The sequence below is a fragment of the Pipra filicauda genome, unplaced genomic scaffold (genome assembly GCF_003945595.2).
Source record: "Pipra filicauda isolate LSUMZ 115617 unplaced genomic scaffold, ASM394559v2 scaffold317_size908105_pilon, whole genome shotgun sequence".
NCBI lineage: Eukaryota > Metazoa > Chordata > Aves > Passeriformes > Pipridae > Pipra > Pipra filicauda.
In genome coordinates, this window is record NW_024104440.1 from 370,780 (window position 1) to 493,656 (window position 122,877).

At 41.2% G+C, this 122,877-nt stretch overlaps 4 protein-coding genes across 5 annotated transcripts; 2 read left to right on the forward strand and 2 right to left on the reverse strand.

Moving 5' to 3' along the window:
• Positions 1–1,078: 1,078 nt before the first annotated feature.
• Positions 1,079–37,634, reverse strand: CIITA (class II major histocompatibility complex transactivator). The gene is made up of 20 exons (XM_027711146.2): positions 36,568–37,634; positions 22,304–22,441; positions 21,217–21,345; positions 20,731–20,790; positions 19,317–19,400; positions 18,667–18,726; positions 15,668–15,817; positions 14,380–14,520; positions 14,194–14,250; positions 12,080–12,145; positions 9,912–11,619; positions 9,633–9,806; positions 8,698–8,769; positions 7,340–7,420; positions 6,211–6,303; positions 5,785–5,868; positions 5,359–5,442; positions 4,806–4,889; positions 4,050–4,142; positions 1,079–3,171 (listed from the first exon to the last, which is right to left on the reverse strand). Exons 2-19 carry the CDS (start codon positions 22,422–22,424, stop codon positions 4,070–4,072), a joined length of 3,321 nt encoding a protein of 1,106 aa, XP_027566947.2. The 5' UTR covers positions 22,425–22,441; positions 36,568–37,634; the 3' UTR covers positions 1,079–3,171; positions 4,050–4,069.
• Positions 37,635–41,917: 4,283 nt separating this feature from the next.
• Positions 41,918–53,509, forward strand: TVP23A (trans-golgi network vesicle protein 23 homolog A). The gene is made up of 7 exons (XM_027711178.2): positions 41,918–42,187; positions 42,270–42,349; positions 47,064–47,208; positions 48,133–48,222; positions 50,734–50,859; positions 52,502–52,631; positions 53,053–53,509. Exons 1-7 carry the CDS (start codon positions 41,933–41,935, stop codon positions 53,112–53,114), a joined length of 888 nt encoding a protein of 295 aa, XP_027566979.2. The 5' UTR covers positions 41,918–41,932; the 3' UTR covers positions 53,115–53,509.
• Positions 53,510–54,073: 564 nt separating this feature from the next.
• NUBP1 (nucleotide binding protein 1) lies at positions 54,074–59,730 on the reverse strand. Of its 2 annotated transcripts, XM_027711175.2 has the most exons (11): positions 59,648–59,730; positions 59,461–59,562; positions 59,186–59,322; positions 58,949–59,017; positions 58,395–58,427; positions 57,474–57,564; positions 56,979–57,133; positions 55,809–55,919; positions 55,587–55,689; positions 54,805–54,888; positions 54,074–54,235 (listed from the first exon to the last, which is right to left on the reverse strand). In XM_027711175.2, the coding sequence occupies exons 1-11, from the start codon at positions 59,679–59,681 to the stop codon at positions 54,183–54,185; spliced, it is 972 nt and encodes a 323-aa protein (XP_027566976.1). In that variant the 5' UTR covers positions 59,682–59,730; the 3' UTR covers positions 54,074–54,182. The 2 variants fall into 2 exon arrangements, with proteins under 2 accessions (XP_027566976.1, XP_039239517.1); XM_039383583.1 differs by lacking the exon at positions 54,074–54,235 and having other exon boundaries at positions 54,242–54,888.
• A 797-nt stretch (positions 59,731–60,527) lies between these two features.
• On the forward strand, positions 60,528–76,523 carry TEKT5 (tektin 5). Its single transcript, XM_027711189.2, is given in 7 exon segments — positions 60,528–60,559; positions 62,337–62,498; positions 64,306–64,534; positions 72,963–73,011; positions 73,014–73,116; positions 74,787–74,789; positions 76,355–76,523. Coding segments are annotated over 7 exon segments (747 nt in total).
• The last annotated feature ends 46,354 nt before the right edge of the window (positions 76,524–122,877 follow it).

Consider the following 122,877-nt stretch of genomic DNA (forward strand, 5'->3'; position numbering starts at 1 on the left):
CAATTCAGGAATGAAGACACTTAGGGCACAATATTCTAACACATAAAGATACATTTAGGGAACTAAACCCCCATTTAAGTAACTATAGAAAGAATAACCAAGTCTAAAAGCTTGTCAAGCTTGTGTTCAAGTGCCCATTTGGTACTAAAAAAAGAAGTGCTGAATTTTGCTACTGAAGGGGGCATTCCTGCTGCCTGTATAATCAGAAATTCATACTTTTCAGAGATGGCTTCACTAGTTTTTCAGGGCCACATGTGTGTCATTTTAAGAACATGGTTCAGTTTGTTGTTATTATTATTTTGTAATAATTCCCTGCAGTGGGTTTATGCCACAGAGTGCACAGGTAAGGCAATACAAATTCCACCCAGTAAGTCACTTTGGAGATTCTGAATCTTAGATCAAGATTTCCGATTTCTCAGATCAGCTCAGCTTCATACATTTAAAGGATGGGGAGAGTGTTACAGGGTCTGACTTCCATCATAACACAATCCCTGGCATTTTAACAAGGCTTCTTTGACAACAAAAAGAGATTGGCATAAAGAGAGCAGCATTTTTCTCATCCTAAAAGATTTTTAGAACACAGATTTGATCAGAACAGCTTCTTTCAGGGTAGCCAGCGAATTCAGTCTCTATACACAATACACTCATTTGACAAAAGCATTTCGGAGGAGCTTCGTGCCACAAGAATATCCAGACTTTGAACCGTGATTAATTTTAGAACTTTTAACTGAAAAGATTTAGAAAGGATGAAAACACCTTTTTGCTTTTGTTAGCAGGCAGCCTCAGTCAGCCCTTTTGCACCTTCTGAGCCTGAACTCACAGTCTGTCACTTGGCATTGCAAGACCCCGTTGCCTGTTAAGAAGGAATTATTTCTCCATTTCCAGACCACTGAACTGCTAAGTGCCAGCAGGACCAACCTGTCTGCCTCACACACAGTGCTTCCCACTGACCTGCAACATGAAGCCCTGAGCTTGTCGTTATGACAGAAGCCAGCAGTGGTTTCATAGCGTTTCCAAGAGAAAAATCAAAATAATTTTAAACAGGTACTACGAGGTACTGTAAAACATAATACTCAGTTTTATTAATACTTTAAAAAAAGATGTGTAAAGACAACCAAAACACGGTCTCACAATTCACAATCTGTACATTATAAAAATACATCTCTCTCTAACTCGTAGAAAGAGAACAGCAGTATATACAACATGACTTTATCAGTCCAGACAGGGTCCTGTAACATTCATCTGCCTGGCTAATATTTAGCACATTCTCAGATTCAGTCACAGTAAAGTGCAGCTGCAGAATATGTGCCTGAAGGGGCATTTGTCATCCCAAGCTTAGTTAAGGGAAGCCAAGACAAGGGTTCACCGTGGATGTGCACGGCTGGGGCGCCGTAGGCTGATGGGAACATCACACAAGATTTGGCTCAAACTACCTCCCATTCAAGCAGCTCAAAAAGGGGAGTATAAATGAGATCCTTTATCCATGACTCTGGCTGGAGAGAAGAACCACGCAGACGGTTAAGAAAAATACCACATTCTAATTACATTCATATTCTCCACAGAGTTTTCCCACCTTTCTATTCTTTCACGTACAATGTCTGATCCCCCGCTCTCAGAAACAACCAACAGACCTTCCTCCCTTCTTTCTTTAATTTGTCCACTTTGTATCCCTGCTGTCAGGATCCTTCAGGCACTGAAACATAAGCAGAGGAGTGTAACTTTCTGGAAAGAGTATAAAGATTGTGGGTTTGAGCTGTTTAAATTGGGGACTTTTAAAATTTGAGAGGTTAGTTGAGAGATTCTAGTTTGCACAGATACTTGAGTCAGTATTGTCAGTGCTTTTTAGCTGAAGAGATTTCAAAGGAGTGGCTGAGCTAACCCTGAGCTAACTGTGAAGGAGAGACTTCCCAATTTGTGGCATATCAAACATTCCTAGCCTTTTCTATCCCTTTTTGTTGTTCTGTTTCAGACTGTATCTGATAGGAAGCCAGAACTCTAGTGCTGACCTGACAATTGCCTCTGTACAATTTTTAAGTTCTCTCCATGTTCACAGAGCAGAAAGGAAGGAAAAAACCGAGACAATTGGCTTGCTGCTGTAGCAACAGGATGAGTATTTGGCCCACATATGACTGAGACCAGCAGCATAGACATGATAATGCTTTGAAATGTATTTTTGTCTGTTTTTGCCCAGTTATTCATAACTGTACCAGAGCACCACATAAACCACATACAGTAGTGAGATCACTGTCAAGTAGAAAATCGATGCCTGTAAACATTTATGCTGCCAGCTGCATTTAAGAAATTAAATCTGAATCCAGGTATATGAATTTACAGTTCTCATTTGAGACAAAGTAAAAACCTTCAAAGATTGTCACTTTGAGGATTTTTTTGTGCAATAAATTGAAGGTATTTGTATGTATTTGGATTTCTGTGATGTCAGAAAAATCCTGAGTAGTTTTTCAGTTTTAATTCCTTTCTTCTTATTACTTCTTTCTTTTCCCCCCAGTTTTTTTGAAGGATTCTGTAACAAACAAGTGATAGAAAATATCTTTCTATACCTTAAGACAGCACTGATGATTAGCATCAAGAAAGAACCACTTCTAGATTCTCGTGGATAATCTTCCAATATCACGTTTTCTAGGACTGATCATTCTTTTTTGTGCTCCTCAACCTAGTGCTTCAAATCAGCCCATACACACAGGTGGAATCTGTAACACTGGGCTTTGAAAGTCCAAAATCATCAGACCAAATTCGATCACAGTTACCACTAGCACCTTGAAACAATCAGATTTGATCTATCACTGCTTCAGGTGTTGCAGATTCAGCAGCTTTCAGTCTGCTTTTGGTGAATCGGTGGTGGAATTTTACACTGTCAACGTCCTGGTGGTTCCTGGTTTCCTTTAATGGTGATCACAGTATCCAGATGTTCTTTTCATCTCTGAAACTTGATGTTGCTTAACTCTTCATCACTTCAGTAGGAATACGATGGGGTCTTTGAACAGCATTTTAAATGACCTTTGGAAGTTCAAACTTTATAATTCACCTAATTTAAGCATCACTTAGAAACTTAAATGTGACCTTTTTTGCAACACGAAAATCTGCCACCGATTCCTAAAGCAGCAAGAAGATAGGAGAGCACAGAGGACACCTTCCCCCTCTTCTTTATGATACCTGTGAAATGATGAAAACAGAATATTAGATATACACCCACCAGCCTAATCACCATTAAGATGACCAAAATCAGATATTTGATGAGCTCTGTAAACAGACAACAGTGACTGGTAGGTGCTGCATGTCTCAAGGTTGGGAGACAGGACCCAGACTTCCTGCCATTACTTCTCAGCACTAGTGCAGAAAGCTGGGAACAGAAATCCTACACAAATCCCTAACTTCCCATGCCAGCTACAGTTCCTTCAGTCCAGGAGCATCAAGGCAGTCAGATCCTGATGATCATTGGCAAACTTATTAAATTATTAACAGTGCAATTATTTCAGGGATCTTTGAAACTGTGCAGGCAGAATCAATGAAGTGAGGTGACTGCCAGTGGCTAAACCACACCATGAGACTGAGAACAAGGAATGTGGGAACCAGTGGTTTGCTCTGAGTACAGTCTAGGTACAGCTTCATAGTGAGACAAGCAGCTCTTGAGGATTTGTATTAAACACAGGAAAAGTGAAAGGACTTCCTGAAAATCAACACAAACCAATCTCTGTAGAGCACAGAACTCATCTGTTAAACATGAGAAGTACACAGAGCTTTAGTTTTTTGCAACAGAAAAGAGAAGGTAAGGAAGGCAGCTGCCAGTCACTGAACTGGGAGGTCTGGGAGAAGTCCATTTTTCTTACCATAGCACTTGCAGTCTGCTAGTGCAGGTGCCAGGGAGATGGGGGATGCAAGGTGAGTGGGGTAAAAGAGATCCTGATGTGACCCTGATCTGTGCCACTCTAGGGCAGCGTCTCTGTCCTCGTCCATGGACCCTGTTCCTGTGCCTGCTGCCAGGGAGCCCAGAATCAACAGCTCCCACAGAAACAAATCTTGCTGTCTGTTACCTTTGTGGGATCCTCTGAATCTACACACTGATCCTAGAGTCCAGCTGCTGAAGGTATTCAAGGATTCCATAGGGAATGGCGGGATTCCACATCCTGCAAGGGCAAATTCAGAAAGGAAAGAGATTTTAAGAAGTGTAATTTGCTTCATGGTGTTTTTGGTGCATTTGTTATGTTTGTGGCTTTGTTGTTGTTGCTGTTGTTTGTTTTTTTTTTTCTTTTTTAAAGTTGCCTTTTCCTTTGACTATCATGCTATAAAAGTATTTAAGCTATGGAACAAAGGAAAATGCATCTTAATTTAGAAAAAAGCATCTCAGTCCTCCATAACCTTGCTGACTCTAATTACAGGACACACTACAGTCCTGTTTCTGTAACTGTTCTTTAATTTTCCATCAAACTCACTCTGAATGTGTATTGGCAACTTCAGCCTATTTAACCTGTAGTGATGGTTGCTCATTGTTTATCCTCCAAACACAAGTCCTGCAGCACAGAGTAGGTTGAGGTCTATGGGAGGGTAGAAGATTAACAAAGGGAGGCTTAATGTAAACTAAAGCAGGACAAAGTTGCCTGGGACCATTGGGAAGTAATGCAGCTGAAACCAGAGACAACTTTTTAACATCACTATGGCTGCTTTTGTCTTTTGGTGACATCTCTTTTTGTGACTCATAAATCCGACAAATACAGAACACAGCTTTAGCATGATTTCTACCCCAGTTTTACAGAATGAAGGTACAGCAAACAGCCTATCAAGAGACTTACACCAAGTTCTTTATGTGGGGACATTTTCGTAGGCTGTTGGTCAACTGCTGGGCTCCCACACGGGTTATTTTGTTGTACTGAACACTGAGGAATAAAAGCAACTTTGTTAATCCAGATCACATCATGTAGCAGTGTAATCCAACATTCAATTCAAAATCAAAAATACTGTATAGGTTACCCTGCAGATGGGGAAAGAAAATAAAAAGAAAAAAACCCCATAATAATGTACTCAAAAGGTCAAACAGGAACTTAACTATGTCAGTTCATCTGAGGGAATCCTTTTTCTATATGCCTGAGGTCTTTCTCCAACTCTTCATGATCCTATTCTCCCATCTTAACAGCAATATTTTTGCTTTTAGAGTGAACTGCTCCTTAATCTTCTCTAGTCACTGACTATTTGGACTCTGCATAAGCACATTTTCCCTGTGAAATTTCCCTGAAGTTTTCTTCCTCAGTTTCTGTCTCCTCTAAAGCCAAGCATGGGACATTTGAATTTTCAGTCTCCAAGGAAGTAGGCTTTCCTGGGCCATTTCAAAAGGTTTCATGTACTCACTCTAGCACTCTTAAAGATGTCATTGCAGGAAGAACTTTCGCCAGATTTTCTGCTCCAAAATCACTGATGTTGTTATTGTACAAGCTGCAGAAAACCAAACCAGTTCAGTCAAAATTGAATAATGGATAATGTAAACAGACTATACATTAGATCACAGGTTTTCAAATATTTTTAGTGCGTTTTCGCTTTCAATTTGTGCTTATTTGCAGTTAAAGTTTAAAACACAACTTTATATTCCCTAGATATCTTTCTGTATGTCTGCGCTGGGTCAGAATTTTGCTCCTCTTCTTTCCAAAGACTTTATGCAAGAATGAAGTCAAAAGCTTGGGTGCTGCACAGTGTTAATATTTGTTCCATGTTCAGTAATTTCTGACAGAGACAGCAAGGTATGTTGTACAAAACAACTGGACAGGATACACCACTTACCTTAGTGTTTTTAAGGAAGACAAGGAAGGAAGAGCTGTGGCGAGTTTCTCCGCACCCATGTCTGTTATTTTATTCTGTGATAAACTACAGTAAGTGAGATCACTGTGTTAGTTGAGCACGTTTATTCTAATTTATTACAATATGGGGAAAATTAATTTTCATTTTTTAAAATATAATTTGGACAGTCTGTTTAGACCAAATGAGGAGAAAAAGACAAAATATGGCCCTTGAAGGGCAGTGAGGAATTGCCATAAGATTATCCTATTTCTCTAATGAATGTACAGATTAATTATCCCCATAGACTCATTTGGTCTTCCATGCCAATGGAGTAGTTGTGCCCATAATTGTTAACACACAGTCCCTTAAGGCTCTGGGTTTAATTTATTTCTTTTCAAAATTTCCCAGAACTGTTACCCTTGCACTTACTTTAATGTTTCCAGGGATGTCAGGGTTGGAAAGACTTCAGATAGACTCTTGGCTCCTTCATCTCCTATGCCATTTTCACTCAGAGCATCAAGGCTGGGTGACAACAAAGAGAGAATTAGCTCCCCTTTCAATCTAAATTTCTGTGGTTTATTCACCTCAGAGACCACTCTATCTATCTTGAAAAGCTCCTTCTCTGCAGTAGCCTCAATCAGCATGAAGCATCACACAAATTACAGCTTCTCTAATAAGCAGCTTTCTGCTGCCCAAATTTACAGCCTAAGAATTTTTTTTTTTTTTTACTAGTTGAATAGCTTGACCCATTTCCTTTGATATGCAATATTATTAAAATGGTTATGAAATAGCTGTGTTCCAGCTAAGCTGAAATGAGATTTCTTGCGCACACGGAAATACAGAACTGACAAAATCCAGCAGAGGCTGTAAATCCCTGCCTAAACAGATCCTTCTCCAGAGTGGGAGTATTAGAAATTAAGTTTTTCTTCATATCTAGTCACAATTTTAGATACTGAATCCCCTTCTAATCTGACAGGTAATGCTGGGATATATTGGACTAATTTCAGTCTTAAAGCTTTATTGTTTTCCCAAAATATCATGAAAAGGCCAGATCCAGTACAGACAAATGGCCAGTGGGCCGAGCCAGTGAGGCCAAAGGCCCTCTCAAACCCCAGTAATCTTCCCACAGACACTGTGGCAAAGTACTGGCTATTGTTGGTACACTTGTTTTGCGTAGAGCTTAAAATTAAGAGACAGTTGGTTTTTCATGGACAAGGGCATGTTCTGGAGCTTCAAGGAAGAGATAAGTGACCCTCGGGCAGTGCTGTGGCAGGAAAGGGGGACCACCCAGTGGGTCTGGACTAAACTTTCCCACAAGCCGAGGAACACCCAGGGAAGTGACTGAGGGTACTGAATGAACCACCACCGAGTGTCCCAAGGGAGGCTGAAGAGCTTTTCATCTGCTGTTATAGTCTCAGGATGTTTCTGCTGTTCAGTTTGTTCATCAAAGCAGGGAGTCTTGTTGGCACAGAAAATGTTTCTCGGGTGCAAGAGCTCCCCCATCATCAAGGGCTGCTGAGGAGCAACGGTGGCAAAGTTGATCTTTAGCAGAACTCACTCTAAATGCTGAAGTGATGGAAATGCTGCAAGAATTTTCACGAGTTTTAGCAGTCCCTGAGGGCCACACACCGGACCCAGCCTGGAAGAAAATACAGATATGCAGCAGTTTTTTCAGATGCTCACAAACAGCAAAGTTTAAGAATCCTTAAGTTTTTTCCCTGCAGCCCCAATGCTGTTTACACTCCTCAGAAGCAATTATTCCCTACCACCTGCAGCAAGGAATTCTGCTGTGAAGCCTCCACATGAGGAGCACACACAAGGCTAAGGCCCTTAGAAACCACAGAATCAGTGGTACATGCATTTGCCACTTTTTTTGTTCCTCTTTGCAAAATTCATCTCACTTTTTTTAGATTCCTGTATTTCTGTTCTTTATCTTTCTCAGGTTTTTAATTTTAAGTATAATCTTGATAACTGAGATTAAAAAAAATATTTTTTGCCTCAACTGTTGGCAATTCAGACTAACTAAAAATCAACCTTTTATTGCATCTTAAAGCATAAATTGCATTTTGATATCCATGCTCACAACATTTGTCCCTCAGATCCCAGCCTCTGATTTGGAGTTTCCTTGGTATCAGAACAAGTTTAAAAGGATTAGAATTTTAAAAAATTTAAATAGAAGTAAATAAGAAGAGGAAAGGAGAAGAGAAAGCAGCATAAAATCAGAAGTGAGGCCAAGCATAGCAGTGCTGGGTTGGGTTAGATCTGAAGAGCAGGAAACAGATGAAGACCTGCTGAGAGTTCTCCATTGCACTGCTGCAATTTCTGCCCAAACCAATTCACAGCCTATGGCAGGATATTTTAAGCAATAGAACAGCCTTGGAGGCTGCTTGAAGTTTGTGGGGAAAAAAAGAAATATTACTGAACACTCATTTTCAAAGTAAGTGTTTCCAAGTCAACCTTCCTTCTTCTAGGAAAAGGTTGCTAAATAATTTATTTGGGAGGCATTGTCTGACATAATTCTCTCATGGCCCAAGCTCTATTAGGGTAGAAAATTACATCAGGAGACCTAGATAGAAAAGTTGAGCATTTCTGGGGGAAAATCCAGGTAGCTGGATCACGATCAAGACATTTTATGCCCTGTGGCACAAGATCTACACCTGTTGGTAAGGAGCTAACTTGTAGTAAAATCAAACAAAATTGATAGAACCTTGTTGATCTATATCACTGCAGGAGCCAGAAATGATGCTTTCTGAGTTTTGGCCATAGTTAATTAAATCTAGTTAAGAAAAGCAAAATAAGTTTTCTTAATGCTTTACATAAACTAACTATACATCAGTTCAAGGACTGCAGCCAATATCCATGACTTCTCTTTCTTCAGTGTAATCATATCAACCAGCAGAGAAGTACAACACTTACGCAAATTCGAGTTTTCTGAGGTTTTTGATGGCAGGAATTTCATAGCTGGTGGAATCAGATGCATCTTGCTCACTAAATAAATCACAGTAGAACCAGAGTATGATAAATATTTCAGCAAAAGAAACAGTGCTTTAAAATAACTTGTTAGTAAATTTTTACAGGAAATAAACCATTGCTGCATTAGCTGAGGAACCAGGAAACTTCAGAATAACTTCTGCTCCAACCTTTCTTCAACAGAGTAATTTCAATCTGATAATTGCCTTTCATAGTGCAGTTGTTTGCTCTTTTTCCAATAAAACTTAAAAATACGTTTTTCTGTATCAACTATTTTCTGTCAGACATGAAATTATTGTGTGTATATTTTAACCAAAATACTCTGCACATCTTAAAATGGAAGTCATCATTTAAAAAGCAAACCAAAACCTTTATTTCTGTGTGCTTTTAAATGCAACCAGTCCCCTAGCCCCAGTATGAGTAGGGATGAAACAGAGGGTTTATAGACCCGAGCTTTCATCTCCTGGGCTAAAAGACTGACTCAGACCACATGTGACTAGTGCAAAACAGGCTTTCATTTATGGCCCAGGGGCTACAGGGGGAAAGAATCAGCCCAAGTTATGCAACTGAAAGCAATTGAAAGATGGCCCACTTGGAGATTAAAAAGAAATCTGAAGAAAAAATGACAGCTGGCCTTTTTATTGGCAGTTTTGATGAATATTGCTGTCATTGCTCCTCCCTGCCTTGACAGCCACCTCACAGCAGGGTAGAAGAACACCCTGGTGTGATACAAGAGCTTGCACTGCCTGAGTTACTCCTCCTTTGGAGAAGCAGAGAACTCTGTTTTCCAGCAACCGTTGTTCAGAGAACTCTGTTGTCAGTGAAACCCCATTTTCTGAAGTTGCCAGCACAACAGGACTTCTGATCATAACCGAGCCTACCAATTCACCATCTTCTCTTGTATCTCCACAAGGTCGGAGAGGTCACTGATGTCCTTCATCGTCTTTGCCTTAAAGGGATCAAGAACAAATTTCTCTGCTGATGCTTTCAGCAGCTCGTAGTCTTTTGACTGTTCTAAAGATTTCCAGAGCCTGACAGTGTCATTGAGGGAGGCCCTGTGAGGTGACAAAACACGCAAAACCAACAGATGTGACAGCTGTTGTTGCATGAAGGTGTCATCTAGAGACAGTGCTACGAACTACGTACAGACAGTGACCAACCTGAAGGACGCCACGTTCTTGAGGCTCACCAAGTCTTTGAGCCCTTGCATGTCAATGCTGCTGTTTCTCAAATCCAAGGAAAACTCCTTTCTCGACCTTTTCAAAATAGAGTGCAGTACATGGACATCAGGTGGGGTAAGGACTATGTTCAGAAAAGACAAGTCTGGCTTGAGCCTTAAGGCCACGTGCTGCAGGAGGTAACTGCTTTGGGTTTCATAAACACAGCGTAGGAGCTCCAGCAGCCTCTCTGGACAGAGATCATTAATCTGCAGCCTTCTAATATATTTCAAGAGTTTATTCTGCTTCTTCACTGGTTGTATTTCATCCTGATTCGAAAGGGAGCAGAAGTAAGGGTCATCCTGGAGAAACAACAATCCAGACAAAAATCGAGGCACTAAATCTAGCCAGTGATAGGGTTTTTTCCTTTTGGATGGAAAAGACAGGTACTTTATTACACTTTTATCCTTGAGCTCTTCTGCTAATGAAAGGTGAAGTGCACACAAGAAGTTCTGAATGACAAAATCAGAGAATGTGCTCCCAAATTCCTCTTCTTCACTATCTGAATGTCTGGGGAATGCAAATGGAAGGAAAAATCCATATTTCAGAGCAAACTCTTTAACTTCTTTAGAAGGAAAAAGATCACTTTTCATGGCACTTTGGTGCTTTTCTCCAAGACACCAGGCTATATGGGCTAGGGTAATAAGATTCTCTTGATTTTGTGTGGCTGTAACGTCTGTTTGCACAGGTATTATCTTCTGCTGAAAAAATTTCAGGAAGACTGCAGAAAGAGTTGAAGGAAGGCTCTCCTCTCCCATTTCAAGTACTGTATCACAAAGAAAACAAACAAATCTACACATGCCAGGGCTGTAACAATGACTGAACAAGTACTCATGGTCTTTGACTAATTTCAGTGCACTGTCACAGTGGGGTAATCCTTCAAAGTATTTGGTTATGTACAGTTCTCTCTGCTCAGGGGAAAATCCTACTATTTCAATAGTCTTATCCACTTTGGACACATAGTAGTACACCTTGTCTTTTGGTCTTGCTGTAAATACTAAGGTACAACCATTGAGTATCTTTCTTTGGATGAGTCCTGAAAGCAGCTCCTTTATACTGTACAAATCTTTTTCCAGCTCGCTGGCTGAGCAACGAGGAGAATTCTCATGGTCATGCAATCCTTTAAAGCCATCAAAAACCAGAAGGACTTTAGCAGGATTTTGCAATATGTACTCGAATATCTCTTTGCTTCCCTCCTGAGGTTTTACAAAAAATTCAAGAAGCAGTTCCTTCAGGCTGTATCGCTTCTCAGGCAAGCTTATTTGCTCACAGTCAAACCAAAATACAAATTCAAACTCAGAAAACTCTCCATTGGACCAGTCCTGGCAGATCTTCTGAACAAGAATACTTTTGCCCATTCCTGCTTTTCCCAGCACCAAAATCACTTTAGTCTCTAAGCCTTTACGTTTTGGGATTTGAAATATTTGGCTTCTATCGATGGCTATCTTTTCCTTCTCGTGCAGACTGCAAGTCACCAGCTGGTTTTCCATTGTTTTTGCACTATTCCTCCCAGTCCTGGTTTCAGTTTGGCTTTGAACAAGTGTCCCATCAATAAACAGGTGATCCAGTGCTACCTCACGCTCCAGGGTCACAAACTTGCACGTGTCTCGGAAATAATCCTTAAGGGAAGTGCAGAAAGTTTCCACCAGCTCTAGAGAAATAAAAAAGCACACAGAAACTGAAGACACCAGTCCACAAATTGCAACATCATTTCATGATGCTTTAAGTACTATGGTAACATGGTGAAAATACATCCATTCCCATAAAGCCCTTAGGTCTGGATTTATCCTGTGCAGCCTCAGGTTAGAAGTGCAGGCACAACAGACACTTTTAAATCTATGAGCTGAATAATTTTGGAGTTATCTACAGAGATGATAAAACCAGCTAAGCATACTGACCTGCTGAGTAGGTACTACAGCTATCTAAAGCTATCTAGATATCTAAAGGTAGTCAAGTCTAAAATCATGAAAACAGGAATTGTGCCCTCAGAACAGCTCCACAAATTGTTGAATGACGATTCCTACAACAAGTGGCTTTTCTGTATGAAAAGAGGCACAGAGTCTCTTTCCAAGAAATACTGGAAGGTTTAAGTTCAAGAGTTCTAAACTCACCTCGTGTTTTGAAATCATCTTCAGAAGGAATTATGGAATCTTGAACTTCTTCAAACCTTTCTACATCTGGAGAAACAAAACCATACACTTGAAGAAGACACCGAGATTGTAATTGAGTCAGTCTTACTAATTTTAACAATAAGACTGATGCAAATTTTCAAGCTCAGTGCAACATATATCCAGAGGAAGAGATATTTTGTTTACTTCACAAGGAAAAGGGAAGAAGTCCTCACACAGGTAGGATTCAGCTGATGTGCAGTTGCAGACAGTGTGGCACCAAACAAGCTGACAGCTGTTTTGACAGTGGCATGAAGCAGATCTATCATTGCAAGGTGAAATCCAGTGTTCTTTTAAATGTCAGTGTTTTGAATAAATTCACATTCACACGTAGTGCTTATCTATGTCTTCAAAAGCAATTGCTTCCTTTTGTTATTCTACACCTTGTAACCAAGCACTAAAGATGAAAGTCACAGTGAAGTGACTGTTGGTAACAGAATTTACCCAGTACTTTTGCTGGCAAAGTCCTGTTGCTGTCCTAATTTCTTTCTTTTTGCCTGTTTGCTTTCAAACTTTTGCACATGGGTCAGACGAGCAGTGTCTGCTTTACACAAAGAAATTGGGAGTTTTTCCAGAGAGAGAATATTTTCTATAGGTAATGACAGACTGTCAGTTTTGACAAAACTCTTGGTAGGCAAAGCTTTGCAAATGCAAGACAGAATTTAAATTGACAGAGACTGTAACAAACCTAACCTCTTAGTCTTGGAACTACATGCAGCAGAGATCTGCAAAAAATCCCCCAAATCAAAACAGGCTAATCTTCCTAAGTTTGAACAAATGCATTTCATGCTATATCATCATCTTGCTGTAGAATGTGGTTTAAAAAAATACAAATCTTAGAGTTTCAGAAATCTGAAAATTAATTCCTACCCCGCATGCCAGCAACCTTTGGAATGGTTTGAGTTCAGAGTTGTTTCTAGCAGGGAAGCAGCACAGACTTCTAATAAGCAAGTCCTTACTTCAGTGAAAGAACACATTTAATACAAAGATAGCTCTCCTCCATGTAGAAGAAAAATCAACCTAAAATATTAAATAAAGAAGGGTTGTGCCTGTTTTCAGGCAGCTGTCTGGTTTTGGTTTACTATTTATTTTATTAAATTAGAAAACAGAATGGAAAACCAAAAAAAGCTGTAATGAGACATTTAGATGAGAAACTGGTCAAATCAGTCAGGAGTGAATAGTTTTTCAAAAAGGAAAAGACACTGGCTCGGAATGTTCTGTGCTAATTTTTCTGCTGCGTTTGGAATTCTGAGACTTGTAACATGCATATGTTGTGCTACTGTAAATCAGTTGGAATTATCAGCGTTGTGTATTCACATAGGCGGTATATATAATTTACAAAGACTGCCCCGAACCTAGGGATATTTGCCTGTTATTCCGCACTTTATGCTTTTGCGGCGGTGGAAGCCGCCAGAGGGCAACAGAGCCCCTGTACTGGGCTGCTGCAGCTGCAGGGACCAGCAGCTGAACGCTCACATCAAACTCCGGCTTCCAACCCTGCTCCGAGGGCTGGAAAAAGTGTCTCAGGAAAGTCTGATGCCACAGGCGGGACTGTTATATCCTGACCAAGGCTCTGACTTCTTTATAAGCCTTTCTGTACATTAGGCTTCTGTATTGTTCAGTTAAATAAGCCCTCACAGTTTGGGTTTTGGGGCTTCCATGTGAGCTGGGTGCAGTCTGGCTTCCAGCACTGAGCATTTAAGACGCTCAGGACCAGAACAACTTCCACTTTCTGATGGGGGCTCAAGCACACTGGGCTTTGCATTGTCTGAACCACACAAGACTTATTCCAGAAACTGGAGTCTCACAGCAAACACAGAGGCTGCTAAAATACAGCTGAACCTGTAGCTCTACAACCCCTTATCTGCACTTTATTTTGGATTAGATTAAGCAGACAATGATCAATACAGAAAAGGTAATGCCATCAATTTTTAGTTTCCTCAATAAGATCAGTATGAGTAGAGCCTGGAGAGGAGAATTGGCTTTGAGTAGAAGAAATATGGTCCCTCTATCCATTAAAAGTGCTGCACACGTATAAAAATCAATTTTCTACTTACCAAATGAACTAACTGGAAAATCTGGGGATATGAATGTTTCCATGGAAGAAGTAAACACTGGCAAGAAACAGATAATAGCTTTTAGCATATCATAGCTATCAGTAACTAAACTTAGTACTTCGTTGGCAGCATTGATTTTTCTGTACTTTATGCCTATTTATGTGGGCTAAAGGCTATTGCTCTTACCTGGATATATTATAAAATCAGATATGCCATTTTCAAGAACAAAGTTAAGTAACTGCTGAGGAGGATCTGCAAAGCCTGGATTGTCCTGGCTCCCTTTCACACTGACAGGTAGAATCTCTGCAGTCCAAGGTTCTGAAGATCCTGAAATGAATGGAGAATAATTACTATTCTGGTTTTAAAGCTTCTGGTTTCTAAAGGTTTCTAAGAGAGAAATAGCTTTCTAAAAGCTACTTATTGTTTATACAGCTTCTAGGCAAATATTTTCTGTGGAGAATTTGTAGGATCACAGGAGGTCCATAGAACCCATTAGAAAAAACACTCTTAAAAGTGAAATACAGGAGATTACCCAGCTTTTAGTGACCACTGTTTTTCAACAGTCTAAAAAGAAATCCTATTAATATAAGGAAAAGTGCTTAAGGCAAAGTCTATCAACATATAGACAGAGAACCAGAAGAGAGAAGATGTGAAAATAGTATCTGCATTAATTTTACCATCCTTTGCACTACATCCCACCTAAGTGAACATCATACAGGTTGTACAAGCAGCCAGCCAGCATCCCCCCTCCCAACCCACACTGGGTAGTTTTTCTGATGATTCAATGCTTGCAATTTAATCACCCATAGCTCTGAGTTTCTGTAGGTGTGACAGAATTTCCTCTGATGCTTTATGCTGCTTTAGCTAGCATCAGATGCTTCAAGACTTCCAACTTATACACTGCTTTTGGTTCCTTTCCAGCATAGGTTTAACAGTGAAAGGTGTTGAACTGTGTCCTGGTCATTAGCATTTCACAGTGTACCATGAGCACCCTCTGCTACACAGCATGACCAAGGCCAGGTGGTTACACAGCCCATCACTACTCAGCTTTTATGAGCTCAATTGCAACCTAGATTTTGCTCTACTACTGCAAATGTAATTATCCCTCAGTCCTTTACAAACTTCCCAGTGAAAAAGTAATTGGAACTAAATCAAAGTTTATTAATGGAAGTTCTGTGACTTCCTATTCTTAAGACAAGTAGGGAATTACTTAGATTAGCATAGAGTAAATAACTGTTCTCTTATAACCTGCACTTCACCAATTAAAAGAAGGATTCCTTCCATTTCATCAGGGGCAATGCCCTTTAATTGCCTTGAATGTTTTCATTCTTTTAGTGAGTGCCACACATTTAAGTGTTTGGTTGAGACAGCTGCCATGCTTGGTTTTCCTGCCATTGTTCAGATTCAGAGGAGAGTTTCCCCTTGTATAAATGAGCCTCTGTACAGGTGCACCTCTATAGCTCTGTGTACATACCAGGAATTAGGAAACTTCTTTCCAAGCCGTAGGCAGCAGGAACAGAAAAGGACAAGTGCTGGTTAGTCAGTGAGGTGCAGCCCACTGGCAGGCTGTTGAAAGGCAGAGCTAAGAAACTGCCATTCTCTGCAGCCACTGCAGGCACTTCCACTTCAAAATAAAAAAGCAAAATGAAAGGAGAACGTTATTTCATTGCTGGAGTTGAGGGGACCAGAGAAGAGATGTCAACAGATAACATGAATCACTAGTCAGTAAGAACAATTCACGATAGCTTCCTGGAATATACCCAGCTCTCAAAGCCTAAAATGTATTTTTGAAATTCTGTAGTGGATCACTTTTTCTTCTGAGTAGTTCACCCTTTAAATTTTCTTTTCTTCATCTTTCTTGGCCTGTCTTATTTCTAGATATCTCCAGATGTATCTACACATGGATAGCTGACAGATTAGACATAGCAAGGTCTGACATTAGCTGTGATAATTTCCCGAGCACACTTTGTTATCTCAATATTGCACAAGAGCAGAGAGGGCCAAGTGCAGTAAACTGAGGACCTTGACTCTCTACTGAGACACTACAGTGCTTGTAAGGACAGCTCTAAGAGTGTTTCCCAAAGAGCAGTCACAAACACCTGAATTTTAAAAGATGCATCTTGCCCACAGCACTCTTTTTTCTTCCAAGAATGGGACAAATGGGGAGAGAGACTTGTGCATTGTACAATTTCATCTGCTTATGGAAAGTTTCTTACAAATCAAGTAAGACACACTTGTTAATTTGAATTATTCTGCTAGTTTCCTTGGGTTTGCCACATCCTTATTCTCAGAGGGTTTTTTTGCTTTTTCCTTCCCTCTCCTGTCTAGCAGCAAAAAGCAAGTCTATATTTCATCACTTTCTGTGGTCTGATGTTTTCATCTAGAGCTACAGACCTGAGTGGGTTTTGTGCCACTATAAATTGCACTGTGTCTGCAATGCAAATCTTTTAGGGTGGGATGTGTTCACGTTGCTTATCAGGAATTGATATATTATTTTGTTAAAGAATCTTTCATTTCTACTGAGACATAAAGCAAGATTTTAAAAAGTGTTTTTCAGCTCATGCTTAAATCAGTGGGATAAATTCCCCTGTAATTTCCTCTCCAGAGACTGTTGCATTGCTCTGGTCAGATGAGAACAGGTACTGCTATAGCTATCAAAACAGCTGGGCAAAAAAACTTTACTTTCATCCAATTCCTTTGAAAGAATCTCATCCTTTGCTTGCCACTCTGAACTTTGGCACACATTATCCTCTTTACTGTAGGTAGTCCTACCCTTCTGAAGAGGTGATGCACTTACCTTCGCAGGATCACTCTGTGACACTCATTCATGACAGGGTAAATAAATTCCTGATTTTGTCAAGTAGCCCATCTTTTTGTCCATTAGATTTTTTGTACCTAGTACTTATACTGTCTTATGTATATACTCCTTCCTCAGCACCTTTATTGCATCAAGGAAGGTAGAGAGGCTGACAATATTCTGAAGATTTCCAGAAAAAGGATGGGTGCAGCTTTACAGAGCACCTGTTAGCTCTGTGATGATACTGGAATGCAAGGTCTATAGGGTGGAACATTTGGAACTGATGTGCCATTTCCTTATTGAGAACTCTTGTTACTGTGGCATAAACACAGGCTTTTAAAAGTGCCTAATCTCTAAGGGAACTTAAGCAGATAGAAGATAACCCACATTTAATGGGTACCAGCTGCCAGGATCTTCACTTGTACCTAAATAACTACAATCATCAGGTACCCATTCAGTAGAAACTCCAATTACCTCTCCAGAACTAGCAAATGTATTTTTTCTACAGCTAATTCTGTTCTATCCTCCCTCCCCACTCCCTCAGAACTCCACATGAACACTGGAAAATCAGCTTGGATCACAGACCCAGTGCACATGTCTGTTCTCTGTCACCTTCATCCAGTCTGTGCAAGTTCCTTGCCAACTGCTGGCCTGAATTGTGCTGAGGTGCAGCCCCATGATCCCAGAACTCTCTGGATGGATCTCTAGGTTACACTCTGGTTTGGCTGCCCTTCCTGACATGTACGTGGCCCCCGGGGTTTGGTGCAGTCAGAGTTCCCCTTAGGAGGCTCGTGAGGTGTGCTGGCATACAATGGCTCAAATGTCAATTGAAAACACAGTATAAAATATTCATCCCAGACTGGTTGCTCTCACATGGATGTTGGAAGACTATTTTGCTGTTTTAGCTGTGTCTGAGACACCCATTTAGGCTACAGTTGGGTAAGAAGATTAGCACCAGTTGACACATAGGGAGCAAGTTCCAGCCTGACTGCTGGCCCCAGGCATTGTCTTGTAGATGGTCTAAAAATGTGCAAAGCCTAGAAATTTCCCCTTCTCCCTTTCTTGTTTTTGTTAAAGGACTTTATAGCATGGACTGGGCCAAGAAATCATCTCTTCCCCGTTATTATTTTCACTAGGATGTTTCCCCAGAGTTTTGGAAGACGTCACACAGAACAAAGAGGATCAAGCCCAGAAAAGGCCAAACTGTGACCTGAGTCATATTACCCACCAGAAACAAAAAGTGTACGTGATAAAAATTACAAAATTTGGCACCAAGACAGCTCTCTGCTGTTTTGCTTTCTTCTCTCAGGTGGATTTAGAAAAGCTCAACTGTGCTTATGTTAAGAAAGTAATTTTCCTATCCTCTGGCAGGAACATGTGCTTTTGAAGCATAAGGATCCAACTGTTCCTAAGCTACTGTGTAGTTGGTCCTAAGTTGCACGAGTTAATAGTTGCTGATAAAAGGATGTGGATTTGTTATATCATAAATAAGTCAGAGGAGTACAAAAAGTGTGATTTTTGCAGAAACATGAAAATGCATGATGGTCAAAATCACTAAATCTATGAGAGCAAACTTCTCCTAGAAGGCAGAGCTCCAACACCTAGCAGAGGATGAGACTTTGGAACATGAGAAAATATATGCTCCATAACCTTCCCCTATTCAGTCAATGACTTACCAATTTTTCTGTATTTTGGTTCTGAAGTATCAGACCAGTTCTCTGCAGAGCCTAGGAAGGCTGAAAGAAAGAAAGGTGAGAATAAGTGACAAAAATTGAACCAGTTTGGTAATTTTAAGTTTACCCCACGGAAACTTATTTTAACCTTTTAAAGTAGAAGGGGGTGTTATGAGTTTCAACTCAGCTATTTCAGAACTGTGCAGCTCCAGTGCATAAACACAAATGTGAAAAGCCTCATATTATTATTTCAGTCTGACTGTGAAGTTTTAATTAGGCTGCAGATTTTTGTGCCATTCAAAGATTTTTGCTGTTGTCCTTGCTGTTAAAGAGGGAGTTGTTCAGCCAATACTTGCTAAGCTATAGATACAATGAAAAAGAAGTTAACGCTGTCACATGGATGATAAAAATGTGAAGAAATAGATCATGCTTAATGTCATGTTACAGGGCAACAAATTCTGTGAATTGTAAATCCTGTGCTTGGAAGAGCTGTTTTCAGTTCCTGCCCACGCACCACGAGCAGGGGCAGAGGAAACACATCTGGTTGAATGAGTGAAGAACTGCATGAGAAGTGCATTGGGGCTGTGCTAAACCCATGAAAGTTTAGAATTCAAACACTACAGCCTTCCAAATTCTTAATGTTCTTCACTTACTTCGTTTATGACACTTCTGCTTCTTCATGTCAGGAAATTTCTCAATGTTTTCAGCAGTCATTTCATCCAAATTGAGGTTCCCTGCTAAAAATATGAAGTATGGCCAAATGTCAACCTTTTTTCTCCTAGAAAAATTACAGAAAGAAGTAAAAGCTAGAGAAACACACCAACAGGCAGCAAAGATGGAATAGGCTCCAAATAAAAGATAAAAATCAAGTTATGCAATAAAACATGTATCCAGATCCATATAGTTTAGAAAGCCCACAGAACTCTGAATGCAGATTTTCTTGCCGTGTGTTAGCTTCTGAACTGGAAACTATTAATCTTCTGCCATAAATTCAGTGGCTAATAAAACATAAATACTACTCAATGCTCTAGTGATGAGCAAAGGATAAAACATCACAGCCATGTCACATGGGATCTCAGTACACGTAAAATGACTCAATTTATGTACAAAAGGGATTCGATCCTTTAAGAGACAGAGTAAAGGGTTCTGAAATGATTTCATACTTTGTGTTTAAAGAACTGTCAAGTTATCCATACCATTCTTTTACTGGCAAATACTTAAGTATTAATACTGTATCTTGGTTTTTTTTTCTAAAACCAATAGAAATATTGTTATTAGGTGCAAAACCCCTGAAATTCTAGACACACCAGGGAGCAGTATAAATCATTTGAAAAGTCATGTGAGCTTACTGTAGCCAGAATTATTCCAGGGAAGGACTGACCTTTGGTAAATTAGTTCAAATTATTTTGCTCAAGCACAAAAGAGGATGCACAGATATTGTGTGAATCTTTCTGATTCTATGGATTTCTCAGCAGCCACACATTAATATACAGATTCTGAAATAGTAAACAGCTGTATTTTTCCTACTACCTAAGCGATGATTTTGTCCCAGAAGCCAAGCAAGTATCTCTGGTCAAGCACTGAATGAAGGAATAATTTGTTATATGTATATTGTAGCATTGTTGCATTGATCTGGGTGAGAAGTAAAACCTGATGTGCTTCCTCAGGCAGCTCTGTGCATCTTGGACGGAAATAAGTGTGTGTGAGCTGCATTTATACACGTGTTAAGTCTTCTGGCAACTCATGTATATCACCCCTGTTGTGCTCAGAGTAAATGTGATGCTACTTGAGGGCATTTACAGCACTGGGCAGTTAAACTGTGAGTGTGTTACAGCCATAGTGATGTCATCAGCAACTTGATCAGAGATAAATCTGCCATCTTTGAGAAAAGCCTTCAAAAATACAGAAAATCCTTGTTTTTTTCAAGAAAATCCTGGGACATGGTCACAAGTGGAAAGAAGACACCATATATATAAAACTTTACTAGTGTTTGAACTGTGGGCATAAAGCACATGTTAGCCAGAACACTGTCATGGAGAAAATTAGTCTTTGTCATATAAATCTTACCAAAAATGTCTTCCACCTGCTTCTCCTGATGATCCTTGAGCACATATTCTACTAATTCAGCTGGCAACACAGGAAAGAAAAACAGAGGAACACAGCAATGGCATTGTAACTTTCTCAGCTCAACTCTTGTAAGCTTACCCTTATTAACAGAAATCTGCAGTTTAAGTAAAATTGAAGAGTTAAATTAAGTTTTTCTTGTAAATTGTTGTTCAGGAAATAAAGATCACAAGAAAGGAGAAGTTGAGACAGGAAGTATTAAGCAGAAGATGACATTAATAGAGAGATTTTCCCCCAACAGCCACAAGCTACTGTTCATCTGTTTCCCCACAATGCACAGGTTTAGGTACTTGGTTAGATCTACCACGCATGAGGGACAGACCACTTGAGTATGTGCCACTGCTTCAGAGTGAAAATAGAATTTGTAAGGAACAGCTATAGCAAATGATTGTAAAATAACGATTTAACACCCAAAAATTACTTTCATACCCATTTTAGCATAAGCATCCGTGGTGTTGGAACAGAGATACGACCCATCTCCATTTTCACCATTTTCCATCGTACTCATGAAATCCATATTATTTAACTGTTCATAGTTGCTGGCATCAACTTCAAGATCTAAAGAAGAATATGCATTGGCTTAATGAATACCATAACTAATGAGCAAAAAACCCAGATACCATGACATGCAGAACAGGCAGATATGTTGCTTCAGCATAAGGTTTTGGCTCTGCATTGTAAGTTGGCTAAGGAGGAACAGAACTGAACTCTCAGTAATTCATAGTCATCTGGAAATCAGCACTTTTCTTTTGATAAACTCTGAGACCTCATCTCTCCTAGTAAATAAAATAGTTCCTAAATCCATTCTATGGCATTAAAGCCCAGACTTATGGACACTATTAAACCTTCTGCTGCAGGATACAGTGGTGCCATCAAAATTCCCTGTTCAGAACAATGCTGTGTCCAGGTACTGCAAATTGCTTGTGAAGCTTCTGGTTGGCCAAGGTCAAATCCATGCCTGGGACTGTGCTAAAACCCTCCCAGCAGAGATTTCAGCTTCCATTAACTGGTGTAGTATCCTGATGATGTTTGATTTACCTACATCACTTCAGACACTGCTAAGGCTCAAAAGTACTCAAATAAGTGAAACATCTCTGATAGCACAAGAGTCAGTCCTTGATCCCTAATTCATCCTGCTTTCAGTCACTGAGCAAGTGAGGACATGGGGTGAAGAAACATTCCTGCAGCTGTTATTAACAGTCAAGTTGAAAGAGAACAGCTCAGCCTGGGAAATAATCAATCACAGAGGTGTTTCCAGTACTGTATGTTTTGTTAGACTGACTGAGCAGGATGCTGCAAATATGTACAGTTTAAAAACACAACAGTTTCTGGAAGCAGTCACTATTGTATATACAGATGCAGACCAAGTTACCACATCATAACACCAAGTGCCTGTAGAATTTAGCCCTGTCACCAAGATAAAGTGCCATTAGATGGCTTTATATCTGAGAGGAGATGGCAGTAACTTACAGCATGAGCACTAAACTAACCAAGCATTTTTTAGTGTTTTACTAACCTGTAGCGAAGTCACCTTCTCCATCTCCAGATGACTTAGGATCAAGGAGAGCACACAGTTGCAATGGGTCGATGTCACTGTGCAGTAAATCAAGGTAGCCAGTCTCAGGCACAAAATCCATGGTTTGTCTCTTGTTGGCTGAAATCAAATTCCAAACCGTTAGCTCTGACAAAATCACAGCTTCTGCCAATCCAAACCACAACTCCTGCACTGTGGCTTTCTGTGGGGAACTGGTATTGCTTAGACCTGCACTGAGTTATAACCCTGAGACCCTTAAACTTACAGACCCAGCCACATCTTGCAGTGAGAGTCACCCATCTTTCACTGCAGTCAGGGCACTGGGATGCTGCAGTCTGACCACCTGGATCAAAAGTGCCAAGTATTGAATAAATGGCAACTCCTGTATCTTATCAGGATATAAATGATGCAAGCACAGAGTCAGCAGGTGTTGGGGAAATTAGGAGACTGCAGAGAAGGTAGTGGAAGAAGAAGTCTTTACTGTCAGGACAATTTCATCTCAGGGGAAGCAGCTTCTGGCTGGGATGTTACACTCAGTTCGTAAGCCCTGGAGGTGGCACTAGGAGAGGAGACATCCCCACGGCACAAGAAAGAGAAAACACTTATTTTCTACAATTCTTTCCCAAACAATATGGTTGATTAGATACAGAATGGCATGGTCACCTTGGGAGTTAATTTCTGGACACATGGCACTGACATTTTGGAATCTATCACATTTATTTTTTAATCAATTCTCTTTCCCACCCAGAACTCATGCACAAGCCTACTCCTGAGCTGGGAGTTGTTATAGCCTTCCAAGTAGAGTGCCATACAATACCCAGACAAATCTGACTGACCTAAGGTGCTCCCTGCTACAGTCACCCCGTATGTGAGAGCTGCTTAGGCTGCTGCAGCTACATTTTCTTGATAAAGCTTATTTTTAACTCCACATTTTAAATCCCTTCTATTTGCTTCCAGTTACCGCAGCAGGTTTTAAAGAAGTTCAAACATTCCTTCTGGATATTCCACAGGTGTAGAATAACACTACATGTTGGTTATTCATCATCTTTATCAGACTATTTCAAATCCAAATATTGGCTCTTCAGTGTTTACACTGATGTGAATGCCAGCTGGGCTGGCAATCCAAGTGATTTACTCCACTGTAATACTGAGATGCCAGCATGAAACAACCAGCATGAAACAACCAGCAAAATTTCCAGACTATATCCTGTTAAAATAGGTGTCCACACGCCACAACCATGAAAAGTTTCGGCTTGGCGTCAAGCACCATGTTTTGCAATGAAGAATATCTAACAAATGGCCCTCAGATAATCTGCCTTAAGCTGAATTCCACTGCCATCCCTGGTTGCACTTGTCTCCTTTCCTGAGGTGTGCAAACACAGTGCTGTACCACGAAGCTCACCTGCAACATGGAGTAAAACAACTAACACTGCAGCTGTGATGGGAGAAGGCAGAGCAGACCTAGTCACCCACTACCACATGCTGCTTTTTTATAAACTAATCCTCATTCTTCTTACCCCTTTATAAGGTTTTTCCTCTGAACAGCTTGGGAATGAATACTTCTGAAAACACCAGAAAAATACTGCACAAAACATCAGAATTGAGAGCCAGAACTTCAAAAAGGGGTGAACTCAGTGAGGTTCAAAGAGCAGGAATAACCTGCACTAAAGTAGTTCTCCTTTTTCATGTTTTGTGGCCTCACTAGGCTACTAAGATTACAAAAATTTGATATTATTGCCTGGCATGCTATAAATGGAAAGCAGAAGTTGAGAAACCTGCATGAGAACCAAGAATGAGGTTATAAACACACCAGATTAATTTTTTCAGTTTGTTGCAACACTTTGCTTTGCCCTTTCCTTTTGTTGAATTAACATAAAATCAGAACAGGGCCTTTCAGAATGCCAAGTTACATTGGACTGTGTGAGTAAATCTGTTGAAGAATTACCTATGAGTCAAGATAATTTTGGGGTTAGAGAAGTAATTGGGCAGAAGGTGTAAGGGGAATGCAAGACAGACAAATGTATCACTCCAAGACCAGTGATTAGCAAACTGCTTGATTACAGCAGACAAAGAAAAAGGCACATCCTATGGAAAGAGACAAAGTAGGCCTACTTAATCCTCATGGAAATACTAGGTTTTAATTAATTTATAGTCATTAGAGCTTTTCTTATTTGAAACTTTTCTTTCACTGGCATTTCTCTGTGGATAAATACAGGAGTAATGTGAAATGTTTCATCTAAACCAGTCAAGAAGTCAGGAAGCAACCAAGGGGAAGTCTTGCCAGTGCCAAGTCTGACTAGAGAGCTGAAAATTAGAACATGTAAGATGCTACAACTCAGGTGCACAGGAGTGAGAGACACAGACCCTTCTACCTTAACAAGAATCAAGACTGACACTCTTTCAAGAAAGAAAAACTTGATTGCTTGCCTTTCTTTTTTTTTGCTTCACAAGTCTGAATGGCCCTCAGTTTCCTCTGGTATCTTTTCTTCCTTGTTTTGCTTTTGACACGAATCTTTACACAGCTCCTTATTGACCGCATTGGATTTGGGATGCTGGGATTTCTTTCTGTGGCTGAACCAATGTATTTTGAATAGCAGCTGTACTTTGCTGCATTAAAATCATGGTGCCACCACGGAAAGCACTCTGTCCAAGGGTGCAGGATTAAAGAAGCAAGTTTTTGAAAGTGGAAATTTCTACACTGAGAGAGCCACAGGCAAGGAGAATTCCACCTCAGGGACAGCAAGTGTTTTGCTGCATGTTGTAACCGAAGCATACAAAATGAAACCAGACCTTTACCAAGCTTGTTTACCACAGCAACTCCTTTCTCCAGAGCTTCCCCTTTTTTCTCACAGCATCCCAACAGTCCCCTGTCTGGGCCTGAGGATTAATGAGCTCAGTACTGCTCAGCACTTCCTCTGTTGTTTCAGATGTGATTTTAACTTAGTTTACTGATATTACATTCCCTTTGGGGTCCCATGGGATCCAGTGTTGCCAAAGTGGGTGTTTAGCACAGTTTCATGTCAGAGGACTGAAAAATGTAAAGAATAAAGATTCTGTGCTGGGGCTGTGAGGGCTGGAGCCTCTCAGAGGGAGAGGGCAGAGCCTGCAGGGCCCTGCAAGGCTGCAGTGCCCAGGGCCTCCTGCGAGGCTTCCACGCACAAAGGGCATGAGCTGGGCGGGGGCAAGGCAGGATGTACTTCCAAGTAGATTTCCATGCCAGTCAGAAAGTTCAACCCTTTGTGGTTTGGACACTGGTTAGAGCAAATATTTTTCTACAAATGTTTAAATAACACCTCCTTTTTCCAGCAGCCGACACGCTCCGGCTACAGGGAGCAGACCTGTGTCCCCTCTGTGTCACCTCTGCAGTGACCCAGGGACACCTGGCACAGCCAAGCTTCCTCTCAGGATGCTTCGGGTTTAGCTCTGTTTTCTGCATATTTGGCATGATTATATGGTTCACTTTTGAGATTCAAATTGCTTTTTTCAGTGCTCTTTCAGAGTCCAAGAGTTATCATATGATTTAAACACGCTGGAAAAGTAGTAAAAGAAATAGTGAACAACACTGTACCAGGATGAAGAATCCAGTAAATGAGGGAATCACTTAAATCACATATAAGTCTTAAGAGTCAGAAGGGGCATTTTAGATTTCTAAAGTTAAGGGAGGCTGTTGTGATTTATCATTTTGCCCCAATAATTTCATTTAACCATATTTTAAATTATCAACATGTTAAAGACTCCAGGCAATGGGGTCTGCTACTAACCAAATCAAATGATTTTAAGGGAGGAAAGAAGAATTATAAAGGCAAAAATGTAACATTTACTCCAATATTAAGGAGAAGGAGAAAAGATTTGAGGTTTGTTGGGGGGTTTCCTTCCCAAACCTCTGCTGACATGTGAACAGACAGGTAATAAAATAATCTCCCACGTGAGTATAGGGGTTAAGAAAATGAAAAGTTGTAAAGTAATTTTAGGAACAGAGGAAACCCCCTGCAATTTAATTTTTGTACCAGTTTAGGAAGCTGAGGATAATTCATAGAAAAGAGTAGTAGTGCCATGCAAATCACGCATTTTTCAACCAGAGGATGACATAACATTGAAGTCTTTCATAACATTCCAAGTCTAGATTACAATAAAATTAGAGAATGAGACTGCTGTGAAGACAGGAGGCTGAAAAATCAAACACAAAGTTGCTGCAGAAATGTTATTTTCCTGCAACACTTCAGACCCATTAAGTGCTACACATGAACCTGGGTGAAGCAAGCTGACAGAAAGCAGGTTATATCAGGCTTAAATAAGGAGTTCAGTGAAACACTGGTACTTTGATTTAGAAGTACTTTGATTGAAAAGCTCAGTATCGTTGGCCACAATTTTAAAGCTTTTTTTTTTCTCCAACAATTTTAGAAAGTTTTCTCTCTTCTGCACCCCCTAAAGGTTGTATCCTGGTGCACAATACACTCACCTGAAGGCAGGAGTGTTTCCTGGCTTTTGCCCCAGGCAATGTTTTGAGACAGTTTCCTGGGAGATGGTCAAGCCAGCATTAAGGAAGGGAGAGATCCCCTCCATATTACCATCACCTGTCTCCTTTTTCTCTCCCCAAATACATCCCTGGCAATTCCCCTGCTCCACAGGCACCACACAGATTTTCCTTTCAGAAATGGTCTGATTATTTGTAAGCTGCAAGTAATGGAGCTGAACTTAAATTTAGCTTTAAAGGTTTTACTTTCTATTTCTGATCTATGAAAAGCTTATACAGCTGAAAGGCAGCTTAAATTTTCCTTTTGTATTAACCAGCTGAACAAAAGATACTATTTTTGTTGAGAGTATTTATCTTTCCAATGGAATAGTGTTGCTTTCCACAAACTTTATAGTCTAAAATGAAAGAAGAACAGAGATGATGCTAAAAGAAAGCTGATCCATATCCTGCCATATTCACCTTTTTCTCCCTTAGAGATGAGTTTAAACAAGTTAGAAAACAAGTTAGAAAAAGTATAAATGACAAGAAAAGAGGAGTTTTTTGCCTTTTAATGAACTGAGCTGTACTGTGATCAACACAACAGAGAGATGTTATTCATCTGGTGCTGGAGACAGACAAGTTGAGGCAGACCAATGACACACTGACCTGCAGGTGTCAGAGTTGTGATTTAGAGCAGAATTTGCCTTATCCAGTATTGCCCAGCTCTTCCATCCCAGCAGTAAGATGAAGTAAAGCATCACTGCAGACACCTTGCCTACATTTTAGCTCAGTGATTCTCTTCAAGACAGAATTCCAGCCCATCAAAATGGGAAAGTAAAACTCAAGGTTGTTTTGCCAGATTTGTGGAAAAGATGGAAACAATCCAGTTTCTTTCAGTGATTTTCAGTTTCACTTTCTATAGGCAAAACATTTATACAAAAACAAATGTTCTTAACAAAGTGTGAAACAAACTACAGCAACCTTTAGAGCAAGTAAAAATAAATAAAATCACAAAAAACCCTATCCAAAATTTCACCTGCATTCAGACATCATCCTACTAATACTCCAAGCAACATAAGTCCGGATACTGACACACTACAGTTACCAATACCTACGAAAGGTAAGCTAAGATGAATTTACCACGGGAAAAGCATGCATTCAAGGGTTAAGGAAAAACTAACCTTAGGAAATTGCACAGTTCCTGCTCTTTCCCTCTGCATTCGGTACCAAAAAATGAAGAGAGCTGCCTGCCCTGCCCAGGGCAAATTGAAAGTGATGGCAGAAAGGAGGAAACAAGCAAACCAGAACACTCATAGGGGGAATTCCAAGGAGGAAAAGTAAGAGGAACCTCCCTTCTAGCAACCCCAGTACCACAAGCACTGTTACCTTCACTGGTCACCGCTAAGAAGATCTCGCTCTTGTCGCCAGTTAGGAACAGATTGAATGATCTGGTTGGAATTTGTAATTGGGTGAGAGATGACAGTGACAATTTCCAAAATTATTCTTCTCCTTTTTCATTCCAGTTCAAATCTGTCCCAAAGTCATGCTGGTTATCAGGAATAGCAAAGCAAACAGTATGTGGACACTTACCTTGCAGCTCCACTTGGGGTAACAGAAGTGAAAGTGTGTCTTTCACGTGTTCACAAACTCTACCAGTATAAAACTGGTTTGGTATCTCAAGCATGAGTCTCTTGCCATTGGTCTAAAATGACAAGTAGGATGTTCTGTGAAACAGGAGCCCATAAATCTTGCCTGGCTTGCACGTGGTGTTCACGGTTTGCTCATAGCAGCATCCGACAGAACGTTTATTCATCTAATCATCACTTACCTTGCCAGTGCCTACCTGGTGTAAGACAAACAGCCTTTTGAAAACCAAGTTCATTCATGAGCATTCCCATCACGATGCCTGTAGCTGCTTCTGTGTGGCTCTGCAAGTTTATCTGCTTGCTTTTGTCTTGCACAGACTGATACAAATTAGAAATTAGTTACAAAAGAGACTATGTTCTGAAGTGAGCAAATACTTTTTGTAGTATTATTCAGTTGGTTATAGCTTTAAAGAAAAGTTCCACCAAGGGAAAAGGAGGGAAGTAGGATCTGACAAACACAATTGCATCCAGGGTTTCCTGATTTAATAAGGCAAGATTTTAATCAGCTGCTTGAAAACAACTTGCTTCTGCACAAGGCAGCAGCTCCTACGAGCAAAGCAGCTGCTGACCTGTGTAAGCCTTTTGTCTTTGCAGAGGAGATCCACCAGATTCTGTGGGAAAGTGCTCACTGAGAAGGGACAAAACTGTTTCCTCCCTGGGAGCAGCTGATCTGTTCCCTGTATTCACAGACATGGAGCCCAACCTGTGGTGCAGAACACCAGCCTCTCCAACCATCTAGGCTGTGCTGGAATTCCTCTGTGTACATTAGAAGAAAAGCAACATCTCAGAATAACAGCACTCAGAGTAGGAAATAATGAAAGGCTGCGCAAATACAAGTTCTGTATTTTAGTGCTCTGTTCTGATTGGAGACAATAAAACAATCATAACAAAATTTAAGAGGGTTATTTTTTAGCCCTATTCTGGTGTGCAGCACAACCCCTCAAGTGACAATTTTCTTCACCAGCCCTGCAGGCAGATTTTTTTACCAGCTTCTGAGACGGAAGTCCCAGGAGGCAATCTCTGTACTTCAAGATCAAAAATCAGGGGAACAGGAGTTCAGCTGTTTACTCAGCTGTGATTCCAGTTCATGACTGCAGCAAAGACTGGTTGTCCGCTTCTTGTACAACACTCATAAGCTGCTTGGAAACAGCAGAAAGGAATGGCTTGAGCAAATAATGGTTCATCTAGTGGAATACTCTATGGAAGTGGTCTTACAGACCGAGGGAAAAGCAGACTGGAAAACAGGAGGGTGTGAGACAACTGAGAAGTGCCTAAGCTTTTCAGAGAACCATCAGCCTCTTTGCTTCAATGTCTGCTGAGAAACTGCCCTGCTGCAAAAAGAGGAGGCAGAACATATTCAGTAGTACTGGAAACACTTCTAAACAGATGTCAATAATGCACTTTACCAGAGAGAGAAATCTGGGACTTTTCTGTCCAGAAACTGTAAAACATCTGTAGATAAAGAGAAACCTGCTTATATCAATCTGTTCCTGACCCAAGTTTTACTTGCAAAGCTTCTTCAGAGTGAAGCAATGATTGAACTTAAGACTGACAAATGACCAAATTTCAACAAGAAATCCAGAAGAGAATTTGCTTCAAAGGAAGCTGAAGTCTCTAATAAAATTTGAGTAATTTCCTAGTGTACTAATATCTTTGAACCTGCAAAATCTAAAAAACAGTGACCATGGTTGAACATGTGATGGATGAAGACTAATGCTTCAGATCTTCAAGATCTTTGAACACAGATTTTAAGTGCTACATTACAAAAATGGGAAGAAGCAGACACCTCTTCAAGCACAACAGGGATTTTATCAGAAGAAGAAAGCAGACTGTATATACTCCCAGCATAAGTGGCACTAGGCCACTGTCTATAGTATTCTACAGTTAGAAAAAGAATTCTTGTTGTTAATTTGAATGCATGTAATAACTGAGCTAGAATCTTCCAGGTCAGTATTTTGCCCTCTTAGGAACTATCTTAATTTGTATCCTTAGCATTTCCTCTTGTATTTTTATCTATGTCTTTGAGTCTTGCTCTGTCAGCCTTCTGAGAATTCTTGTCCAAAGTTCTGAGATTCTGAATGACCACAAATATTTGAGGCCATAATCTGTCTTTGTACCCACCAGACTGGAAATTCTGAACCTTCTGAGTTCCTAACCTCACTTGAGAAAATTACCTTCTGAGGAAGCTGCAGGTATGACCAGCAGCAATTCATGCAGGTAAGACACCCCTGCAATCTAAAAGGTAGATCATTTATGTTCAAATCATCTTCTGTAATATCACAGCTTTCCTTTTCTACAGGAAGTCACGTTCATAATATGCATAAAAAGGTTTCCATTGAGAGCTGCAAACCCTGGTGGAATTACTGAGGAAATCCCATGTGAGTGTGCATTCATGATGGAAGGCACAACACTGGTAACCAAAGCCTTCTTTCAGAGATTTATCCAAAACAAATTCCTGCAGTTCTGCTTTGCAAAGTGTAACAAAGTCTGGGGATGGGCTGGTCCTTGGATATTCACTGAGGGCAGCGTTCTCTCCTGCTCATGGCCATTGCTGTAAAGTCTCTATAGATTTCCATATAGTGTTATGATCAAGGAGCTGTGCTTCCTTGAAAATTCCTTTCATGTTGGCTGAGCTGTTGGGTCTACATTTGAGCTCTGGTTTTCCTGTCAGCTACTGGCTTTGGCCTCTCTGGCCATAAATTTGTTTCCCTAGAATTTTTGTTTGGGATTCCTTCTATCCAGGCTGAATAGCTTTGAGGTACTGCTGGCTGAGCAAGTTTTCATAGACTGGAAAGTCTATTTAACAAATTTCCCTACTTTCTGATTATAATGTCTCAAGCCTGTATAAATACACAGGCATCAGCAGTTCATTACTTTGCTTTACTGGTCAGCTTCCCTTCCTGTTCTGTGAATTCTCTCTACCTCACACATGGCTTTCCTAGCTAAGAGGGATGTTTCATAACAGCTGTGTCTCTTCTAGGGATTGTCATGGTAGTGTTCTTCTCAAGATCCAAAAGAAAAGACCTGCCTTAGCAATGGAAAGTGCCAAGCAATACCAACATAAAAAGCAACAAATCGTAAAAATGTATGGCCTGACTTAGTTCTCTTTTTCACACACGCTGTTTGTGCTATGATACATTTTAAAGAGGAAAGTGAGTTGAAAAGGAGAAGTTGAGCTTTTGATTTCTCTGCATCAAGGGGAAGTATCACTTCTAAGTAAATATGATGCCACCCAAAAGTCTACAGCTGATTTTGGAATCCAAATAATATTAGTAAAATGTCAGCAATTAATTTCACTGTTTTTCCCATGGACAGTGAGGCAGCTGAAAGTGTACCAAGATAGGCCAGTTATGTCCTTCAGTTCATGGCATCTGGGTATGACATGAGCCTTAGATTTTATCTGGTGTCAAGACAGTAAGAAAATTTTTTTCTTTCTACCAATTCAAAACCAAAAGCAGAAAGAGAAATCACATTTGATTGAAAATTAGGACCGTAGCAGCAAAAGTACTTGACTCAAGTTTTCAAAGCTTAAGCCACTCTAGTCCCCTTTCTCTTATTTTGATCTTAGCTACAAGATAATCAGTTTTGAGGTCAAAGGCAGAGTACTTCTAGCACATTGTTGCTTGGTATGTTTGCCTATAGCTTAGCAAAAGCCAGGGGTAGCTGTATAGGAACTAGGCTTCCTCCCAGATTATGATCTTACAGATCTTGTTGGAAAAATCCTCAGGAATTCTTAAAACTTGTGGGAAGAGAAAAACAGGAGCCAAGTTGAAATCTTTATATCTTAACACCTATGGAAAGGCCATCCCACTTTTGATCTGTCTCCAGTGCAGATGCAAGAGAAGAAGCAATACCATTTTTGGGTCGAAAAGTCTCTAATCTCCTGCTCCTGGTGAACACCACCTGGGCACATTCGCAGGTGGACACTGCTTAAGGTGTGAAACACTTGCAGAAAATCTTCTTTTCTCATGTTTAAGCAGTATCACAAGCTAACTGCTCTCTTGGAACTATCTCATGGAGGGGAGTTCTTTCTCCACAAGAAGTCTACCCTTCTCACATTAATATATCCCCTCACAGCCAACCACACTTCTGCCCTGGAGCCCCGAGCTTTCCTCATCTGGCATTTGCATGACTAAGGTGCAGCAGCTCAATGAGTTGCAGGTACTGGCCAAGGGTTACAGTTTAAATTGAGTTTCTTCTCTTAATACACAGCTTCTCATGTGGCTTGAACTCTGCACCTCCCATCAAGAAGGAGACTTAGTCAGGACAGCTGGTGCCTAGAGGGGTCTTGAATGTGACTGATGATGCTGAGAAAGGTTTCTGAAAAGTTCCCTGGCCAAATAACGGAGACAATACTTTTGGCTTTTTGCTTGGTTTTTTTCTTTTTAAAATCTGTTGAACCCATTCAAGAGCTCAGTGATTGCAGAAGAAGCTGAAACTTCCCTCTTCCCCAAGCTGTGGTAAAATCATTCAGATTTGTTGTGACTACAAGTGATTCCCAACTTTCTGCAAGGGAAACCCTTAGCTGCCTTCAGCATTTCTTCTGCTCCACAAGATGGCGAAGTAAAACTGAAGGCATCTTATTCAGTGTAGTTTTATGCTGATAAAACTAAGAGAAACAGTCTTTTTCGTGTAATAGCCCAGGAGCAATGCTCCCTAAATGAATTGGACCTTATTTCTACTCACACTTCAACAAAACTGTTTCTTCTCTTTTGAATCGATGTAGGCAGCAACTCCAAAGGAAAATGCCTTTAAAAGGCAAATTCTGATTCGAAGGAAGATTAGAATATACATCCAAGGGATTTGCTTCTCCATAAGGAAAATCAATTAATCTGCTCTTCTCAGCTGCCACTTACACAGTTACAGCAAAACCTGTTACCCACCTGCACTGCAAGTTAAAATTGTGCTGTTGGATAATGAGAGAACTTCTTTTTCCAGTGTTGCACTTTCTGACGTTAACCATAAACAAGTGTTTGGAAGAAACATCAAATTCTTCTCATTCTGCAAAGGTATTTTGCATCTGAAGGAGAATCTGCTATTTAACATTTTTATAAAGATTTAGCAAGTTCCTCCCAGTGCATTCTTTCTTCCTAGGTGGAATTACTGCTCCACTTTTAAGTGTATCTGATGATGAAAGGAAATTGTGGCAATTTTCAAGGTAGTGAAATCTAGTAGCAAATAAAGAAAAAATATTTAGATTATATTTGAATACATCTCCTGTATTCAGCATCAGGCTTGTTTAGGCAGCCATGTGGCAGACTGGAGTTTAAAGATCCCATCTGTAAGCCAGGCCTAGAAATTTTGCCCCAGTGTTTATTTCAAGGCTGTAGGTTCTGCTATAACAATAAGGGATCTAGAAGAAAAAGTAGACCTGTACTTTGGCACTTTGGTTCCCCTCTGTTGTTTAAACCTCTGTGTTTCAAGCCTCAAAATATGACAGATAATGAGCCAAGAGGAAGTACATTTCTGGTAAATTAGCTTTATTTTTCTTTTTTGCTTTGTTAAAGATTTACTTTTGTTTATTGCATTTTGAGAATGCCTTGTGGCACACACAGTGCAAAGTCCATAACTGGAGACTACATAAGGAGGAGAAGAGAGCTGAACATAATGCACGAGCAGCTACAAAGACATTTACCCCTTCAGGGTGACTACCAAACACCCATTTTTATAGCTGGGCCATAATAAAAATTGTTCTTTGCCACCTCTGGCAGAACCAGACAAGCAAAGTAGATTTAAGAGACCACAATAGGGGCAGTTTTTCTCAACTGGCATAGCAGCCCCTGACAGTTTGAGGAGCCCGTGTTCATGGCACGATGGCAACTCATGTAGGAAAATCTCTGATGTTTCTCCATCACATATGGGAGGAATGCCTTCCACTTGAAATTCCAGATGTCTATAAGCAACAAAATTGCACTGCCTGCATGAAACTGCTGCAGATTTAAATAGGGGAAGTATTTAATGACTTTTGAGGCTGAATTCAAGACTTGAGGTTTTCGGTGGGCAGCAGGAGAGATAAAAATGCAGACACATTCTGACGGAGTAAACTCACTTCTTAGTCTGACACACCAGAGGATTACTGTGTATGTTGGAGAAGAGGGGTAGCTCTGGGGCAATTCTAACAGTGGCCACCCTCGTAGAACAGCAGAATCCCAGCTTAAATTGTAACATTCAGAATTACTTCTACAAAACCAAGCGACTTTAAAAGGAGAGTAAAAGAATACTTAGTAGAATATTGGTATAGACCTGTAAAACTTATGGAAGGACCTTGGGCTGCAATTTAGAGAGGGGTCTAATCTTTTTTCTTTCTAAAATACAGTGTTGGACATTGCTTCTCAAAGTGATGTTCAGGTGTCTAAAAGGTAAATTCCTTGTTGGTAGAATTGCCTTCTTAAGGTTTAGGACTTGATATACTTCAATGATTTCAGATTTAGGGGGAGGTTAACAAAGCTTGGGGAGAAGGAGGTACCACTTATAATGGACACAAAGAATGCAGAATTTACAGGCCACAAGGACTCTTGGCAGAACTCCCAAGATAAGGCTGCAATGACTGTTTTGCAGAATCCTGACTAACTTCAAAAGGCATTCCTGCAGAAATGACCCTGGTTTCTATTTTTATTAGGCTGAGATTTACAAGTTTGCTGCCAGTCTGCCATAAACATTGAATAAAATCCTTCTGTTTCTCTAAAATATTAGTGTTTAAAAACTCATAGGCCTCATGTTTTTAGCTTAGTAACATAAATAATGGTAACAAGGTAACATCAATTTTTCAGCACAGCTTGTGCAGCCCAGGTTTCACTGCTGTACCAAGAGCTCTCTGTGGGGAATTAGGCAGAGGTATGAAGACAAAGACATGAAACTGTTTTTAGCAGCAAGGTATCAGCCAAGGAGGGTCAAGCATGTCCTGGGGGGCATCAGGCAAAGCATCAGCCAAGAGAAGGGTCTGAAGTTGGGGAGGTTTAGGTTGGATCTCAGGAAAAGGATCTTCCCCCGGAGGGTGGTTGGGCACTGAACAGGCTCCCCAGGGCAGTGGTCACGGCCCCAGGGCTGACAGAGCTCAAGAAGTGTTTGGACAAGGCTCTCAGGCTCATGGTGGGATTGTTGAAGTGTCCTGTGCAGGGCCAGGAGTTGGACTGGATGATCCTCGTGAGTCTTTTCCAACATAGAATATTCTGTGATTCTGTGAAACATTTTCTATGCTGCCTTTGTGTTGATAGGCCCATGTTCAAACGATGAATTCCACCACTTTCTTCCTCACCTGAATACCAGTGATTCATTACTTTCACTGACACTAGAATGATGGTGCTTTGGCACATACCAGAACCTTCCAGTAAGGAATCAAAACAAACCAAACAAAACATCTCAAACCAAACAACCCACCCCCACCACCCAAAAATTAACAAAACATTGCTGATTTAGTGATACTTTGCCAAAGCACTGCTGATTCATAAGCATGCTGTTCTCTTATTACACTATTTTTTATTAGCACAAGGTATTTCATTAGGAAGACAAGAATAGAATGTGAAGCATTTCCACTAAAAGTTGGCTGCTGCCTGGCCTACAGGTAGAGGAGAGACACTGAGAGAACCTCTTATGCCCTCTCTTGGTTTTCAAGAAGTCTGTGAGCATCACAAACACAGATCTCTTAGCAGTAACTTTGGGACAGACAGTACACAACAGTATTCATCTTGCTACAAATGGACTTATAATTCATCTACAGCTAAGAGTAATTGAAAGAAAAAAAAGAAGAAAATACAAGATATTTGTATCTTTTCTGTCACCACCACTGGAACTCGTATAACTAGTCCAGTACACTGGTACACTGGAGCACGTGACATAAAACCCCCGTAATTTCCCTCACCTTGAAATAAAATAGAGCAAGAATTTTATTCTTGCAGAATAAAATGGAACACAAATGCAAACCCAAGCTAAACAAAGAAAAGGATGCATGCAAAACCACAGACTGTGGCAAGTTTCAGATTGAGGCAAAAATACTAAACTGACAGTTGAAGAAACCACATATTTTAGGGGCTTCCCTGGAGCATTTCTGATCTTTGTCAACTAAAGCATGCACCAGATACAAAAGCTATCAAAATCCACACCAGATACGGTAGCTCTGCCTTAAGTCAGTTGAATAAACCAGCACTTACCGTGACTTCCACTCTGGTAGCTGTGCTGCTGTTCTTGTAACTGCACACAGTGACTGTGGTATCACAGGCAAGGTCACACCACCTTCTTTTCCAGGAGCTTCAGGTTCATGTTCCTGAAGTCCTGAACCATGGTCCCTGGTCTGCTCTGCCATGGGGAAGAACTCTCACACCCTTCTGCGTGAGGGATGAAAGTCAGGCAGTTAGTGCATTCCCTGAGAAACAAACAGGTTTGGGTTCCTGCCCTTCTTCCAAGGTTTATTTCAGCATTTTTAATTGGTGATTATTTATAGATTTTAAACATGTGTGGCTCATGAACTCAGGCCCATTCACAAGAGAGACAAATGCTTCACCCTCCAGCTGGGGAGTCAGGCAGAACAGCTTTCAGCTGTGGACACATCCAGTACAGCCTGGAGCTCCCTCCTCTTCTAAGCTGGGAGGTTGAGGTTTGTCACCTGTCAGGCCACAGAGGGAACTGTGGTCTCTTCTCAATCACAGACTCAGTTGTAAAAGGGGCTCAGAGGCCACAGACATGAACCTTGCTTTCCTTTTTCCCAAGAGAGGTTGAGTCCCTTCCTCCAGGAGAGCTTCAGGGCTGTGTGCTCCTTACAGAGGGAGTTATCTGCCCTAGCACCTGGTACATCTTGTAAAGAAGATGTGTCAGACCCCATTCCAAGGCACCTAATGTCCCTGTGGCTTATATGGGGGATCTAGTGACCTAAAGACCAATCCTGAGCACCTCTGCTTCTCTGTCTGATTCAAACCTACAGAAATAGTGTGGATCTGGTGAATTTTAATTCCTCAGATATCCTTTCAAGTTCTCTGTGACTGAGTACGAGGAATATTAGAGAGCTGAAGATATTTGGTGAACTAGAAAAGTAAATATTAACAAAATAAGGAAAGATACTATTAAACAATAATGCTATAGAAGTAGGAACCACAGGCTGCTTCAACAAAAATTTGCAAGTCAAAAGACTTAAGAATGGTGGGTACAGGTTTTTCATTTCATTGCATCCCCAGACTAGGAACCCTTTCTTACTTTGTGTTTTGTCTATATTTTTCTTTTTTTTTTTTTTCTGATGAAGTTATTGCCTTTACCACCCCCCCTCACAGACACAGCAATTTAGAATAAATAAGGAAAACAAATGTAAGCAAGTATAGCCAAAGCTTCTTAGCCACAGCCTCCACAACAAAAGATGAAGTAGAAATTGCCAGTGAAAGTGGTCAAAGAACTGTCCAACAAGCATCTCAGAAAGCTGAACAAGGCTATGTGGGTATTATCAGCAGCTGGGGGAGGAAAAAAAAAAGAATACAATAAATAAAGCTAATGAATAAGCAGCTTACAGCTTTTATAAGCAACATCAACTTTCATTATTTATTAACTTGTATTTTTGCAGATAGAGCAGTAGGAGCAACAGTACTCAATTTTTCTTATCAGCTATTGTACTAAGTTTCTCAGCTCTTCAATAACCCTTAGGGTCTTTTATTCAACAGGTTAAGATTATTATTATATTTTTTTTTTCCTCAGCAAGCCTATACAGGACTGGCCTAAGGCAGGAGAGGTGTTGGGTACTTTTGTGAGAGTGCAAAGGCGTTTTAAATTTATATGGCAAAGGAAGGGAGGGACTCCAAGCACCTTTTCTCATGAAATCACTGCCATTCCGGGAAATGGATCCTGGAGTGCAGGGACAAGCCCTGCCTACTGCAGTGGATCTGGGACGTTACTTTAATCAAACTTCTTCCAGATGCCCAAACAGTTCCCAACTTGAGGAAGAAGAGATTATTTGCCAAAGTAACAAGCACCAAGAACTGCAGCTGAGAATGAATAAAGCTGTGAACATAACAAGAGAGATATAAACACACCAAGAATTCTGCATCCAAATGCTGGGAAGCAATGCAGCCCAGGCTGGCAGAGAGCTGATGACTCTGCCTTGCTATGCCTTTGTTTTGGCTGTTTCTAAGTGACCACTGCACAGCCTGAAGAGAAAAAGATGCTGGAGTAAACTCGTTAATAATTTCAAAGATTTTTGATTCCCAGGTAACTGCACTAGAGATTCCTGCAACATGGGTTGGAATAAGGCCTAAAACCACACAGTGAATATAGAAGACAAAATAAGGTATTTAATAAATACATGGAATGTTTCTTTGGGTTTTTTTCCTAACTGAAAGTAATTCAGCTACTGGTGCACTTTTTAGAATGAAACCCACCTTTTTAGGCATAACTGAATGAAGGTTTAATACAGGCTTTGTGTTTTTTTTAATCCCCATTTATATTTAAGACCCACACTTCTTCAACCACAACACATCTTTCAGTTACCCATTTCTTACTAATGGCAGAACTTGATTATAGCTACACATCACCCAGCTAAGAGACACTGATCTGTTAAGTGTATGCTGTGGCTTCTCCCCTGTTAAGAGAGAGTCGCCAGTGACAGCAATTTAGGTATGTACAGCCAAAAAAACCCATAGGAATTTGTTCTGGGCCAAAGAAGAAAATCATATTTTACAAATTAATTAGAAAGTGATGCTATTAGAAAGTTATCTGTTTAGTACCTTCTCTGATTTGCCTTACCTCCTCAAAATGTAAACATTTTACTGAACCTCCAACAAACCCTTTAAATGCATCTAATGAAAGCGAGGTAAGAGTTATTACTGGATTAACAATATTTTCCCATATTCAGAGGAACAGAATACTCAGCTGTAAACACCATCGAGATACTCAAACCAGAGCAAAAACTGCCAAGGTATTCACAATGTCCTTGGGCAATTTACAGGGAGAGTCTCCGGTGTCATACCCTGCAACATTCTGGGTGGTGCTCTAAAGAGAAAGAGAAATCAGCTGACTTCTTGGAAGTTGTGTGCATAAAACAGCATACTAATCTTAGAGGAGGTTCTATTTATTGTTGAAGCAGAGAATGAGAGGCATTTCCTAGTTATTCCTATCAAGCCTTTGGCACTGATGGTGCTCTACCACACAGAGGCTGTTATTTGTCTGGGGAGAGGATCGATTGCCTGCAAGTGCACAGGAGCAAGTAGTACATTTTTAACTATTTTATGTCATATATTTCTGTCAGCAATTAAGTGAAATCTTAATATATTTTATAAATGGTCAAGGTTTTCCTATGTACAAACCTGAAAATCAAAGCACAACTCTTAAATTCAGCGTAACCGTCTTCACCTTTGGTGCTGTTGAAGCAGCATTAGAGAACTTACATCACCTTTAGGGTGTTGCTAATCTTTCCATTGTTCAGATAATTTGTAGCTGAACCAGAACTCAGGAAAAGTGTTGAAAATAAGACAGTCTGTTCTGTGAAATCCTAGAAAACACGGGAGACTTCTAATGAGGTTTCACTCGGATGTACTTATTTTAAAACAAGGAAGAATTCTTTTCCAGTAAACACAAAATGAAGGAATTCTTGGTTTGACCAATGACTCCTCTAGGGACCAAGGATTCCTTCTAGCTCTTAATTTGCTTTTAAAGAAAATGATGACCCATAAAATACCTTGAATAATCACACAGCATAATTTGATATAGTTTTTTAGGAAATTCATTAAAACTATTTGTATACTATAGTGATAGTCTCCTGTGGGATTATCGGATAGATTTTATTAGGAAAACAGATAATCCCTACAGTGAGTCAGTGGAGATAAGCACTGGAAGGAGGGAAAATTAAAGGAACCAGAGTAGTAAATCAGATACCTAATACTATGACAGGCTAATTGTCACCTCTCCCATGGAAGTACTGCTTTATCTGAAAAGGAACACAGCACACAGTTACTTTCTCAGAACAAAAATGCAATGGCTCGGACAATACAGCAACACTAGAGAATTACTAAATTCAAACCATCAGATTTGCTGTCAGAACTGCACTGAGAGGTGCAAGAGGAGCTGATGCAGTAGCTGAGATGAATTATCTGGCAGTCAGGAAGATGTTGAAGGTTTCTGTCAGTGCAGTTCCGGGAGCTGGTTCTGTTTGAGTTACTGTTGATATATTACTTGTGAGCAGAAGTGCATGTTGATACAGTAAATGAAGTAGAGGTCAGCTCCAGGTATGCACATAATTATTTAATAATTGTACCTCATGATAGCTCTCAAAGAGTTTGTATCTTCTTGGGGAGTGAAAGGTCTCCATAAATATTTCAATATTTTAGGCTATGGTGACCCACCCATCAAATTACAAATTGCAAGTCTACTATACTTACTAGCACACTTCAAAGTGTTGTTTTAACACTACCAAGGCCAAAATATGAAGATAGTAACATTATTAGTCATTAAAATACACCTTTCCTCCCTTACAGTTACAACCCTATTAAGAACAGCTCTACTTTTTTTTTCTGACACATTAGGTGTTGCTTTGCTCCAATAGCAAGTCTTGCACAAAGGTACTTTCCAATCAATGTTCTTGGAATGTTCACCTCAGTAACTTCTGTACTTACTCGACAGATACAGTCTGGTTCTATTAGATGTTTTAGAAAAGACTAGGAAGTTATTATTTTGCAGGTTTATTTAATGCTAATAGCTAGTCAGATCTACACATGGCTGCAATTTATCAGATCTTCCTCGACCCTCCACTTTGTGCTTAGCTGACCAGACCATTTCCCCCCATTATTGTGAAATCCTTATGCCTATCCTGAGGTTCAGTTGTCTTGTTTCAGTTCCCCAACTCTGCTGCATAATTTACCTGCAATTTAAGGAAAAAAAAAAAAGGCAGGAGAAATCTTTATCACAGAATCATAGAATACCCTGAGTTGGAAGGAACCCAGACAGATCATTAAGTTCAGCTCCTGGCCCTGCACAGGACAGCCCCAAGAGTGCCCGACAGTATCATCTGAACACTCCTTGAGCTCTGTCAGCCTTGGTGCTGTGACCACCACCCTGGGGAGCCTGTTCAGTGCCCAACCCACCCTCCTTGGGAAGAACCTTTCCCTGAGATCCAACCTAAACCTCCCCTGACGCAACTTCAGGCCGTTCCCCGGGGTCCTGCCACTTGTCATAGAGAGCAGAAAACGGAGCTGCCCCTCCACTGCCCCTCACGAGGAAGGTGCCGACCCCAGTGGGGTCAGACCTCAGTCTCCTCCAGGCTGAACAGAACAAGTGCCCTCGGCTGCTCTAACTGCAGGGCCGAGTTACCCACACCACACCAGTGGGACACGGCAGTGTTGTGTCCCACCGCCTGTCCCCACAGCGGTACCCGACAGGGCACGGGGCCACTGAGGGGGGACAGCACTGGCAGCGCGGCGGGTGTCCCATAACGCGACACGCAGGTGTGCTCTCACATTCGTACAGGTACTTCAACCTTTCTCTTCACTCCTTTTTCCTTTAAGGGTTTGTCTCGAGCATGAGACCCCAGTGGTCCTGCTCCGACTGATGCTGCCGGTGGGGCTGGAGCTGCCCCGGGTGCTGGGGCTGCTGAGGGCTGGGGCCGCCCCGGGGTGCTCGGGCTCCTCTCGCTGCTGCACAGCCCGCGGCCAAAGCCCGTCTGACCGCCCTCGGCAAACGCTGCCACCGGGAGCCGGCCCCGCTCCGAGGCGGTGCCCGGGGAGGCGCATCCCGGCGAGGGGCAGCCCGGCCCCTTTTCCCTGGCGCATCTCCCGGCCCTGGAGCCGCGGGAGGATGAAGCAGGTAGAGGGGCGGGCGGGGCGGGATGCTCGGGGGGCGGCGCGGCCCCCCCGGTCCCTGTGCGCTGACCGGGTCCCCGCCGCAGGCGCTGGTGGACGACACCGAGGATGTGTCCCTGGATTTCGGGAGCGAGGAGGAGCTGGCGCTGCGGAAGGCGCGCATCAGGTAACGGCGCGGAGGCCGCAGCATCGCGGCGCCCGTGTAGCCCTCTCTGCTCCGGCTGCACTGAGGCACGAGAACAGAGAAAGCTCCGTTTAAACGCTTAATTCCCATTTTTTACAGAGAGGGTGGTGAAGCGCTGGAATAGGCTGCCCTGGGAGGATGGGGAGCCTCTGTCTGGGAGACGCCCGGGCTGGAGCAGGCCCCGCTGCCCGGCATCACCCGGCCATGGAAACGGAAACCCGACACACCCAATGCTCCAAAACCCCAGCCAAACCACTTTTGTTAGAGCTGGAGCAGCAGAGAGGCCTCTCAGCTCCAGCAAAAGCAGCTGTGCTGCAGTGCTCAGGCATTGCACTGCACACCTGGCTGAAGGGAAGCAGCAAGAAACCTGCAATAAAACTGTCATGCTTCCCTTCCATAGGGTGTGATGATGTGTGGAATATTGTACATCTTATTCTCGTAGATGTTACCTAAGAAAATCCAACCCATTCACCCCTCTCACCAGGTTAAGCTGCTGCCTTTGGGTTTATCACCTTGGGTGTCACCCTGCAGCTCTGGCCACACTGAGGTCCCAGGTGACAGAGCTGTTGTTCCATGGTGGCTTTTGAAGAATCTTCAGCCAAAGATTGTGAAAGGAAGAGTTTTATGTCAAAAGAAATTATGTGTGCACTCACCAAAAATGTACATAATCAGCTTTGATTTAGAATGGTTTCTTCCACTTTGCCCCAGTTTACTCTGGTCCATTACAGTGATAATATTTCTTCTAGGTGTAAACAAAGAAACGTAAGAGATGTTAAACCTGACAAAATATTATCTGAGGTCACAAGCAATCATGTAGCTTTACAGTACAATTATTCTGTTTTACTGATGTCTAGTGAAGCATTTCTGCCCTTGTACTTTGTACTGTATTGGACTTTACTGTAACTGCATGCTGAGTCAGCCTTCAGCAGCAGCACAAATTTTAAATGAACATTTATATTTTGGTGTAGTCTTGGAGACATAGCCCAAAGGATTCAACTAAACTGAGAAATAAGCTCAGAAGTACCTTGAGCACATGAGCCTCAGATTCTGTCTGTGGGACCAGACTAGACTGAGCATGAAGTGAAACCACCCTGAAATGTTTGTAGGGTGTCACAGCACCAGGTACTTTACAGATCTGCTCCTACTGGCCCACACTGCTCAATAAATACGGACAAGCAAAGTTCAGCAAACCACACTGTTATGTGATTAACTTTGTGCAGAAACTTATTTCATTCAAGACAGGTCTTCTTTCTTGCCCTCCCAACAGTATTAAAAGACAATCTCATACTGAAAATTCATCTGCTCTAGAATGCAGAAATGAAACTGCATTCACACAGAAGTGCTTACACTGTTCACACAGATGTTTGTTTTTAGATTTCTGAAGAATCTTGTCTAAACAAGCCTGAAAAACACCTAGGTGCTGCAAAATTTAGTCTTATTAGAGGGCATAACAAGATGTTCCCATCTTTTGTCTTTATCCCAATTTCATATATCTTGAACTTGGTTAGAATTAGCATAAGCTATGACAAGATGTACTTTTGTGATTCTCCAAGGTATGTGCAAAAGGGCTTCTTAAAAGCGAAAGGTTAATAGCTACTTTCTTAAGTTAGAAAAAGATAACTTATACCCTTTTTGCAGTTCACTGCAGTACCAGAACATTGGATCTGGAACAGTCAGGAGCATACAATCACTTTTTCACAAATCAGCCAGGCAACATGATGATCAGAGAACCCCTTTATTCAAAATTTGCCTCAATATATTTGAAGTACCAGACAGGAAAAAAAAAAAAAAAAAGGCAAGCAGCATGTAGAGTGCTGCTGTGGCACTTCTGAGCAGGAACTGGGAATGATTCTCCTGTGGGTCAGTGGCACACCTTAGGGCTGACCCAAATATGATTCCTTAATGTGGAATGAAACTAAATTTACAACAGCTCATTCCTGTCCTAATAGGGATCACACTTGCAAACTGAGGAGAGGTCATTGTAACAAGGTAAATGGCAACCCTTCAGCCTCAAGGCTCCAGTTCTACACCGTAGGGAGGTTTAGATGCCACAGGAAAACTGAAAGTCCGACCACGTGGGTTGCTATGCTTTCAGGAGCAAATGTCTGGCAAGCAGAGTTTCAGTTACCTTCATCCTTTACTGGATTTGAATGAAAAAAGGAAAAAAGAAAAGTTGCCATTTTTTAAAGCCTGTACTGTCTCCCATTAGTACAAGGAATAATGTGTGTTTATACAATGATTTCTTAATGTCATTGCATTTCTGGATATTAACTTTTAAAGGAGTTTTATGGAGTACAATTTAATTCAATATAAATGCATTCACAGAAGAAAAGCTAGAAAGTTATTTAAAAAAGGATGCAAACTGTTTAACTTCAGGTTTTAGAAGCTGATCATCTTATTAAAACTTCTGTTTTATATGATAGGAACTATAAATTTCATGATGACTGTGAATTAAGAGAACACATTTGTTCTGTTAAGTGAGGAAGTGAGCAGTTTATTTACTGCATTCCATTAGTTTGAGGATTATTATTTTTCTTAAGCATAAATTTTCTGAGGTTGAGAGAGCTGTCCAAAAAATGAGGTGCAAGTTTTGATGCATCTCTACACCCCTCCCATAGCACAAGAACCTGCAAGTCTGTCTGTGGCTTGGTGAGCACGTCCTTGGGAGAGGACACTGACATTCCACGGCCTTGAAAAGTGTTCAGCACTGGAATAAATGAGAGCTGCTTGCTCATGGACTTTTTTTTTTTTTTCAGTAAATACCCTTCAAAGTTTGATATTGGAACAGATTCAGCATCCAAACAGTAATCCTGTTGTAATCCAGTAATCTTGCTGAATCTGCCTTCCAAAGGGAAACACTACTTCTCCAAAGTTTGCTGTGGGGTATCTGTCATTAGGTTTTGGTCCGTGAAGAAAGAAGACACACACACACACACACACACACACACACACCCCAAGAGAGATGAGACAAGGGTGTCTGCCTGCTCAGCGTAGCAGGCAGCTTTATTGAGGTAGCAAACCCCGACTTTCCCACACACTTGTAAATATATTTTTACAAAAACACTCAGGAATTCACACCTGCACTCTGAAACACATAGTCAACAGCTTCGTCCTCGCACTGTTATCATCTTCCAGCTAACTCCCTAATACTCAAGGCTGTGCCCATGGGAACGTTTAATTACCCTCACTGTTCTCATGGGAAAGGCTTTATACCATCTAATATTTCAAGCTCTTCAAGCTCCAGGGGCTCCGTGGACCTGCCACTTCCCCCCACAAAAGTTACTGTCACCTTCAAAGCACTGATCCAGCTCAGCCCACCCCGGTGTGAGCAGCGAGGCACTGCCTGCTTTTGACAGTTCACAGTGTCCACCCCACTCCACCCACCTGCTTACAGCAGAAAAAGCCCCTTTCATTTAAAATCTGACATGTTTAGTTGTAAGTCAGAAGATTTTGGAAAGTTTGAAGTTAACATGGGCATGACCGGGAGTAAATATAAACTACAGCTGTGCATCATTTTGCCTTCTCCACTCACATGTGTAGTACTACAAGCACAGGGTTGACATTATATAAATATTCAAATGTAGAACAGTTAAACAGCTATAGAATAATATTACAATAAGGATATTTAAATAATTATTGTATTTATATAGCTATAATTTAAGTTCACCATAAACAATTATAATTGTGTATATATTATATATCTCATTTTCTTATACACAATAATAGAATAACATTCAACTGCTGAATAGCTAATTATGGCCCAGGCCAAACTACTGTTAATTGTTCATAGAGGTGGAGGAGCTTAATAAGACAACTACTGACTTAAATAAAAATATCTTATTCAGAAAACAAATTTTATTCACTCAGCTTCGAGGGAGAAGTTGTTCAAATGCAATGATCTCTAGTTAATTCTCACTTTCAACTAATTAACCCAACCACAATGGTACAGAGTAAGTTTTATACTTGGCATATTACCCTGAAAATTGTACTGTGCTCATTCCAGCTTTCTCCAACCCCCTGTCCCACTGCACAGGCCAATAGTTCATGTCATATAATTACTTCTTTCACTGAAATTCCTCTTTATTTTGTTACAGACAGAATTTTGTTGGATGAGCAAAGCATAAATATCCAGTGAAATTAATATGAAATAAATCATAAGAACTGTTAGATTCCCAAATCTCTCTCCCTTTCTAAAAGGAAGTGTTTGGGTTTAGACATTAAATATGAAGGTTCATTTTGTCTTACACCAAACAGCTACTTTTTTTTAGTTTCAGAGTTCCTGTTTTGTTTTCAAAACAGTTCTGAAAGGCATAAGAATTGTCTCAATTATTTTGTGCTTTGAAAAGCTGGTTTATTTTATGAAACAAAGAGGTTTTTTAGGATGCTGTTGAACACAACCACCACATTCCTTCACATAGTACCAAAGAAACTGGTGAAAGACTCCTCATTTTGTCCTGTCTCTGAGAAAGTTATGACATGAACACCACATTCATCTTTTAGCTTTAGATTGAAGCTTGGCTGTTGAAAATACTGCTTTGATAATGAAGGTACCCATCAACATTTGAAATAACAGAAACTACAATCCAAAATACCACTTTAAAGTAAAAATAGTTGTGTTATACTACAGCGTCAGCGAGTACTGTGACATTCCTTCTCGTCCCATCACTTCATTCCTGCTCTGTGTTTTCTTTTCTAGGCACCCACTGGCCACCTTTTTCCACCTGTTTTTCCGAGTGAGTGCTATTGTTACCTACTTGTTCTGTGACTGGTTCAGCAACAGCTTTGTTGCCTGTTTTGTCACTATTCTCCTCCTTCTATCCTTTGACTTTTGGTCAGTCAAGGTAAGATGACCCTCAGTAGTAATTACCTTTGAAAGTATTTTGCTTGCCACTAAATGAAACAAAAAAGGAAATATGCATACTGACAAAACACCAATAGCATTGTGATGTGTTGGTTTATCACATGTCTAGCCCACTTTAATGAAGATGTTTATATATGTTTGTTATTGTTTATCACCATATTCTCTATGGCTGGTGGGAGCTACTAAAATGGTGAGAAAATTGCTTTGCTCTAGGTAGATTTCTTTGTATTTTCCCCCTTAAAAAAATAAAAATTAAAGTAATGAATGCCTGAGGATGTTCAGAGCTGCAGAACAGACCGCTGGGGGGGCTGCAGGAGGGCCCTGGAAGCCCAGATATGGCTCTGGCGCCCTAATCACATGCAGGCAGGTGGGTCAGGCCAGCCCCGGATCCAGGGGCTGCACATGTGGAACAAGGTTTTTGTTCTGTAGAAGTGAAGCATTGATGTGTCTCTGGTATTCTGAAAGCTTCCAGTGTTCATCCAGGTGCAGGAATATTTTCTTAGTTTGTTTGCTTGACCTACACAGTTTACTTGCTCATCATTAATCTCCCATTTTTCAGTGTGTTTTTGATCTCAGTGCTCCTCTTTTACTGAGGAAATTTGTTTATTGGGTGCTTGTCCAACTGACTGGCTTGAAAAAGATGAAAAAGATACAACCTATAATTTCTTATCTAAATAAGTGCTATTGTGCCAATCATCATGTTAAAAGAGAACAGGCTTCTAAATTTGTGGTAATTTCACCCATCATTAATGGCCATTGTGCTCAAGCTGGCACAGCTTTTAGAAGTAATTTTAGCATTTGATAAAAGATGATTGTTGAACATGCTTGTCTTTTTTATTTTTGACTGTTAGTCAGACAAGTGACTTGTGCTACTGATTAATGCAAATAATGGTTTCATCACTAGAACGTGACAGGAAGACTCTTGGTTGGTTTGCGTTGGTGGAACCAGATTGATGAAGATGGAAAAAGCCACTGGGTGTTTGAAGCAAAAAGGGTAAATATATTAATAGAAGTAGGCACAGGACAAACAATCCATAGGAAATTTGTAAAGCTGATGCTAAATCAAATAGAGTAACAAATAGAGCACCTTTGTAACAGTTACTTTTATCCAGCTTCTATAGAACACAACGTAAGCATTCAGGTGCAAACACTGGTTTGTCACATCCTGGAAGCCTGCAGGACAAAGCTGGTCTCACAACACTGTCAGCACATGGATCAGCAGAATAAATATTCACAGCATGGTGCTGTAGGTATGAAACATTTCTAGTGGTTCTGTTCTATTTTCTGGTGAGAATGTCTTGCAACGAACACATCTAGATAATGCCAGCACAGAATCCTCTTCAGGAAATATCTATGTGGAAAGCAGTGCTAAATAGTTCAGGTTCCTTATCACTCTCTACAGCTCCCTGACAGGAGGGTGTAGCCAGGTGGGGGTCAGTCTCTTCTCCCAGACAAGCAGCAATGGGACAAGAGGTCACAGACTTAAACTGTGCCAGGGGAAGTTTAGGTTTGGACATTAGAAGTTCTACACAGAAAGAGGGATTGGGCATTGGAATGGGCTCCCCAGGGAGGCAGTGGAGTCACCATCCCTGGAGGTGTTTAAAGAAAGACTGGATGTGGCACTGGGTGCTGTGGTCTGGGTCACAAGATGGTGTTGGATCACAGGTTGGACTCGGTGATCTCAGAGGTCTTTCCCAAACTACTTGATTCTGTGAGTCAATATTTTAAAATCAGTATTTCATTCATGCTCACAGAACATGGTGGGGAGCAGAACCTGGATCACAGAGCACTCTGATACTGCCAGTGCTCCCCCAAACACCCTGAGCAAACGAGCTACAAAATGGCATTTGGCATCACTGCCAGAGTCAAGACTCAGAGTTTTGCTTTCCACAGCCTGACTCGGGGAAGAGCCTGGCAGAACAGCGCCCGAGTGCTGCTCACTGGGCCATCCATCCCTCTGGGTTCTCCCGCCTGTGCTCCCAGTCGGGACAGGAGGCGGCTGTGCGGGGCTGGAGTGCCCTCTGCAGCCCCGCCCGGGCGGGAGCTCAGCGCTCCCCTGAGCGGAGAACACACACCCACGTGTGCCCCGTAACCTAAGGGAAGCTAAAGGCAGACAACCCTACACGAAAGAAAAGAAAGCAGAAGACTGTCAGAGTGCCTTAGTTCTGTGGAGACACGAACCAAGAGCTTTCTTAGCACTTAAAAGCAACGGCATCCATAAAGTGACCTCCAGACCTCAAAATTACTGAGAGATGAGCAAGCCTTGTTCACCTGTTACAGTTTTTAATTCTAGCCTAGACGTACCAAGTTGATTCACCTGCATGGGCTAAAACCTTCTAAAATTCCTGGCAAGTGGTGACTTTATTAATGTGAAAATTATAGTACCACAGGAAGGAACATATAGATTGTATTTCTGCCATGGCTCATCCATGAGAAAGACTTTGTCATAGCAAGGTCCTGGAATACATGCAGTTCTCTTCCTTACCAAAGTCAGGCATTCCCATCTCCATCTCTCCCACCTCCTTTGCCAGTCCTCTGGCAGCTCGTTAAGATCTCTTGCTTTATGGGTAAATATGCTTAGAAATATTCCAAGTCACTCACCAACAACTAATTCTTGGCACGTGGTTGCTGCAACAGAGGTTCATCTCCAAAATCCTGCTTTCTGCTGATGCTTGCTGAAAGAAAAGTAGTTCTTACACTTACAAGTCTGCTGACTGCAGCCTTTTGTAATCTTCCACCAAATTAACCAAGTCTTTCAGGTGTAAAGTTCTCAGGTGTATTGACTTTGGCTTTGGGTTTTTTCCTCCTACATAGTTAGTGCAATGCAATGCCACTACTGGGTAATGTGTCAGTAATTTAGGATACAAGTGATTAAACCCTTTTATTGACTCAGAGGATCTGTCTTTTTCTGTAACTGTGAAGGCACAGAACATTATTCTTTGGACCTCTGCAACATCATTGGTCTAGAGGGTACATGAAAAAGTTAAGACACCTCAAAGGTCGCATCTTTCAGGGTTTTCTTGGGCAAGATGGAGTAATTTAACCTCATTTACAAGTTGCATGACAATGTCTGCCTCATGGGGGAAGGATGGGTTAGTCTTATTTTTACATGGAAAATTCAATATACTGAAAATTACCTAGAAGGCTTTTCAGTTTTCAGAGTGGAAGAATCCAGAGGGTTTTCTTTTCCATGTGTGAAGCTTTCTGTTTCAGAAGCTGACACTGGTGGTAGTTGAGTGGTCTGAGGTCTGGAGTAAGGTTTCTAAAACTTTGGAAAGATCAGAACCTTCTGTACAATTCTCTTCCTTATTTTTTTTTAAAGTGTAGTCATTAGCAATGAACCTTCCAGTAAAGACACGTGAGTTGTGCTGACCTGAAGAAGTCTGTAACCAAGGCTTTTGCAGCCTGCTCTGAGGTGTTGTGCTCTCCCTCCAGAGCCCAGATATTTGTCATTTATTGTGCATTTTGACTTGGTGACTGGTAGTTTCAATAATTTTCCTTCCAGGTGCCTACAATTGCTGCCTCAACTGAAGCTGAAGCCCGAATCTTTTGGCTTGGTCTCATCATCTGCCCCGTGATTTGGACACTGTTTCTCTTTAGCACCTTGTTCTCCTTGAAGCTGAAATGGCTGGTGAGTCAGGGGATAATGAAAGATCTACAGCTGGTAGAGGGATAATCCTGGTAGAGGGAAACCCCAGATCTGTTGGTCTTGAACCAAATCTTCCAACAGTACAAAAATCCCACCTACAGCTTCAAGGAACCCCAAGGATTTTTCTGCAGTCAAGCCCTGTGCTCTGGAATGGATTAGTAATTTTTAGCTGCACTTCTAATGGGTTATTGGATGTCAACTCCTTCATGTGACTGGAGAAGCTCAAGTGGTGGGCAAAATTTTGGCCTTCTTTTTAACTGTAGCAACTTACTCTTCCCCAACTTATTTCAGTCAAATGAAACTATTGGAAGAGTACAAAAAATGAGCTGGTGATGCTGGTTTTCAGGTTTTCAAGTCTCCTTGGGATTTGAATGCTACTTACTCTGAAAAGTAAGGATTTTAGAGCTCTGGTACCATTCCCTTTTGAAAGAACCAGCATCATTAGTGCTTAAAACCTTGATAAATGGAGCTATGAGTATGTATTTTATAATTACTCTATTTATAAGCCATCTACTTTCCAAAAAAAGAAAACCCAACACTTTTTCCCTAAATACAAGAGGAAATGTACCCCATATATTGCATTACGTTAAGGTATTTTTGTCTATGAAATCTTCATGTTTTCCCCTGCAAACATTAAGTGCTTGGATAATCACCACAGAATTCATTCTGTCACGTCCCCAGCCACGCTCAGGACCATTTCTTAAGTCAGTATGAAAAGATAAAAGGCACCTCCAACATGTGCAGCCACATCACCAGTTAACAGCCAAGACTACATTTTATTATTCGATTAAACAAGAAATGTAGCTGTGGGCAAATCATTAACTGCTTTTTGGTGCCCCAAATGGCACAGCTAAAAAAGCAACAGTTAAAATTAAACCAGCACTCTTTGTTCATGGCTCCACCTTTATTTTTGAAAACCAGAGATTGTTTGCTAAGCCAAGAACTGGCTGGAGACAGAACCCCAACTGGCTCTGAAGGCAGGTTGCTCAGGTGCTCATAAAAGGCAAGTTACACAAATGGAAATTAGATCCTTCCAGGAAACTGGTCCTGGGGCTGAGAAATACTTTTTGTAAGTTATTCCATTAGTCAGATGGATCCCACCTGCTGCCAAGCCTGTAGTACCACAAAAGGAGTCAGTTACTTTCACTGCTTATCAATGCTAGATAGGGATTCCTATCTAAGGATGCTCTTTGTAAATCCGTAAATTACAGGATCTTAGTTGTATCTAAGGCATTTGGCAGCTAACCAGGCCTGCAGTGTGCCATGCATCTGGATGTGAAACTTTTAGATACAACTCAGGCTTCAAAAACATGAAATGTTTCTGGAATCTGTTGATAAAGTCCTTTTTTGAGTAAGTGCTTTCAGGAAAGTAATGAAGTCTTTAAAGATACAGAATGACAAAACTGGTATCAGTGTTCTGATAAAAGAGGCATTTTGTATGAAGGAACTACTGTGTTTGACAAGATTGATTTCTCTTTGAAGGTCATTTATTATTGGAAGGACTATCCCTCTCTTACAGCACACATTTCTCCAGGTGGTATGTACAGGTACACATGTGTGTAGGTCCTACACGGTTGATATGTAGTGGTGTATTTGTCCCTGTTGAACTTCTGTTTGTCCACAGGCTCTCGTGATAGCTGGGATCTCCCTGCAGACTGCTAATTTGTATGGCTACATCCACTGCAAATTAGGGGGACAAAAAACCATCAGCAGAGTAACTTCGAGGTTGTTTGGCACAGCAGATGTTCCCCAGAGTGAGTACTGAGCTGTCTGTCAGCCACAGCCCGTGAGGCAGCACAGGCCAACCCACCTCTCATGGTTGGTTCTGGCTCTTCCCAGGTCTCAGTTCCCACAAGAACTCCTGGCAGGGTGATCCTGATCCTCCAACAAGCCTCTCTTGCAGTGTCACACAGAGGGGCCCTACCCCAGATCACTTTGCTCTGTGTTTAGAAGCCTCCTGAGCTTCACAACTGAGCTGCTTCCAAGCTTCAGGAAGAATGTCCTCTGAAGTGAAACCCTTGGAGTTACTGCAATTGGAATGTAATGCCTCTGCTCAGGCACAGCTGGGAGAGCCATCTTTAACCCCAGGCTTCCACCGGGCTCTTCCCTGCTTTTATAAAGACTCCCATGTCCCAGGTTCTGCTCACAGCCACGTGTCCTCTGTTCACTCTGCAGGGCAGAGCAGGAGGATTTCAGAAGATGGAACTGAAGAACATGGCAAGGCAGTCCCTAGGTAATCAAACAAGGAAGAACTCAAAGGATGAGCAGTAAAACTACTAATTCATGAAAGCTGTTCTTCACGTGAAGATATTTAAATAAACCTCTTCTAGAATTATGCCTGCATGAAATAATGTCATTTGTGTTTGAGTCTTTAGATCCTGAAAGGTTTAGAGCCTTTGTAACCTAAAAGCTTCCCCAAAGATGATTTATACAGAGCATGCTGCTTCCACAAAAACTAACCAGAAAGTGCTGGATTATCTTAGCCAAGAATTAAATGTAACGAAAAGACAATGCTAAGTTGTTTAATTTTGGAACTACAACAGACAAAATCAAACTGCCTTTCCCTCTTGTACACAATACTCACTTTTCAAAGCTTTGATTCCTCAATAAAAACAGGAATTACAATCCCAAAGGGCCTCTTAGTTATTAAAGATACTGAATGTTTATTTAGTATTGAGGCTCAGGGTCAAATAGAAGAAAACAAAATTCAGGGGGTATGTTCACACAGTGCCTGTGTGAAGCAGGCAGTTAGGTATTGTTAAAATACGTTAATCTTATTTTGATATCTGTGGAAAAAAAATAAATAAAACGCTGTACTTGTGCTATAATACTACACTGAATTTCACTCTAGAGATGGATCTCCACTGGAAGGAAAGACCCTTAAATGAAGTTATTCTGAGGCAGAACCAGGCATTACAGTTCATCCCAGCACAGCAGGCAGGACAAAGGCCTGCACACCACAGCAGCTACATTACACGATGCCCCAGGGTCAGCCCAGCATATTTTATATTCAACTGCCTGAACAAAATCTTGTTTTCCATGCCTTCAAATGCCAACTTCACAGTCAGGTTATTAGTACCACGACACCACTGGCAGAATGCACCTCTTAACCCATATGCAGATGCAGTTTCACAGCTTTCTAGCAAGGGAACAACTACAAGAATCCTGAACTATGGAAAACACTAAGGCAAGAACATTTATATTAAGAATTTATTTGCAATATACAAAAAGAATACATTCCTTCTATTAAATCAAGGTATAAGTTACTTTTCAACAAGAGTTACATTTTTTATTCCATTCACAGATTAGATCATCTTTTCTTCTTGAGAATGTTGTTGTTCACAGTACTCCTGAATTCCTGCAAAGACATGGAGAAAGTAATATAAATGGTATTTCAGCTGTACATCAGGAGTCTGTTGTTGCTGCATCACTGTATCCCCTGTTGGTACAAATATCTCAAGCTGGACCTTTATCACGGTGAAAATGGCCTCAGGAATTTCCCAGCTGTCTGCATTTTGTAACAGCACATCACCAGCTCTTTAGGTGGTTTTTGAATGGGAGTTTTGTGCCTTTACAGTTAGAAGTGGAGGCATAATTAGCCAGCTGCATCCCATGGGTTATGGAGAGCACCCTCCACAGGCCTGCTTGAGAACCTCAGAACTCTTCTGTGAGAGGAAGGGAACACATCTCTGCAAATGAATGACTGAACCAAACACAGAAGCCAGCTATCAAACACAATCTCCTCAGGGCTTTAAAAGCCTGTCAGAACCGATGCCCAGAAGCAAACGTGGTATTTGCAGCTGTTACTTTCAGAATTGCTATGCACGTTTCCTGTTTTATTATTTGTGGCAAAATAATCCTGTTTAACACCTTTATATATTGCAGCAGTGCTCGGAACCGAGAGTGCACAGTGATTCCCAGACTTACTTTGAATGATATTCCTGTAAGACAATGTAGCTGGAGAATCTGGTGCTTCGGACAGGAATGACTGGCCTCTGTCACAACTTCTTCCTTGAAGGACAGAGAAAAACACAAAAGCAAAGCAACAAGAAAAGATGAGCTTTTATTTTTTTTACCCTTTATCCCACTCCAGTGACACCCTTTCAAACAGCCACCTACATCTATTCCTTTTAGGAAGCCCTGATGTCAGTAATAGGACTACAACCACAGCTTACAGTTTTACAGAGGAATTGTGTTAGCAGAAACCTTCACTTGCTGTGTTGGGAGTACTGACCTGTTCCTTGATGTCATTAATTCAGGTATTAATTGTAACAGCTGGTGGAAGAGGAACCAAGACACCTCACAACCCACAACAGAATTTGGGCAGAATTTGTTAAGCACTAGTTTTAATGCTTAACATCTACAAGGTATTATTCTTTGAAGTGGTTATGATTTTATTCAGTCTGCATTTCCGGGTGATTGCACCAAAGAGAAAGACATGTTGTATTTCAAATATGATTACAGAGCTGAAAAGATGCATCATCTAATCTTAACTGATTAAAGTTTCAGGTTAAGGAAATTATCAGAGCACTTCCCTCATTCACATCATGCTATGTCACAGTTCCAGTAACTTTAGGTTCAAAAAAACCTTCTATCTAAAAGTGGATATTTACCTAAGAGACATCAGTGCCCACATCAGGCTTTTCCAGTAATAACATCAGTACAGGAGGAACAACTTGTTTTAGGTGCAGTGCAATAAATAACTTTACCTATCTGTGGATCTAGAGGCACTTTACCCAGGAGGGAAACATTCAAATTCTGGCACATCTTCTCTGCACCACCAGTAGTCGGGGGAAAGATCTGAGATTCTTTCTGGGACAACAGGAAAATTAGAGTTAAAAATACTGCAATTCTGAGAACAAGGCATTTTTGGAGCAATGTTTTATACACAGTGCCATGGTAAAAATGCTGTAACACCCAGACAGCCTTACCTTACACTTTGGACACACAAAGCCACTCATGTTTTCCACAACACCTATGATGGGCAGTTTCACCTTGTGGCAGAAGTTGATCTCCTTCCGAACATCCTGAAGCGAGATTTCCTACAAATATTAGCAAAGGCTCATATTTCAGTTGTCATGTTTTCATGCTGAATCAGTTCAGTTACCTCCTTAGAACTATTTTAAGGAGAGTTTATGATGAATTATTACTGCTGTCTTAATATTTTGAGGAACAGAAATCTGTGCTACGTGCTCTAGCAACAATTCTGAGGAGCAACAGAGCAGGTCCAACAGTTCCAGCCTACTGTATGTGGTTCTGTTTCAAAATCTGACCCTATCAAGATTCACCCACATTTATCTCCTATGTTCACCTCATATCTTCAGTTCTTTTAAGGCAACTTTTTCATGTTTTCAGTTTACAGAAGGACCCTTGTCCATAGAGCAAGGACAAGAACCACCAGGCTTACACTTGTTACGCCTTCCAAAATAAATTTGAAATATCTTGTCCTCAGGTTTTTTGCATATATGCTTGCCCTCACTCATTCTCCTGTTCTCTTCCTTCCCTCACCACCTCTCCAGTATCACTCTCACCACTTCCACTTCCTTTATGTGTTATCCTTCCAGCTGCTGTGGAAATACTACACGTCTGTTGCTCCTGTTCCTCTCCAAACCAGGCACTAAAACCTCTGTCTGAACTGGACATATTCTGAGTTTCAGCTTGCCAGGGGCTGATTTCTCTTTTAAAAATGCATATGACAAAACTGCCTACTGGAGGTGACAGGCTACTTCACAGGTGTCAAACAGTGCACAGCTTATCACTTAAAAACTAAACTTCTTACTGACATTCTTTGGAGCATTAAGCCATTGGTGAGTAAATTACAGATTCACAAGGATGTGAATTTTGAAGAAGTGAAACACTGCATTTCCTTTCACCACACAGATCACAACAGCTTTTAATTGTGAACTGCCCTGTGGTTTAGTGGCCCAGTGGGATCCCCAGCTCCACTGAGACACCCACCCAACCCACACGCCAGCACAACACAACCAAGTCAGTCCTCTGAGATTCCGTACCCTCAGGTTTCTCTGAAGTTCAACAGCCTCTAACCCCAGGGCTGCCTTTAACTTGTGAGTTGCCTCTCCACGGAAATGCATGTCCCATACCTGCGGGGTGGTGACTATGACAGCCCCATCGATGTGGGTGGCACTGAGGTACTGCACGATGGACAGGTGCTCGTCCGACGTCCCCGGCGGTGTGTCCACGATCAGGTAATCGACCTCCCCCCAGTCCACGTCACGGAGGAACTGCTTGATCAGCCCTAAAAGAAAGGATAAGAATGTGAAAAAAGAGGAAAAAAAGAATCTCCCCGTATTTCAGATTTTAGGGAGTACTTCTACTTCTGTAGCCCAGGCAGAAGATTCTTCTGACTTGTCCGCTTCGGGACAAAAACACGTATTTTGACAAAGCTTAAAAAAATACAAATAAAAAGACATCATCTGACCTTTAACTTCACCAAATGAGCATGTTCAACTAAAGAAATAATAAACCATTCACTCCTTTTTTCCTTATAGCTTATACTATATTTATGTTATTAAAAAAGGTCATGATATTTACATAATTGAAATCTTTTAAGTACATGAATCATTGTTGATACACACCATTTTTTTTTGGTCCTCTCCAGATGACTGCATCATCAGGGCTGCTAAGCAAGAACCCCACTGACATGACACCTAAGTTTTCTTCAACATACTGAAAGAGAAGCAGAGAAACAGAGCAGTGAAGAAAGAGTAAAGAAACCAACTCTGAAGCCCTATTTTATAGAAAAAGCAGCTGGAGGAGAAGACATTAATAAAATAAAGGCAGAGAACCTTATCTTCTATCACAGGGCATTAAAAGCTACAATCAAACTGAAAAAATGCAGCTGTTACAGCAGTTTATGGAACCACTGGAAACAACAAAAGGATAAAAACAGCTTTCCCTCTCAGCCCAAGCTGTCTTTTTAAGAGCACACTACAAGCTATCTCTTGCAAAACTCTCCCTGCATTTTGCAAAGATTAATGAGGTTATCCTTGTGTGCAAGGTACTTCTTGGCTGTCACAGAAAAAGTGACACACTACACAGCTGACTGATACCCCAAATAACAAAACCGAGGAACTTATATTTATATTTATTGCCTGCAGTAGGGAAATCAGTAAACAAGAGATACAGTATCACTATAATTAACAAAAGAAATTTAACACTCTGAACCTATAGAGTGTACATCCAGATTCTATAGTACCCGTAAATATATTCTATAGCATTCTCTGTATGTTCTGTAGAATCTGGATAAATATGAAATCTGGATAGAAAATCTGGAAACATAGAATCTATAGATTCTATATCCTGTATATGTATCTTGTATATCTTCTATATCTTGTATATTCTATATCGTGTATCTATAGAATCTGAATATTTAAGTAATTAGAAAAAGAACTAACAGAAGTGCCTCCTGCTTCTCCCTCACTCATTTCTTAACATAGAACACAGTGCCCAACCCAAACAAACCCAATAAACTTTCTGAAACAGCTGCACCAACTCACCACTGGAGACCATCCAGATCCACTCTGATGAACCTGAAAATTGAAGAGATACATAAAGTTATAAGAGAAATAAATACAGATGTTACACAAAACATGAACATAAGTCAAACCTGGGTAACAGCTTTCCTGCCTGCAGGGACAATCCTGCTTTATTGGGGTGGTTGAGGTAAAAACTGCAGGAGCACCAGATCTTCATCAGTAAGTGAACAATAACTGTTCAACCCTTATGCAAGTTTACCCATGACTTCGCATAGTTATATAAAATACTCGAGGGCTGATAAGGCCCATCATGATAATATTACTCAGGTTTTAAGCTATCACGAGTATGTGGACACTATGCAACGAAAGCTGTTTTGCAGAACTGCTCATCCTGAAGGCAAATGGCTCTTTTACAAAATAAATTATGCTGAACTCCTCCATCTCACCTTATTTCCCCACCCACTGCCACTTCCCAATAAACAATCCTTTACGAGCTTTCAGCCTACAGGGCCCACAGACGTTACTGAAACAATGAGCAGAAATCCTTTAAGCAACACGTTGGAGCATTCACTCACCTGTTCTCCTTCCAGACCCATTATTTTAGGGATCGATGGCCCGCAGATATCGATGTCCAGCAGAGCAACCTGGAAAACAAACCGGCCAACGCGCCCCACTGGAAACAAGGCGGCACAGGGCCGTCCCCCAGGGCGAGCTCACGCAGTGAGAACACCCTAGCGCGGTTCATGAACGAAGGCCAAGCCCTAACGAGCGGGGCACACGGCCGGTGCCCTCCCGTCAGCCCCGGGCCCCACCTGCTTGTGCTCGTCGGCCGCCAGCCCGTGCGCCAGGGCGGCGCTGAAGGTGCTCTTGCCCACGCCGCCCTTGCCGGACAGCACCAGCACCGTGTGCCGCACCGCCCGCAGCCGCGCCCGCAGCTCCGCCGCCTCGGCTGGGGGCGATACCGGGCCGTTAGAGCGGCCCCCGCACGGCCCGGAGCTCCGTCAGGGCCCTCGGGCCGCCCGGAGCCCCCTCACGGCCCCCCCAACAGCGCGGACCGCCCCAACTCCCTCACGGCCCCGACACTCACCCGGGTCCGGCCCGGCCGCACCGGCCGCGCACAGCCCCTGGTTGGGGCATCCCTGGCAGGCGGCCGCGCTGCCCGCCTGGGCGCTGCCGGTCCCCGGGCACTCTGCAAGGCACAGCGAGGGCTGTGGCGCGGGTGCGGCGAGCGGGGGGCCCGTCCCGGCCGAGCCGCTCTCCCGCGGGCCGCTCACCCTCCGGCCGCGCCGCTCCCACCGCGTCCGCCATGACAGCGCGTCACCTCCGCCCGCGGGGGCGGGGCCGGCGGGGGCGGGGCCTCCGGCCGCCGGGACCGCGCCGCCAGGGGGCGCTGCGGCGCCGCGGTGGCACCTCAGGGGCACCCGGTGACACCTCGGGGGGGGGGTCTGGTGACATCTCTGCGGGGACCCGGTGACACCTCGGGGGGATCTGGTGACATCTCTGCGGGGACCCGGTGACACCTCGGGGGGATCTGGTGACATCTCTGCGGGGACCCGGTGACACCTCGGGGGGGTTTGGTGACATCTCTGCGGGGACCCGGTGACACCGCCGGGGACCTCTGCTGACACTCCCGGAGGAATCCACTGACGCCACCGGGGGACTTCGGTGACACCCGTGGGGGCTCTGCTCCGGGGGGCTCCGGTGGCACCGCCGGAGGGATCCACTGACACCCTCTTCAGCCTCAGTGACATCCCTGGAGGGCTTCACTGACACCCCCGGGGACTCTGCTCCGGGGGGCTCTGGTGACACCCCCGAGCAGCCCCGCCCCGGGCTCACCGCGCCGGGGTCCGGCTCATGTCGCCGGTACCGAAGGTCCAGCTCTGCCAGCAGCCACCGTGGAATTTCTCCTCTGGGACTGCGTTAGGCAGAATAAACGGACCATTAATTGCACGGAGCCCTCCCGGTGCCGCAGCCCGGCTGGTCCGGGGTCCCGGGGCTGAGCACGGGGGCTCTGTGCCCGCACCACGCTCGGCCGCTGGAAGCAGCCGCGCTCCAGCGCTGAGCCAGCTCACAGCGCTGTACAGCTGCCAAGGACAGCGTGACACAGGAATGCACTTCACTGCTGCGTTTCACAAGTTTCATACCCAGGAAATTATGTATCATTCCAGTAAAATTGCGCTCTTGCGGTATTTCGTGTCAATTCTGAGTATATTAATTCTGTATCTTGCTGATAGACAGTTTCCAATAATTTAATGGGTACATACATTTGGAAGATTATTCTGCCTTAACTTGGCCAGTCAACTTCTGAGCAATCAGATAGTCACTGTGCTTGGTGAGTAAAAAATAATGAAATCAATTAATAATAAATTAATTTTCCAAACCAAAGTATGCACCAGCTTGTGATACAGGCTGGTCCCTATTCCTGGTGACCTTATCCCAGTTCCTGCTCCCTGTCTCTCCCCTGGCTGCCTTAGCACAGCCTTGTCCTGTCTTCCACTTGTAACATCACAGCTTAAGAACTGAAGTAGTTGCCAGTGTTGGTGATAAGTCTTGGTGCTGCTTGGGCTGGCAGTGCACCTGGCAGAGAGCTGTGTGTGTAACCTGACTCACCCAGACAGACCTGTTGGGGATACCCCACCAACATCCACCAAAAGGCAATTCCTACCTCAAAATGCTTCCAGTCTAGTCCAGCACTAAACCCAAGTCCCATATTTAGTCTTAAGAGGAAAAAAATGTTCTTACAAGAGCTTTGACAACCTTTTCACCTTTCCTTCATTTTCCCACCACTGTTAAAGTTCTCATGTCACAATGTTCAGAGTCCCAACCATAGGAGATGCAGCAAGAGCATGGGAACAGTTGGCACAGGAGTAAAGCTTTGGTGTCCAGAAAAATGCATCAAACAATGTGACCACTTTGCATTGGAAAAATGCACACAAAAACTGAATGATGGTCCACCTAGAAAACAAAAACCCCACCAAACCAAAACAAAAAACAAACCTAGAAAAAAATCTGAAAATACATTTCATTAAGGTAATTGAGGAGCTTGGTCTGTTTTTTTGCTCATTAATAAATAGGCTATTACCCATTTCCCATTTCAAGTGTATTTACCCCAGGGAAATGCTCATCACCCCTGGATACTTGTACAGCTCCTGAACTTCCTGCTCTGTAATTTCCTTCTATGGGAAACTAATGAAAATGTTACGTGGAAGTGGAGCCAAATGTTTAACCAAATTCAAATGTCTGTGGTGGGAGGAAAACTGGCCAGGAAGACATATCAGAAATTTATACTGTACCTTGCCCATGAAAAATTTGGCTCTGTGTAAGACCACAGCCCCGTATGGCACTTTAGGTCTGTGCTTCCTGTCAAACATATGGATTAGATTCACTGATGTCTGCAGGACTTTCCACAGATTAAACTGAGGTACGTGTTCAAATATCTTTCTTTTGGGGCCAACTGTTTTTTTTCCTGTCCCCAAAGTTATAGAGAACGTTCCCCACAAAAAGCACCAAAAAGGGGAAAATGAATCTCTTCCTTAGCACCCCTCTTGCTCTGAGCCAGCAAGGGCTCCTTGTGCAGGGCTCTCTGGGTGAACACCAGGCCTTGGAGTGCTCAAGCCAGGCTGAGCTCAGCCCAGGGCTCTGCCAGAACTCTTGCAATCTCATGCTCAGCAATAACTTTACCCTCCTCGGCAGCTGCTGAGAATTAGTTCCATCAGTTATTGCAGGAGGAGGGTTTTTGTGTGTGTGTGTGAGCATTTGCAGTATCAATCTTACCCTGTTTACACACCCTTGTGTGTGGCTCCACTGCTTGTCCCTCACTGCCCTACAGTTTATTTATGTAGGTTTTAAACATCATGAGAAGATAAATTTAACTGACAGTGACAATTTCTTTAAAATTATCTCTCCTTTTTTTCGCTGGGTAACGTCCTGCAGCTTTCTGAGACAAGATATGCTGTAGCACAGTGTGTGTATATATATATATATCAACAGAGATGTACAGCATGCCCTGGAGAAGGATCTCTCTGACAAAAACTCAGCCTATTTTATTGATGAGAAGTGCTTTAACCTGAGGAACACATTGGACAGCATCAACTTTTACCATGGAGTGGAAAAAGCAGCAGAGATGTGAGTACGAGTGGCTACTGCAGCCTTCACTGTGTGTACTCCCTGCTGTAAGCAAGAACCTGATTCAGCCCAGGCCTTATCTTTGAGAAGTGATATAGAAAAAAGTGGCTTCTCTCTCCTCAGGGCCCTGTTTTTCCCTGGTGTGAGACCCTCCATCATCATCCTGGGTCCTGGTTACAGCTCTGCTGCAGTTGGCTCCTTGCCCTCAAACTCCATTGTGCAGGGTCCCCCCTTGTTTTGATTTACACTGTTCTGTGGCTTTCAGGTTTCAGAACCACGTCAAACCAAATAAAAATTCAGCTGAGGTGTGCAGGTAAGTGCAGCAAACAGCACATAAATGTTCACCAGGGACTAAATATACTGTCTGTGAAAGAGCTTGGGTTGTTGTGAAATTAGTCCATTTGGCACAGCTTTAGTGCTACAGACTGAAAGAAAATTACTGAACTAAAATGTCTCAATTGCAGGCAGTTTTCAAACTGTTTATTAGCAGTGTCCTCATCAAGCCCTGCATCCAATCCAAGTGCAATAGCAGCAGCAGAGCATCTTGCAATAGAGGGCAGTGTTTTTGTGCTAATGACTTGTCAGTTCCTTTATCATTAACATAGCAGTGCTTGAATGGTGCATGTACTTCACAATCTCAAATGATAACGACTCTGTCTTGTTGGAAGGAGAAAAAAAAATCAGTATTATTTGTTTACTTATGCTCTGCTTTTCATTAAAAGATCACCTCATTCACTACCGAAACGAGGGCATATCCGAAGGAAACTTGGCAGGCATTCTGCTGACTCCAGTAACACTACCTACTTTTAGGATCAGCAATGAATAAAATTATTCTTGCCAGCTCTAGTAAAAAGCAGATTCATGTGGATAAGTTTTGCAGCCCTTTTCCTTTCTCACCATCCATTATCCAAAGAAACTACATTCTTCACTAATGTTTTCCTGAAACCACTTGGCAGTCTGAGACATACCTGCAGCGCTCAGGAGCAGAGCAGGTGTTTTCTGCCTCAGTAGACCCAGATGGATAAATTACAACTTGAAAAAGCAATGTTAAAGAACAGATTAAGTACTAAGTATTTCAGATAGTCAAGGTGGAAACCTACTTGGAAATTCAATTTTCTGATGAGAAGATGAATATAATCCATCAGATCGTAGAGCAGGAAAAAAATCCCAAAGCAAATATCCTGCAGAAAATACACCAAGATTGCCTGGATCAGAAGCTGTAAGCACAGGTTCTGTAGACTGACTTATGTACTTTACTATCAGGTTGGTTGCCTGAAACTTTTCAGGGCAGCTGCCTAAATAAGTGTGCAGCACTAAGGAATTCCAAATCATTTAGGAAGATCGGTACTTCAGTTTGGAGACAGAGGAATACCCTATGAAAACCTGAAGAAAGGCTACTGAGAAAACAAGCACTGACAGAAACAAAATTAACCTTTTCTTTTTGCATCCCTTAATATTTACTCCCAGGGTTCAATTGAAATTTAGAGTAAGTGTGGAAGCCAAAATATAGTGATATATCCCTGCAGAGTTTAGAATACAGGCAAAATTCTTAGAAAAAAAGTTTTGTGTTGGGAAAGAAGTTTAAATGCAGACAGAAGTTTGTCTTAGCCTTTCAGTTTGGTAAGTAAAATATCTGTACTTTTCATAGAACACACTAAATACTTGGGTGAAGAGAGGAGTGATCTAGCAGGCTAAGCAAAGCATTAAAGAAAGTGGTGAATTTAACTCCAAAGACAGTAGTTTACACTGCAGCAGCAGTTTTGAAGCCAGAGGCTCAGGCTGCAAGTTATGTTAAATTCCTTACAAGTGTTTCAGTTCCTGCAACAAGTTCCTGGGCTAAAGTCAGTGGAGACAATATCAGGTGCTCTCAACATGCAGGGGCCAACTCTGTCCTGCCCTGAAAGGATGCAGAGGCTGGACTGGAGTGCACATCTGAGGAGATGTGGAATCATTTATCCAGCATTAACTTAGCCTTTAATAATCATGTTGCTGAAGTATCTGATGCAAAGAACAAACTCCAAGCACAACTGGCCAAGGTAAGATTCACTAAGAGTTGGCAGCTGCATATTATTATACCCAAAAGGCATAGAAATGTTCTCTGGAGTTTACATCCTCCCTGAATAAGCACCTCCTCAAAGGATAGACCTGTATTACCTTTCCTGGAGCTGCACTTGACTCACACACGGCCTGAGAAGAGTTTGCTCACAGACAGATGACAAAGTTTCACAGGAAACCTTAATCACACACTGATTATGTTCATTTGCAACTCACATGTTTAAACTGGGGAAAGACATCTTAGATAGCATGTTTTTGATGTTACATTAATTGGTGATACTCCCTGTCCATGTTCTGATACAGAAATAGTACACTAAATTTTATTTTATTTTTAAACAGTGAATGAACTTTGGAAAGCGTGCAAATAAAAAGGCCCACAAATAGCACATTTATCTGTTTTAGAGGAAGAAGATGATTAAGTTTTTGCATTTTTATTTTGAAGCAGCCAGGGGAGAGCCCTAAAATAACTAAAATGTAGAAGTATTTACATACAGAATGTCATTAGTCTGTCCTTGACACCTAATTTCCAAGTTTTCCTTCCCCTTTCATAAACACGTTTCCATATCTTTGGCCTGAATGTTGGCCTGGTTCTGGACAGAAACAATCTCATATTTCCAAGTGGGTCACAGTAAACTTTTCAAACATTTGTTCTGCCTTTGTCCTCCTATTATACAAGGCAGAAGTGGCTCAGAAGAAGACAGACCTGTATCAGTCTCTGTCTGTAATGCCTTTTCAGCAAGTTTTCACTAAGTCACAAGTGCAAGTGTATTAGTTGAGTTTTGAAATATATATTCTGAAGTTGACCTGAAGGTTAACTTTATACTGACAGATAAAAATCTTGTTAAGCAGCAAGACTCACTGTGTTACTTTCATATGGCTTCAGTCAGAGTTCTACTGTAAGGTCTTTAAGGTCTTCCAGTAAGATTCTTTCTCTTATAGAGCAGGCTCACATTTACTCATTTTTTTTCAATGCACATTTGGAAACAATAGAGTTTTCCTGCCATTCTACTTGTCATAAGTAGTTTAAGATGTTTTCAGTTTATTTTTAGGGACTCTTAGGAAAGTGCAAACTAACCACCTAAATAAGTGTAAGCTCACAGCACAGCACTTAAATACATGTTTATTTGGGTTTTTCTTTCCTCCAATGCCTACAAAACATGAAAGATGTAGTTTTTTGTGTATTTTAAGTTGTATATGGTCTGGCCAACCACAGCACCTTATCCCTAAATTGGCCATCCATCTTAGTTTCCCATGGATTTACAGGTAAGAACATTTGCTTCACATTTTCCATTGGTATTTTCTACTGCTTGAAAGTGCCCTTTTTATAAAATAACTTATGGCCTAAGGTAGGACAGGGTGCACATATGGGATCACAAAGTGCATTGTGAGATACTGACACACGAGCAGGGGTTTTGTCATGGAGTCCAGCTGACACTGGGACATAACTGCTGACAACTGGATTATAATGGAAAAAACAAGAGTTATGTCCCTATGCTGTCACACCATTAAATAGCAGTAATAAGCTACCTGGAGAAACTTGAGTATTTGTACAAGGAATAATTAATTTGTGTGGTATACATGGATAAAAAAGTCAAGATTGAATTCTATGAACTAATGCTGCTGTTTCTGCTGAGTTACCAGTTAGCACACACATAGCAGAGATACTTTACTCATCACAAACTCCATAGTAATGTAGTTACATCAGGATAACGAAATGCTGGAGGGGAAGCAAACAGCATGTGCTGGTGAGGAGGAATTCAGGCTGGTCAGTGTTGGCAAAGGAAAGGAAAATACAAGAGGTTCACTGAGCAAAAACACTGCTGGTTAAGCTCTGGGTGAAGTTATAGGGTAGAAGTGCTGTTAATTCTCACTCCTGACCACAGAGGAACCAGAGGAAGGAGAAGGCAAGGGAGGGCAGAAGTGAGTATGGATGAGTGTCCATCTAACAGGTATCTATCAGCAAGCCTTTCTTCTTTCTCCACTCTGTAATAAACATTGCTGGGTTATGCTTTAATACAACAGCCATTGGCTTAATTCTTAAATCCTACCAGAAATCTGTTCTTCCACTGGGGTGTGATTATAGTCAATGCAGCTACTACAGCTCCTCTTTCCTTCTCATCTAATAGCAGTGAGACAATGGGTGCCACAATTTTGGGGTTTATGTTTAAAAAATATCAGTCTTTTGGTTTTGCACTGATTTCCTCAAGCAGTGAATGACACTCTCTGAGACATCCTTCTTTCTGACAAACTATTTTCCTAGCTAAGCAGGGTAGCTCTCATAAAATGAGAGAAAAATGTCAGGAAAATTAACGTAGAAATGATTTGCTATCTTGAAAGCAGGAAAAGCTGTTATTTTAATGAGGTCTGGAGCACATTTTGGAATGAAAAATACTTTTCTGATTTGTGAAACAGCAAAATCTTTTCCAGATCAAAACCAACCCCAAAACAACATACAGGGAACCTCCTGCAACCATTTGTTTCTAAAATCAGTACTCTTAAAGGGGAAAGAGTAAAAAAACTACATGAAAGAGTAAATAGTGGGAATATGGTGACGATCTAAAAATGACCTTCTGTTGAAATGGCACGTTTTCTTCTGTTTATATCCCTGGCACATAGAAGCCTATGATTAATTTATCTTACTTGATTCTGGGCTTAATCTTGGTCATAATAATGTGAGTTCATCCAGAATTTGGATAGTGGAACACTGGAACTATGAGGTGCTGGAGGCAGAAGCCCAGAAGCCCCAGTGAGGTATTTGGCAAGAGTTAGATCACAAGCCAAAGAAGGTATTACAGCTCCACTGTATTTCATCACCACTGGGCTCACAGAGCTTGTGGTTATTTGGGGATGCAAATATTCTGAGGAGTCTAAATCCCAACATATGACTCTGGTCAGGCTCAGAGCTGCTTTAGGACCACATCTTTAGTCTGGTGAACAGAAAATACAGTGTACACAGCTCAGTGTAGAAGAGGGTGCCTCAAGAAACAGTCTGTGCCAAAAGACGTTACGATAAATATGTTTTACATTTGGTGTAAAAAGACACAAATCTTTAGGAACAGAAGGAAAACCTCCAGTTGTGGTGCCTGCTCCCTTTAATACGTTTGTGTCTCTTTTCCATAAAGTGAATATTAACATAAATAGTTACCTTGGCTTCAGTCTCCTGGAAATAGCCAATGGGGCAGGGTGTTTATGTACATTAGCTCTGGGAATCAGTCAGACCAGACAGCAAGGGACATATTTACATAGTCCAGTATTTACACCCTATCTAAACAGAAGATCGTCCCTGCCAGCTCCAACACCTGCTCAGAAGTGTTCCTGTGCCTGGGGGCAGAGTGCCCAGCACCACCCTCCCTGCAAGCCCTGCTCTTCCCCTGGAAGCACAGGGATCGGAAGGATGTTAGAAAAACAGGTACATGTTTAGTAAAGCCATGAAAAAGCAACCACCCACTCCAATAAACAAGTCACCGTGGTTCTGAGTATTTCCACTCAATTCACTGGCAATGTGTGCTTTTAGAAACAGCTCCATTTTGTTGGGGAATTTTTACCCCTGGGGTGTGAAAAGGCATTATATTATATCAATGTAGGAGGGAAAATAACTCTCACTTTCCTTTCTGCCTGGTGTATTTTTACTCTTTACCTGAAGAACCTACAGTCTTTTGTTTTAGTAAGTTACTGCCTCAGAGTCTACATCCTTCCCACATTGTTTTTATTAAATTGATTTATAAATTTAAGGTAAAAAACTTTCTTGTCTTAGCAACTATTGAGTATGCTTATACGGTGCCTAGAAGAATTGCATACATTTTATATTTACACAGCTTTCTTCTAATTCAAGGGAGAGCCTACTTAATTTTACAACTAACATTCAACAAAGAAGGAAAGTCAGGAAAACCTCAGTGGCAATAATAGCAGAAACTGCCTCCCAGCCTCAAACTTCTTATCTAAGGTCTGAAAGGAGCCCTCCTACGGCTTTTGCATAGGACATAACCTGTTCCTCCGAATGGGAATAAATAAATACCAGAATTCCATGGGAGGTGCCCACGCAAGGAGCACAGAGAGGAGCAGCAGCATCGGGAGCTGTGGGAGGACATGCTATAGGAGAGGGAATACTTTCCCTCTGGCACTTGTCCCACAAATCCTTTCATCTCAGACCTCAATCTATCCTCCCATAACTTTTTAAACATATTTTTGTTGATTTTGTTTCTTCCTCTTCCTCTTTTGATGCTTTAAAATCTCAGTTATTTACAGTTTCTCATGCCCATTCATGGTGCCCATGAGTACAGTTAATCTCAGAATCTAATATTAGAACTTGTTTGAGAGTAATGTTTTCGGGTGATTAGTGAAGGGTGACTCAGAAGTGGTTGGGAAGGTGTGTGCTGCTTGGTGGGGACAGCTAAAAATTTTCTGGAAAAACCTGTTTGAAGGAGGAAATAGTTATTTAGGAATAGACTTTTGCCTCCAAACCAAGGGAAATTACAGATCTGAAGTTAAGGCAGTCATTTGAAGGCAAAACCAGATTTATCGCTCTCCTAAAATGGTTGCCTTATCTCATAGGGTCAAAAAGACTTGCACAGAGTCCATCAGAGTATGAACTATGGGCAAGTGGAGAAACAAGAACGTGTCTATGACATGACAGTAAAAACTGTCAGGTCCAAATTAATTTCAGATTGAAGATCTGGGTTGTGCTTGTAATCCAAATATTGCAAGATAGCATAGTTTTACTTTGAAATAATGTGGCATATATAAAAAAATTAATTGTGAAATCAGTCATGAGGACACTATTCAGTTAAGTATAACTTGAACAAGTGTTAACTTTTACACTATAATTTAGGCGAAATGTGGAAACATGGATGAAAAGGGTTTAGAAAAACTAACTGAGAGGCAAAATATTAAAGAAGTTTATGAAATGAGGAGGCACAAGTATGTTCCTCCCGCCACATTACTGCTGTTTTTGCTGCTGCTTTTTGCATCCAGATAGCAACCACTGAGTTAGCTTAACCTCAGAAACAACAAAGAAACAAGGTCAGGCTTCGGCATTTTAAAAATGCTTATGTTGTACCTAAGACTACCCTGAGTACGTGATGAAACATGTGGGACTACTCTCGGTCCAGCTAATCCAGCCTACAGAAACCATGGCCTTGGTAAAATGAGTGGCAGGAGCAGTTTTGTCCATGCTCACAGGAATGCTGTGCACAAAACTTTACTCATGTCCTGGAAGGGGAAAGTTTCCGGATGTGCAGCTGCCGGTGCCCCACCAGGCTCTCCTAGGAACACGCTGCTCAGCATTTGTTGTTTTTGCTTCCTGCCTTTGGAGGTCATCCAGGAATGACGTGGGCTGGAGCAGCTCAGTCTGGTGATCCTCCCCACCAATCCCTTCATGTACAGCACATTCTTTAAACCATTCCATCCAATGTGTGGCCAGAGTGAGTAATCGAAAACTGTTTGCACAAAGCTCCTGTGATGCACTGGAGGTGGTTCCCCTGAGGCCATTTTTCTTTGTATGGCTTAAATGCCAGTGATTTTTTTTGGAAAAAAAAAAATAAAAAAAATTTGAGAACACACAAGGAACCTAAACCACATCCAGCAAGGCATAAAGATGGATGTATAATTGCACATTTGAATTTTGAGTTCACAGGCAGGCTTAAACAATATTTTTTTTTAGCGAATGAATGAATGAGGGGTTTGCTCAGTAGCACTAATCAGCTGCCCTCCTCGTGTTTAATGTGCTTGCAGACATTTTCTTGCAGAAAACATTAGTTTCCTCCTCTTCTCGAATCATATTAGAACAATTAGAAGTAATTCAGTGTAAGACAGCCTGCAACCTAATCCAATTCACCAAATAAATTAAAATAATAGACTCATACCATCACAGTACCAGCACAGTGACTGCATGACACACTTACTGTAACACTTGCACCTGTGTGAGCTGTGGCACTGCTCTGGCAGCTGGTTTCACTGTCATGCTTCACTGCCAACCAAGTGCTCTAGACTGCTTTAATTGTATTGTTTCTTTGATAGAATTGCCCCACAGAGTTGAATCACCATTTCCAACTGCTGCTCAAGAAAGTGTTACTACCAATAAAGACCAAAGTCTGAACCACAAAGGTCCTACCCAGGATCTGGACCAAGAGAAATCCTCTGCTCCACCAGAAGTGGAAAACATGTAATCCACTCAATGCTTTCTGAAATTGAGACATGATTGTGCCCAGTCATGAACAGTGAACAGTGGGAGCAACAGATGGGACTGACAGGGTTGTAAACCTGTCCCCAAGTCACATCTGCTTCATCACCAGCACTGCCCAGGAGCTGGACTTCACCTTTGCCACCTCCAGATGAACACACAACATAAAACAATAAAGTTCTGACATCAGTGCAAGCTACTCAAAGTCTGCTTCTGAGCAGCAGAAGACCCAAATCCTTGGTGCTTTCAGGGAAAAGGAAGGATGTGGGCTTGATGCATAATGAAGATATTTAATGTCATTAAGTCTCTTTCTGTAACCAGTAAAACTGGAGATAAGATGTAAAATGATGTATCCAACAATGCACTCACCATAAGTAGTTCTGCTGCAAAACAAGTAGCTACCAAAGTGCACTGAATTACCTACATAAATATTTCCTCTAAATCACAGCTAGCTTACAGTGAGTATCTAATTAAGAAGGAACCACTGCAGAATTAAATTACAGGGGGAAATTTACTGCTCTTACCTTCACTTTCTTCCATACTGAGTTCCCTTCATAACAAACCAGATTTTTTTCTCTTCAGTCTATAATCAGTAAAGGCTCCTTTTTGGGTGAAGATGCTCTCAAGCTGGCTAGGTGTTGAGAAACTACCTGTGAGGGCTCAGTTCAACGTGGAAAAGTGGCTCAAAATGTTCAGTCATGTTCACACGCTGCTGCTTTGGGGTCCAAAGGGATTCATCCACTGCAAATCTGCCTTGCTGTAAGGGTTGAGCAGGTTTGGACAGTGTTAGCCAGGAGATCTTCCACATTGCTCCATGTACAGTGTCAACAATCCCTTAAGGATCTGGACTGGGATGCAGGTTCTTGGCATCCTCACCTCTTTGGGTTTTGTCCATAAACAACGTTTCAGCAGCAGGAACTATTTCAATTTTCAAACCACACACATCATCAGCAAATCTGATACAACTTAGTGTGTAGACAAGATCTAAATGGCACCATAATTTAAATCACATTATGCCACTTTTAGTGGTTGTTGAAATTCAAGTTGCATTGATTTTAGCAGACTGGCTGAGAAACTGTGTTATTTCAATTTGTCCTCTTCCACTCTAAAACTGTCTACAGGAAAAGCTTAAACAGATTTTCCACACTGAATCTGGATAAATGAGAGTAACATAATAATCATTTGGTTAGGAAATATAAACAATTTCCCTCTTCTTTCTTTTTGAAGACTGAACAAAACTTTTGCCTTGCGATTTCTCTCTCTTTTTTCCCATACACAAATTAAAACATACAAGAAGCACTAGAGGATTCTCAGGGATAACATGATTATATGATAACATGCACTGCAACTGAAAACTGTGCTATACTCATTCCATGGGTCTTTCCTTTTTGGTGATGTTTACTCCTTATCTTCTCCATTTACAGAAAATAACTCTTCAAAGGAAGTTAGTCTTCCCTCTACAGCTCCCATGGAAGTTTTCAAAACTTTGAGAATTTAGTTTCAGTAGGGAAATGTAACCTGTGTTCATATGTTCTTGCAGCAAATGTCCCCAAAATACTTGGAGTATGAGACCATTTCTAAGGGGACATACTTGATTTTGAATTTTTATAAGGCAAAAGGAACTAAGAATTGAATGAAGGTTTAAATGAAAATGATAGTTTATTGGAATTTACCTCTGCAAAATGTTCACAGATGAAGCAGCAGGTTTTTTTACTTAGAATAAAAATTAGACAGCGAAGCAAAATGGAAAGAGATCCCTGTACAGTTATAAACACTGCCTCTATGAAAATGGCTTTATCACAAAAGCATGGTTGTAATTGCCCCATTGCTATAATTCACTGCTTCTCTTCTGGTTGTCATAAACTTATATTCCAATTTGCCTATAAATTTCATAATTTTATAATATGAAAGAAATGGTGCATTTCTTAGTGGAAGTTGTTCACTTGTTTTCCAGGAACAACTTCATTAAATGCTTTCATGTGATGTATGAGTGCAAGGCCTCCTCCTTCTGGCTCTCCTGAGAGATTTATGTCCTTTTAGAGAAATGGCAAGATCAAGCCAATGTTACACAAATCAATCTGATTGATGTGAGATTATAGTAAACTCCTCCCCTAAATTGACCAAAATGACATTCCAGAATGGGAGCAGTTCCAACAGGAGTGTTTAAAAGCAGGGGTGAGTTCTGACCTTACATGTGTGTGAGGTTTACACAAACATTCTGCTTTGTTCAGATGCTTCAGGAAATCTTCCAGACAGAAGCTACAATCATGTTACTGGAGAGACCCTAAAGACAAAGGAGAACCCACTGGAAGTGACTCAGACCTGCCTGCAGGGAAGAATGAAATGACCCAATAACGGACTTTGCTGTGATGCATCTCAGTTTCAGTAAGGAAAGGCCAGACTGCTCCATCTCTTCCTTCATCAGCCACTCAAGAACAGGGAATTCAGTGACAGTGTGAATCAGTCTGATGAGATTAGTGTGGCATTCACCACATTGGGATTCAATTCCGGGAGGACAAAAAAGTAAAATCCAAGCAGCTGCATTGAAATAATGGGCCAAAACATCAACACGAGTAGTTGCCTTTAGAACTCCAATGTGTGTAGTTATCTTTAGAATCCCTCTGCCAGGACAGTTAAGAGTTCAATTGCTTTTGGTGGTTGATTTCTTTTGGGATTCAGTTAGGACTTAGGAACTGATTTTAATTCCATCCTACAGAGAACAAGATTTCACTTTGGGAGATACCTATTTTAGGAACATCTGAGACAAAAGTCTGTCTTATGAGGCAAAAAAACCCTATCTGATCGTCAGGCTCCTTAAAAAGTTAATAGCAAACAGGAATGAGGCAGCATGTCTTACTGGCTCGACTAATTTCCAACTATATGGTGGCTCCAGTACAGTCTTGGTACAGATTAGCTCATTTGGCATATATTTTGGCTATAAAGTGGGGGGGCTTTGCTGGCATCAGCTTGGTGATCCCTGTGCTGTGATCCTTTGTGTCTTTCTGGATAGATGGGAAGATGTCTGAGATATGAGTCAGCCTTCCCTAATGACTGAAGGGTCTTCTGAATTTTAATTGCATTTATCTCCTTCCAATCCAGTCAGAACATGTCAGTGTTCCAAAAGAACACTGTCAAGTATATCTTCTTTAAAATACTGTTGTCAAATTGTTCTGTGGGGGTTTACCCAAGAAATTCTTCTCACAGCTGGAGTGAATTTCACAGTCTAGTAAAAGAATTTTGCATATTTTAATGAAAAGTAGAAAATTATTCCCTTTTCATTTTTGTCTCTAGCAAAACCCTACTATACACAACAGCTTCACATACAATGAGATTAATGAAGTACATAATGCTTCAACTGAGTATATTATTTTTACTAAACTGTTTTATCAGCTCAAAAAGCTTCTATTCAAACAAGGAAGTGGCAATAAATCATAGTTTATTGTACTGACATCTTTTCACTTTTTCTAACTCCTTAAACCATAAATGTAGAATGTAATGTATCTCTTTTTTTTAGCCTCATACCTCCTTAATAGGATCCTGACATTTCCTTTGGCGCATCCATATTTCTTCAACTTCATGCTCTGCTCTCCACATCTATTCTGTCACAAAATATTGGTTTGGATCCAAATTCTTTTATACCCAATTGGATAGTTTTATTCACGTGGCTTTTCATATCACATAAATCAGGCCTGTTCCAGACACAGGAGTTCAGCTGCAAGAAACCAGAAGAAGCTTCTGATTACACTGTAGCATTCACTTAGCAGCTACATTTATTATGGCAGCAGATAATTTGTCACTTCTGTTACTGCCACACCATCAATTAGGCAGGCATGTAAGACAGTATAATAATTTTATTAAAATCCCCCAACAAATTGAACAAAGCAAGATGGCCTTAAATATTAATACACAACTTTCAGACTCTGAGTTTTGTGCTCTACATCCTCCCTGAAGATCTCTTCCACAAAACTGCAGCATTAGGATTGATATCAGTCCTGTCAGCAGGATTGCAGGCATCCAAGGTACAAAACATGTTTCATTTGGCATCAAAAATGCAGACTGTCACATTATCCCTTTTTCTTCCCACAGCTGCCAGTCATGCTGTTGATGTTCCAAAGGGTCCTGTCTAAAAACAATTTGGAAGCTTCATTTGAAGTCTCTCGAACACCAGAACGTCTGTGCATTTTTCTTCAATTAGAGTGAAAGGACATTACCATGACATACTCAAAGCCCAGAAGTACACGGGGGTTCTGAATCAAGCTAACTCCTGGTAGCTCTGAAGTGAGAGCTTCATAGACTGTCACACAGATATTCAGAAGTATTTTAGGCTTAACATACATGCAAGTTTTCTAGTTTTCTGTCAGTCTAATATGATTCCCACTATTTTAACCCAAATGTTTTTACAAGTACAATGTTTACTAGATGTAGTTATCTTGACAGATAATTAACATATACTTGACAGATAATTAACATATCCTTCCTCCAATGCATATAAATTTTACTCTACCACAGCTCCCTAATCCAGACCAAGTTATGTTGGACGCTGTGGCTGATTAAAATTATTGAATGGTTTGTTCATCAGAACTGCAATTAGAAATAGAAATTCTGACAGGGATTTTGAAATTTGGACAGTTTTTTTCCAGCACTTTTTTGCTTGAGCTCACGTCTCAAATAAAATGCATTTTCTTACAGAAAAAATCCTATCTGAGAAAGTAAAACCATTTGCTACTTCACTTTTAAAAAATTTTTTGCTTTTAAATAATTTAAGTGTATTTCTCTCATCTGGTTTAAAGGAAGAAGAATTCAGCCCAATAGCTCAGCTGCAATAGAGAAAGAAAACATCAAATGAACCACTTCTTTGTAACATGTAAATGTTATCTGAGTTGCTGTTTATTTAAAAGGAAGTGCTGATGTTGGCATTTGTTCCCTGTGTGTGCTGCCAACTTTGTAGTTGGAGGGATTAGACAGAAAACAAATTAATAAAGTCTAGTTTTTCTGTGCTTAAAAAATTGGGACTATCCTAAGATGAGTTAAATAGTCTCTGGAAAAATCAATCTTTCTTATAGCCCATAGTGCATGGAGCAGTTTACCAGCTCAGTGACTACACAAGATTTGCCTCATGTCCATTGACAAGCCATGGGAAGCAGCGTGGCCAATATCAGCTCACAGAACATCTTGATTTCAGAGCCCCACATTCAGTGGTTGTTCTGGCAAAGTGGTTCTGATTAATGTGCTTCTGTGCCAAATCTGGACCATTCAGCACATCCTGCCTTACCAGCCTAAGCTATCATGAACTACCCCAACACTCTCTAGTAACATCCATCCCAAATGGATTCTACAGTCATTATGCTCCCAGAGAGGCTGCACAAACGAGAGGCTGCAAGTGAATACAGCAATTAGATATATCAGAGGGGCTTAATCCACTGCTGAAGGTCAACACAAGCAAGAAAGCATCACTTCTTACAGGTGCTGTGCAAGTTAGTTTGGCAAATAGGTTTCATATTGATTCAGTCCAAGACAGCTGTACAAATCCTGCCTGAAAGTGTGACCTGTCCACTTTAAAAACCGGAATGGGGTGAGGGACAGCTGAAGTTATGTGAGCAACCTGTCCCCTTATCTTTTTAAGGGCCGCTGAAGTTTCCACTATAGATAACAACATACAGGCCTTCAAGTGATGCCTGCAAGAAGCACATGACACTCTGCAGTTACTGATCCTCCACAAATCAGTGCCAGAAGACAACATTTCTGTGAAGGCAAACTCCCTTTTCATTGACAAGAAGTGTACAGGAACATGATGTTCTTAAAGTGCTCTGAAATTGTCCTTCAGTCTGTAATCAAGACTGCTCAGGTTTCTAGTTCTCAGTGGGGCACTACCTTGTGGGATGGACAGGAGAAGGATTGCATAGGCTTTGAGATCTGACTTTTCTGGACGACAGTTGAAACATATTAACAGTGCAGTAATCCTGGTAAAGGATTAGAGGAAGAACTAATGATAAGGCAGCACAGCTGTTTTGGACAAAACGGAGTAATAAAGTTCTACTGTTATTTGTACTTCTTCCTGGATTTACTCACACTAATTTACAGAGTAAGCAGCAAACTATGGTTCCAATAACTGAGCTGTTCCCTGCCACCTCAGGGTCCTCTCTACAGGGCAGCTCTAGGAACACACAAAACGCATTTTACGCTGAACAGAAGCCAAATCCGAAACAATGCTAGATCTGAGAGGCTCCTGAATAAATTGGCTGTGTTCCTTCCCCTTTGTTTTGTGTGGGTGGTGGCCCAATGTAGCTACCAACACAAGTGCCCTTGCAGAGCACACCCGCCGGGGCTGTCAAGGTGGGCTGTGGCCCAGACATCCCCCACACAGCTTCTCTCCTTCAGGTAAAAAAGTAATCTCTCCTGGCTGTTGTGTCAAAGCATTCACACACAGATAACGTCTCTAACGATTTTAAGTAATGGGAAACCATTTTGGAACACGAGATTGGGAAGTGACATCCAAGCCTGTTTCTGATACCTGTTAAACCCGTGTCACACTGACTGCTCTGCACCTGGATTTTCCTCAGGATGATGCCACGGTCATGAGGTAGATGCCTATGGAGAGGGCAGGCTGCTCCATCCAGCAGGCTAATGCCAAATGGCGCCTTTGTGGCATGATTTTTTTTGAACCTAGGGAAAGTCCCAGAAATATCCGAGTTTTATATTGCACTATATGACTGCAGAGCAGTTCAAGGGGTCCTGGTGGTGCTGCTGGAGACAGGAGGAGCTCTGTTCCTGCAGACTTCACAGTAATCTGGTTTCAATTAATATCATACCTCGCTGTTTCTTACTCAGAAATACATCACAACAACTTTCTATCCCAGAACCCTCCCTGGGACATGACTTTAGGTGGGAGGAGTGAGGAATCTCGCTGTTTTGTTTCCCAGCAGGGAAGACTGTTACCACTGGTAACATTTTTCTCCCTCTCTATGCCTTTGTATGGAGACAAGGGAGATTTTATCACTTGCTTCTGTTACTACCAAACCCTGGAATAAAGCACTTTATTTGCATTTCATATACTATTTTTACAGTGTATGAAGAATAATATTTGTGTTGAGCTGTTAAATATTGACAATAGTCCCACCCTATTTATCAAATACTGACAGCTGACCAAGCAAAGGAGTAAAAGTTATTTGGAAATTTGGATCTTCTTGAAGCCTTTAAATATATTTCTAGAAGTTGGAGGCTTTCCCAGTTCACACAGCTACTCTAATAGCTAGACATACTTGCTCCCTTCCTTATGCCAAGAAGTCAATTAAGAAATACATAGCAAAAGGGAGGCACTTCTAAGGGAACTCATTTTTTTTACTTGTTCTTTACAGAAAAAAAAAATAAAATAAAAAAATCTTTGTCTGAAAACAATAAACATAAGTGAAAAGCCAGCCTGAATCAAAGCCTCGAATTTGAAAATTTGGGGGCTTCGAGATGGAGATGGTAGGGCTGAACAATAACTCTGAACATTACAAATTCCAGCTCCCTCTGACAGTGCCTTTGTTCAGAGGTTTTCTCTCTTAAGACCTCAATTCTGCTTTTGGGTGGAGCACTCACTTGGTACATTGTCAGTACAAACAACACTGAATTTGTCTGCACAGTGTGAACTCCATCTCGGAGTGACTGCCTGAACCCAGGGATCCACGGCAGAGCTGTTCTTTGAGAGCATCCTTTTCCATGAGTACAGTAATTCCCAGAGATTCATCTGACATCAGCAAGAACAAATCTTTATTGAGTGCTGCAAAAATAACAACACTTTACAAAAATAATCTTCTTCTCTAAGTATAACTGACCAGAAGATATTAAGTGCATTATCCTAGTGGAAAAAAACCTCTCAGTGATAAAAATGCTCTTGTCTTTTATTATGGTGTAAACAAATTCACGCTCAGCCTGTAGAATGCAGTTAATCCCAGTTGTGATGGGAATACGTCAGAGGAAACACATTTCTAACAATCATAAAGATACTCACATAGATAAACCTGAGAATCTCTTACAAAAGCCCCCAAGAGAATATAACGTTCTTTCAGGTTATTTTTTTCCATACATCTCTCTTCCTGGGAACTAGATCATTAATTATTGTACTCATATGCAGCCACAGACATCAAGAAGCCACATCTACTCTATTTCCATGTATAAACCCAGAAATTTAATGTGCAGTTCCATAACACTTAAAAGATAAGATCTGTTTTATAGCAAATAGAGTAACGTAGAGAAGACCAAAACCTGTCCCTGCCTGTTTCAAACAATGAGATAATTTTAGCTCCAGACAAGCCATTTCCTAACATTATCTAAACTATAGCTCATAAAAGTTTATGGACTCAAATTCCAAATAGAGTAAGAAAACAATGGATCTCAGTATCTTCACTAATGATAATAGCAGTTGGGTGCCATAAGGCTACTGCTCACAGTGAAATTTTACAGTAGTTTATTTTACCCAAATCTATCAGTGATTTATTCCTTTTTTTAAAGGAATTTAAAATCACAGAATTTGTAGAGATGGTGTGCTTAGTCAATATATGTGATGGTGCTCATGTTACATATACAGCCTTTCAGCTGGGTAAGACCTGGCATGTCCTTTCAGCACAGGTATTAAGGTGTGAATAACAGGAGACAAGGAATATTAACCATGGAGACAAAAGAGTGCCGAGTTTGGGATTTTTCATTTTAATTACCATTACAGTTTGGCAATACAGTTGCACTTTTTCATAACATTGCTGTATTTTAATTTTATTAAGGGGTATGGCATGAGAGGTACCTTTCAACATCTGCTTTTCCCCCCCTCCCTTTCCTAGTGGTGCATTTTGGCATTTCCAGTTTTAACAGAAGTCCAGGAATGTTCAGTTCTGTATTTAATTACAGCACATGCAGGCCCAGTGATGTAATAAGAAATCTCAAATCAAATGAAGAACACATGTCAACAGCTGGGTAAGTAGCTACTATCTTGGGTAAGTTTATGTGCTGACTTAGACCTCTGGAATATTCAATCTGAAGAGATGGAGTCAGACCTTTAGGTCAAACCTTTGATAACCCTCAGAGTAAAAGTGTTTTTTTCTCAAGAGTAAATAGAATTTCCTGTATTCTCACCCAATCCCCCTCTACCAAGCCTAGGTCTTCCTTGTTCCAGACTTTCCCACTGGTCTCAAGGACCAGGTATTTCTGAGGCCATATCTTACTAGTAAAGGCTGAAGAAAGCACTGACTATCCCAGACTTTTCCACGTTGCTCTTGCTGAGACCCCTGCCCAATTCCCCCAGTGGGTCCACATGTCCCTAGTCTTCCTTTTGTTGCCAACACATGTGTAGATGCCCTTCTTGTAGCTCTTCATGGCCCTTCCAAGACTTTGGCTTTCCTGACCATCCCTCTATGCTTGGACACCTCCTGGGTGACCTGACACTGCTTCCACCTCTTGTGGAAGCATCTTTTTCATGTCTGAGCTTTGTCAGCAACTCTTTGTTTATCTGTGCAGGCCTCCTGCTACTTTTAAGGTTTATTTCCTGCCCATTTTAATGGACCTTTCTCAAGCTCAGAGGAGGTAATCCTCAAAAAATCAGTAAGATCTCAGTGACCCCTCTTCTCTCCTGGACCGTATCCCATGACATCCCTGAACAGGCCAAAACTTGCTCTCCTGAAGCCCAGGGTTGTGATCCAACTATTTGCCTTTTTTTTTTCTTTCAGAGCCGCATCTTCAGAATTATGTCCCTTAAAAGAAGGAAATAAAAAATCCACAACCTGGATATCTTATTTCCCATCTCTGAAATTAAACATAAGCAGAAGTTAGCCCTCTCCTGACGACATTGCTACAGAAAGAAACCCCAGCCATTATTTAAGTCTCTTCCTCAGATACTAATTTTCTCCTTTCCCCTCTGAGAATGGGGTGGGTACCATCGAGTTAGAACACAGAGAACCCTCCCGTTTTGTGCTCTCTTTTTCAGACCAGTTTTCCTTTTTTATTGGTGGAGCAGTGTGACTGGAGCTTGTTCTTCAGCACATTTTTCCACGCTCTCCTTCAGAGTACTTGCTGTATCTTCTTCAGACAGATCCAGCAATTCATCATAACTGGCCCCCAAGCCTGTTTTGCTTCACTCATTGTTTTCAAACTTGAATCTCTGTCATTCATCATTGTTATGAAGGTAAACTGTAGGTTGATACTAATGTGGAGCACCCACCCTTCCCCTTAAAGAAAGCGTCTTCTAAGACCTTCCTCATCCCATGTGTCAGCTTGGAAGTTTTTAACCAGAAGGTATTTTCATTTTCTAGTATATAAAACTAAGCATTAGCTACTTCAAAAAACAATTATCTCTCAGAAGACCCGTTTCTGATACCATATTGAGAGTCCAACCATTTCAAACCCATGTCCTTGGGTCTTTTAAATGTGAATTTGAATGTATAGACAATGTGAACTTTTATACAGCCCCAATCCATGCCACTACTTTTGTCTCAGAACACGATCAAAGCTTATTTTTGTACAGCAGAAACACACAAAAGCCCTGAGAGATATGTACTTTACATTCGACACAGACATAATGTCACTATAATTAATCAAAACACATTCTAATGACACATTCTCCCTCACAAAAATGGTCAGAGTGCCCCAGAGCAGTTAATGACTGCAGACAGTGGAGCCCTGGGGTAGGATGGTCAATACAACAGAGCCACAGGTCAAAAAGGATTTTCTGGGATTCCCTCCCACCCCCTAAAATTACAGGCATGAATGTAAGGCATCACAATCATGCATTTTCTAATACAACCCAGCTCCTGGTAGCTACTGGAAACAATGGTAAAGTGCATAAACCTGAGCTATGTTCAGCAGAGATGAGAGTTCAAATTTCTGTACGCTCAAATGCTGATAAGAGACCTCTGTGTAATGAAGTTTTTAACCCCCAAGCAGCTCTGACACAAACTTCTCGCTGCACACAGTGGTTTTGGCTCATTTTTGTTCATCACTGCAAGAGTAAGTATAGGGGGCAACACATTCTATAGAAGAGATTGATGAGAACAGAGAATTGCAGCCCAGCAGAAGTAGATACACCAGCGACAAACATGAGCAAATCAGGAGGCTCCTGACCTGAATTCTGACACCAAAGCAGTACTATGACATTTTCAGCTTATTTCTGCATTTCTTCCCCCCAAATTCTTTTAAGAAGGAAACCCATCTCCCAGGCTTATTACAGGCTTCTTTTTCAAACCAAGGGAGATTAAATTCTTAAAGGAAAGGCACAACCAATTCCCGCAATGAAAAACAAATAACTAATAATAAATAAATAAATAGTGCCTTACTGTGCAATAAAGAATTTGAATTTATAGAGGATGTAAACCAGAAAATCTTTCTTCCAATGCAAATTGCTTTGAAGTATTAAAGAATGGTAGAAATTTCAGTATCACTGCATTATGATCCCACATCATGTAAGAACATGCTGGCTCAAGCCATAAAATAACCACTGGCTCCTAGTTACGTGCACTACCAGTTCAGATCTGTTCCCTGCCCTTAGGGCTGCTGAAAACCATGCTATAAAACAAACCTTGTATTAAAACTTAGTCAGGAGAATAAGATACAGGTCAGAGTGGCCTAAGTATTATTTGATGAAGGAAAGACCCTCCTAACTATTTAGACTTTATAGCTCTAGTTATTTTTCAACTGGAATCCATAAATGTTTATCCAGTCTTCCTGTGATGTCCTTTGATCTCTTACACTTTTATTTTTAAAAACACTGATAAAATTCCTGTAGCTATATTAGACGAATAAGTAGAGGAGACAACACAGTGATTTGAACTTTTGTTTGGATTTTCTCTCAGAATTTATAAACAAGGCAATCCTTCATTGGTTGCCAATGCAAAGAAATTCAAACTTATAGAAAATACACATGCTGATCTATAAGGCAGACCTATAGTACATGAATGAGACTCCACAGTGGCTGGTTTTTGTTGTGTGGTGCTTTTTTTTTAAAAGGCATTTGCTACTGTATGACTTTCACCAAACCCTCCAATATTGAATGGAATATTTTAAGTGAAAGAGATTGAAGGGAAATATGTCTAAATAAACAAGAGAGAGGTTGTCTTCTGGTGAGAAATCTTAGTATTGTGAAACAAACCTTCATGAGAGAACTCAGCACAAGAAAACCAGGCTTTAAACAAACAAAAGATGGTGATAAGAATAATCTCCAGGACAGGGGGCAACGAGCAAAGCGTGGTCAGGAAGGTGGTGGGACAATGTGTGCCGGCGTGTCTCTACTCTCCAGGGACAATCACAGTTTTCACAACCAAGGGGAACTGTCACAGGGAGCTACAGCAGCGCTGTGGGGTCCTGAGCAACACAGACTCATCTACTGGACCACAGTACACAGTTATGGTCACAAGAGCCATCCTGCACGCCGACAATTGCCTCCAGCACAGGCATCCTGCACCAAGCCCTGCACGATGCTCCTTGTAGCCTGTGCAGCCTCGGTGCGTCCCTCCCTTTAGAAGGAAAAGCGTTTCGTGAACGGGCTGCTGATGAGGCAAAGCTCGGGCTAAACATCCCGGCACTTGGTACTTGCTGTGGTGGAGTGAAAATACCGTAGGAGGAAAAGCGACATTGTTTTAAAAGCTCAGCTTCAAAAACAAACCCAGTCATGTTATTACAAACACGCAACAAAGACAGGAGTGTATTCATCCCCTCATATCACATCTGTGCCCTGCAGGCAATGTTCTGAGAGAAGTCTGTGAAACTTGTACTCGCAGCTATCTCAGACAGCTCCACCTCTGACTGTCTCAGCCCCGGCTCTGCAGAGCCTGACTCGCTGCCAGGGCTGTGGACGTGATCCCCTCCTGTTCTTACGCAGTCCTCGCTGTGTTTAACTCGCAAGCACTTACAAACACGCCATGCAGGAAGACAAGGTAAACATGAAAATGGACTCGGGAGTTTTATTTGCATCTCCTGGGCTCGTTTGCGTACACTGCAGAGAAGGGATGTAAACACGCCGCCGCTCCCGAGTCTCTCAGGGCAGGACTGTGCTGCTGCTCAGCACGGGGGGAGCTCTAAGCCAGCCCTCTGTCCGCGCAGTTTAGGATGCTCCTGCTCTGCAGATGCTGCTGCGACTTCAGCCTGTGGGCTGAGCTGATTAAGTGTTTATCGAGGATCTGCTACATGTTTTAGAGCCAAAACTGAGCTCCCTGCTGCTGTGGTTGCTGCATTACCTCCCTCAGCTGCTGAACTGGCTGCTGAAACGGCAGTTGCTTGTTCTAACCTGCCTCTGGCAAGCTCTGATCCATGGCACTCTCCATGCATCCTACCCTGCCCCCTCTCCTTGGGAGCGCTCCTCTTCCCGCTGTTCCTCCTTTCTGCTTGCTCAGGAGGCTCCGTGTCCCCACTTCACCTTCCCCATACATGGCTGAGCAGAACCCTTGCCGGGCCCCTCCCTCCCGACATCCCAGGCACAAAAGTAAGGGCATGCCTCCATTTCGTGTAGGAAAAGACATATCAAATAGACTTGGGGACAAGGCTGTCATGCCAGTGCCACAAACGCTGCACAGCCTCCTCAAGGCCTGCAGAGACAGACCTACTCCTGTGAAGAGGGCAAGTCCCAAAGAGTGGTAAGCTTTCCAGAAGAGATTCGTAACTAGAAAGTGCCATCCCAAGCTGTGTGGGCTCAGGGGTGCTATGGAAATTCAGTGACAATTAACCCATGTTAAAGACAGAGGGAGTTTTATGACTAACTCCTAATGGATGCCCTGTGCCACACACTGCAAAATATTTCTTCCTCTCCCAGATCCATAAAGCTGACCTTATTCCTTAAGTCTACAGGGAAAAAAGGGAGGAGTTCATCTGTACAGGTTACTAACTACACAATTAGTTTTGTACATGGGACTGAGCCTGAATGGATTGATTTGCCTGAAGAAAGTATCAGTACCTGTATTTGTCCTCATGTTTGTTAGTCTGAGCAGAGAGAGAACAGTTTTACAGCTAGATGGTGAAATGCCTTTTAAAATGTTCTCTGAATACTTCATTAAAGATTTTTGGCATAGCTGAGGTTTCCTGTGTCCTGAACACTGTACAGGCAAAAAGTGCCTAAGCAAACAATGGTGCTTTACTAAAGGCACAACTCTATACAAAAGAAAATCTTGGGAATAAAATGGCCCAGCAGAGAAGTTAAGTATCAGAGGGAGGCTTCTGAGCAGGTTTGGCTAGTTTGTTAACCTGCAAGTGATGTACAAAGCTTTAGTGCTAAACAGGTCATCCAGGGGTGGGTGGAAAAATATTAGTTTTTTCCTCGTCTGCAGCTTGTACAGGAAAGTTGACAGTCTTGCCAAGCAGACAGCCCTAAATGATACATTATTTTTTGTACCTCAAGTGAAAGCACTTATGCAAAAGAACTGCTACCTGGTTCTCCCCAGGGGCAGATAAATCAGAGCTGTGCACTGGAGACCACAAGTTCTATACATAAACATTTAAGCATTATGATATATTACCATTTATCTTTCATATTCTAAGAGCTGCAGAAGAAACTACTCACAGTATGACAACATTTACAACAGAATTTATGCAGCCAGATTCGCCTACTTAAGGCCATCACTTTGTAGTTAGACCTGTTGTAGTCTTGTGGAGTCCCCCAGCACAGGACACCAAGCCTGGTGTCAAGGATGTTTAATACCTTGAGGAAAGCAGAGGCAGAGCTCTCTCACTGGGCAACATTCAAGGCGCAGATGAAGAGAAGGGAGAACAACTGATGAAATGGTGACAGACTTGTTTTTCTGAGCTGAGCAGTGCACAGCTCAGTGAACAAATTTCCAAGGAGAAAAGCAGAACAGCTACAGATACGAGTGCAATTCAAAGAGGTGAAATTATACAGATTTACCTCAGACAGAAAGCATCCAGCAATCTCATCTCTTCCCCTGAAAGGACATTTTTTGGGTGTCTTTTAAACAAGGGAAATGCTACAGATTTAGCCTATCTGGAATTTTGGTATAATACTTTGTAACTCATGGGGGATTAACTCTGTTGAAGACAATACTGAATAATACAAGAATTATTAGATGCTGGCTAACATGAAGTGTTCCACAGTCCCTCCCTCACTTCTGCTGGTTTCCTGATCCTGCCCATTCCTTGGCTGGGCTGCTGGGCAAGGACTGGTCTGCCTTCTCCTCTAACCAGAAGAAATGCATATAATAAACCAACCATGGCACAGTGGTAAAAACTGGCCAAATAACTGAGTGCTGAGTTGCCTGAATGCATCCTCTGGAATGATTTCCTTCAGGTTTGGGTACCTGCCTACAAGTCACTAAGTCAGTATCAAGGTGTGTATTTATTCTCTTCCCCACACCACTAGCACCCTCCCCAGTAAATGCTGCAACTCTGCTAGAACTGGTCTACATATTATCTTTACAGCTTTGCTTTTTTGGGAGGTAAGATTCTTTGATTTAGAAGAACAGTCATTTTCCTGGAAATTTTCCATCGACTAAGCAGCATGAAGTCTGGAATAGCCCAAGAGAGGGCCAAGCCTGCCTTTGTATCTGCTTTTATCAGTTTTGATGGGTTAGGCTCTCCTTGCTTTCCTCCATTCCTGCTCTATATTTTAGGCATTAAAAGTCTGAAGTGGAGCTTCTGGTGTTTCTCCTGACCCAGCTGCAGACACCCTAGAGAAGCCAAGAAAAGACTGTAATTCTCACATGAGCAAACAAGCATGCCATGATCCTATCAGACATCAGGAGGGGCACCTATTCTCACCATTCCTCTTGGGGTGTGTTTGGGAAAACTACTTTACAACACTCTCAGCTTTGTAAGTAACCACAAAAAGACCCTCCACAATAATTTGTGATGAAAAAAACCCAACCTAGCAAATAAAACATGCAGCAAACTGACAGAAATTAAATCCTGCATTAGTAAAACTGTTTTTATTCAAAATTGTTTTTAAAAATGAGCCAGAAATTAGAGCTCTGCAACGACCTTTTTTTTTTTCCCCTTTTCATTCCAAATTCAGATGACTTTCATTTTTTCAGTGCTAGTCTCTGAATGGAAATATTAAGATTTCATTTGAAATACATGAATATGCTGAAGTTTCTGAAACCAAACTCTATCAGAAATACATACATGTACAGATAGACAAGGTGGCTGTGGGGAGGACTGAAAGGAGAGGCACCAAGCCACAATTCATTAGGCAGAAGTCAGTGTCTGGTCTGTTGAAAAGACTAGAACTGTTTATAGCAGGACTGAAGACAAGCCCAAAACAGCTGAAACTAATTTCCCAAAATAGCTCAGAATCCAGGTGATAGTACCCCTACAAGAGGTTGAGTAACCAGACTCCCTTGGTTGCTGATTAAGTTTTCACACTTTCCACGCATCTAAAACTGTCACATTTTCTCTTGTTATGGTTCAACAGTAGTTGTGCACAAGTCCTGAAACCCCAGTGCAGGCAGATTACTGGTGTTGGCCAAACACAGCTCCTACTTTAGCTACACAGCCTTCCTCCTCAAAGATTCCTTTCCCTGGAATCAATACCTCTTTCCAGCTCAAAAGTAGTAATCAAGACTACCAGAACAGCACTAACTTACTGTTTTCTTTTACAGAGGACTGAAAGATTCAGAAAGCACAGAAGAATGACCACTGAATTCAGTACTAACAGTTAGGGACACTTCATGTCTGAAATGTGCTTGACATCATATTACCTGCCCTTTTCCTGAAGGAAGGTTGACTTGACTGGGAAAATTAGCCAAAGGTAACATTATTTAACTCAGCAAATATCTTTGACTCACAGGATAATGCTGTTAAAGTTACACATATGAAGAGCCACGGGGATTTTTTTCCTCCTATCCTCCCTTAGTTTTACTATCTTGAAGAACAGTAGCTGCAATTTTCTTACTGCCATTGAAGTGGACTCAAAATCTGACCGTCCCATCCACAGCTATTCATGAGCATCTTCCTGCAAGCTCACTGTATCTCAGGTGCTAAGACTGAGACCTACTCATTTAACAGTCATATATATATATATACTTGGAGTCACTGATCAAATGGTTTCATGACCCAATGAAAACACACTTTTTCTCCATCACTGACTTGCAGCCATGCATTGACTTTGCTGTTCCCTGGCATTTGGACCTGCCAAAGCAAGCAGTGACTGCCACCCAGAGCACAGAAAGCATTAAGCAGGCTTTTAAGAGAGAAGGACAAGTGGTGGGAAAGAAACAGATCCTTACCTAGTGGGAAGAATAATTTGGAATAAGTTGCAAAGGATGGGGGTAAAAAGTACAGTGGCAACACAAGGGCAGAGGAAGATGCTCAGAGGAGTTACAGGAACAGCATCATTTTATCATATACACGAGGGAAGTAGAGAATCATAGAACACCAGGTTGGAAGGGAACCTCAGGGATCATCTGTTCCAACTGTGTAATGGAATAGTTACCATCCAAATACTCTCTTGCAGAAGGCATTTCCTTCCTGTCTGATGAACTCAGTAATGGCAGCTTAAGCAAACTCTGACCTTTGCTTTTCAACTTGTCTCAGTAATGAAGTGAAAGAATTACAGTGAACAGCATTAGCTACAGCATCAATATACTGATTTTTCAGTTTTAGGCACTGACAATGAAATATCCCAGACCTGCACTGTGGTATATAGATATGCTAAGCATGCTCATTGCAAAACCATATGTGCTTTTATGTCCACTTGTCTGCTTATGTACATTAAACAGCAGATCATGGTCTTAGCCCATGATTCTTTGTCTTGAGGTGCTTTACAGTTCTTTCCCAGGCCACTACAGATGAATTAGTCTGTCCTTGGGAAAGACTTATGAAAAATATGTCGAGAGGGAAATAAAAATTTGAATTGTTTTTGCAAGTTTGTTCGCAGCAAAACAACCAGGCTGCACCAAACCTCTACATTTACAGTGCTGGCTGAACTCTGATTTTAAAGTACTTCCACAGGCACCTTGAAGCTGATGGTCTGGATAATGTACTTGGTCAATCACACAAAGCACAACTTTTAAAAAGAAACCTGTATCTTTGCCTTGTGAACAGAAGGAAATGACACTGATGGCTCATCAGTGAGAATCACTCACACAAAAAGCTGATAGAAGCCTCTCTTCCTGACTGCTGAACATTAATTCTGGATGCCACAGGCTGGAGAACCACAGCAGTGGGGGCAGGTTTTGTGATGGAAAGTCCTGTTCTAGTGTAGTTAAAGGCCTTCAGCACCAAAACTGTGAACAAACTTATACAGGAGGTGGGTTTTTGGTTGGTTGGTTTGTTTAATTGTGCTCCACTTTCAGTAATGACAGTGATGATCAGTCAATCGCTTCTTTAATTGCTCCTTTACCCACCGGACCCTTCAATCTTCATGATTTCTGTGCTATAGTTCATTAGCAGTCCCAATGCTGAACTAGTTTGTCACACAGGGTAAATGGGACATTTCTTTCTTCAGAAAGAAGCACAGTCTGGGATTTATACCAGGTAGAGAGGTTTAAAATGCCTGACTATTGGCATTTCTAATTGTTCTGGACATTTCTCATATAACACATCATTACAAAATCAAAATCATCAAACTTCTACTTGTTATTTCTCGCAAAATTATGAGCAAATAATGTCTTCTACAACTATTCTGCATTCTTCTCTTGTTTAGAAATGTCAGGGCGTAAACAGAAAACAAAGTAGTAGCTTGTTTCCATTATTGGTTCCCAGAGTGCACTGAACAAGTGGCCTCTTACATACTGGGGACAGGAGAAAAAAATGATGCAAGTAATAAAAATGACAATTTTATTATTTTCAGACTTCTCACATACAGAACATTCTTCGACATTAGCAAAGCTAACACCCATGTATTTTAAAAATAAAATCCTTCTAAGCATCTAAAAAGGCTTCGAGCAGTTTCCTCCACCTCCCTAGGACTAAAGATGCCCAATGTTTCTACACAATACCACACAAATTACCTTCCCTCTAAAATGCCTTCTCATTGCCAAGATTTTTTTTCCTGCTTCTTAAAAAACAAACAAAAGCTTGTTTTGAAAGAAATATGAAAGGAACCAAAGGAATTGTGTTGAGCCAAAAGTCCTCCTTTCTCCACCCTCACTGTACTCATCTGGAAAGCATCTGGCAAACAAATCCATTGATAGTTTAGAAAAGCCTTTTATCTGTCCTCGCAGGCTGAAGAAGGAAAGTGGATAGCATACACATTCCATGGACTAATTGTACATCCCCTGAGTATTATTGCCATCTTGAAACAGGAGAGTACAGCACCTCATCTGCCACACTCATAAAAAAAACTCTTCCCTGGTAAGGCTGCATGAAACTCAGCTTAGTAAAACTTGCAGGAGAGAGGGCCAGCCACATTAATAATGAGTTATCCAAATAAACACAGATGAAGAGCAGCATATAAATCCTGCCTCCACACCGTAAGTGATGTCAGCCCAGGCAAAATACCCTCCTTAACCAGAATTACAAAGTGTACATCCCTCTCCTGGTACATAAATTTAAAGCATGTGAGACATGGGAGGAAATGATGAGCTGCACTGCCTTTCATGCATATTTATGTAAATACCAGGATTACATTAAATAATCAAAACAGCAGTATGGAAATCTGAACATGCATCATCGAAGAAATGCAAATATTTATATAACAGTTTAAGTGGGAAACATTTAGGATGGTTCTTTGCTAGGCAGAGATTAATTTTCAAATAGCTGATCATTGTAAAGTTGGAAGGTGGTTGTTTATTAGAATTCAAGCATTCAGCAGACTTTTGAGAACTTAATTCCTTTCTGTGCTTACAGGTACCCTCAGGAATTAAATTCCCCTTAGAGTTAAGACTTAGCCCTAAACCAATACAAAATGCCTAATTACTATCCTGTATATATTAAAACCCCAATTTTCTGGTTTTAGTCTTCTTAGTATTTGGCTTCCTGCAGCTTCCTGCAATGACAAATACAAGGCCTCCAATGCTGTTTCCCACAAAGTGGCTACAGTATTGCTTTCTTCTTTCTCAAATATGTAAGATGTACTTGCCAGATAAAAAAACCAATCAACCTTTTAAAAGAAAATACATTGTATGAACCATCACACTATAGTCCTTGGCAGATGCATAGTCTCAAACATTATTTTAAATCTGTTAAAGAAGTTAAAACAGGTTTGCAAATGACTCAGACTGAGTCGTTTGGGGATGCTATCTTGGCTGTTTTGCAATCCTGAACTAAGAGGGCAGGAAGAATTAGTTGTTTGTTTGTTTGTTTGTTTTGCAGATAGTTTCATGTTTTTAGCGCTATCAGACTGGATTTCAGAGGCCATCATTGCAGTCTTTAAGACTCCTCATGCCTCGGAAGCTGGTGTAGCTGAGCTGTACAGCAGGCAGTGCTCTTCACTGAGAGCAGAGAGTGTCACACCACGAAAGAGTACAAAGAAGTCCCCTAAATGTGATGAGCCATTGAATGTCCGGGGTGATTTGTCCACATTTTTACTTCTGATCTATAACGAAGGCTAAAATTTGTTTTGAAGGGTCTATTTGGGAATGCAGAGCAGATCTGTGGAAGCTGCCATGGTAATGACATTACAGGATGTCTGGCAGCCCTTGCTGTCTTGCCTCATGCTCCTCCCAGCTGCAATTCCATTTTAGCCATTCCTCTGAGCTCCCTAATGGACTATCAGAGCCTGAGGACACAGATGTTAACAGCTACCACCAGTTATAAACAAAAGCAATTACACAGAGAAATCGTTTCCTTTTCCTGAATGGATGACTACTCATCTCTTCCTAGCGATAGTAGTTACCTGAGGCTGAGTTACCATTGTAATGCCAGGCTATTGCTCATGAATTCCTAACTGACTCTCACCCAGCCTCTCCAATAACCTGGTTTACACACAGAAGGGTGCAACGGGATCTCTGCTACGTTCTTGTGCTTTCTTTGCTTTCCTTCTACTCACTCCATACTTGATCTCCCCAGCTTTGCATTCAATTATCAGTAGAGATCAGCTTCAAATGGGCGACAGCGTTGCTACCAGATTACTTTTACATGGTGAGATTTGGGTTCTTTTTCAGGTTAAGTAAACTGGGCAAAAATTTAGGGAACAGAAAGATATCTAACATTGCACAGAGAAATTCCAAGAGCTGCTTGTCATCTCTTGGCTACGGGAAGAGACAACCCCCAGACACATTTTTAAAAAAATTCTCTTTCAGTAGAAGAAAAACAGGATTTATAGGATTTAGACTGAGCTAACATACAATGGAATATTATGCCTGTCAATCCTCACTTATTCTTTATTAGGCTTATCTACTTTTTGATAATTATTATAACATCCCACTTCTCTCATGGAACATTAAATAAAGTGTATTTCACTGGGGATTTTAAAGGTTTTATTATTTCAGCCACTTAATTCTGTCTTAAGACTAGGGGGACAGAAGTCAGTCCATTATATATACACCAGTAAAATCATATCATCCCATTGGATTTCTATAGCACTCTTCCAGAATTTTAAGCCAAAAAAAGGTGATCTAACTCGATGTTATAGTTTTCATTCAAAAGGAGAATATAGAGAAAATATGAATGCACCGGTTTGAAAAAATACCCTCCTGCTGTGCTATGTTTTCAGCTCTGTGTGTGCACAGCCTTACTCCTTTGCTCAGGCTGCCCTCTCAAACCCGATGGCACTGTCATGAATTAGTGCAGACAGGCACACAGAATGAGCACAAGCTCAATGCAGGCTCCACTGAATGCAAGACAACGAATGCCACAGGGTTAGAAAGTGGCAGGAGGTGACTGTGCACTTGAAGTTCTATGCTGCCATGAGCAGAGGAGACAAGGAACTCGCCTTCTCAGGCAGTGCAAAGCACAGCCATAAGGGTAACTCTGCTAACAAAGCTGCAAATTCATCTAGCTTGGTTTATATCCTGCCTTCAACAACATAAAAGCCTCAGTTTTAAGATCTTGAATGTCCTGAACTGCCATGCTTAGATTGCATGCTGACCATCCAGCTTGACAGCCCAGGAGTTTTCTGCTCTGCCTTTCCCTTGGCAGCACTGGCCAAGACTCATCTATGAAGTGTGTGAGAATCCTCTAAACAGAAGGTATTTCACATAGTTCAGGAGACAACAGGCAAGCAGCATCAGTATATTAGTATATAATATAGCAGTATTAGTCCATCTGGAGCACAGATCACAGCCTCTTGAGACAAAACCTTTCCACTCTTCTGCTAAAGGCTTTCAGGAAAAGTAAAAAATAAATCTAGATTTTACTATTTAGCACCTTTTTTTTTTTGTAAGTTTGCATTCCTCTGAAGAAATACAAGCCAAACCAAGCATTTTACATCTGACTGATTACTCTACTTGTGTAGTTTTATTAGAGACCATGGAGCCTTATACCTTGTGGCAGTTAATACAGCTCAGGATTTCATAAAGAACTGAAACCTCTCCTCCCCCTTCCTGCTTCACACTGTCTAAATTCTGTTTATTTTGGAACACTTTTGTAGGTCCTAAGCTTGATTGGGCTCTGTTGATATTAACCACAAAGCTGAAAGTATTAATGGCAAAGGTTACAAAAAGAATATCTCATAACTCTCACTCAGACAGGATCTTGAGTTTAGACTCAAGTTTATGACTATTACACCACGTATAGTATTATCATTTTGTCCGATATTACTTCCTATTAACAACTAGTTATTTTTAGAAAAGATTCACAATTAAGATTAGTTATCCAATTTAAATAAAATGTTTATAAAGTGCTATTCTTTTCACATTTTCCACTAACTAGAATCTTGTTCTACACCCAAAAGAACCCAGACTCCTGAAGTTTTATTCATTTCAGAAAGAAGAGGTCTCTTCCAACCTTGATGATTCTATGATTCCAAGAGTGCTCTTCCTGTTAACTGTTATCCAAATACAATCTTAAATTAAACTGGATATTAATTTTGTTACAAAAGGTAACGCTTAATGAAAAGGAAAGCAGAAAGAGGAGAAATATTTTACTTACATCAAGGAAACCAAAACTGAAAATAAAGTGGAAGCCCCAAATACACAGAGCATTAATAGGTTACAAAAAGGAAAGAAAAATAAAACCAGTAGTCACTGCCCTTGAAGTGATTCTGTGCTTGGGGTTGCCCTCAGACCAAGCCAGAACATCCTGCAGCCTTGCCAGCCTGAGGTCAACACCCAGCCATGAGTCACCGGTGAGGAAGCAGCACTGGGAACCTGGCAGCTCTCCACGCCTCCGGAGGCCTGGGCTTGTGGTGTCCTCTGCCTCCCCTCCATCCCTGCCCACAGAGCTGCTGCTGGGCCCTGCTTACAGGTCCTGTGAGCAGAGTCCTGGCTGCAGCAGGACCTGGGGAGGAACCAGCCAGGTCTGCGCTCCCACAGCAGCCTGTTCTGAACAGAGCACTGCCTGTGTTTGCTGGTGGCTGTGCCCCCTCTCCCAGAGGTCAGGGGTGGCTTTCTGCAAAGTGGGTATCTGTGCCCCTTGGGTGTCCTCACCCTGGAGAAGCAGCAGTGGGACAATATAGATATATTCTAAGTGAAATTGCTTTTGCTAACACATACAGCCCTAAAATGAAGTGCCCAGTTTTTCAAAGCAGCATTATAGATGGTGCCTAGATCGTGCTTAAAAGCCAATTCCTACACACAGCCCACACCATGAATACATCCCCTTGTACTACTCGGGGTCTACTTGTGTCTTCCCAAGCTGAAGCCCTGTGTATCTTGCCATGCCTGAAGTTATCCTTTCTTAAGCATGGGTTTTCTCCTTCCTGCCTACCTGTAAGCAGAAACTTACTCTTACCTATATTCCCTTTGGTAAAACTGCTTGCAGGCTGACCCTTGCTAGATATGCAATAATTAGGTGAGAAACATGGCATACCCTCAAAACCCTTGCACACTTGCTGACAGCGTGATGAGACAGTGAGTCAGTCCATGCCACTGGAAGGTTTCAGGCATATCAATCTCCACTGGCATATTACCTATATACTCCTATGCAAATCCTAATAGCACATCACTTAAACATAGTCTGTCAAGCAAAACAACCTCTTAGATCTTTTATTTTTCCACTGGAAGAACCTTAAATCAAAATTAGCCTCTGGATAGCATTGTGGTACAATTATGCATAAACGCATTAGATAACCAAATAAAGCCTCTTCGTTAGTCTGTACTGACAGGCTGTGATGATGTGGCCTACTTAGATTAAGAAATCCTTTAACCTAATGATTCTGCAGTCTTAACTTCTCCTTTTGGATCGCCTAAATTACTGACTGCTGTTCCCTGTACTTCAGGATTTGTGTTGGTAAAGACAACTGGTTTTAATAGAAGAGGACAAACACACCAGCACTGAGCCAGGATCTCCAAAGACATCTAAAGAAGAAGCTGAAAGAGCAGGGCTCTTTCTTTCTTTCTCAAGGCTGCCAACTGCATCCTATATCTTTCTGATCTACCCACCCGAAACAAAAGCACCTAATGGATCACAAATTCCACGGGGATATCCCTCCCCATACACAGCAGAGATTTGCATTCCTGCTGAAAGCCTATGTTTAATTTTGGAAATATGCATTCATTCTAAGGAGGAATAAAAAACCTGGGTGCCTAGACTGATACCATAAACACCACTGAATGCACAACTGTAGGCAAAGAGTAACCATGTTTTACTTTACTTAAAACACAGGTTTTATCCACCGAGACGTGTCTTGAAATTAAAGGACAAGCAAAAAACTTAATAAGGAGGAAGGGAAGAGAAAGAAGATGAAAGCAACTTTCTTTAACCATCCTCTTTGTCAGTCTCCAAAATATCCCTCTTTAATCTTGCCTTGAGGTATTCATTAAGATTTTATGTGGAAGTACGTCATGTAGGGGTATGAACACTTGTCCACATACCCGGAGTTCTGATGGAAGAACAGGATTATTTCCTGGGCTGGTTGGCTCAGTGATAGAATCACTCAGTACCTCTTGCTTCTCCAGACTTTCCAACAAGGCTTTTCCTGACTATTCTGCTTTATTTAGTCTTAAATGTGTGAAATTCATCTGTCTGCAGTGTTTTAGAAAATCAGGCAAAGTTATTTCATCTCCTGAAAAGTCTTTGGAAACAAGAAATAGAAACAGCTACTCCCCCTCTGGACATTCTTGCCAGTCCTGGGGTTCACACAATCTAACATAAATTGGACTGTATGAAATCCATGAAGTGGCAGAGGAATTATATTCTGCCTGCTCCTTGTCAGAGAATGTTTACTGGTTGTTATTTCTCCCTCATATTCAGCCCTTACTTTCATCAGCTTATCAAATCAACCTCTGCAGCTTGGTGGGAAAGTCACCCTGAATTAGCTTCCTGAACCTTTTCTGGAATTTCAAGTTCTCTATGACATGATAAAAAATAGAGCTATTTTGGGAAAAAGACAAGCTGCTTTATCCCTGGCAAAATTGCATGAGGCTATCATTAATGCTACACAAATCCAAAAAGGCAAATAAGTTTAGTCTAGCAAAGCAGAGAGTTACAGGAAATTAAAAATTATCAAAACCAAAACAACAAGTAAGACACAGAACATATTTGAAACAGTTCAATTCTCCCAGCTGTCTCAAGACTTTTCTGAGTTATGTCCCTGGAACAGATATGGGAGAAAATGGGTTTTGGTACAACTACATTACAAGTTTTGACATTTAGAAATAACCTTCCATTATTGTTAAACTGGAGACTCAGCTCTGCTGAGGTGGCTCACAGCTGAAGCTATCACTGTCTTCACAAACATCCATTTCTTCCCCCTCATTTTTGGTCCCACCTTGAATGACATTAACATTTTCTCTGCCAGGGCATTTTTCTGACTTTACAGACTGTCTTCATATATCCATTTAGCTGAAGCGATCTTCAAGAGGGATAACATTTTTTAACTGAACACACTTCAGTCTGTCATTATATCTTCAGAGAGGTCACTACACAACATTAATCACACAGATGACACCCTTGGCTGTGAATGGGTGTCCCACCCCTAACGCTGAGGGGAAGGAGCCTTCAGTGGAAGTGTGTTCCACTTCCCCTAGCACAGAATGGGTGAGGCTGGAAGGGAGATTTGGAGGCCAGCTGGTCCAAAGCCCCTGCTCCAGCAGGGCCATCTCTTCTCCCCTTGGAGGGAGAGGAGAAACATCTCCATCTTTGGAATTTTCAAGACTCTGCCATGGCTGATCTGATCTAAATACAGCAATAGCCCTGCTTCACATAAGAGGCTGGGCCAGAGGGACTTTGCCTCCCTATTCCTAATCCCATAAATATGAGTGTCCTTCCTTCAGTGGAAAGATTTTTATTTTCCTCTTGGTCAAAAAGTGCCCCCATCCAGCAAGTCAAGGATCAGTCAGCTTGCCTTATTCCATTGATTTAATTCACATGTTGCAGTTCTACATCCACTACTGGCACTGCCACAGACTGAAAATTCTGGGCACTGTTATACTGGAACATATAAAGCTCTGTATTTTTAATGGTTCATTAACTACTCTAGTTGAGCCTTCCTTTCATGAAATATTTACAGCTCTTTGGTAATATTTTGTACATCTGTTTTTTCCCCTCATTCATCTAAAAGCCATTACTAATGTTTGCATAATAAGGGACTGTTTCAGCAAACAAAGATAACAGTAGTAGGTCAAGAACAACATGAACAAATTAAAATTAAAAAAGGAAATAAAGCCACTTAGAATTCAACAATACAATATACACAGCCACAATACTGAAGTATATTATTCCCTGATAACGCTAAGTAATATTTAAGTGTATTATTCTATTCTGTTCTTCATGATACATCTTGTACTAAATGAAGAGAAGTTAAGACAGTATATTCCAGTCACCTAAAGTAGCACTATCAAGTTTTATTAGATGTTGGGGATAGTTCTGCTTTGTTTAATCAGCATCTACAAGAAAACTTCTATTTGACAGTGACAGAAATAAATTTTGATCTGTTATTGAAAGCTACACAACCAGTTGTTTTTCCTTTATCCACAGGTTAAGTCTGTGCTTGGAAAAGCCAATTCCCTCCTTGTGTTAGCTTTCCCCACAAGGGTTGGCAGTTCCTTAATTCCAGAAGAGTGCAGCCACCACTGGAGCTCTGAAGATTTAGGCACTTACACCAACCCTGTGGAAGGTTATCATGCAGGTCTTGGGCCTGGTATGGATTTGTATTCAATACAGAGAATAGTAAACAGAATCCAAGTGTTCCTTGGAGTCATGTATTCATGGAAGACAAACTTTATCTAAGGTTTGCTAGTGCTTCTATTTGATAATGAAAATTTATTTTTGTGTGCATACAGATGTAGATTGCAGAAAAAAAATACATCTTTGGTATGAGTCATATCACTTGGTAGAAGAGTACATTTAAAGCTATATATTAGTTTATTAATGAAGGAGAACATAAATCTGAAGTTTTAAAATATTTATCTTTTCTATTTCCTTAACTAAGAATCTGCATGAACGGGTTCAATACAGCAGTTTTATACTGAATGAACTGGTCAAAAGACAGAAAGAATAAGTAATAATTTGATCTATTGATCTTATAGCCATTAAAAAAATCTTTAGTTACATACTAAGAATCTAACTGGATTCTTGCTGATACATGGCAGCTTCCACCCTGGATAGTCCAAAAGCACTGGATGCACACTAGTGGATGGATTTTAAAGTTATATTGGAGAAATGCCATTTAGCTACTGGCTGTAATATGAGAGGTATCTGCTACAAATACAAGCTAAAAGACAGACAGGAACAAGACTCATCATTTCCTTAGTGGAGGTGGAACAGGACTGATGGAAGAAACTGCTCAAGAGTCCATGGAGAGAGATCTTGTAAAGAAAGGGGTGGATCACTGTCCTGATGTGGAAAAGAACGTTCTTTCTTGCTCAACAAAAATGATTACACTTAATATATGCCACTAATCCTCCCACATGCCCTGGAGACCAAAGTGAGCCTATGCACATTGTTCTCTGATGTTTTTGATGGCAACTAATTAATCTTAATGAGAGGGAGTGCTGAGTTTAGGGGTTTTATCTCACTGCACTGCAATTTGTTTTCATTGGCAACTGGTTGACTTTTCCTTAACAACATGCAGGTTCTGAATATCTCATTTATTTTGACAATGCAATCACAAGGATTGATACATTGATGTTTAAAGCAATATGCTTTTAAAAATTGCAGTTCAGAGTCCTATTTAAGTACCAAGCCAACAGTGATTTATTTAAGAATCAATTATGTTCTCAATTACTGGTTCAGTTGCTTTTGTAGCTTCTTTTCTGGCCTCCACTCTCAGTTCCTACTTGGATACTTTTGCACATCCTCCATTTGCTACTCTCTGAAGGATTTGGTATCCAAACCACTGCCTTCTTGTTTTTTTTCTTGCTCAACAGCAGCAAGAGAGAGCCAGTGGCAAAGGAATCTGGCAGAGCAACCATCCACCACTAACTAGTTCATTAAACCACATATCATATGGAAGAAGTTACTGTACACTGAGTATGATGCCTTGATTCCATTCATCAAATAATAAAATTCTACTTGAACAGTAAAATTTGAAAGATAAGTAAAGAAATACAGAAATGAAAAAGTAGTTTACTGTGTTGATGAAAGCAAACCCACCCATTCCTTTCAGCTCCTAGATTTAAGTGGTGTGTTAAAAACACATTTTTAATTTTAGTGTTTAAAAAGTAAAAATAACATATGGAAGCAGTTTCTGAAATTTAGAAACCTTTTTGTTTTTATAGGAGAAGAAAGCATGGTGGGTGAAACAGAAGTAATATATTCTAAGATGCTGTTGCAGGACCTGGACTGTGCATTTGCACAGACAACAGACTATTTGGGTAATTTCTGGGAGCAACTGCATTTATTTTAGACTATTTTTTCATCACTGCTTCCTTCTGCTGAAAAATATAACATTATTTCTACTTAAATTTACTCTATAAGTCAGATAAAAAATTTAAATGTTTTGGTAGCAATTGGGGCACTTTTGGTGACATTTCCCATGGGGAGTATCATGAGCTTCCATATCCCTTCCTATGCAGGAAAGGGAGGGCTGTCTAAACATGAGATACTGCTAGAAAGACAAACTTCTTTCATCAGGCTGTAAAGCAGGCAAGGTTTGTCAGAAACCTCCAGTGGTGGGTATTCCTGGCAAGAAAACTGCTGGATGGGAGCACATCTACAGGAGTTCTCTGTTTCCATTTCACACAGACTCCCATCTCATTAGCTGGCACACTTCCAGTTGCATGTCTCTTCAAGGAAACTATTCCTGAGGATTTGCAGGGCAATAGGGACAGTGCCTGGTTTGTCATGAAGTCCAGCCAAACTCTTGTAGCTTAAACCAGAGGGCTCAGGCAATGCCTCGATTGCACAACAATCCTGAGTGTATGAATCCAGTTGGCACCATCTCTGCTCTACCTGTGATCCCCTGTAATCCAGTCCTGGATGCTTTCCTTGGCAGCCAAGGTCCCTCCACACCCACACAGACGTGGAACACAACCTTCTACCCTGAGGCTTTAGTACTCAGCCCCATCACACAGAACTGCAAAGATGCAAAAGTGGAACCAAGACTGTAGAGAGGCAGCTGCACTGCAGTTTCTACGTTTTTTCTTTCCCAGAACATGCAAATCTCATTTCAAGCACAGTCCTTAATAGTGAACTGCAAAAAAGAAGATGTAATATCTGTAACCCCAGCCATCTGCTTCCTTTAATTAGCTGTAGATTTAATTCTTCCAAGATGTAAGCAAAGTAAGCCACCCTGCTTCTCCTGTTAAAAAAGCAAAACAAAAACCCCCAAACAAACAAACAAACAAATCAATCCCCTTGGTCAAATTCTAGTTTGATTTTCAATGCTGCTGTGCAATGTAGACTAGTTACTGCTAGTTTATCTTTTATTTCCCTTCACTTCTTAGATCATTTGAACACTGATCATTGGTTCCATGTTAAATGATCTGCCAAATCTGCTAATGATCTCAACTGGCTCAGACTGAGCACTGTCACTGTCACCAGCACAGGTCACAGCATTGCCATGAAACAGAAACATGGACTGAGATCCAGCATTATTAGTGCTGTTGGTGCATTCAGGTTCTATATGAGGCTACCAATAATTTTATGTATAAATCTTTGCCACTGATCCCCTCTTGGAAAGTGATGATGAAATTTTAAAATTACTCAGGCCCCAGTTTCAAACACACCATCAAGAGTTTCTCAACACATCCCACACATCAGCATAATCAACTTAAACTATTCACTGGCTGGTCAGCTTACAACAACAACAACCAGAAACAAGAATCCAAGTTCTAAACCTCAGTTGCTTTGCTATTATTTCCTTAAGTGCACAAGCAGACAGACAGATTTTATTACTGCATTTCATATGTGTTCTTAAAAGCCATGAGCTACTTGCATTTTAAACTGCAGAGCTTGAAGAGACTCATGTAATAGGAACTTTACTAACTAAAAAATTTACAACAGAAGAATTGTGAAAATTCACAAACTTACCTAGTCCAATTGTCCAGAAGTATTTCAAGGTAAAAGAATTAAAACCCCCAAGTTGTTTTTCCTCTCTAGTCCATTCTAGATTTACCTAACATTCAGAAGATCTTCCTGCTGCTCTCCCCAAGTTACTCAAAAAGGCAAATGAGAGCACTCACTACCTTGGGAAAGGAGGTTGCTGGATTAGTCACCTTTACTGGATTAATTTTCATCATTAATAAACATACACATCTTGTTTGTGATTTATGGAAAGCTCGTTTATAAGGTACATTTCTGCATAGGTTTGTTTGCTTTTGTAAATGCTGATAATTTCATCTGTAGGAAGATTTCTGACTTATACACATAAAGAGAACTCCCCCGCCCAATATATTTTGCCAGTGTTTTTAACAATGTAAGATAAAACCCCAAAAGGTATGAAAATCACTGACTTCATCAATGCTCGAGCACATTTCTATCACTGCACTTGCTCATGTTTCCTGTAAATGCTAATGGAACTGATTTCATGACCCACTGGCACTGTGCAGAAAATTTGACTCCAGATAATTTTTTTTTTTTACATTAAAATTAAAATTAACTTCCCACAGAAATACTCTCTGTCTGTAAGAGGAGAGACAAGTAAGAAACCCAGGGAAGACCTAAGGGGAACTGCCACAACTTCAGGCCAACCAGTCTGATAAGATTAATACTCACCTCTAGTAGTATAAATACACTGTCAAGGCATAGGAAACAGGCCAAATTCTTGTGTGTGATTATGTACTTTTCTCATTATTTTCCTTTTTTCCCCCTTTTACTCTACTTATGATCATTTTGACAAAGTTGCACTTTTTCAGAAAAAGTTTAACTGACAGGAGGCTGCACATATGATTAAAGTATCAGAATAAAAGTGGGAGTTTCTTTCCCCCCACTGTACTACTCATTATCTGACACACTGGAAAATAACTTCCTTCACAGAGGGATTGTTCATCAACATTTCTTAACGATTAAGACTCTACACTGAACTCTGCTTTACTCACAGATGTTTCTCAGTGGTATCATGTGACAACCCTGCACGTGCATTTCTGGTACTTAGATTTCTGCCTCTCCTTTCCCCTCACAGCAATGCTGGCTCAGCTTCCACTGCTCTGGAGTGTTGGCTGCAGTGGGAACTGGGATAGGCTGTTTTTAACAAGCAGCACATTCTGTTTTAAACCCTTTTGCACGGAATAGAAATCCTTGAATGTTTTCCAGAAATCTGAAGTGTGTTGACTTCCATCCTCAGAATAATAAACACAACTGTGCTTGTCTAACTCCAAAGAAGTGGAAGTGCAGTTCTGTTACCCGTTCAGGGCAGAGCAGTCAAAATGCATTCACCCTGCCCTACACTATCAGCATCAAAACCGATACTGAGTGGGAGTGGTGGGGGTTTGGTGGGGGTGGTGTTGTTTGATTCTTACTTATTTTTATTAAGCAGTTCCTTGGATCAGCAGCCAAGATTTCAAATAGTTGCCATTACAATGCTGACTGATAATCAAGGTGCTCCTCAGTTTCTGCCATTGAATTGGGCAATTCCTTGAGTAGGGCATTGCCCTGTGCTGTGTGCAAACTGAGGGTGCCACTTTGCATCAGCACCAGCCAGCCTGGGAAAATACTGCTTGACTGGCACTGCAATTCTTTAATTAAAAAAAAAACAACAACAAGCCTTCAAACTCTAAAGCCTCTAGGGATGTTAAGTTTAGCTAAGAATCTAAATGTTAAATTACACCCAGTTGGAATGCATAGCAGCATCTCAAAGTAAGATGCTGTGAGTAAGGATATGGTAATGACATAAGGGAAAAAAAATATCAAAGCACAGCCAGGCCCAAGTTAGGCAGTTTAAATTTGACTCTGATATCATAGAAAGCAAGTAATGCCAACTCAGAGGGAGGAATTATCCAGCTTCACCTTATTCTGCTCTTTTATTTTTATGTCTAGGCAATACTGATACTTGAGCCAACACACAAAGCTAATAAAGTTAAGTCCTGACATCAATGTCATAGCTAGGCTCGGTCTGAAAAAAATTAAACATTCAAATTGTTCAGGTCACAGCCCAGCAGGGGCAACAGGAGATTAGCCAAGGACATGGACTGTGGCAGCTCCCTCTGAAGTCAGCGTGAGGTCTTATTATAACCATTTTTATCAAAGCATCAGCCCAAGTTAAAAAGCACAAGTGTAGTCAGAGGAAAGAGGTGCATTCTAGGTAGTGGCACTGCCTCCCTTGTTTATTGCCCATTTGTGCTGTAGTTAGGCAGGCGATATTTGTCTTTTGCTGCAATTAGTTTTCTAATTGCATTTGTGCTGCTCACAAGTGTGAGAGCAAAAATATGCTTTTCAGCTTAAAACATTTTCCAGCCTTATGTGGTAGGAAACCTTAACTTCTTTATAAAGTACAAGGGGTTTTGTGCCTGTGCTAATTTGTTAACATCTAGAGAAGCTCTGGGTTTTTATACTGCAGAATAAAATATGGCATGGACTGAACAGCCTACTCTATCACCATCAAAATGCAGTAGAGGTCACAGCATCTTTCAGGCAAAGAAGACTGCTGTTTGCAGAATGACTTTTCAAATAGGAAGAAATTTTCTTCCAGAAAATCCTCCTTTCCAGTTTCATACAAGAAACAGGGATTTCAAATAGGGCATTAATTGCCATTGCTTTCCTACTCAATGTGATCTACTGGCTTTCTCACTGCTTCCCTTAATATTTGAACCAGAACAAAGAGAAATCTATCAAAACTTTTAATTCCTTAATCTGCATATCTGAGCTAATGAATGAGACTTTCAAAAGGCAAAAAAATTGGTTTAGACAAGAGCAGAACAGAGTTGTTTATATGATTTTGAGAAAAGGAAGCATATCTAACATTTATGTACATTTATAAGTTCATAAAGTTATAAAATCAATAAATGAGTGTACCCTCATGTGACCATTCACTTCACTTTTGGGGCATTAACAGCTATGCTAAATGTTGGATTTCAGAGAACCATGAGGGGAAGTTTCTTAAAAATGGCCAGACTTCTGATCTTCTTATGAAATATTCAAGTACAGTTGTTAATAGACACAGGCAATTCATTTTCCTACAGCTTTGCTCCATTTGTAGCCAGAATTTAACTGTTCCCTTCCTTGGTCAGGATGGTCTCTGTTTCTGGACACTGCCTCTCAAACTGCTTGTGGCAAAGTTCCAGCTCCACACAAGTGCCCTGTTTAAAGCCTGTCACTGCCTCAGAGATTCAGCTCCAGTTCAGCTCTACCACAGCCACACTCCACCTTCATGTCTACACACTCTCTGAACTCTCCCTTTGAAATCCCTAAAAATAGTCAAGCCCTACAGCTGTGGATCAGATGTCATCAGTATTTTGCTTTCACTTAAAAGAGCAGAACAAAAGGAAAAAGGCCACAAAGCCCGACCCACCAGCAGGAATTAAATGGACAGAGAATGTTCATCTGAAATGAAAAACCTCTTTTCCAGCTCTCAGGAACACCTGACAACCTGGTAACTTTGCAAATCACGAGGTTCCTGCTAGGTTCCCATGAAGGCTTTTTAATATTGCAAAATCAAAAGGAAACACTGTAGTTATACATCACCAGCTGAAATCTTGGCTGCAGCCCTCAGCACAAGGAAACCTCACAGTAACTTGTACCGTGTCCTGCTGCTGGTGATGCAAGGCCAGTGAGATACAGGACACACCAGTCAGTATTTTGGACTCCCTTGGAAGGCTGCCTAACTTGCCCTTGCTGCTTAGTTTTGTTTTGATTCTCCTTGGGCCAAAACAGACACCTCTTACTGTGTATGTCAGTGTGGCACCCACAGATCTGCCCTGGATCCAAAACAACCAAATCAGTACATTTGCCATTTGATGTGGTTGCCCCTGGAGAATTAGAGCAAAGCTGTGAGACAGGGTTCCAAGCAATCACTGCAGGCTGCAGCACCAAAACAAACCAGGTTGGCTAATATAGTGTTGGGAAGACCTTGCCATTAATATCTCCACCTCTGCTGCACTTTCAAAACCTTTTATTGCATAACCCTGGGGAGAAAAACAGAAAAGGTGCCTGTGATGCACGGCTAACATTTTTAACAAGGAGTCCCCTGACATGTTCCTCTGCTAGTTGGTGACAGAACCCACACAGAACCATATTAGCTTTCACTAGAGAGAACCCCATAGAAGCACAGTAACAGAGAAGAATGGAAGGAACAAGATCACCTGATTTTCTGTGTAAGCCATGAATCCCCACTAGATTAGTAAGTCAAATCAGAGTAAGATAACTCACATTTATGAACAGCAAAGGTCTTGCTTCTTCCTGTACGCTTGAGATTCCACCCAACAACCTTGGTCTTTAAAGCCATCAGTTGTCTATCAGTGCTAGGAAGTACTCAGAAAAATTCCTGCCATTGACAACATTGGCACAGAGTCACCAGCTACAAGACCATCAATATCTTAATACACGTTATGTACTTTATAAAAGAAACTTAGGCTACACAAATGTGGAGCTACCTGGATGCCCCTTCACTCCAGGGCTTCCAGAATTAATGATCTGAATTATAGCTAATGATACAAATCCCTTAAATGATGTGAGTGAAATACAAACTCATCTCAGGCAGAAACACTGTCCATTCCCTTCACTGATAACAGCCAAAACAATAATCCCCTTTGAGGGGCATGCAGCTCAAAGGTCTGGAGACAGAACCCTCTTGATCTAATTTGGAGCTTTATTTCTACAGCACTTTGATCCAACCAACAAAACTACCCTAAAACCCTTGTGGGCAGAGAAGCACCGTGAACAGATTTGCTTCAACATCCACTAAGAATAAAAGCAGTCTTTTTTAGGGGTTGCCCAAATTTTGAAGTCATGGTCTGATTTTCTTGAGAAACATGACCTACCCCATGTACAGACAGTGTTGGTTATACCTGCTCACTTAGTTTTCACCATGCCCTGTGTCAGTGACATTGGGCCTTGGCACTGGAGCAGTCACAGTCTCATTTTCCCTGCAGAGACAGGACTCCAGGGCAGCATTGTCTGGAGAGATGTTGGAGTGGTTTGCTCTTTGTACAGCACAACATCCCAAGACACTGAGTATCAATACATTATCAATTCTCCTCTTGGTAATATCCTTTCACATAAATCTTTCCTTCAAAGATCCTGTTGGCAGAGTTCTTTCCTTCTCATGTCTGGAATCAGCAAACAGGCACCTGAACTCGAGACAGGGCTTTTTCATTTTCCCTGGGTGGCCTCAGGAGTGTGTCTGTGTATTGAGCTAGACAGCACTAGATAAACAATTCTCAACTGCAAAAGGGTTTCAGCAGCTAATTTGGAAGGCAAAGCAGAATAAATACTATGTAAGTATAAACCCAGCAGTTGTGCCTTTTGCTTTCTGTCCTCCTACCATTTCTGACTTTGGCTGACAGTGTTTCCTTTGGGAATCCAGAAAAAACACGCAATTCCCAGCAGCTCCAGCTGCAGTGATGAACTTCCTCTTGGTTAGAGGTACACAGAACTAAATGTCTGTTTTCTTAAACCTGGTGAAAATCCAGATAAACTTCTTTAGATTTCATTAGTCTGACTTTAGTGGGATTATAGTGAAAATAAAGATCCATTCCACAGCTTTGTTTATTTGTCATAACAACAAGGTTCAGACTTGTGAGGGCTATTCTTTGCCAGTTAGGAGCCAAAACTTAACAGCAAGAACAGCTATTAGGCTAAGAGTTATAAATGAAAACAATTTCCTAAGAGCCACAGTAAGTTTAAACCCATTTCTTTTTAGAATTCTCACCTAGGATAAAGCATTTACTGTTTCAATTTGTAATATAACCCTTATTTCTACTCCTCTACTTCACAAATCAAGTTTTATGTAGATTGGCAGATAATTTCTATTAATTTTTGTCATAATAAATGCTACTTTATTCCATTAATAATTTTACAAAAGTATTATCAATCCTCAGTGAATATCCACAATATCAAGCTAATATTCCTTGAGCAAGAGTAGTATCCAGTTCCTGCTCTATCCTATCTGTCCATCTAATTCTAAAAGCTAAATGTGACATAAAGGAAATAATCTATTGTGCATGGATTACTTCAAAATGTTTTGTCATTAATTCAGCAAAGAGTGAAACACCTGTAGGAGCTTGTTTCATCTAAGAAGATATTCTGGCCCAGACCTTTGAAGCAATTCCTGCTACAAAGAGGTAATGTTTGCTTTCCTGAACCATTATAGACTCAAGATAGGAGTGAAATTCTGGAAAACCAAGGAGTAATAGTCTACACTAGGTGGCACTGCTACACATGGCTTAGGTTTCTTTACTGTGGGTTCAAATTAAGATTAATTTTTGAACAAGCACCTGTATTAAGCTCGAGGGAGGTGTTTTGGAGGAGCTTTAGCTAAGGGCAAGGAAGAATTCTTTGTTCTCCTGCAATCACAGACAAGTTTTGCTATGAAATTATTATCCAGAAACCAGCCAGTAGGAGTCTTAACGATAATGTTGTTCCCTCCTTCAGGAATTCCACACCTGCTGTTTAAGCCAATCACACACATAATCAAAGCCAAATATTGCCTTTGCAACACAGACTGGAGCCCAGTCCCTGATTTTAGCAAGATGAAGAACTTGACCTGAAGGAGCTGGACACTACCAAAGACTACAACTGGATGACAGTGATTTAGAAGCCAACAGGGTCAAAGAGACTGACAACACAAAATTTGTCTTTTTATGACACTAGGTAAATAATGGCTTAATTTAGATGTCTTCTTTGAACATTATTCAAAGGTTATTGTTGCATTAATGGTGCCCTACAGTTCGTATTTAGACATGCATTACTCTTTAGGTTACTGGTTTTACTATTTCTTTACTGTTACCACTTAACAGGACACTTAATAGTTACCAAAACTAGAACAAAATAGCTGGTAAAATGGATAGTTACCCACACCCAAGTGTTGTTCCTATTAATTCATAGCCCCAATACTGCACGGCAGGAAACCTACAGTTAAATGTCTGTAATTCACTTGTCTCTGAAATTCAATTCCTTCATCCCTTCACAGGGAATCAGCTGAAAGGCTCCTGGCATTGCAGCCCCAGGGGTGGGTATGGACCTCATGGCCAGTGGGCTACCCCTTGAACTGAATAACCTTCACTTTTCTTCTTTACAGTAGTTAAGTAGAAGCAGGGATTTCAACAACCTTTTGTTCTTAGAAAACCAGAAGGGTGGAAGAGTCTGGCTGCACCAGCTGCCTGACAGAAAAACTTACAGGTCCAGAACTCAAACATTGGCTTTTATTATTTCATGTTTCCCAACTCTTCTTAGTTAAACAGGAAGACAGTGACACTAAAATTATCATAGATATAATCACACAGTCTCAGTACAAAAGAATATAGTTTTTTCTTTCAGACTAATACCTTCACCATCTTCTTCCTGGAAAAAGAAAACCCCTAGTCTGTGAATTTTAGTGAGAACTACATAGAATATTCTCATTCTTTGCTTGATTCAAAACAGGAAAAGAGAAAACGTAGAACAAGAACTATGATCTTGGCAACTAAAATGTCTTCTCTGTTCTAAAAAACACCAAAAGACAGTTTATAGTTGTTCCTTCTTCAAAAGAATTGTTAGCAGATATAGCTAAACCATACACTGATTTGTGGGGTTGCTGTTATCTTTAGATACAGTTTTAATCAAATTTCATGATCAGAACAGGAAGCAACAAACTGAAAGCAAACATTCCTGCTCCAGTCAGCTTTTAATATTCTTTTGCTTTGGTTTCATTTCAAGTGTGTGATTTACATTTATCCAAGGAAGGGGGGGAAAAATTCAGCATCTTCTGGAAAAAACTGCAAAATGGAAATGTTGAAAAATGTATAAACCAGCTCATTGGCAGGTCCTCCTGACAGTCAAACTGTTCCAACAGATTGCATCTTTCTTGAAAGGCCAGAGAGTATCAGGCAGCCCTAAATTATTGAACACATTCTACCACATGACTTCAGTTAAAACTGTGTTAGCTATTACCTTCATGAACTTGAAAACTAGCACTGGAAGAAAAGGTTTGCATATTCAGGCAAATCCATCCTGGGATAGAGCCCCAAAGCACAGAATTAAATTCTGATAGCATTCCATTATATTCCCTAAGACTGGGGTGGTGGTAATGATGCTCATTTCGGAGAGGAAAATGGTCTCACGTCCCATGATACCACAATTTGAGTCCCCTGTTCTCCCTGCAGATCAAACAGATTTCCTTTTTGATTTTTTTTTAATGGAGGACAGGAAAGAAAACAAAACATGCATATGCTGATCCAGCCTGGAAGGATAAACATCCTCAAAGACAGGCTGCTCAGGGGAAGGATTCAATGGGAATTGGATGGATCAGGTGAGAACAGGAGCCTTATCCTCAGCCTGTCTCTATCCAACCACCAGATGATTGGCAAACACCTCCCAGGGCAGATACCTGGGAACAGAAGGGCAGGAATCTGAACCAGAGGAGTTGCCTAAGCAGATTACAAACAGTCTCAGTTCTGTCCTGAAGGATTTTTAACACAGATAAGAAATGAAACAACTTTATGAGGTGAGAATAAAAACCTGACACACATTACCAAGCAGGGCTGCCAGCAGAACTGTGAGCAGAGACTTCAGGACAGCCATTTCAATGGAGAGGGAGACTCACAGTGGAAGATCTCTCTTTTTCAACTGAGAAGCTGCTTACCTGTCAAAAACACCAAGAAAATTATTTGTTCCCACAAAATGATTTGAATTTTGACAAGTCAGTATTTTCGCTTATGTATTCTATGTAAAGCAGTCATTTTAGGTAAAGCCATTAGGAAAATTCCCCAGAAGAGCTCAAATTAGTATTTCACTGCAAGGTCAAGATCTGAAAGGCAATACTGCATTCTGCAAGATTTCAAAAGAAACAGGCTCCTGCAGTTCCTCACACTATATAAAGTCATTTACAAGAGTGTTTTTATATGTCTTTGGATGAACTTATAAGGCTGCTTTCCTCATGCTTCTGAAAAGTAAGACTGCTTTTCTTTCTCTTTTCTTAAATGAAAACTTTGATTCTAATGTAATTCTAACTTTCCTTAAGAGAATAAAGGAGAGACTGATGGGGAGATGGGACACAAATAGCGCAGAGATGACAAAAAAAACCCAAACAAATGTAAAAGTTTCTTGTCATAGAATGATTTGGGTAAGAAGGACCCTTAAAAGATCATCTCATTCCAATCCCCTTCTAGGGGCAGGGATACCTTCCACTAGCCCAGGTTGCTCCAAGCCCCGTCCAACCTGCCTTGAACACTTCCAGGGATGGGGCAGCCACAGCTTCTCTGGGCAACCTGTGCCAGGGTCTCCCCGCCCTCACAGGAAAGAGTTTGTTCCTTAAGTTTAAATCTAATCCTGCCCTCTTTCAGTTTAAAGCCATTACTACTCCATGCCCTTGACAAAAGTCCCTCTCCAGCTCCCTTGGAGTCCCTTCAGGCACTGGAAGGGGCTCTAAGGTCTCCTCAGAGTGTTCTCTACCCCAAGTCTTTTTCCTCGGGGCTGTAATCAATGTCCTCAAGCCCATTAACACAACAAAACATGGAAACCCGTTTACATCAAAACTGAATTTGTTTATGAAATAAAAAGTTTGCATCCCAATATCTACTGACATGCAAATATCCCATTTAACAGTAAAGCCACTGCAGTACTTCAGTACAGGGTTTACTCCAGTGGAATTGCTTTTCAGCTGGCTGCACTGCTGGTCATGGGCCTGTGAAAAGAGGCCTTCAAGGCAGATTATCACTGGAGGATTTTATATATATATATATATATATATATATATATATATATATGTAAAAACCCCAACCCTCCACATCACTACTTATTCTGAAAATGCAGAAAACAGTAAGCACATAGGAAGGTCACAAAGTAACAATTCTGCTTTTGGAAGGGTGGAGAGCATTATTCCCTCAGATGCTAAGGGAGCCTGTAATCTTTACACTTAGCCATTAGGAGAGAACGAAAAAAAGTGATATTCCAAAGGGATAAATCCTTATTTTTTCATTATGGTTCCAGTTATTCAGTATTAACTGATACACCTCCACTGCAGTAGATGGGTCTGCTTTCACCACAGGTGGTCTTCTTGGAGCACAATGTCTAAGCTCAAGTTCCCTACCACAGGTTGGTAAAGGCAGGTTTCCCAGCAAAGATAAACAACTCAGCACAAGGCAGTTCAGCTCCCATGCAGCCACACCTTGCACCTGGCAGGGCTGCAGGCACTATCAAAGCAGGCAAAAAAACCCACACCAGAAAGCCTGTTTCTCACCTGTCAGGCTGGTTTTAGGTGCATGTGAGAGAGGAGGGTGAGGGAATGACTCTCCAGCCCTGCTCGTCAGTGTTTTCAGCACAAGTGATTCAACGTTTTAAGAGTTCTTTCATTATGCTGTGCCTTAATTTCTGGCATATATTTGTGAATTCCCTGTTTGGACAAAGCTATAAGAAGTTTGGAGTGCTTAATATGTCACAAACATAAGGCAAAGGAAGGAGATTGCAACAGCCCGGTCCCACAGAGTTAGAAAGCCAGGCTTAATCTGAGAGCTGATGCTGCTCAGAAACTAAAAAAGCAAACACCAAAAAGCCCCTTGAAAAACTCCCCAAACCAAATCAAAACAAACCAAGCAACAAGAACAACAACAACAAAACCCCAAAAAACCAAACAAAAAACAAACACAAAAACCCCAAAACCAGTAAAAAAAAAAAAATTCCTAAAACCTGCCACATCCAAAGGTTTGACTAAAAAACGAAAGCCTGCTGTACTTCTGGGTTAGATATCAGGAGAAATGAGAAGCAGCAGATCCACGTGGCCCTCTCGTTCCTCACGACACACCCACTAGATCTGGTTCCAATTCCACCCTCTTGAGGAATTCAGCAAGCACTGCCAGTCCACCACAGCTATCTATAAACTATCACGAATATTTTGGAACAGCTGCCAACAGGTTTATTGACAGTCGATTGCTTTAAACTTTTGTTTTGGTGCAAATAAAAGCTTTAATCCCATTTGCCAAACACTGAAAGGTTAAGGCAGATGAGAAGACCTTACACCACAGGAAGAAGCTTTTATCTTCTACAAATGTGACCGTCAAAACTTGCAGGGGATTAAAAAGCTCAAAGATAATCTTGTTACATCTAAAAAAAACAAAACAAAAAGCCAGACCCAGAACACACAATCTCAAAAGTGAACAATTTTAGGATCACAAGCTAAGCACTCTGAAGTCAAACTGCCCAAATTAAGACAGCATCAAGTAAGCTCCTCTGTTCTTGGAGTAGCTATTACATTAAAGTTTAATATATAAGTAGATCCCATAATGGAATTGCAAAATCGTTATCAAAAAGCCTTGTCCTCTCTCTCTGGAGAGGAACACTGCAAAAGGAGGGATATTCCAGGAATGGCTGAACGACTCTGCATGGTTTATATACACAAGGGGATGAAACACAGTGCAGCACTGGCTGACAATATACAACAGATTCCATATGTGCAACACTGAAGTGGTTGGAAAAAGTGAATCACCCTGCACAGAATGCCATGAGCAGTTTATGGCATTTAACATGCACATGAATGTGGGTTCAGCACTTCACAACAGCCCTCACTCACAGCTGGACTAGTATTTATGGGGAAAAAATATGTTTTATTTAAAGCAATTTTTTCCCTTTTTTTTTTACAAGTATTGTACTTTTGTCTTGGTGGGGTAACCAAGGTAATTTTTGTTCTCAGGTGTTGGCAATGATTTTGCTAGTGCACTTTGTTAGCACACAGCAGCAGGCTTTGGGCTGAAGATGTTAAAGTGACACTGTGCAGTATCTTGTGGTTTGCAAAAAAGGGATGAGTTCTTGCTGTGCATGTTTTGATTGAGTTGGTGCCTGAAGCACTCATAAGTGTGGCTAACTCCAAAGATGAAGCTGATTTTTAAAATGTTGACAGCAGTGCTAGCAAGCAGAGGCTTCTTGTTCAGAGCAAAGCCTTGCTGGAGAAAATGAGTGGTGTTGTGCACTTCAGTGGACTCACTGTCTCCTGTTCTTTCAGATCTACCTCAGGGCTGCAGCTTCCTTTTCACCCCTTGTTTTCCCTGAGGCTGCTGCCAGGACCAAGTCAGCACCTGGCTGAGCAAACGAGGCAGGGAGACATTGGGGCATCCCCAGAGCCATCTCAGGGCAGTGTCTGAGCTGCCTCAGCAGCCCTGATCAGCACTTTGCTCCTCCCCTGCAGCCAGTGGGACAAGGAGTCAGCAACTAATGCAGGCAAACCTGAGAGGAAGGGGAGCTGAACAAAGACTCAGGTTAAACACAAGAGGAAATGCACATACTTCTGCAACTAAATAAGGATGGCTATGTAGTGTTATTGTAAAGGTACTGATCGGGGCAGTAAGTCACTCTGCTGGCAGCAAGCTTGAGCATAATCAAGGAATATGAGAAAAGATACAGAAACATTTTTTTCAATTATAATTTAAGAGGGTATGGAATAGGCTTTCAATGAAAGGAGAATAAACTTCTTGATGTTGTTCATTCAGAAGACTTCAGCAATGTGGAAGTCTCAAAGTTCTCAAATACTCCAGATCTTTTTGAACTTCAGTACTGTCTTCATAACACATGACTAAATCAAATTTTGCTCTTCACACATTAGGGAAATGGCCTGTCTCATAAGAGAGAAGAAAAAACTTAATGCTGCTCTAGGATCTTTCATATTTGTGCCCTTTTGGGGCTTACATGGAAAGCTTCTCTTACGAGGTTGAGTCAAACCTGTTCATAGCAATGGCAGAATACTATATGCTTTTAATTCTAAACAGATAACTAAGAAAAAAAAACAATCAGCAGAATTTCCTTATTGAATGGGCAGCACTGGCTTCCTCCCAACCCACACCAACTGAGCTTGAAGAGAGGTTGGCCATGTGGCCTGGGAAACAGGACCTGTGGGTGAGGAGGGAGAGGAACTGATGCCCTTTGGGGTGATGGCTGGGGGTGCCCCTCTGTGACAGCAGCCTCTCAGGCAGAACAGGTTCTGCAGCACTGGACACTCACCAGGTGCCCACTGGGAGGAACTGACACATAGAAATCCAGTCTCCATTCAACTCATACTGTGTTCAAACCAGACAAAGCTTGTTAGAACAGAAAAGGACACCTAGAAACAGAAGTCTGCAAACTCAAGAGTCAATGCAATGTTTTCTACGATGTGGTAACAAGCTCCCCAGGAGCTTCTGCAACACAATCCTGTGCTGAATGAAGAAACTTAAGACAAATAACCTCAGTGGATGAGACTAATGGGGAAAGTCAGATGAGAGCACACTGGATAAATGACTCATCCCAACAGATTTCACATATTCTTTCAGGAACAATTCAGAAATCCTGTACAGCTTTTGAACTCAAGCAATTCCAATGCTGATGACAGAATGTTGCTAAATCCCACCAAACCCACAACCATTTGCACCTACAAAGTGTTGTCAGATCCATATTTTCACAACAACTAAAGGGGGTTTTGATCTGCTGACTGTAACAGCTTCCACATACATAAAAGGCTGCTAAGGACAAGACCTTTACCTTCCATCACCTTCAGCAAAGCAGCACTGCACTGAGATTAGAGCAGTCCTACAAGATTGTGGAAGGGTAAGGAAACAAGTTAATTTGTCCTGGTTGCAGGATTATTTTCCCAGAAGAGCACTTGCTTCCAGAGAAGAATTCAGTTCCCATCAGCATGAGATTATGCCCCACATATTGATAATATGATAACTTAATTTTTTTATAACCTACAATTTATCTGAGGAATGAAGAAACTGTTGAGATCATGCCCTTATAACTGTTGCTCTCCCCAACTTTCATAGGAGAGTACTTGATGCCACTTCAATTATCTAAAACTCATTTGGCCAGATTCTATACTCTGCCTCATCTCACTTCCTGAACACCCTAGTGATATTCTCTCTTATACATTAAAAATAAAAAATACAGCTTTAATATTTTTTACTTAAAATTGATAATGCTGCTTCTGCCTTTAACAAAGTCCTGCTTCTTAATGTAAATCCTGACACTGTCCAGATCACTCCCAGTGATGCTGTTCAAACTGCCCAACTAATTCCCTGCTCCAATGAAGGGCAGATGGCATGGACAACATGCCAGCCTGGAGGAGCACACTCAGATTTCCTTTTGCCTGCCTTGGACGTGTTTCCTTCCTGTGGAAGCAGGAAGTGGGTCAGAGGGAAAAGGGAGGAGGGCTGCTCACACCCAGGTCTGCAAGCCCAGGACAGACTGACCCACCTCTCTTGTCAGTACTTTCCTGCTCAGCTTCAAATCTACCAGTCATGAACAGTTCTTTTGTTCAGACTAACCAGTGTCTCTTGTTCATTCCCTCTATACCAACCTGATTTTACAGTCTGCTGCAATGCTGTACTGTTTGCTTCCTTCCCAAAGTTTAGTTGAAACCAGAATACATAGACAGGCCCCAGCTATTACAATACAGCTTCACCTGCTTTGTGAAATTATTTTTAGTATTGCCAAGTACCTACACTCAAAAACAATGTGTCAGGCCACAACACATTTTATTATAAGTTTAAGAAATTATAGATTTCAAAAAATTAACTTTGGGCTTCCTTTAGATGACAAATATATTTCCTTATTATTTTTTTTTTTTTAAATATGAGGGTAAAAGGCTTTCTCATATTTCTCTGACTGTCTTTGAGAAAACACTAAATGCCTTGAGATTCCTAATAATGTTGCAAGAGTTACAACACACTGCTATTTCCTGATACCCTTATGCACTGTTTACATAGTAAGAGCTAAAATGCAAAATTTTTAAGAATCATTAATACTTCAAATTTATGTTTTTTATTAAAATTTTAATGCACCAAAAACTTAGCTCTTATTAATGATATGGCCCATGCTGTGCCCATTTAGTATTAATATTTGCAATCACTATGAAAACAATTTAAAAGAAAACAGTTTAAGAGCACACAGGTCCAAATCTTGCCTGTGGCAACATCCACTTAAGTCAATGAGATTAAAAAATGCATATCTGCAGGCAGAACCTGGTTCAATGCCACGTCCCTGCCTCATACAGCACCCCAATGCTCTCATGAAGAGTTATGCATATTCCACTGACTTCAGCAAGTGTTTTCTCCTTTTTTTGTACTGCTTTCCTGTGGGATTTAGCTAAGTGACCATTGAAATGCTTAAACTTACATAAGAATTCACCAAGAGTAACAATATTGTGTTTTTCTAATAGACGGCTTTAGCAGGAGCTAACACTCCATTACAGACATGATAAATAAAGATGGATTTCCAAATGATGTACAGAATAAGAACCTCTGTAGTTCTCATGAGAACCATCCTATAGATGGGTTGGAGTCCCATGTTTATTTACATGTGTACTTTGCAGAACAGATTCATACAGAAATACAGAGTCCTCACTGGTGGAGCTGCTTGTCACTCACCTTTGGCTGCAATGGGTAAGTCTTCTTGTGTGTTTGGACTCTGACAAGAAACACAGCTTATTTTTTAGATCAGATGAAAATGTATTAATTCCTTACATTCTACATATTAGATGTTATTTGCAGGGTATTGAGACTGAGTAGTTCTCTTGGAGAAGCAAACGCCATATTTTCTAATTAATTCTAAATGATTTGTGAGCAATTAAAGATTTCTTTTTTGGATGACCAGGTCAGTAACCAAAGTGACAAAATATACTCTTCCTCTAAGCACTTCAAGTGGCTACTTTTCAAAATAGTGTCTTCCTGTAGGGCACTTTGACCTTCTTTTGGATTTTGTTTGTGCAATGAAATCCTGGTCCTGCCACTCAACCGCACACTCCTGCAGACTCCAAACAATGGCAAGTTTTCTGTGGCCAAGTCCTTACTGCCCCTCTTTAATAATACAGTTTAGTCTCCTGTATTCGTATCTCAGGTTAGAAGTTCTTTTCTCCTGTATTTGATCTGCAAAGCTGTATGTTTGGAGGGTTGGGTTGCTGTTGCAATTGTTTTGGTGCGATGGTAAGCAACGCACATGTTTATTTGGAATGTATAAAGCCCTTGACATATTGTACTGTACTTCAGAGGCTCCACAATTTATTTTTTTTTCTGTTGCAGCTTGCCTTTAGTTCTTGCCAATTTATTTCCTTTTCTTTTCCAAACAAAGCTAGGATTGTTAAACCCTAATGTTAAAGAATTTTAATAGCTAGATCCAGTTACGGAGCTAATTTTTAGTTTACCATTGTCTGCTAAAGTTTTGACTAAATAGAAAAACTCTGTAAATGGGCTAAAGAGACGTGACCCACTAGCCAACAGCATCAAAATACCCTCTGATTTAAAGGCCCCTGGACTCAATGTTTTTGCTACTCTTATCCATAACCATTTCCTGAAATACTGCTTTTAAGAAGTTCTCATAATGTGATTGCTGCACTGACAAACAGCTTTGTCTGATCCAGTAATAACATTTCCAGGGGCAGCAGTACAGTTTACCTTGTCTAGTTTTTGCAAGAAAATTTTATTGATTTTCATAAAGTAATTACAATATTAATATAAAAAGAACATTTTCCAAGAAAACAAAAAGAGTGGGGAAGACAGGAAGGGTATGCTCTTCCTTTTCATTTAATGTCATCTCCATAGATTTGCAGGTCCTGCAGATCAGCATGGTAAACAAAAATTTGAATTAACATATGCTATATGTTTGCTGTATAAACCATGGAACATGGCTCCCTGATGTGTTGTGCTGTTTATGCCCAAGTCTTTCTCTTGTTTTAGCACAGCCAACTAAAGACATTCATTTTCAGGATATTTTTGGACTTGTGCAAGAGACAGTGAAGAAGAACACTGACTGAGATGGAAGCAGGGAAGGAGAAAAAGGAAATGTCTTCTGATGCCTCAAGATTTCCTAAGTTTGTCAGAACTCCTTCCAACCTCCTGGTTCTAGGTTCAGCAAGCCTAAACAAGAAGGACTTCAGCTCTAAAGGAGTTAAGGATTGTTGGGAAGCTGCTGCTCTTGCTTAACCTAATGTTTCTTTGAGGGGGAGGAGGAAACGTTCCCAGGGCTGGAGTGGGAAGGGGTATGTGAGTGAGGTTGTTTGCCAAGGACACATTAAGGTTTGTAGAGATCTGAGACACTTTCTATAAGCACAGCAGGGCTCTCAGGGATGAAAGCAAAGAGCCCTCTGATCCCTGCTGAGGGGGAGGAGAAGGGGAACAAAGCTGTGAGAACCTTGATATGCCTCAGTGATTTTTAAGGTGACTAATGAAATTATGGCATGGAAGCTCCTCTGGATGGACTTTTAAAAAACCATGAAAGAGGGAAACTCCATTTCACTCTTTAATTTCTTGTTGTTCTCTCCATTCCTCCCCTCACAGAGCTGTCCAATGGTGGAATCATTCTACAGCACACTTCCTAACGTCCACAGGGGGGAAGAAATCATATTCATCTGGCTTTTGAGCACTAGCAGAGTGTGATTTTGCTCCAAAAGATGTAATACATATTATTGGTAAATTGAATGATATTCTGTCTCTCTGTGTTTGTTTGTTTAGCCTAGGGAAGAGATGTTTCAGGGAGGATTTAATCCTGGTCTCCTAACATGTAAAAGATAGTTCCAGAGAAGACAGGGGTACTCCCTTCACAAGGATGCATGGTGACAAGACAAGAAGTGACAGAAATTAGTTGCTTCATGGGAAGTTCTGTCTGGATATAAAAAAAATCTTCACTGATTGAGAAACAGCTGTGAGGTTACCCAAAGAAATGGTGGAATGTACTCAATACTCAATACTCAGTTAGACAGGCTATTCAACAGCCTCATCTAAGGCCCTGATTTCAACACCAAGTGATCTCCAGAGGTATCTGCCAGCCTAGACTTTTCTATCATTCTGTATGTGCAAACACTTAAAAAACCCCCCAGAAACACCACAAGAAAAAAACCAAACCACTAATGGGTGAGAATGAAAAAAGGTTCATAATTCTGTTCATACAAATAATGGAAAGTATATTATTTGTCCCTTCACACAGCCCTTAAATTTTAAGGAAAAATTTCCATTAACTTATGAAAAAGACAAGCTATTTTAAAAGGAAAATAACATTGGTCTTTTTTTACAATGGAAAACTGCACGATTTAAGCCCCATTTATTTTACTAATGATACCTTATGTATGAAAGGCCTTATACAAGTTAAGAGTCTTCAGCTTCCTGTCTGAATGCTAAATTAAGGCTTCTGTACCCTTGTTCAGATTCTCAGATTGAAAACATTTGTGCCTGCAAAGAGTCCTAGTGTGTTTTTTGGTTTCTTTTCCCATAAATGCATAGTTTTGGGGCTTTCAGCTTGTCAAGCTCATTTCCTGATCAGTGGTGATGAGCTAAATCAAGGGTTCAGCTTTCAGTCTTGCTTACAGAACACATCCATCCATCCATCTATCCATCCATCCATCCCTCACTTCCTAGCAGATTAAGAACAGTTTATTCAGTGATAAAAATGGCAGCACAGCCATACAAGCCTACATTTGAACTCAGTTTCATTGATAAAACCATTTACCCTTCAACACCAGCTCATAAGCATTACTTATGTCTACACAGCTGAATATTGGCAGTAAATGTAACTTTGTTTTGAAAGGTAAGGATGGAAAGGGTCTGGTAGTGTTGTATACTCTGAATCAATAATCTGGAGGATTCTTACACAGATTCTTGAAGAGAAATACAGCGTCAGTTTTGTTACTGCGCTGCAAGTCTTTCATTGGTACATTGGTTTTTATTGCAACAAACTAACAGATTGGTATTACAAGCATACCTATAGAGCATGGTGCCTTATATTCCTCTTATTAGGAGTTTTGGCATAGTATTCCCACTTGGAGAGAGGTCAGATTACAGCCTATCTAGGCAGAGATATTTTTATCAAAAGCCATTTAACATTTGGACAAGTGATTATTCAATTACCCTACTGATCAGCAGCTCCCTCAGTCCGAAGGTTTCTCTTCCTTGGAGTCACTGGCAGTTCCTTTCTTCCAGGTTTACTCATATTCCTGTTCAGATAAATCCAAAGATCTTGTTAGTCTACTTTTGCTTACAACCTCTTATTGCACAGTGCATGCCCTGATCCCTCCTAGCTACAAAAATACTGAACTTGTTTATCGTTCTGACAGATACATGATAAAGCATAAACTGGAGCTATGTAATCACTGCACGTAAAAAAAAGAGCTTAATTACAAATTAAGGAGACCAACACTTCTCTCTCTGTCCCATTTTACATGTCTGCAAATTGTCTGTAAGCTGTTTCACATTGAACTTTCACCATTGAATGCATACATGTGGCAGTAGGATCAGCATCTGAGCCCATATTTCCATATACTGCCTCCCTTGTCATGATGGCAACTCAGCCTGCACTTTCAGACCTTGCTCTGAAGGCTCCTCACGTATAAAAGGGAATTATAACTCCTGGAAAAGAAGGCTTATCTTAAATACACAGGCAAATTGTGTCCACTGCATGACAGTTGGAAGTGGGAAGTGGGAGAGATACCTCTGTTCACTTGAGAATTCTGTCTGCTTTCAAAGGGACTGTCTAGGACACAGCAAGACAAACAGGAAGAACTGGCATGGAACACTTGTCTTGTGTTTGCCCACTATGAATTCTGTTGTCAGTGACTTTGCTTTCAAATAGCTTTTCTCTCTCAAGGTAGGCTTAGCAAGGTAGAAGGAGGTACTTCGATATGCCCCCTTTTCCTTCCCACCATCATCCCTCATGCAAATGAGGGAAGGGAAAGGCAGGAAAACGGTCAACACCTCTTCCAGATACTTGGTATTGCATTAAAGGAAAAATAAAATTCCCTCAAAGCACATCAGTCCAACACAAGCCTGAAAAGCAGAACGTGGATAATTTGTTTCCAGGAAAAGTCTGCAGTCGCCTGGCAGTGCATTGATATTGCTATAAAAATATTTATTCTTAGTTTCCAGCTAAGGTAAAATATGGATGACAACTATCCACCAATTAAAAACACAAGTAAGAGACATTGAGGGGGAAGAAGGGTGACTATTTTAACGCTAAATGTTTTCTTACAGGGACAATAATATGCATTTATTAGTAAGCAGTGCCTTGAATGCAGTGTGTGATGAAGGAGAATGGTCAATCAACCTCTTTATAGTACCTTAAGTTATAAGCAACGATATCTTTGTTTTAAAAATCAGGTGTTCTGTTTTCATATTCCACTGGTAAACTGAGCTCTATGTGAGGGGAATGTTTTAAATGAGTTCAGCTCTAACGCTTCAGCTCAGGGGAAGTCAGGCTGCTCATGCTTACAGTGTTTAGCTCAGCCTGAGGGATCACTTTCCTTCCTCAAATCCCTGGGAACTGAGAGGCAGGGCTGCCTCCTCCACCGATACTCCCAAGCTTCTTGCCTCTGCTTCTTCAGCCCCAGAGCAATGAGCATCTCCCAAGGGCCAATTTGGACTCCCATTCCAGTCTAACCACAGGGCAATTACCAGAAAATAGGTGTTGTACAAAGGGAGAAGAAGCCACTAGTTTAAGTGCCAGTCCCTCCTATCCAGAAACTTGGAATACATGAGCACATAGAAACCTAAATTTTAGTGAACAGTGGGGACTGTTTATGGCACTGGGTATTCTTTTGTATAATTTTTAAGTGATTTGTGAACATGAGATGTGTTTGATGTTCAGTAGTTGTAACAGAACTAAAGCTAATATCAGAGTGAAAAAGACACCCTAAGGGGATTACCATGCCACCAAATGTCATTCACCCTGGCTGAATTGCTTGTAGTGTTTGGTGGAGTTGGGGGTGCTAAGACTGACAAAGCAATGCTTTCAGTGTTCCTATAATTTTGCTTCTTAGCAAGACATGAAATTCCCAAAGCTGGACATGAGCACTAATGCTGCACTTCAGAAGGGGTAAGGGTGAAGCGAAGGAAGGTCACGCTGCTAGTTTTTGAGTAGTAACCAAAACTGTTTTTGCTCAGCATAAAAGTTGCTATTTGTGTGATGACTTTGGGAATAGGGATGGTGTTGCTGGAAATCACGACAGTTCTTACAGGACAGGTAATCCCTGGGACTGGGAAATGTTCCTCATAAACTTGTCCATACAGTTTGAACCCAAAGGGTCATGGTCTACCTGATTTTTAGGTAACATCCAAGGCAAATGTTGACAGCAACTTGTGCAGAACTGTAAAGAGATAAGACACAAAAGAAAACAAACATAAGACAGACAGCTTGACAGCCACACTGGAACAGCCAGATTTCCTTGCAACGTTACACTGTGGTAAGGGCAGGTGAGACCTTTCAGCCCTCGGAGCAAGCAAAGAGGCTGCACCAACAGGAAAACCTGCAAGGCAGCCAAAAAGCCGAATTACGTTCTCCATCCTGCTTGCGACTCTGAGTAAATGCCATTACCCCGTTGAAGAGGGCAATTATTTTATCTACTTGAGCAGGCAAGTAGATAAAGCACCAAACGAAGGTGGAAACGCAGTGTTTGCCAGCGGCGATGATGGTCAGCGAACCCCTCCAGAAGACGGGGCTTCGTGAGCCGCGGGCAGTGACCCCGCTCTCACCTGCTGCCCGGGCACGGCTTTATGAGCGCAGATTTCCTCAGATCTACACACACACGCAGACACTTTTTCCTCCGTGACGAACAAGCCCAGACCAGCGATGGCAGCCTGGCGTGCCGGGCTCCGGGCCAGGGCGGCTCTGCCCCAACATGGCACTCGCTGCCGCTCGGGGCGGCCCCGGGCTCGTCCCTCAGCGACGGATGCGCTCGCAGCCGAGGGAAAG

Coding starts and splice junctions, on each gene's coding strand:
- NUBP1 (XM_039383583.1), bottom strand. CDS start 59,681: ATGGCGGACGCGGTGGGAGCGGCGCGGCCGGAGG. Junction 57,565..58,394: donor GATCTGGATGGTCTCCAGTG/GTGAGTTGGTGC, acceptor CTTCTCTTTCAG/TATGTTGAAGAAAACTTAGG. Junction 55,690..55,808: donor TTGTGTGTCCAAAGTGTAAG/GTAAGGCTGTCT, acceptor CTGTTGTCCCAG/AAAGAATCTCAGATCTTTCC.
- CIITA (XM_027711146.2), bottom strand. CDS start 22,424: ATGGATTTTGTGCCTGAGACTGGCTACCTTGATTTACTGCACAGTGAC. Junction 12,146..14,193: donor TTTTCCAGTTAGTTCATTTG/GTAAGTAGAAAA, acceptor TTGTTTCTCCAG/ATGTAGAAAGGTTTGAAGAA. Junction 9,807..9,911: donor AAGAACGTGGCGTCCTTCAG/GTTGGTCACTGT, acceptor GTCACCTCACAG/GGCCTCCCTCAATGACACTG.
- TVP23A (XM_027711178.2), top strand. CDS start 41,933: ATGCTGCCGGTGGGGCTGGAGCTGCCCCGGGTGCTGGGGCTGCTGAGG. Junction 47,209..48,132: donor TTGACTTTTGGTCAGTCAAG/GTAAGATGACCC, acceptor TTTCATCACTAG/AACGTGACAGGAAGACTCTT. Junction 52,632..53,052: donor CACAGCAGATGTTCCCCAGA/GTGAGTACTGAG, acceptor TTCACTCTGCAG/GGCAGAGCAGGAGGATTTCA.